This window comes from Calypte anna, chromosome 1 (assembly GCF_003957555.1).
Source record: "Calypte anna isolate BGI_N300 chromosome 1, bCalAnn1_v1.p, whole genome shotgun sequence".
Classification (NCBI taxonomy): domain Eukaryota; kingdom Metazoa; phylum Chordata; class Aves; order Apodiformes; family Trochilidae; genus Calypte; species Calypte anna.
In genome coordinates this window covers 73,198,850-73,309,546 of record NC_044244.1, presented here as the reverse complement: position 1 = coordinate 73,309,546, position 110,697 = coordinate 73,198,850, and the positions used below count along the sequence as shown (strand labels likewise).

The following is a 110,697-nucleotide window of genomic DNA, read 5'->3' as shown; positions in this document are numbered from 1 at the left end:
GTAGTGGAGCAGCTGATTTCCAATGGTAGGCGGATGCCTCATGTCCCTTTGATCCCTTGGAGATCATTCCTTCATGTATTGTTTTGCCATCTGCCCACCCCCCTCCACACACACACACTATACAAGTTTAATTAAACCCTGCATTAGCAGCAGAAAAATTGGTGCACTTAATGAAGAAAAAACAATTGGTTCTGGGCAAAAGCACAAAATGCTTCGAGGTTTGTTTAATACTTGTTGTGTGGATTCCTGAGGAACTGATGACCACTTTTAAAGTCACACTGGTTGTTTTCTGTCAGGGCTTGGAGGGTGGTCTTTTTAAATATATCAAGACCTACAACAGGCTGTAAGGTAAGATGGATTAAATCAATTTAATCCTTGGTTAGTAACTGTTTCTTCAGGCTTATGGCAGTAGCTGGACATTTGAAATATTGGCAAAGCTTGTTGTTACTTTTTTATAGATGAACTAAACTACATTTTCAGCCCTTGAGATGATAGGTTATAGCTCTGCTTGGCCAGCTTGGGCTAATGATGACACTAACACCCAAAACAGAGTAAGGAACTACTGAATGCATTAACTGCTTGTAATATTGAATGGGGAATGTGAGACTCCTGATATCTTCACCTTTTGATAAAAATCCAGAGCCGTTACAGAAGAAAGGTTGCTACAGAGTGCAAACAAGTGAGAGAGCAAATATTTCAGTTACCTGTTTTACAATATCAGTAGAAAACATTTTATTTTCTGCAAGAAAAAAATATGACAATAATATTGACATCATCTACATAAATGGTCGTTCTTTTTCAGTGACATGTAAAGAACTTACCAGCACACCTTGCCCCAAATTATTGTGACTACATTCTGTCTGCTTGTTTGAAAAAAATTCAGCTTGTATTTCTTTTTGTGTTATTTCTCTAATGTCTTCTCTGTGTAAATAAAGTTTGGGAAAAAACAATGTAAGGCTCATGTTACCCTAACAAGACCTACAGTAACTGTGCTCATCTTACTTGAAACATTTGTTCTTATCCATCATTTATTTAAAGACAACAATCTTGCTTTATATGGAGCACACCTGGAAATACTGATCATTTAGCTTTCCCTAAAAACCTAAGTGCTTGCAAAAGCAAACTTCACTTGTGAAGCCAGGACACCAGTCCCACTCTTGACTGTTTGACCCACTATGGGAAGGTGCACCCCAAGGACTGTGACTTTTTGTCCCTCCCTAGCGGATGGAAGGACAGTTTGGGGCAGATTCTGATGTCATCCTAGTTCACATCTGTGAAAAACCACAAATGCAACGTAATTACTTCACTATGAGGATTTTGTGAAGCTGCCAAGGAACTACTTATGAATCCTCTGAAAGGCTGTGAGAGGATGTATAAACCTTAACCGAGACACAAACTTCAGCTCATCTGTGCAGCTTGCTTCATACCTCTGCTGCCCAGTGTGGCAATATAAACTCATGAATTACAAGGTGATGTGGTTTGCATGTTCCAGACAAACAGGCTTGTTAACTCCACATGACCTTCTGTTCCAGAAAAAAAATCCCCAAAACCAACCCTTTAAGCAAAAGGCTGGCCTCTGCCTAGATTTAAGAGAAGATTGCTTTTCAATGGGCTGCATTAGCAGGAGTCTGTGACCAGCTGGTGGGAATGATCATGCACTTTGTGATAGGCTAGAAAAGAGTAAGGCTTGATCAAATGATGGCAGCTTGCTTTTTTTTTTTTTTTTTTTTTTTAATGAGAATCATACCAGAACTTGAAGAAGGAAAAATCCTTCCTTTCCTGGAAAGGTAAGCTGCTGCTGAATGTCAATCAAAAATATTGGCTATTTTATAGAGAAACTGTTCTTAGGGTTTAAGAAAAGCCTTTTTTCCCCCTACATTTTCTGTGCTACCCAAAACTTGCCACAATTGACATATAATTTAGTATGTGTCTTATGGTGATCTCCTTATGCCCTCCTAAGACTCTGCTTTTAATGAATATTATCATTTATGGTTACTTAATAAAAAAACAAACACCAGTAATTTCTAGCAATAGTCAGTACTGTGCCCCTCGCCACCTTCTTGGTTTACTTATGCCAGGTGTCAACACTGCAACAATGTGGGACTTCAGCAGATAAAGTTTGGTAAGATCAGGGAACAATGCTAGAAAAACTAATTATGTGGCTTTTTTTTTTTTTTTTTTTTTTAGCTGCAGAGTATTGTTGTGTCAGGTTTTGTTTACCTCTGACCCACGGAATGGGAGGAAAGGGAAACATAGCTTCCTAAGGAACATTAAGAAACAAAGCACTGCTTTGGAAATGTGAGGTTTGCAAAAGTAAAGGAAGGGGGTCAAGGACCTATTTTGCTCATGAGGAAAAGTGAGCAAGAGACTCAATACCCTAGTAGGTCTGGTTTCTCTTCTGGTGGCAGATACTCAAGGGCAACCAGGAGGCCTTGTTTAAGCTCATTTCTGTGCAACTGTGTCTGTTCAAACCCATGCATCTGCAAAGCTCCTCTTGGGGAAGGGTGGGGGGGCACAGCTCTGATTTTTGAGCAAACTGTTCCCATGCTGGATGATGTATAATTGCCAAATGAGGTTAAAAGTGAGCTGCGTTTTTTTTTTTTTTTGAAAGAGGTGTTACTGTGTTTGGATTGGTGTAGAGTGAATGCGAGGGGAAAGGAGTTAAAAGACATTGAGTGTTTTTATATGTGTGTTGTTTTCTGCCTGGGTTTTTTTTTGGTGTGGTTTTGTTTGTTTGCTTGTTGTTTTGTTTTGTCTTTTTAGTTTTGGTGTTTTGTTGGAGTTGTTTTGTGTGTGTGTGTGTGTGTGTGTGTGTGTCTCCTCCTTCAAGTGCTCTGCCAGACTGGATAGAAGCCACAACACCTGGGTGGATTTGGTTTCTGCCTTTTTGGTGCTTCCAAAATCAAGAGGCAGAAGGAAAAAGTGCACAATGCTCCTTTGAAAATCTGGCACAGAGAGCTGCTTAGGATGCTTTTATGTTAATGCAAGCGTATGAAATTGTTTATTATGCCAACGGTACTTATTTGAAGTATTTTTGCTGGTGTCTAACTTCCCCCAAATGCACCTAGCTGTTTATGGGGAGGGTGTCTTCATGGCACGGGATTTTTGTTTTGTGTGATGTTGCGTTTTCCATGGCTCTCATTCTGCATGACATGAGAAGCAGTGTGTGGGTGTGTGTGAATCTCTGGCTTTGCAAACCTGTGTTGCACGATAGTGATTTTATTACTTGTGGTTTTTTCCACTTTTCTAATGTTCTGAGATGCTAAAAATTCCTCCAAAAAAACCTGAACAAACTTTTGTTTTTTTTTTTTTTAAAAAGGAATGTAATTAGTCCTGAATTATATACAGCTGTGTAGATTTTCACCCACTTGATTGATTCAAAACAAGGACCTAAAGGCAACATGCTGGCTCCCTTATTCAAAACCAGCTTATAGTTTAGCTGCTTACTCACGTATTCCTATGAAATGCAACTACCCTTAGAGCAAGAGGATATGCAGGGTATAACAGTGGAGGTAAAAATTGTGAATAGGAAGTATCTTTTAGAAAAACGAATGGTAAAACCTGTTTCTGTGATGCTGTCATAGGTAGTGAAACTTTCTGTAGATGTTCCTTTTGATTTCCAGTGATAGCACAACAGTATTTCTATCTTGTTGGCACTTTTGCACCATGTCAGGTAGTAAGGTATTGAAAATGACAGGAACCAAGCTCATTTAGCTCCGAACTGCTGCTGCAGGTCTGTGGTGAGGAAAGGAATGTAGGACAAAACCAGAGTCTGAGTAACTCTGTTCTTTTTTATTCGCAAAGTGATGATTGCCTGCTTGTGCCTTACCCCTTACGGTTTTCCCTGTATCCATTTTTTTTTTTCTTGGTATGGAATTGTTCATTTTAGCAGATGAAACATAAAATTGCTCCCAAATCAGAGTGATTATTTTACTATAACAAGGTTGCTGAGACAGCAAAATATTAAGCAGGTACATATGACCAATGAAATCAAAGGACCAACACCATTGCACTGTTAGTGATAAGCAGGACTAGAAAAACTTAGTGAAAATTAATTTGACCCCTCTTTCTTTGAGAGCTCTAGAGCTAATCTTGAGTTTGAACACAAAAGTCTGCACACAATCTAGGCAGTTACTGCTACCAGGAGACATTCAGGCAGTAAAGCATGGAAAGTAAGCTTCAATCAGCCATATATGCAGGAAGCTTATGCAGAGAGCAGCCAGGCAGAAAGGGACCTGGGAGTCTGGATTGACAGGAAGCTGAACATGAGCCAGCAGTGTGCCCAGGTGGCCAAGAAGGCCAATGGCATCCTGGCCTGGATCAGGAACAGCGTGGCCAGCAGGTCCAGGGAAGTGATTCTGCCCCTGTGCTTAGTGCTGGTGAGGCCACAGCTTGAGTCCTGTGTCCAGTTCTGGGCCCCTCAGTTCAGGAAGGATATCGAGGTCCTGGAGCAGGTCCAAAGGAGGGCAACCAGGCTGTGAAGGGATCCAGCACAAGTCCTATGAGGAGAAGCTGAGGGAGCTGGGGCTGTTCAGCCTGGAGAAGAGGCGGCTCAGGGGAGACCTCATCACTCTCTACAACTCCCTGAAAGGAGGGGGTAGCCAGGGGGGGGTTGGTCTCTTTTCCCAGACAACTTTCAACAAGACAAGAGGGCACGGTCTCAAGTTGTAGCCAGGGGAAGTTTAGGTTGGATATTCGAAAGAATTTCTTTACGGAGAGGGTGATCAGACATTGGAATGGGCTGCCCAGGGAAGTAGTGGATTCTCCATCCCTGGAGATATTTAAAAAGAGACTGGATGTGGCACTCAGTGCCATGGTCTGGTAACTGCAGCGATAGTGGATCAAGGGTTGGACTTGATGATCTCTGAGGTCCCTTCCAACCCAGCCAATTCTATGATTCTATGCTGTTCTAGTAGAAATGAGAACCAATTCCATTAGTAGATTTCACTTTCAAGAAAATTAGGACATACTGATCTGTAACAGTTGGTACAAAGAAGGTGAAAAAGCACAGAGCAGGTCCAGCTATTCTGTAGAAACACTGACTAGCTCTTGCTGAAATAATTATGCCTAAAATACAGTAAAACACATCTGATGAAGGAGAAAATATAGGAATCAGTAACTTTCACTGATCTACTTTATTCCACATACAGTTTTAGGCAAAGCATAATTTCCTCAGGCAATATTATACAAGTAAAAAACTTAAAAATTTAGCTAGAGATTAGGAATGTCTATTTGGATAGCCAATTCTATTCAATTCTGTTTGGATAGTCTATTTGAGCCAATTCTTTTCTTTGATGCTGAAGATGACCACAGTCTCCTAAGTAAGCTATTTAGCCACTAGAACAAGTCTTGCAATGAACAAAGATATCCAAATACAACTTAAAATGAATAGAAACTTGCAAATGCTGCTTTATTTAATTCTTACAATTAGGAGGCACTTTTACATATGAAAATAAAAAAAACCTGCAAGGTTTCATTATAACTACCAAACACTAAAAATTATTCCATGGAACCACAAAAGCAATGATGTTTGTGCAGGGAAAATCAAACAAAACAAAAATCATTTAATTTCATCTATACACTATTTACTGCATTTAAACAAACAAAAAAAACCCTAAAACCAACCAAACCTTTTCTCCTGTTTGCACAGGCTGACATAAGTTTTTATTTTATTGCTGATACTTCAGTGTTCCTCATCTAATAATTTCTGCATTTGTTTTAAAAGGCAAAGAGGATGACTCAAGGGCTTGCCAGAATTCAGTGGGTGACTCTGAGATACTTAAAATGAAATAATCACATGTGTATTTGATGTCAGAAGTCCCAATTTGTCTCCGTCTTGCATGGAAAACCTGCTTGTTTTAGTCATTATTCTTCAACTTAAACCTAAATGAAGAATGTTTTGGGGGGGATGGGAATAAAGTGGGAAAGGATGCTCCCCTCCATGGAATATGTAAAAATCAAAGCATTTTTACATGCTATTCTAGAAAAGTGCACTAGGCAATCAGGCCCTGGGTGTCAGCCATGCAGTATGGCTTCTAATAAGCAGCTATGGATGAACCAAGCGTTGGGCAGATTGAGAGGCTGTACTGAGGCTGGCTGGTGCAAAAGTCAGAGCAAATCCATCGCACAAATGGAAAGTGAAATTCACAATAACCTCAGACAAAGTAATAATGTTGAAAGATGGGCTCAGATTCTGCAACACTGATATACTGAAGTTAGTACTCAACAATGAAACCTCGCTAATGTCACTGGGAATGTCTCTGGAGAAAGGCAATCTTCAAAATCAGAATTGTCACAATCCATCGTTTAGTACATATATTTCCACTTCAATGTCTCAAGTGAAGAAAGCAAAACTTGGGTCAAGAAGTCTTGCAAATAAATGTCTCTCTGATTGATGGATGAGAGCATAGATTCCTTGCTTACAGCAATTCTCTGGCTATTGATTTGGTTTGGGGTTAAGAGAACCACTAGGTGAGCTGCACAGAGAGGCTTCTGGTTGTGTGAAAAGGGGACTGGAAATAGAAAGAACACTCCAGTGATGTTAAAGAAATATTAGAAATGCTTGAAATGAGTACACCTGAGGAAAACAATATTTTTCTAATTACCTGATCCATTAAAGTTGGCTGAGCAGAATATGGCTTTACATTCTGATGTAACTAGCAAAATTTAGGCTTTCAAGTACATCAGAAACACAGCTACAACAGGGCTCATAACTATATCTCTGTAGGGGCTCTGTGAATGCAAGGTAGACCTAAATAAAGGGAATAGGATGGACCATTAGAGAGTGCTCTTATTGAGGAGTGCTAGATTTGTCACAAATGGAAGAAATGTTTGCCACAATTTCTCAGCTTTGCTTAGCAAATTCTAGTTTGACATCCTGTTATGAAGACCAGAGTTCCTTCCTTCATGTCATCTCTTGTGTTTTCCAAAAGTGCCTGGGGTATATTTTTACCTCTTCTGAAAGCAAATTACTTGACCTGATCCACAACACTGTTAAAAATCTGAAGCTGGGTTCCTAAGCTAGAAGAATGAAAGCTGGTAGAAGCAGCATAACAAGAGCATTTTCAAAAGCTGAGCTACATATGAAAACATTCCCATTTTGAAGTTGCTTTCCCAATATTGATACAACTTGTAAACATATTCACAGAGAGCTTGGGCTCTGGATTCAGGAATATTTTTTTCCTTTACTAAAAGCACTTATTACAAAACCAATAGAGATTTCATGTGTTATGCTTGGAAAAGCTTAATGAGAATGGTTTTGTTTCAAATACATTACCAAAATTGGCAACTTAAAACTTTATGCTGATATATGAAAAGTAAGTAACATGGGTTCTAAACAGAACTTCCCAAAACAAAACTTCTCCAAACTAAATATAAATGGGCATAGTATAAGCATGGAATATAAATTAGAAATCTAACTGCAAGATTTATCACTGATATGAATACAAAAAATATTTTATAGAATTTTGATCTCGATTGTCTCTTTATAGATGAAAAGTAAGGGGAAGCTTTTCCCACGTTCTATATAAAAGGAAGAAAACCACTCTGTTGATTATTTTCCTGGCACATTTTGAATAAAATAATACAGACTTCATTATGGCGTGTGACTAAGTACACAGATTGTATCTGAAAGAAAAAGGTTAAATTAAGAATCGAACGGTTACTGCATAATCAGTGGGCACGAATGAGATCTAATGTCATTGTGTTTAGAAACAGCTTCATCCAGATCCAGCTGTCTGTCGTTGACCTTCACCTCCATGCAGCCATTATAAAAAGCAGTTACTAGCGTAGCACCCAGAGGAACATCTGCACAGAAAAACATGCAATTCAGTTTATTAGGCCAAGTCATGAAAATCCTTGGGTATTTTTCAGATTAGCCAAAAACATGGGGAACGCTCTATTCCCCAGCCATTAGTCATCCATGGGAGAAAAGAGCAAACTGGCAGAAATACTTAAATTGTTCTCACTTTTCTTTAGGATTGAAATTAAGTCAGGAAAGCTGAGAAAGGTCAGTAAAATTTGAAATACGTATTAGAAGTCTTCTCCCATCCAAAAACCTAGCTGTGTGAATATTTTTCATAGTAGGCTTTTCTGTATTAACAACAGTAAACCAATAGTTTGTTTCCTGGAGCCCACTGTTCTTGTTCTGACTTAAAAACAGATGTTTACAGATTTAGAGGTCACAGAAAGAGCCATCTTCCTTTTGCCAGAAAGGTACTCTGGATAAAAATTTGCAAGTTCTCAGATAGGGGACCCCTGGGAACTCTACACATTTTACTGCTTCCTTATGGCTTCTTCCAAGTGAATTTTTTTGTGAAAGACTTACTTTATCTGTTGCTCATTTAGATATTTTTTTGTGTTACAGCAATGTCAGATAATAAATACTGTTTCCAGGAAACAGTATGTTAAGCACAATATCAAGCAGGCAAATTCTGAGGTTTTCAGGTACAGCTAGATAGGTAGACATACAGTGACCCAAGTACCTTCAGCAACTAGGAGGTTGCCAAGAGGCTGATCTTAAGATGTTTATCATCCTGTCCCTCCTAGAAGATAGACTTGATGGTCAAGGGAACAAGAAATGTTGCTTCCTTGTAATTTTATTTTCCTGTAAGCTGAGGCAGTATACAAACAGTCCTGTAGAATTGTGCTCTTCTGTTCTTTTTGCTCCAGTGACAACACTCCTTTTATAGAATTGTCCAAGTCTCATTTAGCCTGCACTGGTTGTGTTGAATCAATTAACAAAGCAGCATTCTCCCAATACTGTTATTGGTTTGAGGACTTCTGGTCTTCATGAAATGGAGTATTTTTGTTAGATGCCTTCAATCACAGAGCTCTCTACACTGTAGCTCAGTGTGAGCATCCTTACCTACTACTTTTATATAGATCACTAATCACAGAGGTTTTTTAGGCATAAGTGAGAATGAATGTGTGAACCAGTGTAGTCATACTTGCTTTACTTGGGACCTGAAGTACTTTTTCTGCATTACTTTTTCTCTGGTAACAGAGGATGTTGTGAAAGAGGCTCCTTTGATAAACATGGGGAGCATGGTTGTTGCTTTTTTGTGACCTCTAAACAGAAATTGTTTACACATACCAAGTTTTTTCGTTGATTTGAAAGGTGAAGATACCTTTTAAAACTGATAGATTACTTTCAAGGAGCAGCAAGTAACTAACATTTGCTTCTTATCTATTTGAGGAGCATAACTGAACCCAGGGTTCAGTTACTCCAGTTCAATAATGCCAATTATTCTGTGGCTGGAAACAGAAAGAATCCTTTAAATATCACAGAGATTAAAAGGTCTAAGAAACGACCAGAATCTTATTAAAGTTACTATAGCTCAGTTAACCTCCTGACTCACCTCTCCTAAGTAATGCTGACTTCATCTCTTATTTTAGAAGGCAGCTGGTATTACAAAAATACTGATGCTTATCTATTGTGGTATGTGAATGTACTGCAAAATTAGTGCATTTTTCTCATTCTAAACATTCCATTTGAGTTGAACTCACCTGGCTACCTGGTTTCCAAGAGATTGCATATCCATTCAAAAATAAAATTATGAGGAGTAGTTGTTGAATTTGTTATTTAAATCTTGTTATGTCCTTGATTAGGAAGTCTATGAAGACTCGTAGATAACAAGTAAATACCAATATATGAGCAATCATCATTTCAGACAGAGGCTCTGGTACCTGCTCTGCTGCCCTAAACACTTTGCTTCTGATGAGCAAGTCTAGAGGATGGAACCATAACCCTACCTTCCCTCTGTACGCTACTTTGGAGGAAATACCTAAAGAGACCATCTCCAAAGGATACACAGTTCCTCCCCTCTTTATGCTCCTGTGCACCATTATCTCCTGCAGAAGGAATACACTGCATATGAAGACCAGCTATAGCTGGGGCAGTGCTGTAACACTACAGCCTGCATGTAAAATGAATTTCAATTCAAGATTGTATTGGTCAAACTTCTAGGATTTCCTCAGGAATTGTGATCTACTCTTCCTAAAATACCTCTAGTAGAGGATGGAGAAAAACCCTGCCCAGTAGTCATGTTGTTCCCCTGACAATTTTCAGGTTTGAGGATCTTGGGCTTTCAAAAATCTTCATTTACAGCAATGCTATTTTTCTTTATGATCCACCCTGAAGTCAAACTACTTTATAGATAACCATGTATATACTTCCCATACAAAATAATGCTTGTACAAGTGTTTAGTCTGGGGATACACTTGTGGGTTGTCTAAAACAAAATATTTGCTCTTTCAACACATTTTCTTACCCTTAAAGTTTGCCAGTCATCTATTGCCCAGAGTTTAATTGTTGAAACCGTATTCCTGACAACTTCTGCACTTTGGACAATTTACTTACAAATGCCTGGTTTCCCTACATGCTTAATGAAGTTGCTAAACTGTGCCAGTAGACAGCATTTCAGACATACTCAATGCTCACTCTTCCCCAACTCAAAAAGGAAAACATTTTCCAAATTCAACCCCCTAGAGAAACTCATGCCTTTTCATGGGCCTAATAATGCTGCTGTTAAAAAGCAGGCACTCTCAAAAGCTGAACTGACTGGAAAAACAAGAAGCACTTTGGGAAAAAAGCCTGTTTCTTTTTGTGCAGTTGAAGGTTTTTCCTAGCTTGGATATAAGGTTCAATATAATCAAGTTTGTAAATATCAAGTTAAGAAAAAGAAATGTAATTCACCTGGCAGGCCACCCAAGTAGGTAACAACACTTGTCATCATTGCTTGATGGAGGACAGACAATTGCTCCGAAGTGCTTCTGTCTGTGTGTGAATCAACAGACAGTTCAAGTTGCTCTTTGGTTACTAAAAGTCCAACCACCACTCTTTTGGGTGTACATAACTTCTTTGATTCCAGATGTGCAACAGTGATGTTTCCAATAGTCACAATGATTTTCTAAATTAAAGAGGTCACATATAACACAAAATTATACTTAGTTCTGATTCATTTTATATTTGTAAGTAGAAAAAAAGGAAATGCTAAAGCCACATTTTAAAAACTGGTACTTTAAGTTGGAAAAGTTACCAAAGCTGATGTATAAACATCATGCCACTCATTTATATTCTTAAATAATCTTAAATTTATAAGTGAGAATGTTTACTATAAAAAAAACCCAAAACACCTCTGCTTATGGTTCTTATGTGAGAGCCTGTTTCTCTTAAAGACAAAAAAGTACTGCTACAGCTTCAAATATAACCAGCCAAGTGCTCATTATCCATTTTTATTTCAGGCAAAAGCATGAATTAGCCATGGTGTATAATCATGCTTTTTAATAATAAAAAGATATGTTTATAAATTGAAACTATCATGATGCCTTTACTATAAAATCATCATTCTACTTCTGTCAAAATCCCCTTTCTGCTTTGTGCTTTTGGAAGGAAAGGTTAAATAAGACATGATGTAGTGGATGGTACTTGACAAAAGAGCACTGAGCATTCAGTCATTGCTGTAGCAGTCACTAATAGTAATATATTTTCTACATATTCCTCACTATATGATCTAAGTGCTTTACTAATATTAATTCAGCCTACCAGTTCCCCTGCAAGTTTTCAGTTTGATCTTTCACAAATGGACTAGTAAATTGAGACAAAACCAAGGTGTGACTTATATTCATATCAGCTGCTATGATAATTGTAAGATCACCTGTGAGTCAGAGGAGTTAGAGTCCACTATGGACAAAGCAAGAGGCACTGTTTCATTAGAAACCAAAGCAAACATAACACCAGTATCTGTGGATGGGCGAATAGTCATAGTCACATTAATTAGCCAGTCTTCAGTACTGTCAGGATTATCTGTTTTAAAAAGAAAAAATGAAATTATTAAATCCATCTATTAATGAAAAATTAATATGATGTTAAAAATTCATATTTTATCAGCTCTCATACACATTCCAAAGCAGTCCCACTATTAAAATGAGAATATGCAGGTGTATAAATATGCAGATGGTGCAAATATAATTTCTTATGATGCATTCATAGAGAAGCTAATATAAAAATTACTATTTAAAGAGATATTTGTTTATATTTTGTATCTTTTCTTGCAGTGTCTCTTCCCTGCCCCTTTGGTTTCTTGATTTCAAGTAGTTTCTTTGTGAAGCAGAAATCATAAAATATGAGGTGAGGTTATATTCCTACACAAAGCTAAGTAAGCTGGGAGACAGTGGGCTGTAACAGCTCCTAGAGCAGCAGCAGTAGGTGTAGTCAGACCCTTTGATTTGGGAACTGGGGAGGTGGTGAGAATGGAAAGGACAGGGTGAAGTCATGGCAGCAGCCCTGAACACAAAGGTCAAGAGGAGTCACGGCAGCATTGTGTCTGCAAATGAATGGGAAGAAAGTTGAGGAAACTTGAGTGGTGTAGGAAGCTCTGACATAAGCTGGAGAAAGTTAAGTGGGCTAGGGAATTTAAAGAACGGGTTTAGGAAAGAATAGTAAGTCCTGGGATGAGAAAAGGATTTTGGATCAGAGCAGGGTTCAAGGGTAGCATAGTACTGAGGATAGGGAAGAGAGTAATGACAACAGGATTTGGGACAGTGCTCAAGACATGTCTCATTCTGGGCTCTCAGTCATGCACAAGGAGATCCTGGATTGGGTATTTTGAAATTACGGCAGGAGGTCAGGCAAGAAAGCTTTGGATTCAGGAAGAAACAAGAGATGCACCTAAAACCTCTAGACAGAATACAGAACTGCACACACAAAGCTACAGGTGATCCTTTTCTCCATTTCTAATATTTTTCTGTCACTAAAATGATAACTTTTCCCAGTGAAGAACAGAGGAGAGAATTAGATCTTTTGGAAGTTAATGTGGTCAACAGTGCCTATCCTTTGCATGTTAAGAAACCTAAAACATTTGGTATTACATAAAGGATACCCAATAGGATCAGAATTCTCATTCAAGCAATTTTCTAACTGAAGTTACGAGAACAATTGCTGGATGCAGCGGTCTATGCATGTGTCTCTCTTTTAACAGTTCATTAGTTCCATCACTGGTACAGCAAAAATAGGAATAGACTGAAAAATACTCACTATAGTTTAGGTGAAACTTTGCCATTCCTGTGCCAGGGTAGAAGGATCCTCTCCCCACTGATACTAAGCAGTGTTTGCTTTGCTTTTCTTGAATAACTTCTTTTACACCTGAATGTCCCTGATTCATCAGGTTCCAAGCACGAATGCATCCATCTAGACGAGGGTTAATCTATAGAAAAATGACAGCATTAGGTGCTGCATCCAAAGTTGTTTCAAAAATATCAATAAAAAGGCATTATGTTGCCTATTGACTTACTTCTGGGTAGCTAATAGCCTTATCAATGCTACAGGTTACAGCACTGATGCTGGGAGAGAACAAATAGCATCCACTTAGTACTTCAGCCTTCAAAAGGTTTTTCTGATTTAGTAACATTTCCCATTTTGATGCTAGCAATCTGTACAAAAAAGATTGCTTCCATTTTTAAACCTCATGCTGCCCTTTTGTTCACATCACAAAAGCTCTTCTACAGCTGAAAGTGATCACTAGCACTGCTCCTGGTTCAAGGTTTCACCTCCTTGTACCGAACTACAAAGACATTCCTGGAATGACTTTCTATTGGGTAAGAGGATGTTGTTATATTGTTATATCACATTTTTTCCCCTTCACTTTTGAGCCAAAATTGACTTCTTTTGTGGGGTTTTTTGTTTGTTTGTTTGGGTTTGTTTGCTTTTAAAAGGCGCAGCCTCCATTATTTCACCATTATTTTTTGCCTCTCTGTATAGACTTCCCATCAGTTTGAAAGCTCCTGGACTGAGAAGCAGATAGTCAGAACAACTTGACTGTACCCATAGCCAGCATAAGACAGATATTGAGCATGGAAGACTGGAAAAATTGTGGGCCTTGTCTAGCCTGGACTATTATAAAATGTAGTAAAAATGAAAGCTCATTGTGTTGCCTGCACAGAGAGCTCCATACCTATTCAGAGTCTAGCAAAAGCCAGCACCAGAAATATGAATCACTCTGAAATGCTGTTGCAGCAGAAATGGTGGTAATTTAGGGAATCTTAAAAATATATTAGGAGGCAGACCACTGAATTCTGAAATATTAGACTGTAAGTGCTGTGTTTTTATAACTCAAACCTAACTGAAGACAGACTGAAAGGCTTCACACATCTATCTTCAAAACAGTGATTTAATAATGTGATTAGTAATATTGTTTAATACCATTCTGTTATTTTAGTTACCTGTTTAACAAGAGTGTTGCCCACTTTGCGAGGTAATCCTGCAATGTACACCTTAGTTTCCAAGAAACCTTGTGATTGTTTAAAAAGAGTTCCTGGGCTGTTAATACTCATCACAGCTTCCTTAGCTATTTTTACACTGATGCTGTGTTCTAGTTCTTCAACTGATATCTAGAATTAAATAAAAAACAATTACATTATATACACATACAAAGAAGTAGAATATTTTAAATACTAATTACATACCTGTGTGAAGCATTAGTGATGTTTCTCTAAATAACTTGTAAAACAGTTTTAATGCAGTCAATATTTACAGCATATTTAAACTGGAATGATGACAACTGTCCATATATATGGGCACCCAGAGAAGGATGATCTTCCATTCTATCCCTACCCTGTGCCTGGGAAAACCCATGCAAGCTGATTAATGTGCTTTAAGCATTAGAGTTTTCAAGAAGCCTATTTCTACAATTTCTCTATATCTAGTCCATGTTTGGCATACAGTTCTCCATGCTACAGAGGACTGAATCTTCAGGTGGGACACAGACAAAACAAGTTTGACAAATACTCCTGCTATTGCAAGGAATCAAAGTAGATTTTTAATCTCAAAGAAGTTGGACTGAATTGAAACAGAAGGGATGTGCAGAATCCTAACTTCTTCCACCCCACTTTAAAACCAGCCAAACAAACCCTAACTGATGTTTGTAATTTGGTGTAATTTATAGATGGTGTAAGTGAGCAAGGCCTTTTCTTAGGTATGCAATCTTTAAGAACAAGCTGGATTTCTGGTCTAGCAAATGTAAAACTTGTTCTGTAGATAAAGTATCTAGTAACTATGCATTGACCATGCAACCACACTTTAAAATATCCTGATGTTCCTGTTTTCATGATTAAAAAGCATACTTTCTATGTTGCCAACTAGTGGTAATTACCCCTTTCTCGATTGTAAACAGGTGTCACAATTTCTCAAATGCAAGGCATTTTTGTGCATTTCTTGGTTGCTTTTTAAATCTGGGATTTGAGAGCATTATTCTAAGTCTTTTTAATATTCACTTAGTTTCTTCCTACTTTACTAATTAAGACAGAATGTTCCCATAGAGGGTTAAAGAAAGGAAAGGGGAGCGGAAAACCCAACTTACTATATGCCACAGCCCATCATTAATGGCTTTTCCTCCACTGGTGACTTTTGTTCCAAACTCGTTCTTGAATTGAATCTCAATCTTTCCATCACGAAGAGCAAGCAAGATCCATGCTGAATTGTCAAGGGATTCTGCATACAGTAGAACTCCCTCTGCATCGTATGTCCGGAAATCAAATTCTGCTGTAAATCTGGGTGGTGAAGAAGGAATCTTAATAAGACGACAGGAAATATGAAATACTGTATAGTCTAGGGTAACTCATGAACAGTGCAAAAAAACCAAAAGATCAGAGATACTAACCTTTTAGTAACTCAGTATCTGAGCAGCTGTGATTCGTGCACACAATTAGTCAAAAGCAGAATCTGATGTAAGGTTTGTTCATCTGAATCCAGTAAAAAGTTTTGAGATTAATGCCCTGATTTTAAAGAGTCTGCATTCAATTCTCAAGTATGCTATGAGTGCTACCTGTGAAGGACATCACATGCCCACGAGCAAGAAAATAGATGTAATATTCCTATTCATTTTGTGGGAATGTGATGCAGAAAAAATACACAATCTCTGATCTTCAGTACAATAGGTTTGCCAAATATTGTCCTACAACAACGATCATCTAGCAACTTGCTTTTGTTACTGCTGCCTTTTATATGTCATTCTAACTTGTCTGGATTCTGGCAGTCGGTTGCATATGCATTTGTAGCAAAATTATGGTGTACAACATAGCATCTAGTAAGATATTATAGTGGAAGAGGGAGAGTGTAATCATAATGAAACCCTGTCCATGTCTCCTAAAACGTCTCACCTGGAGAAAATGAGACATTTGGAGGTTAGGATTTGCTGAAGACGACAGAAGAAACAATTGAGGAAGCTGTAATTAAGAACTAGGGTGGCTTTCACTCTGTTTTGTTCTTTGTCCACTAGATGTCATTGTCTCTCATACAGGCCCAGAAAAAAAATCACTGTATATAAAAGCAAACTCGTAAGATACCTTCAAACATTTATCATCTTAGAAAGGTCTTACAGGAGAGCGTTAATACCTCAACAATTTGGAATGGGGTCTGAGGAAAAAGCTTCAGGTCCTTCTGTAAGGTTCTGAGGCTCTGGGGATCACCAGCTCAACAGCTGCTGCTGCTGCTGCCCTCAAGTTTTTAAAACAGCATGTCAAGAAATGCTGTAATTTCAGCTGCCACAGTGAAAAAGTCCAAGAGTAAGGAAGGGCTTGCTACCATTAGCAATCTTTCTGACAACTCTAATGGGAATCTTACAGATGGCTCTCTTAGACATGGTGCTGTGTTGTTAATCAGTGCTGCTGGAACACCCTGTGAAAGGAAGCATGGGGGTGAGGCGGAAGAATTAGCCTGGGTTTGTTTCTCAGCACTTCATGTAGGAAATATTACAGCTTTTACCCAGAGCAGAGGTGAAGTAGAAGCAACATCCCAGTGAATTATTCCCACATACAACTGGAAAACACACAGTTACTATTTTCCTATAACATCTAAATTTTATGTTGAGAATTCTAAATGCCTTCCTTTATCTGTATCTGTATCCCCAGGCCCTGCTCTTTGCTTCAGGGGAAGAGTAAGCATTTATCATGAGGAAGTACAAATCTTTTTGGCTCTCTTGTCAATGAATGAATGGAACCCAATAGTTATTCAACTTACTGTCCTCAGTCCTCTTCCTTTTTTTGCCCATTCAAGTATGTATCTCTTTGAACTCTTTCACACAGTCCATACAGCTCTCCCTACAAGAGCACTGGTAACCAAGACACTAATGGCTGGAAGACTCCAACTCTCTTAGGTATGATCACATCTCAATGCCAACAATGTATATCTTGGCTTTGCTGTGCATCATTTCCTGGTTGGGACATAGCTTCTACCTCTTCCTCCTTGCCCCTAAGATATCCAAACAAACTTGCTCACCTTTTAGTTTTGCCATATAAGAGAACTGCTGTCTATACTGATGAGGTTGCTCAAGGACATGGTACCATCAATAAGAGATACTGTAAACTGATGCCAGAAACATTACTCTTGTGTGTCCATTATCAAATGACTCCAGCTTCCTCTGATTACTAGTATATTAGGAACCTGAATTACTGATCTTAACCAGTGGGAAGACAGTGGATGTAATTTATGCATGCAAAGCACTCTTACTAAACCCTCAGTAAATTAATGGAAACAAATGTCCATAATTTCAATGCATACTTTTATCAACAGCAAATGCTTACCTTGTGACATTTGGCAATTTAAACTTTAAGTACAGAACGGGAATTCCTATAAATTGCTCTGCCAGGTAAAGCAGTTCATAATTCTTTTCAAGGTTCAGCGGGACACAGGCAGTTACAGACTGAAAATGGTGGAGAATAAAAAAAAAAAACCTCTTAATGCATTGTGATAGTTGTTCTGGTAACTTGTAATGAATATTTAAACAGCTAGTATTTGAATTAAGAATTCAAATCTTCCATCAGGCACTTTCCTTTCACCAGGGACCTGTGGCCCACACCTACTAGGGTCCTACCAGGTTCCATTATTAAAGTTGTCTGGAATGTAAATCTCATAAGGTATTAGAAGGCAATGGGGTGAGAGCTGTGGATTCAGAAGATTTTATTTGAAAATAAATAAGTAAAGCACCTTTTATTTTCTTTATCAATATTTATGTACAAAAAATTATAGCTGACTAATCTCTACCACTATTTAGAATAATTTACCTGGATTAAAAAATAACAATTTACAAGTAGATTAAGTAACAGATTTAATAGAAAATGTTTCTATATAGTTGTTCCTTGATAGTAATTGTCATATTTGAGCTTTGAAAAAAGAATGTTAATTAAATCAACACCACAATTCCTGCAGAAATAGCACTGAATTAATATTTATGAGAACTCTTAGTCAGGATATGAAGATCTCAAGGCTACATCCTCAGGAAAACTGTAAAAGAAGTTCAAATTGTTTGAGTATTAGTAGCAACCAAAAGGCCTATAACACTATGTAGAACTGTGATAAATCCTAATGCTCTAGCCAAAGTCATTGAGAGTAATCATAATCAGCCAACTGCACTTGAAATGAGAGAAAATGGTGCTTATTATTATTATTATTCATCTTATTATTATTCACCTACCTGAAATTTTAAACAAAGATGCTTATATCCAGGAATAATATGTATTTCATGTGCAGTGCAAGCTTAAACTAGCAAGACATTCAGTAAAACATCAAGTATGCATTCTAAGGCATTGTTTACTTCTTTATCTTCTGAAAATGTGATGTTATTAATTAATATCTACAGTTCTGCTTTAAAGGTAAAGAACTCAGATTTCCTCTAGGTACAGAGAATTAGGCTCTGCATGTGGAGAGAGATGGGACGACTTCTGGAGTATGGTTTAGAGCATTTGTCATACCAACTAGTAGGAGCCTAAAAGTCTCATTCATCTAAAGTTATCCCTCAAAATATCTTAATTATCTTCTATATGATGGCACCATCCTATATGCCATCTATATGCCATCTATATGATGGCATGTAGGAAGTCATACAGAAGAGAATGATAAATAGGTGTGAAGGGGTTTTCTGCCCTCAGGACATGCTGTGCTTTGGTAGAAGTTAACAATGCAGTTCCCAAACTCTGGCTTTTGAATTCTCAATGCGTATGTTTCATTAAATGTATAGGTGTTCATCCTGAATTTTATGGCTGCTTTATTTTGCTAGTGTCACTAGTCTTTGGATTGCATATAATTTTTCAGCCAATTAATATTTTTTCCAATTAAAAGGCCTGAAACTAATTTCCAGTTTAGACAGTTAATCAGTTTGATCAACAGTACTGAAAATAACATGTAATAAGGCAAGAAGATGCTCTTCCTATTTCTTGAAAAAGGAAAATAAAATATAATGACTGCAAGTGTTGTTCAGATATTAAACTTCAGAAAGTACAAACAAGACCTAATACATGCTCAAACTTGTCAAATCTTGTTCTTACAGTCTAAGCCCAATTTCCTTACACTGTTATAGCTGTTTGTTGTTGGCAGCTATGTGAGCTCACTTAGCTTAACAAGCCCCAGCCTGCCCAAACCCTTCAAGTATACAAAGAACCTCTCACAGTAAAAGCCTTGAACTGGGATTCTCCAGAGGTTCAAACTTTCTGCTATTAAGTGTAACCTTTCAAACCAAGTAACAACAGCCAAACGTAGCTGCCAGATGTTCTTCAATTGGCAAATATTACTGTTTTTTTCTCAAGCTATGGCAGATGAGAACTGTGCAAAACAATCCAGCTTTTTCAACCTGAACAGGCAAAGCATAGAGGAATTCTGAAAAAGGGAGTGAAAACTTTTACTCAGTCTATGGAAAACCTGAGAATATATGGACAAATGGAGTATTCTGGCTCTGAGTAAATTGAACAGGAATTATTTGTTTGAGAGGATGAAGCTGGGGCTTATTTTGGAAGCAGCAGAGAACAAACATGACAGGGTAAGGCAAGCTTCTCTTGACAGGACTCCTGGAAGTAAGCATGCATGAACTAAATGGCATACAAATCCTTAGTGGGTCTGCTTTGTGAGCCAAACCACAACAGAATCCCCAGGACTTTCTCAGCAATTTTGAATCCGTTCTCTAATAGCTTTCTGTTTTCCTTAATCTAACTTGTCTTGTCATCAAGAGATACCCAACTTTGATTTTCTGTATGGAATTTTACAAAGTACACTCTTACCTCACAATTCTTCATGTCCTTAGAGAGCTTGAACCCTTTCTTGCCATCACAATAGCAGCTGTAACTTCCCGGAGAGTTTACACAGAGTTGAGCGCAAACGTTTTCAGCACATTCATCAATATCTAGGAGAAATGGAAGAATATAGAAAGATTTTTATTTAGATTATTCATGGTGCAGAGTAAAAACTAACACAATAAATTGAATAATGGACAAGATGAGTGGTCAGGCATAACATGAATCCAACAGGCGACTGATGCTAAGCTAAACTAATGCTACTGCATGCCCCCCATGTAAAATTTACAAACCAGAATTGCCTCCTAGGTACGTAAGACCTGGTAATGTGAACAGAGGCATTGTGTGCAGAGCTGACAAGAATTTGGTCTTTTTGCATACCGATAAGAAGCTGAGCTCTAAGGTGGTTGAATTAGTGAAAGGGATCTCGATAAATCACAAATATTTCTGACAGAAATGCCATTCTAGCTCAGAAGTGAGTAGAAGGAATTTTTCAGCAGCTTTAGTAGAAGGAATTTTACAGCACTGGATATTTTTCAAGTTGATGTGACATTTTGCAGATGCTTTCTTTGTTGCATCCTCATTACTTGACTTAATTTTAAATAATGAGCGTGTAAATTAAATTGTGACTGTGTCTGAAATTACAGTTCCATCAGAGGTGAATGTTTGCTAGTGTTTTAGTGTTTGTAAAGTTCTACCTTTGCTTAGAGTTTAGAAAGCTGTCCTAGTAAGAAGTGTTACACTATATTTATGTACTCATGTGCAGACTCCTGCAACTGTAAATTACCAGCCTTCTAGTCATTGTTTAATTCTTATTTTCATTCATTTTGGCCTTTGTCACCTGCAGTACTCATTGACGGGAGCAAGATACAAGGGTGGGTTGCAATATCTAAGATTTTATTTCGGACTTATATTCAAACTTCTTTGCATTTTTTTCTGATGCAGATTTGCAAATGACTGACCCCTTCATTTTCCCTAGCTATAGCTAGACTACCTCTTAATCTTTCATTTGGCATGTGTACTCCTTTGCATTTAGAAATCATTAAATTGTTGATGGTCTTGAAGAGGGTTACCCAACTCCATAGACTGCAAGCTCAGCTTGGTGAAAGGGGTTTTGCTGTGAAAATAATTTCCTAACAATTTCTGGTGACTGTCTCTTTAAAACTACAAGGTGATGTTACAATGTGAAGCTGCTTTTGTGGCTGCTGGTTTTGCATCCTAGAAAAGAGGCAAATGAGGCAATGACAAAATTCAAAATGTAGCCCAGCCATAATATGCAGTGGGTGAGGAGAACACTTTTTGTGTCCTATACTATCCTGCCTGGTTTGGGGAAAAATGAGGTGTTTGAAACTGCCAAGGTGGCAAAAAGAAGATAATCTGATTCCATATCTAAAATTGTATGGCTTCTATGAAATGAAGACTGTACAGGTATCTTCCTCTGATAGTTATTTGTCCCCACTTTGGAGAGACACTAGCAATATTCTCCTAGGAATGGGTGAGGAAAAAACCCAAACCCTCCTCTATTTCACTCAGACTTTATTTATCATCACAGAGAGTTGTGCATAAATGGATACCTACTTGATTTTTCTAATAAACATAACTGAATTTGGCCACCTACATGCAGTATGACAATGAAAAGCTAATGTCATTTTGTATTTCTGTAAGGCTACATTCCTGTCAGTTTGTACAATCCTGTCCTTAGACAGGATTTGGTGACTCATTTAATGTGGTTACAACAAGGTCTGAAAGCTTAGCAGCATAATCCTCCTTCTAGGAGGTAATACTTTGCTCATTTTAATGTCCTCATCTTGCAGCCTTCTGGAATCCATGTTTCAGAAGAAAAACAATACTTAAATTCAATTGGATGCAACCCATGTATCTGCAGAAAATACTAGGGCAGAAGAATCAAATTAATTACTGTGAAGTTTTTCTCATTTCAGTGCACACAGGGACACAAATTTGTTGGTAACACTTTAATCCCATAGTAACTGGACAAAGAGCAGACATCTGAATATGTAATCATTACCAATGTGTAAAGCTTTGTCACAAGAAAGCTACATAAAAAGACAAGAAGCAAATGATTCACATCCTGTAAGAAGCTACTTCTATGTCCTTTTAAGCAATAACATAAAAACAGCATTTTAAATTAAAATCTAGCATTGACTTTTTTTTTCTCAGACTGTCAATGTAAAAAATTCCTCTTCATAGTGGAACTCCAAGAGGTTACACATCTCTTCTAAAATTTAAATTTCATTTCTGTTATGTGTACTGGACAGAAACTTTAAGAAGTGGAGAGAAATAAAACACCTTCTAGAGCAATTATGCAAATATTTTCAACACTTAATGTTATTTCCTGATGGTCTGTGTATGAATGATTTCTTGCTGCTTTACTCCTAGCAATCAGTACTTTTCCATTTTCCTATAACTGCTACAGAACTTTGTTGTGAAAAATTTTCTTTCAGATATTCATGTCAAAAAGAATATTCCTGAGAAAAGATGATTTTACTGCATGTCCTTTTCTCATGGCTCCTTTTCTGTATATTTAAGAACATTTTTATTTTGAATGTGGGGCATTTATACAAAATCTTTTATACAACTGTCACGCTGTCATTTCCAGGCTAGAGTGGAGGTCAATTCACTCTAACACTGTTATTTTCTAGCATAACCAGATACCCCAAGGAAGGATTAGACACTTGAGTTTTCCTTATTTTAAATGGAATTCAGTTACCCCCGTGCAATACTTTTTCCAGCATCTGAGATCTAAGGATGTATGAAGGACACAGACTAAGCCCTGGCCCTGAGGGCTAAATAAGCTCCTATATTAAACAGCTTATCAGATGGACTGTGACAAACTTTTAGGTTTTTGAACCAACTTGATTAAGCAGGTTTTAATTTCTGGCTATTATCTCTTCAAAATCTTCTGAAATGTCTTGCCTAGTTTAGTTTAGAATTGCCAATTTTTTCTATAACTTTTCTTGAGTTAGGGTTATATATTGAACTGACTGACATCAAATATGTCCATTAAACCTGTTATGATGCTTGAAAACAAGGTACAAAACACACTAGTAATGTCCAGATCCTCAATATATTGCTCAAAGTTATGTGAAACATGCTAGCTGGTTTGAGAACTTGGACAGAAAGTCCTCTCTACTGTGGGAAAGGAGAGCTCCCATGAACTGAGAAAGTTATCTGGCATACAGCAGGATATGGGAGCATACCACAGAACCCACCAATGTCTGGGAGTAAGTCACTGGAACTGTATACACTATATGTAACACAGCCTGGCTGAACCTCTGAAAGAAAAATTGAGTCATACTGTAATAAACACTATGGAGATTAATAAATACACGATTATCTGAGATGCTAGAGTTTGATATAGAAGTGGATTAAAAAAAAAAGAAAACACACACAATAAAATAAACCAATAAACCAAAAAAAAAATACCTCAAAATCACAACAAAACACAGGGAAGAAAAAAGAGAGAAAAAATGGGGCAGGGAGAGGGGAGGGGTGGGTAAGACCTACCTTCACATTTCTTAGCAGTTGAATTATACGTGTAGCCTTCTGGACATTCACATTTGTATTTCCCCAAAGTGTTTTTACAGGTAGCTGTCCCACAGATGTTTGGATATAACAGGCATTCATTTATATCTGGAAATACAAAAAAAGTTATTAAAATAAGTCACTCTCTAGCATACCATTATTTCCTAACCCTACCCAAAACTGTGCAAACTGACTGAGGCTGGTTCTTTCTTGCTATGTCTCCCATGCTTTCATAGCAGACAGCTGTAAAGATTTCCTTATGTCTCTAAAAGGCACTTCTACATGCCCTCAGTGAAAAAGCAGTTCTCTGCCTGCCTACCTTTCTCATTCTCTCATATTCTATGGATAAGGGCAAAAGGGATGCATGTTGAAGAAGGCAGAAAGAGAAAACAGTCTGAAGATTTCCTATAAGCTAAATCAGATTGCATTATGAAATCCTATCTTAGAAAAAGGCATCCAGAAAACAACAGAGAATCATATCAGAGTATCTTATATGCTACGATCAATTCACATCAAAATAATCTTTTAATTTGCTATGCTGACAGGTGTTCAAGTCCCTCACTGTCTCTTCATACCTCAAACCATCTTAGTGTCTATCTTTGGCGCTGTTTCCAATTTTTCAATGTCATTTTTACAATGAAGATTTGACACTGAAGGCAATATATTGTACAAAGACAGAAGAATATGAAATCTCTGACAGTTCCTATTTGCATGTGTGGGGATCATTCTTGTTTTCTCTATAATTTTATAGTAGTTGTGGAAATGGTACTGCACAGGCAGAACAGATTCTGACACTGGCTTGCAAGGACTCCCAAAACATTTTTTAAGTCGAAGGAATTTGGCCTACTTTTCTCCAACTACTGTATGTACTTTGAAGTCTGAGGTGTATAATCTTGTAGTTGGTTGTAATGAAACAGTTAAATCCAATTTATCAAATGACTAAAGTAGTAGTCTAGGTACTAAGGTATATTAATGTATCTTTATCCTTGATTATTTTTTTTTACCAGCTTTTCCAGTATCATTCTAAGAATTACAGAGATTCTAAGCAATTTTTCTTCTTGCCCCTTCTGACAAAAGTGTGATATTCTGTTCTTCTGGAGGATCTTTGGAAATTATTCATTTGCAAAAAAGAACAGACCTAAGGAAGTGACAGCAGGAGATGGCCCTCAAGTCTGGCCTCTCACAGAATTTGACATTATCCAAAACTGCTGGCATAGCTCAGCAGGAAAATGTATGACCTAAAAATGGAATGAGGTTGGGTTTTTTTTGTAACTAAAGAAAAAGAATTGCTAATTATGTTAGTACAGAGTCTTCATCTGGGACACAATGAAGCACATAGGTCATGGCCAATAACAAAAGACACAAGCATGTAAAGAAAAAAAATTATGCTGGGGGAGTAAAAGACAAATCTTTCTCTCTATTAAGAGCAATTTCAGATTCATTACTGGTTTCTTCTCCAATGAACTTCAAGCTCCCCATAGAGCAGCATCACTAATTATGAGTGATTCACCCTAAACTAAGTGATTACCAGACAGGATCTCCTTGGCAACAAAGTTAGCTGGTTGCACCACTCTATATTCATGTTTCATTGTGCTTAAAGGGTATGTGAAACTGTGACCAAAAGAAGCTTTACAGAGCTCTAATAAGGAAGCAGAATCTAAAGCATACGACCAAAAGAAGCTTTACAGAGCTCTAATAAGGAAGCAGAATCTAAAGCATACGACCAAAAGAAGCTTTACAGAGCTCTAATAAGGAAGCAGAATCTAAAGCATACTTTATTTTTCTTTTTTTCTTTTATGCTTTTCTTTTTTTTTTTTTTTCCTGAACTGCTTTCAACCCCACCTCAGTTCCTTGATTTGGTTCACTATGCAGTTGCACAAATGCATTCATGTGGAACGAGTGGCCAAGCTGAAGCAGGACTGCACCTTTCAGAGGTAATGCAAGGTTCTGCTTGCATTTGCAGCACTACTGGACTAAATTCTTTCCTCTCTACTCAACAGGCAATGTCCTGTACTGATGCCTGCCTTATGTCTTGCTTCCTACCTCCACAATCCCATTTATTTGAATGCATGAAGTAGCCATCTTCACATAAACAACGGTAGCTTCCAGGTAAATTGGAACAGCGTTGGCTACAACCTCCATTGGAGTCTTCACACTCATTTATATCTAAAACGAAAACAAAATATGGGTATAGTTAAAGGTCTGACACTATTCAATAACAGTAGAAATATAACTGTGTTCTTGAGAACTAACATCTTAATGAGATTAAAGACTATACCTTCTTCACATTTCTCTCCTTGCCATCCTGGTTTACAGACACATGTATATTTGGCTTGTCCATCTATGCAATCTCTATACCCATCTTTGTGGCATGGCAGAGGGCTACACTGGTTTGAAATTTCTGTGGGATGAAAACATTGGAAACAGTTGTTATTTGGGGTTAGTTTTCCTCAGGAATCATTTTAGTCTTTCCTATTCTCTTCCCAAATTTCAGCTCTCGTTAAATAGGAATGGGTTTGATGCATAACATTGAGTACCCAACCATCTTTCTAATTCTGTCAGCAAGAATTCACAAGTGACCGAGAAAAAGCTAAGCCACCAGTGGGGTTTTTTGGTTTTGGGTTTTGTTTTGGTTTTTTTTTCTGAGAAACAAAACAAATGACTCACTAAGGCAAGTTAATCTCAGAAAGAGGTGTCCAAACAAATCTGATAGAATTTTCATTATGAATTTCACTTCTTATAGAAAAGTGCTCTGTCCTGTCATATTACCACAAATTTCACTAGGAATATAAAAGTTCAAGATTAAAGAAATCAGCTTCGTTGTTCAAGGAGGGTCACATTTACAAATAAACTCATCCCTCAGGTTGGTGTGGCTGTTCAAGTTCTGTAAGCAGACTGGATACACCAGTGTCTAATACCTTTTGCAAATTTCTATTTCAATGGCAAACTTGGATTATGCAGAGCTACTGGAGATTCTTTATACATCCTGGCCAAAGCAAGGCTCAAAACATATAGATTGGGGCAAAGAAGATGGAATTCACTGTCTTTTTTTGTTTTAACCAAAATACATACCAACTTCTTTTAACTTTTCCCATTGTTTTCATAATTGTACATCTGCATATCACATGAGGCATCATTTTCTTTGTGTCTTCTGAATATGCTGATAGTTTCATGGATTATTTTTCTTCAGGTCTCCAAACATTACAAATATACTGTTTCTATTTTAAAGTTATGTTCTTGTAAATCTCTGGAATGTCATTCAGAGCAATGCTTTTTTTTTTTTTTCTTATAAAAAAAAAAAAAGTGGTGTCATAAAAGAAAAGGTGGCAGAATGAAAAGAATTAAAAGATTTTGTGATGTGCAGATTTAAAAAAGTGGAAAGAATGCCAATGTCCCAGAAGACCAAAACTTGCTACAATTATGTCCCTAAGGCCTCGATTTCTTAAATGTCTTTTTCTTCACCCAAAGGAACTAGAGAACTGAGTGCCTTAGAAAGTTTAGGTTTTTGTGACAAAGAAAGCACATTTGTCAATTCAATCTACTTCTACTTTAATTCTGCAAGTAAATTCAAAAGCCTAGAAACCATCCCAGCTTCAAAATTACAGAGCACCTATAGAATAGGCACTGTAATATTCATACTGTGTGTAATATTCATACTGCAGACCAAATTACTCCAGCTGCAGATGAAGACTGAGAGAAGAAATAGAGAAGAAACAAAAGGAATGGGTAAGTATGCATCCTTCAAAGCAACTTCCAAATGGAAGTTCTAGAACTCCTTCCATTTTTTAATCTTTTTTAATTCTTTACTGATTTTGTAGGTCACAAGTGTGTGAACTAAGTTTGTTATGAACCAAATACTTTGTAAATGATAGATGTGGAAGTTACCCTCAGAGTGTGCAGCTGGGAAACTAATTTGACTGCAAATGTTTCTGAGCAAAAGGTAGTGGTGGCTTGTAAAAGTCTGAACTGAGAGAAATTGAAACAAGAGTTCATGGAAGGAGGTGAATTAAGAATAGAAAGCATGAAACAAGAGTTTCATGAAGCATGAAACAAGAGTTGATGGAAGGAGGTGAATTAAGAATATAACGAGGAAAATTCAGGAAACCAATGAATGAAGGGAGAACTAGTGAAATATACTTGAGGAAGAAGATGAGACAGGATGGATAGGACTGGATGGACAAAGATGTTATGTCCACAGATGAATGATCAAAATGTCACTGAAGGAACAGTAATTTAGCAGCCATTTGTTCCACAAGTGCACATAGTGTTCCTCTTTTCCCAGTCCAGGGTGCCTTCTGACCTACAACCCAGAAATGCTTTCTTTGATAAATGTTTCTGACAATAGCAAAATGTCAGACAATATACTCAGCCTGCAACAGAAAGAGGTGGTGGCAAGAAATGTATCCTGTATCCTCTGTCACTCAGAAGCTCTGATATCCATGAAATGTGTCATTGTGAACTAGACATATTTAAATGCAGGAATTTTTAAGTGCTTATTTTCAAAATCAATTAAGTATGCAGATTTATGGAATACAGAAGTTTAGAAAGGTTTTCCTTCCTAGATGGGGATTAAAAAGTTGGTCTATTTACAGTTTTTAATCTTTTTTATCTAGAAATGTGTCTTAAATGTGCGTTTATTTCTGTTTTGAAATAAGTCATTTGGACAAATCAGAAAACAGTTCTATTTGCATTGTTACTTTTATACCTTGTCTTTTTTCAGCTTGAGATTCAAACTAATTATGGTATTATTATAAACACAGTATAGTTCTTACAATTATTTAATTCTTTCTAATTAGGAAAACTGGATTTTTATTTTTACTACCAAACAATTTGGATCAGTAAGTTCTGAAGGAAAAGGACTTTAAAATACAAACCTGTTAATATCAGTAACACAAAAACTGTCTCAACATAAAGAAATTTTAAAAAAATGTTATGTACCTCTAATGGGAATTTTAAATTCCAGTCTCTAAGCAGTAATTCCTTTCCAAAAGTGTCCATAAATGTCATTGAACATATAAGCTTCAGAAACACTTCAAAATTTTATTCACAGAGTCTCTTTACTTCTCATTTCTCCTAGTGATTGACTAGTATTAACAGTTTGATTAATTTGCTTTTATAATGCAAATACAAATGCAGAAGTACTATTACTGTTAAGTAAATTTTTCACTGGGTAACACAGAAACACATTGATGAAATTTTGCTAAATCTTTCCTCCCAGGACCTCTAATGAGAGTGAGAAAAAGTTATATGAATGGAAGTACATTTTAATTTGTGACAGCAGTCACACTGGTCAAGTGCTCTGGAAAATATCTTTATCTGTGACCATGTGCAGTATAATTATTAAGGATATTTTTTTTTTGCCTTCTGTTGTTTTCAGTGACTAGAACAGTGCCAAGATGGTTAAGAATAAGTATCCCTGTTTAAACCAACTGAAAGCTTCTCTGATGTAACCAGGCTGTAATGGTTTAAGAGTTTTAGAGTGATGTTTCAACCATGACAAGTAGGAAATATTGTAGGGATTGCTTCCTGTGCATTTACTGGAAAAAACACAATTCACACTGGACTTCCAAACATACAGGTGTAAGAAGGAAAATTTGTGAGATTTGTGATCTTCCTGTGTCTGGAGTCAGTGACTATGTCTTCCTGCTAATGCTTGGATTTTTTAGCTGGTAATGTTAACCCATTTCACAAGGACTACCATGAACCTAAGGGCCAAAGAGTGACACAAAGAAGAAGTAACAAGATGGTCTCTTCCCTTAACTGACAGAACAGGACCTGCTGGATGCAAAGACTCAGGGGAAATCCTAGGGAACTTTGGTGGACTGGTGTAGGACGTTTCTGTGCTCCTGGAAAAATTCTGCTTTTCGGCAATCATGTTTCTTTTCCAGCATGCTTTATTAAGTTAAAATCAGTCACACTATTCACTCAGAAAATACTCTGTCTCACTTAACATTTTTTGTCAGTTCGGTTCCAGGTTATTGAGTCTGTCAGTTAAATGGAGATTTGTCTCTTTTTCTGCCTATGTGAACTGCTCTCTAGTCATGTGCATGAGTGTTCTAAGATGAGAGCGCATTAGGTAGAGTATCTAAGAGCAGCACTTACCATTGACACAAGCCCTCAGGTCAGCTGGAGAATCTGGAGTAACTGCAGTAACCCTGAAAATCCCTGCTCGATGGGAGGCAAGGCAGCCTGCAAAGGCAAACCCACACAATCTGCTTATGGCACAAACACTCATTTAAACTGAAATTACAACAGCTTATGCATGGCATCCTCATAGAGTCTGTTCTCACAGCTTGAACCAGAAAACTTGTCTGGGCATATTAAGGACAGCTGATTACAGACCAATATTCTGAGTGTCTCTGCCAGGATGTAAGCACACAGAACACAGAATAGCAGCTACTATGCATTATAATCAGCATGGAATTCATTAAGTGCTACAGGCAGAATAACTAAGCTAGTATTACCCAAATAAGACTACCAGTGAATGATATACTAGACTTGTTCAGGCTTTCTTGTACTTACTTAAATACCTGGGATAAAAATATTCCTGTAAGAAGAAAAGAAAAATAAAGAGTAAGAAAAAATTAAGGTAGATAAAGCTGTAGCAAAATAGTATCACTGAATATATTCTAAAACACATTGGTGTTATAACTAAAAAAAAAAAAGCAATAAAGAAAAAGCTACTTTGAGTCATAGGATATAGACCAAATTTTTTATATCACTGTTGTCTAGGCTAAGATAGCAGACTATTAAATAAAAACATGACTGAGTGGAGAGATTATGATACTGCACTGAATCAGACACTTCTGAAGTGACGGAAATGAAAATTAATTTGGTGTGAAAATGACTTTGAAAATTGTCTCTTCAAGTGGGAGAATCTTGCCCAGTGGTGTTACTGGATGCAGACCAGCCTCCTTTATTTCCATTTTTCACCCTAAAATAAAAAAGCCCCACATGGAGCAGGCTGAATATCTTATACGCAATTAATTCCAAATAAAGTGAAATATTTTATTAAACCAGAAATTGTCAAAACCAGCTGATAATTGATTACTGAAACTATTTCATCTTAAGATTTAGTATATCCAAATACATGCAATGCTGTTCAGGGACCAACCTGAAATTGACATAGTCAGCAAAACAAAAATTTGTTTTAACCACATATATTTTAGTATGAAGCTGAATAAAATATACCTAATACTAAATCATGCATAGTGGGAATCAACTGAGGAACAGAGTTCTTCCCACTTGCAAAGAAGCTTGCAGGGATATGTACAATCCCTTCACTGAAAGGGCTGCACTGCCATGCAGCCTCTGTGTAAAATTTCCATTGAGGCCAACAGTTTCCTCACATGGAATGCTTTCAGACAGCTGGTGATCCATTTGGAAATTAAAATAATTTTGGAAATTAAAATAATAACAGTACTCAACTGTTCTCTTTGCTAATACAGTCTTTGATATGAATTGTGCAAGTTAGACACACAAAAGAATTTCAAAACACTTCTTGGTCTGCGTGGTGAGGATTTTTTTTAGCTTTGCAGTGTGAATTCTCTGTACTTCTGGCTTTCCCTCTGCAAAAAACCTAATACTTATTCACCAGATACTTACAGTTTCAGGATTATTTTCAAAGACTTCCCTGGCTTCTTCTTTATTGCATAATTCTTCAATGCACTCTCTTTCCAAATTTCCCTTCTTACTTTCTTCCACAAAAGAATTTGCTCGACGTTTCCTCACCAGAAACTGGGAGGCATACTGCTGGGATAGAACTTTGTAGAAAAAAAGGAGATCTGCTGTTATTTATTTAATTTTTAACAGCTGAAAAATGCTATAATAACTGGATAAATGTGAGAACCTAACAAAAAATTTAACTACATACTTATTCAGGAGTTGCTGTTTGCAACAGTTTTGGAAAATACGGGCAGGAAATCCTAGGAATGTTTTGTGTGTGGCATAGCTATTTCTGATAATAAAAATTCCAAGTTACAAAAAAAAATAATAATTTGTGCAATGCTATGTCTGATGCACCATTTAAATGTCATAATCAGGATGTGATTTTTTTAAAACATCGATATGCTAAAGTGATATATGTGACCAAAAAATGGAAAAAAAAAAAAAAAATGTGTGGAGCTTCTTTTATATTACCTGTTTCAGTAATTCAGAACTAAATATTCTGATTCTATTTTACTTATCTGAGACAAAAAAACATGCATCTTATCAGATCAGGATACCTATTATATGTCATTAACATAAATGTTATTTTATTTTTCAGAACTGTAAAGAACAAGACAAAGTCAAAGGTAAGAATGATATTTTGAGATATACCAAAGCAGACAACTAACAAATACGCTCAGATTTTACCAAGATAAAACACAAACGTAGCTATCTTTCATACTGCAGATCCACCATGTTGTCATTACTTGATTTTCCTGTGTCTTGTTACTGTCATTTTATTGACTTTCACATGAATGAAGAACAAATAATTGCGTTGAGAAATTCTATTAAAAATGAAATATTTCTGTTTGCTTTGATGTTCTATCTAGAGCACACAACACTACAGGCAGAGCACCTATATTAGACTGCCTCATTAGTTTTATTTTTGGACATACCTTGTGATTAACAGAAAAATGGATGAGCATAATTGGAAAAAGTCCAGCTCATAGGGTTAAAGAGCATCGCTGACACATGTTAACTAGAGAGCACCACACTTGTACACCTGCCCTTCTTTTATCAGCCTCTGCATAATTTAATCTCTCAGACTAGGGCAACTGAGTGAGGGTCATGATACCTGCAGTGCAAACCAGAAATGGTGTGCATGCATATTCATCAGTAGTCTGTGAAGAAGACCAATTCAAGCAGACAAGTCAATTCAGTACTCTTTATACAATACCTCAAACTCAGAGTTCCTTTATGAGATGTGCCAGCAGCCAAGTGTCAGAGGGCACTGACAGGAATGAAAACACTGAAAAGCCTTACTAAAAAGGGAAGCTAATGATTTCCAGAACATTTTCAGGAAATAGATGTAACTAATGTGTCCTAAACACATTACTAAAGGTCTCTATCAATGGATAGAGAACACAACTGAAACATTCTGAACTCCTGCAACATTAAATAATGACCTGAAAAAAACCTTTCTGTTGCTGCATCCTGTTTGTCTTTGATGTGGGATAAGCTTGTCACTTCAAACTGATCTACTTGCTTTTATTTTGGTAAGGCAATACGTAAGATTTCTGGAGCTTAAGATGAACCCTTACCACTGAATATCTCACTGCAAGAGGAATGACAACAAAATAGTAAAATTGTGCATTGTATTTGCTGCTGCTGTTTATTCTGGAGATTTCTACCCAGGCAAACAGGCTGACATAGTTTTGAGGCAGAGGCTCTCCAGTGCCAATGAGGCCTAATTCACAGGTGACTTTAGATAATCTTGTTTATACCTTCAGCTACATCTTACTCATTTTGACACGATTTTTCGGTACAGGACAATTCCAAGTGCTTGCAATATTCTTGAGGACATAACAGCAGACATAATGCTGCCAACCTTATATTTTCATTACAATGGGGTAATAGAAACGGGTCTTTCCCTCTACATCACAGCAGTTCAGTATTCTCCCAAGCCATTTTCCTATGATTTCTGAGTTTAAATAGAACATGTAACTTAATGTAAATTCCATATTTTTATTGTAAATGCTTCAATTCCCATGCACAGATTTAGTAGCTTATTTATTCTATTGTTTTTTCCTTACAAAGATAATTATAGGACTTTTTATTAAAAAAAAAATAAATAAATAATCCTGACGGATGCCATTTCAGTTTCAGGAAACTCTTCCAGTTCACTTCTGACCCTACCAAGCCAAGAGTTAACCCTTAATGAACCCAGTGGGTTTCATGTGATTATCACTGATGGCTTATGGAATTCAATAGCCTTACAATTCCAGTAGTGTTGAACAGACACTGGGTAGTCACTATTTATCATGCACCAGTTTAGAAGTAATGCTAGTGAAAAAGAATGGGGGAGGGAGGATGAGATTCAGTGCTTCCTTACAGTTGTTTTGCAGTGCAGATGTAACTATAAACCTGCCTTAACTTAGAGCTTGTTACCTAATAACCCAGTTATAGAAAGCAGTTGTAGCCTTCTAGTGCACTCTCACAGAAACTTAGAAAAACTGACAAACTGAGTAAAAAGGAGCTGTGATGCCACTGTAGAAAGTAACATCAACTTATTTGTACAGCTGTTACACTGCAGTAAGGTCCATAACTCCAGCAACTAGTGCCTCAAAATGCTAACCAGTAACCTAAGCTTTATGAAGCCAACAAAGCCAACCAACTGCTAATGTTTATCTGTTACTTCTTCATCTTACCCAAAACGTGTCTTTCACGGGATGCTGGACCAAATATAGTTGCACTGAGACTAGGGAAGAGGTGTCTTTCCTATATAATTATTGAATAGTATAACTTGCATTATTATGTTTCCATTTTCTCTCTCTTTTTTTTTTTTCCCCATTGCAGAAATCCCTGGATAGGAAACTGGATTACAGGGACCACATGACCAGAACAACTTCTAATTTCCTGATGTTCACAGAAGAGAAAACTTACAGGATATGCAGCATGGAAGATAAACAGAACAGAAAACGTGATGAAAACAGGAGAAAAGAACATTACGAAATATTTATTAGATTTATTTTTAGGACCTGTTAAGAAATAAGTTACAAGATGAACTTTCATCTTTCTATACCACTTTGTTCATAGTGAGAATCCCTAGGTTTCAAACATAAATCTGAATAGTAAACATTAGTTTTTTCCTTCTGTTTAATCGTTAGTAAAACACATCAGGCACTGGCTTACTCTGAGGTGCAATTCTGCATGTTCCAGATATACATTGTCTTCTTTTAGCGGTATGCTTAAAGACTGCAGGGTCGCAGAACTAAACTTTCTTTTTTTGCTACTTGTGACACCAGGTAGTTTCTACCTAGGCAGACAGGTCTGAACCTAGCGAGAGTCAGGGGCTCTTCGCCGGGACTCCACAATAATGCCCATCTCCTGAGACCATGACCTACTGAGTATTTTTCTTTCCAGCGAACCGAGCACGGCTGGAAGTCACACTTGCCCCTGAGCTCCACGACTACGTTTTCGGCCGCACACAGCTTCCGAGCCGCCACCAGCCCCAACTTACAGCTCAGCTGCCTCCGCAGTGACCGCTGCCTCAGCCAAAACCGACGGCGATCCAAGGCGCTCCGCCACCGGGATACCTCGGTAGCTCACACCCGGGAACCGGCTGGGAAGGGCCGCCCTTCGCCTCGGTACTTAGACGGCCGCCTGCGGCACCTCTGTCCCCACTCCCCCGGGTCACGGCACCGGCCCCCCGTGTGCAGCTCTCCCCGGGCACCCTCGCCCCCGGCCCCTCGGTGCCCCCGGCCCTGAGGGACGGGCGCTTGAAAGCGCGAGGGGCGATAACCGACGCCCGCCCGCCCGCCCGTCCCGTCCCTGCTCGGCCCCTGCGTCCCCCGCACCCCGCTTCCGCCTCGCCTCACTCACAGGTCGCGGCCTCTGCCAGGGCGATGGCCACCGCCAGGCCCGCCAGCAGCGGGAGACATCGCCTGCCCCCCGGCCTCATCGCTACGGGCGGGCGGCCGGGACCGGGCACAACGCCTTGACTGCGCGGCGCTTCCACTGAGCGACGACCGGGGTGGCGGGGCCGGGAGAGCTTCTGAGGGCGGGAGGGAGGGGCAGCGGGGAGAGCCGGGGGAGGCTGGGCCGTGTCCGGTCAGCGTTGCCCTGCGGGAGCGTCAGCAGGGCGCCGGGGGCAGCACCGCGGGCGGGTCGCGCCTGATCCGCGGCGGTCCAGTGCAGAGGGGGAGGGGGGACCAGGGGCGGCGGCCACGGTAGCCACGGGCATCCTCTCCGAGAGCGGCTGCCGGCGCGCCAGGCACAGCGAGCGGGAGGGCGCAAACCGCCCCGGCGTCTGAGGGTCCCAGCGGGCCCGGCAGCGGCCGCCTGGCAGTGAACATTCCTGCGGGGCGGCCCGGATGATCCCGGCGCTGTTTACTTTCGGGCCGGGGAACAGGGGGAAAGCCTCTGGCCCCGCCCCCTTAGAGCTGATTGGCTGATCCTCTGTGGGCGCCGAGGGAGCTGCCCGCTCCTATTGGCTCGCCGCGGGTCTGCCCTCTCCCTCCTCTCCGCCGGAGCGTCGGCGTTGCCCGCCTTCGCGCTCCGCCGCCGTTGAGAAATTTGTCCCTCTCCGCGCGCCGTTGTCGGTAACGCGGGGTTACCGGCCTGGTTACGCGTTCCCCGCGGCCTCAGGAGACCTCGGCTGCGGCCCAATGGGCGGCTTCGCTTGAACGGGGCGCCGCGCACGTGACCGCGGGGGTGCTGCGTCGGGACGCTGCGCGGCGCCGCCGGTGCCTCCTCCTTCGCCTCAGCGCTCCTCCCGTTCCGCCGCGGCCCTCTCGTCGCCCGGGGCAACGTTGTTCCCGCCGGCAGAGGTGGGGACGGGCTGCGCGGCCTCGTCGCGTCGCCCCTCCGCCGAGCGGCCGGTGAGTGGCGTCGGGCGAGGGGGCAAGCCGCTGTCCGTGGTGTGAAGCGGACGGTTGTGCGGCTCGGCGTGGCGTGGCCTGGCCCGGTCGGGGCCTGGTTTTCCAGGAGTGCTGCGAGGGCCCGCGGTGCCCCGGGAGAGGAGCGAGGATGGCAGCGTGGGGTCAGCGATGGGGCCTTGGGCGGCCCCACGATGCGGTGAGTCCCTCGTTCCTTCGTGTGTCTGCTCTCGGCAGGGCTGGGGGGGTGGGTAGGCGAGCTAGCGGGTCGGGTCGCGGGGTTGGGAAGGGTCTCTCCGGCAGGCTCGGGCCCATCGCCCCGCCTGGCCCCAGGCCGCAGGGGCTCGAGTCGGGTTTCTTCCAGCTCCGCTCCTAGCTCGCTGTGTGTCCGCGATGGCAGCCTCGGGCTGTGGGTGTGTGTGTGTTTGGCAGCCAGTCTGGAAGTTTTTAAGCAAAGGAGAGTACAGTGAAAGTTCTCTGAAGTGTGGGTTTTCTAAAAGGAAAAATTGTGCTGCCATAGTGGAAGATACAAGTAAAGGAAGCGTGCCTGGACCAAAGTCTGTATTTTAGGGTTTCTTCTCTTTGGAAACACGAGAAGGGTGGGAGCGTGGCAGGAAAGTGCAGAAACTCAGTTAAATGGGTAGTAACTTTCCGTCATGGCAAAACTGATGCTCTCAGAACTGTGTCTTGCAAGTATATGGACGCTGCAGTCTTTCTGAATGTTGCAGTTCTTATATGCATCTCATGCTGCTGTTAACAGTAATTTTGGCAAAAAGGATTGTGTTTGGATTTTTGCTGATTATACCTTTTTCACTGCTTAATTAATTGGTTTGCTGATAAAAATATAACCCAGTGCAATTAAAGTACTGTGTTCTTATAATTCAAATTCAAAGAAGTCAAGCAGTAGAAAGTTTAGTTACTGGACTTTACAAGGAGGATCAGCTGTAAGAGGTTTGCTTAATTATCTTTTAAAGAACACAGGGCTTCATGTGACTGAAAAAAAAGTAACTGTCACAAAGGGCTCTACCAAAGGCAGAATATTTAATGTAAACTCTGTCAGCGGCATGCATAAATACGTGCTTGGTTTGTGCGTTAGTATGGAAGAAGATAATAATCATATACTTTTGATCAAATGTTTGTTACAAGCTGCTAAGTAGTTTTTAGTCTAACCTAGAATGCAAAAAAATTAATACAGTTATCAGTCAAGTTTTATTTAGTGTCTGCAATACTGTTCTGTTCTCTTACCTGGAAGTGGGATCTTTGACGTTCTTTGACCTTAACACTTAACTGCACAGTTTTACATATTTACGTATTTCTGAGCATTTGGGCATGTTTATTTTGCTTCACCTCAACAAACATAAAGAGCTCAAGCTTGCAGATCCAAGATCTAAGACAATTTCTGCATGCTGTTAATGAAACATAAAATACTTATTCCATGCATATTCAAAGGTAATTTTTTTTTTTTTAGGCTATTGCTAGTTCAGTGTCCTGGTTTGGGCCAGTATCTCCAAAATAGAATAACATTTTAAGTTATGCTCTCTACCATAATTTTCTCTACAGTGTTCAATGCCCTTCCTATAGTGGCATGTTTTGGAAACTAACTTATTTGTAGTTTATTTTGTTTGTCGCATAGCCCCCACCCTTTGGGGTGTTGTATTTAAACTAGATTCATCTGCTATGCTATAGTTATCTGATGCTCTTTACTTTTCAACCAGCTTTATAACACCGATCCCATATGAATGCAATGGGACACATCTGTGCTTGAGAGTACTTCTGTGACATTTTGCAAAGCTAGACAATCCACATAATATAAGAGGAAAAATGTTCTATGATTATACTCAGGCACTGGAAATGTTCCTTGTTTATCTGTGAGTTTTTCATTGAGCTGTTACGTTTTGCTTTTTGGCAGAACTAGTTGAAAATTGGAGTAGCCATGTTCTCAAATTTAGTTTTATTGGTATTTTCATGTTGATTGAGGCACCGTGCTTCATGGCATGTGAGGGTTTTTTGAGGTGTTTTGGGTTCTTAAGAACCTGATTCTGATACTTATAATCATCCTGCTCTCCTTTTTAGGAACTTCTCTGTTTTACAGTCTAAGGTTTCTTGTGGAGAAGCTATTCTCAGGTGTTCTTGTATAATGGAATATAAATATTTAAAGAGTACCTGTTGTGTCTGCTATGGAAGGAATCTGACCTGTTTCTGCCATTGAATGGTGGCAGATCCAAAGGCATCCTTGAGTACAGGAACTTAGTAAGATGGGAGGAGTTACTGGTTTTTACCTGTATAAGTTATCTAAATTATAGTAGTTTGTTAGGGAGTGAATATGATTTTTAGGGAGAGTTCCTCAATTTTTATTGAAATTTATTGAGTTATTGAAAATGATGGAAATACTTGATACTTCTATTTAGTGACAGCTACTAAGTATTAGGTTGTCACTTCCTCAATGTACTCACTAGAGAATGCAGTTTCATTGTGGTAGGATCTTTTTGTGTAAAAGAAATTGATAGTAAAATGAATATATTTAACAGGCAAGATATTCTTTGCTTTTAATGTGTTATCCTGTTATGTTCTTGCAAGATTTACACTTGAAATTGGTTCTTACTCTCAGTCCATCATCAGAGCTCTGCTATGAGTTAGTGTCTTACTGTGAACCTGTCGTTTCTTTATGTGCAGTTGTCCTGCATTCTTATTTTGTATGAGTACTGCATTGTTGTTGCCCAGATATGTAAAGAGATATGAAGTGAGGGGATGGAAAAGTGAAAGACACAATGTAGCTGTCACAGGGCTGGCAGAATATGACATGCTGTGAACATACAGGCTGCTCTTAACAGAAATGGCTTGCCACAGTTATACATAGGGGCTAACTAACGTTTCTTGTGTATGTCGTTTTTTCCTTGCTAACAGTGACAAGACAACATCTGGGCCTTTGCAGTCCCTCTTCCAGTCATCGTGTGTTGTTTTGGCCTGTCCGCATCATTTTTGGAAGCTTTTGTGGCTCTGGATGGCTGAGGAGGGATGTTCAGTCTAATGGCCACTTGCTGCAGCTGGTTAAAACGGTGGCAGGAACCTGTCAGGTAAACGTGAAAGTATTTTACATTTCTGTGCTCATCTTCCCAAACTGTATTTCATGTCCTCGCACCTGTATTTTCCTTTATTTGCTATATAACATTATTAGTGTTTTTTAATTCCAACATGAGTTCCATCATTTTTTCTTCAAGAGAACTTCTTCTTCTGAACTTAAAAATGAAATTTTGATCACCTCTAATTCAGGTATTCTGTTTCTGACTGCAGAAAAGTATAAGGTTCCAAATTCTGGAACCTTATTTATTTATAATTCTTTGCACACCATTTCCTCAGGTTGGGCATTATGGGTTGATGCTAGAATGTTTGTTTTCTGTCTTAATGATTTAGTTTTTGCATTAAGACAGAGAAGTATAAGGTGTTAAAAAGGAGTAGACTATAACCCCAGTGTAATACTGGTTTTCTTACTATTACTTAAGTATTTTAATACTGCAATTTGTGGGTAGCCTGGTCATCTGTTCTTGCTTATGGTATGCTACTGTTCTCATTTGTTTCTGTTACTTTATTTTGACATTCTGCATCCTTTTCTCTCCAGTTAGCCTCTGCTAATTGCACAGTAGTGCATTGTGTATTTTAAACTATTGAGAAACTATAGGGAAGGGACGTAAGTGGTACACCACATTTTTTTTATGCTTCACAGTCATGCTAGATTTCCTCCTTGGTGCTGCATAGTTTAGGTTTTACAGAAGGGGCTGCTGTTCAAAGAATTATATTGGTTTTAATATCTTTCTGGCACCACCAATGTATTATATACACTTGTGGGTTTATGAATGTTCATAGCTGTTCTGATTTTAGCTTACTGTTGAAGTACAATTTACTGTGATCCTAGTGTTCATTTTAAGGTTCTTTTCTCAGGGCTTTTTGGCTCTTCCAAAATAAAAGTTATTGAACATGTATAACGCTTCTATAGCTTTAGGATGGGAAATAACGTTTTTAATATTCCTTAATTAAAGGGGCATAAAATTGAGCAAATTCCTTTGATGCCTTTGAGTTTTTGTGAATAGGAGGAAAAACTGAGGTATATGTTTTTCCTACAGCTTTGCTTAAAATCCTGTCCTGGTATAAATTCTAAACTGTGCATCAGTTTGGTAATGTGTTGTATGTACTCAACATCACTGATACGTGTGTTTGCAGCCTAGAGCTCTCCCACTTGATAGAAAGGCACAACAAGTATTGCTTATTTACAGCACCAGATGTTGTCTACACAAGTGTTGTGTGTTGTCAGATGCACTGGTTGAGACAGAAATAATTTTTTATTATAGGAACAACTTTGAGGTAGAGAGGGGGTGGAGAGTGGAAATACAATTACAGGAATTGTGGAAGAGACCATGACCACACCAAAAAAACCAAAAAAAAGGGTAAAATTTACAGTACCATGAAATTAAATTTCAACAAGTAAATAAAAATTGAAAGAAAAATCATTGTCTCATGTGAAACTTACAGCACAATATTAGACTTCTCATTTCATACCTCATTCTGCTGTTCTGTCTTATCAGATGGTTTGACATATTGAACACCAGATACACAATTGTAATAATGCCTGATACTTGGTATTTTTATACCTATTTTTTCTACTACTGTTTGGTAAATATGCTGTGCGTGTATTGGAACACTTAATAAAATAAGTGATGTTTAGCTAGAGGAAAAAATATTCTAATTTTTTTTTTTCTCCTTATGGAGGAAGGTGACACTAATAATGGTGGGTCTCGATAATGCTGGTAAAACTGCTACAGTTCGAGGAATTCAAGGAGGTAAGCAATTCACTTGTTTGTTATCTAAATGGAGCATTGAAAGAAAGAATATAATTACTGTTTTCCAACATTTTAAACTAAAAGTATTGCTTCATCTCTTAATTCATCTCTTGCTTCCATATTGTTGAAACTAAACTTCCCAGAGGGTATGGTTGCCAAAGTGAGCATGTTACAGGGCTCGTTGTGTGAAAACCTGCAGTTGAGAGAAAAATTAAGGGGTCTTACCTTTGAAACATCCCAAGAATCAGATTTCTGATATCTGGCAAGTCAGGCTAGAGTGACTTAACATGGGTGTTCCTGGTCATATACTTTATGCTTAGAAGAAGTATGGAGAGTATGCTCCACATTTGCTCACTGGCCACTGCACTTAACATCATGTTGAGCTAATGTAGACCAAAACAATGGTTGTTCAGAAAAGTTGCTGCCATTCTGCTACATTTTTTACTAATGTAATAGTAAGGTGTAGAAGCAAGGTAGGTTGTATTGAGAGAGCTGCATCTTAAGGGGTTAGACCCTGCAGCATTAGAGCCCTTAGTCCACTGAGACTAAAATAATTAGACTAGAGGTATTTCATTATCTTGGAAACACTGTGACCAGATGTTCAACATACATTGGTACTTATGTGCCTTTAGTTGGCTATTGTATTGGAAACTCTACAAAATGCTGCATTTCAACAAAATCTGTTCTGTCTTTAAATTTTGTGAGCATCATAGGGTATTTTTGGACTACAGGAAGGCTTTTCCCGTAGTTCAGTAAATAGGAACATTGTTACTACAAGCAAGCCATCTGTCTCCTTCTTGAAGTGCCAGATAGTTTAACAAAAAATCTTGAAGGCTACAGATGCCATTCTAATTAATAATTGCTTTGAATTAATGCAGTGATACAAAATATTCTGAGTAATTAAGTTTCACATCTTGGTATACGTTAGAGAAGTGAATGGATCTGATCTGTTTTGTTTGGTTTTTTTCTTGTGTACATACGCTTTCAGGTGACCAGCCAGTACATGCATATATCAGTAAACTTCATATAAAAATCAGTGTTGCGTGTATGTATTCAATAGAAGAAAATTGCATGTATAAATAGCATAAAGGAGGTTCTAGTGATACAATCTTTTATCCTTATATATCACGAGAAAAGCACTAGCAGTTTTCTAGGTACTTCAGTAAAAGATGACTTGATTTTGGAGGGTATTTGCACCATCCAGTGACACATGCAAGCAAGATATAATTTGAGATAAAACTTGTGCCCACAAAAGCCGAAGTTCTCTATGTTGGTTTTTTTTTCCACTTATGGGATCTTTCTAAATAATTTTCAATTTGTGTGGTAACAAGAATGAACTTCTGCTTAGGCAGACTTTGAGATTCCATCTTGACTTTGTTTACATGTTGTGTAAGTTCATGGACTTGCTAACGTGCGAGTAAAGTTATTACTATTCTCTCATATTTCTGAACATTTGCTCTGAAAATATGAGTGAATCATTATTTAGCCTTCCATTCTGTTTCCAAATTGACTTCAGTGCCTTTATGAGCTAGATGTGATGGTTATTTCTAAAAGATACAGATGGGTATTTCAGAAGAGAAATTTCAGGAAAAGATAGTTCTGACTTCTATGACTGTTTCCTAGGGCATGAATAGGTCTTCCCTTAGAAAGCAATTTAGTTATGTTTTCCTTAGCAGGGCTTGCAGAGATTGCAACCTTTAGTTTTCAGCGTTGATAAAACAGTATTTTTTGCTAAGCAACAGTCATACAGCCTGTAGGTTGAGACTGCAGTTAGAATGGCTAGGTTTTAGCAGAAACCAAATATATTTCAGTTCTTAAGCCTGTTCAGTTCTTAAGACTCTTAAGCCTGAGCAAGTCAGCATGGTTACCAGAGTCGTATTTGCCAAAGTGGTTCTGCAGCTTATATAGCAGACCCTTGTTTTACAGTGAAGAGACTTCACTGTACAATAGGAGCAGATGTTTGAGCAATATAACTTCTTACATTTAGCACTGTCAATAACTTTCACCCTTAACCAGTCCTCATATTTACATTATTTTCTCCTATAAGAGCATATATTTATGCTTCACAGTGCAAAACATAATTCAAAATAAAGTCTGCAGAGTTATGAAGCTGTACTTTTTCACAAATGGGGATCCCAGCCCCCTCTCTTATTGGAGGCTTGGTTTACACTGTTCTGGCCAAGAGGTCTGTTGTGAATCCCCTTCTTGACTGTGTGAAGGATTCTCTCAAAAAAAGGAATATGGAAGCTGAAGACTGATGGTGATTCAGCTTCTGTCCTGCTCTTCAAAGCTCAGTGCTTTTGACCATACCTTTATTTCTTTGTCTCAACAAGCTGAGCTTTATTTTCATTTCTCCTGCCTTTTGATACCAAGCTACATAAAACAATTGCAGAGATCAAATTAACTCAGGCTTGCAGAGATGCTTAATAGTTAGTAGTGTGAGGCAAGTACAGGCTTTCTTTGCCCTCTGAAAAGGGAAACAGCAGGCAAGCATTAATTATATAGTGTTTTTTTCACATATTACATGGATTAAAAAAAAAAAAAAAAAGAAAATAGCAAAATAGTAAAGGCCAAAGGCCAAAATTTGGTCATGAATAAGGGGAAGCAATTAGCTTATGTCTCAGAAGAACATGGGATCAGTCATTTCATCTCCACCCTTATTTTGAACTTTTGAAGCTATTTTGGCAACCATGAGGGAAAAAGAAGAAATATGGCAGAGCACAAGGCTTCCCAGTTCATAATGCATTTATTGTTTTGTTTGTTCTTCTCTAAAATTGATTATCACTGTGCAAATGCTATATAGCTGTGTAGATGGGAGCACAGGTGATGAGGGGGAAAGTAGAAACTGCAGTACACCGAACACCACTGCAATACAACTGTGATGGTAAATATCTAAAACTGCATTTTTGTATTTTTTTTTTCTTCCCCTGCCCTGCTGCTCCTGTCTATATTAATGCATTACTCCCTCAGCCATTTACATTACAAGAATTTGAAATTACATAAGGAGAGGGAAAATTTTAATGTAAAAAATGTGGTTAGCAATATGCTGTCGCATAACAGGGAGGGTTGCCTTATGTTTTTAAATTATTAATTTTGCTGCACAAATTACATTGTAAAATCCTCTTTAAATAGCTGAGGGCACTTTGTACTGAATGTTTTCTTCTTTGAACTCTAACATAGAGTCTCCTGAAGACGTGGCTCCGACAGTTGGCTTTTCCAAGATTAACCTGAAACAGGGACGCTTTGAAGTCACCATCTTTGATTTAGGAGGTGGAAAACGAATTAGAAATATCTGGAGAAATTACTACGCAGAATCCTATGGTGTAATATTTGTCGTGGATTCCAGTGACATTGAAAGAATGGAAGAAACAAAGCAAGCCATGATAGAAGTTTTAAACAGCCCTAAGATATCAGGAAAACCTGTGTTAGTGTAAGTAATCTTAATAAATACTCTCCTGATCTGAAGTTTTGACCCTCAATACAGCTCCTAAAGAAGTCTTTGTGTATAGTATAAACAGAAGTATAAAGGATTCCAGTACTGTGGAATCTGCATTAAGGAGCAATATTATAATCAGTTTTATAGTATTTCTGAAATATTTATGCCATTCTAAATATCATACCAGTGAACAAAGCCTTTTTGTTTGTTTGTTTGTTTTTGTTTTTTTGTTTCTTTCTTCCTTCCTTCATGGGTTGTACATGATGATATACTGAATCCATTCGTTGCATCTCAGATTAGGGATATTTATTTATTTATTTTCTCTTTCGTTAGCTGTGGAAAAATAATGTGGTGTGTGTGTTGTTTTTTATTTTTTAAACTCTTTAAATTCTAATATTACTTGAAATTGTGTGATAGGTTAAAGGCCCTGCAAGTTTGACATGGTGACACGTTGTGAAAATAGTGCTATTCAGGCATGTATCTGTTAGTTAAATTATGAATGTTTCATTATATTCTGCAATACCAGTAATCTCACAGCAATAAACGTCTTGTTCTCCTAACACACGGTGGTGCTACTGATACATGATCAGCAAAGTCATTAAGTAAGATTTACTTTAATAGTATTTGGCATGTGCTTTTGTTTTAGTTCATGTGTTTTAATTAATAAAAAGTCAAAGTTTCAACATTTCTGGAGACATTTTTCTATAGAACAGATAGATGCATGAACTTCTATGCTTAAAAACTAGGTTTTGTAAAATATTATGCTTCATGTTTGTGGAAATAATGCATTTCATTAATTTAGCCTAAGAAAAGGTCTTTGAGGATGAGTTACCCTTTTGGAGTTAAAAAATAAAATGCAAAGGTTTGCAGTGTTTTTTCAGGACAGTATTTTTTTCAGGGGGATGTAAGACCTCCAGAATCATAGAAACAGATTTGTTGGGATTGAAAGGGGTCTTGAAAATCATATAGTTCCAGCCTCTCTGCCATGGGCAGGGACACCTCCCACTAGACCAGGCTGCTCAAAACCCCACCCAACCTGGACCTGAACGCTGCCCAAAGAGGGGGCATCCATAGCTTCCCTGGGCAGCTTGTTGCAGTGTCTAACCACCTTTATGGGAAAGAATTTCTTTAATATCTAATCTAAATTTACCCTGTTTCAGCTTAAAACCTGTCTCTCCATGTCCTTGTAAAAAGTCCCTCTTCAGCTTTCTTGTAGCCCCTTCAGATAATGGAAGTTTTTCTAAGGTCTCCAGGGAGGAGCCTTCTTTCCATGCTGAACAACCCCAGATCTCTCTGTCTGTCTTCACAGGAGAGGTGCTCCAGCTTTTGGTTATCTTCATGGCCCTTCTCTTGTGTTGGGGACTCCAAACCTGGACACAGTACTCCAGGTGGGGCTCACAAGAGTGGAATAGAGGGAAGTAATTAGCTCTCAGCATGCTTGTCATGCTTCTTTTGCTGCAGCCAGGATACAGTTGGCTTTCTGGGCTGCAAGGACATAATGGCTGCTTGTTTTGAATTTTTCACTAACCAACACCCCTCAAGTACTCCTTGAGGCTGCTCTCAATAATTTCTCTGCACAGATTGTATTTGTGCTTGGGCAGTGCAGTAATGTAATGTTTCTGTGACATGGTAAAGAATTTAAAGCTAATAGAAAAGGCCTTGTGCTTTTAATGAGTAGTGATGCTCTGGTGTCAACCAATTGCTACATGGTGGCAGATTTGTTCACTGCTCTGTATATTCATTAAGTCCTCTGTAGGTGCATTCAGTTTCAGGTTTTAGCTATCATTCGCTGATGTGGACCTGGAGTTGCAAAAATCCTACAAAAAAAACAACCAACAACAACAGAAAAAATCCAACCCCCCCCCCCCAAAAAAAAACCCAACAAAAAAACACAAAACAACAAAAAAACCCAACAAACAAACAAATGAACAAAAAAAAACCCCAACCCAAAAAAACAAGGAAAAAATTCAACAGTGATACAACTAATGGCCACCAGGAAAGGCTTGGAAGTCTGACACGCAGTGGACAATTTAGATTTTTTTTTTTATTATTCAATTTAGAACAGCACAGTAATTATATGGTTTGTGTACATGGAGAGATTTAATCATTCACTCCTCTCTCTCACCTTTTTTGTTTTGTTCTTTGGGTGCAGTCACTACGATGAGCCATACTGTGTGTGTGGTAGCTTATTCTCTTGTTTCTTCTTGGAGAGAAACAATTGCATGTCCTTCTTCTTCCTGAAGAGGCATGTCTGTATAACACTGTAGTTTGGACAGGTACTAAGGGTGTAGACCACACCAATTTCAGCTCCTAATAAATCAGGACAGGTCTCTAGCACTGCATCATCACATCATGCATGCTGTGTGCCCTCATGCTATGGTCACCAAAACTAAAAGTGTGTTTCAGCATGAAAAAATTTTCATAAGATACAGTTCACTATTCATAAGATACAGTTCATTATTTTGGACATACTGAATTGAGAAGAAAATAATTTTATATATGTAAATCCTAAGGCTAGGGAGACATCACACACAGTCCCCAAGATATTAGGGTCAGGTGCTCTAGCATGGATGTGATCAGTCCTTTCCAGAAGGGGATATCCAAAAGTTGTTCACTTCAAATATTGATCACGGATCTAAGTCCATACTGGATATCCAGGGGCCAGAGCTTATTCTCTGGTACTGTCCACAAAGACAACATAGTTGTAATTTATTACCCAACTAGGTTAAATTGTGTATTTGGGAGAATAAAAGGAAAAGAGGTGGAAGAACGAGACTATGTATGTTCTTCAGCTAGGACTATGTGTTTAATAAAAGTATTTTAATCATAATGTACAGAGTGGTGTGCAAATGAGGCTCTTGATTCTTTCATGAAGAAAATGGAAAATTATATCCACAATAAATACTTTTAAAAAATCTTTCCAGGAGAATAGGTCTCTGAAAAATGTGTTTTATTCTGAAAAAAGGTACTTTTTTTCATAGAGTTCAAAATGTATTTTTCTTAAATGCTAGCTTTTCCCAGTAAATATGCAATTTCTATTATTTCTTTGCATAACACGAGATTTCCTCAGAATATTCTTCCTACTTTACTTTACATCTGCCAAAACAAGCAACGCTCCTTTCTGAAAAGCACTGAGAATTAATCTCAATTAATGCCACCGCGTGCCATCTTAGCTGTATTTTGTTCAAAATAACTTCCTACTGTGAGTACTGCTAGGAAGATACAAGTGTGAATTATTGGGGGTGGATGGCTAGCATTTCATAATGAACAACAGGATCTATTAACAAAGCATTTGAGATGCAGTCTTCATTACAGAGCAAGCAGCGTTGAAGTTACTGTCCCATTCTTCCTTTTGCCATCTTTTCTTCCATCCCTGTCTGTTGCATGCTGTGTGCCCTAATCCAACAGGACACCTGTGCATGTTGTACTGAGCACTGCTTAAGGAGGAATGGAGGCCAAATAGCCAGGAAAGAGAATAGGCTGAATTGGTACAAGACACTATATTACAGTCACATGGGAATATAAGAGTTTTGGTATCCTTCAGCACGATACTTGCTTTAAATCAAAATGCTACTGTGGCATCTTTTTATATGTCACCACTGATGGAGGTATCACAGTATCATTTTGGCATTTTCCTAAAGTGCTGATGGCATTGGCTGTTATTAACTTGTTACTTGAGTACAATTTATGTGAAGATGTTAGAATTTCTATTGGCTTCTTTTTTTTTTTTTTATTCCGTGTCACTAATTAATTTGTTTGCTTTTCTTGTGTAGGCCTTGTTTAACACTCAAGTGCTTAAGTAGTTAATCAGTCTTATGTATGGGAAAATTGAGTTGTAGAAAGTAAGACTTCTTATGTTCATGGGCAGTTCTTCTGTCAGCATCCTCAAGACATAGAGGTATGCAAGTTTAAATTTTCTAATTTTTTAATTGTTTTGCCCTTTTATCAGAAAGAAATATTTACACTTCATATTATGTAGGCAAATACAAAAGCTTGGTTAGCTGGTTGGTTGGGGTTTTTTTGTGGTGGCTTGGTTGTATTGTTGTTTGGGTTTTTTGTTTATTTGGGGTTTTTTTCCAGAGAGGGTTAGTCTGACACAAAACATATATGAGAGGAAATACAATTTCTTGTGTTTTGTCTGATATTTTTATACCAGAGAGAGAAATTACTGTCCTGATGTTTTGTTGTTGTTTAGTAGAAAGCTGCTTTCTTCATCTTTGGTGGAGAGGAATTCTACCTATTAGTACTTCACATTTCTTATTAGAATTATTAGAATACTAGCAACTTGCTTTAAATTGTGTGCTCTTCTGCATAAATATGTAACTGGGGAAAAAAAACAAAACCAAACTGAAATTGTTTTAGTCATTACAGCCTGCATAGTTTCAATATCAAATTCTCATTATGACAATGTAAGTTGTAGTTAAGATTAGTTATCTTCAGTTGATAGTGCTTGTATTAAGAAAAAGCTTTGCACATGTCTTCCTGATTTTCTCTCTTCTCAGATGTTCTGCAGAGTTTTACTTCTGTTTTTGCATTTTTGTACCAATACACAGCTGAAAACTACTTGAATTATTTATTTGCGTATGGATAGGCAGCTGTTTTCCTGAATATTACTGAAGCTTGAGTTTTCTTCTATCATCTAAAGTACTGATCTTGTTTAATGAGACCATATTTACTTCAAAGAAACATCTCTTTGGTGTGAAGAGGGAGGGCTAGATCAGGATCATGCTTTTTTCTCAGATAAGGATGCTGTTGTAAACTCTCATCCTTGGGCAATGCTGTGTAAAAAGGTGATGTCTGTGGCATTTTGGTTTTCTCTTCTGTCAGCATTGGCTGCAATAATCCTTCACAGAAGTACCATAATGTCTTCTTTTTATAGGCTCACGAGAGAAGTAGAGTCCTGTTATGTACATTTGTTTTTATAACGGGAAAATAAGATGGGGTGGTGTTGCTGTGTAGTGGATGTTTCTGTGTATATTATAGAAATACACAAATATATATATACAAATATATATTTATATGAGTATGTTTACCTCAGTTTTTTTCTCTGTATTGCTTTTTTATACTCTGCCCTTGGAATCTGAAGGTAACTTCCAGATATGTAACAGTTAAGGGAAACTAATGGAATAGTATCGGTGGTGTCATTATCTAATTTCATTTTTTGGTCTCTACTTTTTTACTTTACTTTTTACTTTTTTTTTTTACTTTAAGGCTCAGACCTCTGAGTGTACTCTAACAGCAGTTAATTTTAGTGGCAACTTGATGCATCCAGATATAGTGATATTGATTGTGTCTTTGTACAGCTTAAAGGAATTAAAAAATAAATACCTGGTTTGGTGTTTGATTTTAGAGTTTGGGAGGGGGTTTGTTGGTTTTTTTGGTTGGTTTATTTTGGGTTTGGTTGTTGTTGGTTTTTTTACACTGTTTTTGGTTCTGGAATTCCCACTACAATAAGACGGTGAAGATGAATTTTGATTATACTCTAGGGTGTACAGCTTGGTGTAGGAGTGTGTGACATGTGAGGAGAGTCAGAAAGTTGTTCTTTTTTGTACTTAAGATGAAGAAACTAAGGGAGAGAGCTTTCTGCTGCTTACTATTAGGGTGTGAAGGTAACACAACAAAGGTCTTCTCAGAGGTGTGGTGGTAGGATGAGAAATGGTGGACAAGAGTACAACCAGGGAACCTCTGCCATGATTTGAGTGAGAGTTTGACCAACTGGTTTGTCTAGATGTTCCTCAGAAGTTCTTCTTAACCTAAATCGTTCTCTGGTTCTAGATTATTTATTCCTATAAGGATAGAGTTGTGTTTTTGTTGTGGTTTTTGGTTTGGGGGTTTTTTTATTCTTGGTTTTTTTTTCATTTTTTCCTTCATTTTTGTACTAATGAAAGCAAGACTGCAGAGGCAACTGCATATATAGATAGGCTACACAGTACTAATGTGTCTTATCTCTATCTTAATGAAGAGGTAAGTAACTTTATGTAAGTTTATGAATGCTTGGTTTCTCAGCAGGCTGCTAACAAATATCGCAGTAGGTCTGGTGAGTAGGTCTTCTGCTGCTAGTGGTCTTTAATGTGTTCAGAAAACATCAGCTTGACTCCTACCTCTGAGAAATACATCATTGTGTTATTAAAATAATCCAATGTCTGTTTGCATTCCATAAGACCGTACACACTGTCCTAATAAAATACAATCTTCATTTCATGATGTTAATTCGGTTATTAAGCATGGAAGTAACTTTTCCTATTGAAACATTTCTGAGAACTGTTTTCTGACATCTTGTTTGGTTTAGGCATGATGTTACTGGATTGTGACTGGATGTTGTCTTGCTTTGTTTACATTTTTGATAGAATTTCAGATTCCTGGAAAAAAATCATCTTAGAATTTGAACCAAATAAATGTGATTGCTAAAAAACGTGCAAGACAATAAAAAATTCTAATTATTACTTTGTAAAAACTACCTAAACCATTGAAGCCTATCTGACATTAACAGTATTTTCAATGCTTCCCATAAGCTTACATAGTTTGTTGCCACATTGTTTAAATCTGAGTGAAGGATGAAAAAAAAGAGTCACTTGTGTTGATATACTCTTTTCCCTAGTGTTTGTTTCTCTGAAACCATAAAATTCTTTGCATTCTTCTCACTGTATTTGGAAAAACAGATGCATTTTCTCCTGAAAGCTCTGAGGAAGGGAAAATGGGAAGAAAAATGAAGGAATCAAGGGATCCCTGATATGGCTTTTCAAAATCAGTTTATTAAATAGGAACCATTGGTATTTCAAAGAGTTTATTTTTTTTTTATCATTTGCAGCATGGACAACACCAGCAGCATATTACTTTGCAAGGGTTTCTTTTTCGATACTTGACTGCAAGCCCAAATTTTTCTTTAGATTCTTGAGTGTATTCTATAGTGTTGTTCATGCATATTTCAATGTTGTTGATCATCTCCCCTTGCTCCTCCACCAGAACCGATATCTGCATAAAAAGTTCCTTTAAGTCTTTTATCTGGTTCTCCAGATTGACTAGTTCTTTGTGTCTCTGTTCAATCTCTGAAAGCTGAGCTTTGGTAATTTTGACTTCAGTGAGCAGATTTTCATTGAAAATCTCCCATTTTCCTTGTTGGAGCATGTCATTGACTTCTTCTTCAGATACCTCTTTACCAGCTACTTCAAGCTGTCGGACGATAAATCTCCTGCATTTCTCTTGTTTAACAGTGATAGCATCGTTGTATGAGAGCATGGCATTTAGGTAGCGCTGGGATAAGAAAGCATGCTGGGAAGCTAAAATTCTTACTGTGGCACGTGATGGCCCATGTTCATTTTCAGCTTTTTTCACTGTTTTTGACAGTTCATCCAAACTTTTACTTATGTGCTCTGCTTGAATTTTTATTTCTCTTGCTATGTTAGATTCTTTTTTCAGAACACTGAATCTTCTCATTGAAGATAGTAGGCTTTTCTGTTGTTGACTGAATTTATTAACTTCCTCCACCAAATTACTAATTTCATTCTGAAGCTTCTGGATTTCATGCAAGTGCCGTTCGGTTATGGGTTCCCTTTCATAAATAATGGCCTGCTGTTCAAACTCCTCCTGTTCTTCTTGTACAATTGCACTGTTGTTTTCTCCAGCTATCTGTAGTTCCTTTACTCTCAATTTAAGCTCTTGGAGGCGGTCTCTCATCTTTTATGTGTTCAAGGTTTTTTTCAGGTTTCTTTCCCCTCTTGCAATACAGTTATATTTTTCTCTTGTTTCCCTGTAGTCGAAGTGTAACAACAGTTAACAACAAAGTGTAACAACAGTTAAGGTTAGCAGTTATCTATGCATGAAAAGAGGTTTTGGAGCTGCTTCCCTCTGTGCAAAAGTGAAGTAGCATTGAATTGCAAGTGGTAGTTCTTGTGAACAAATGTATAAGGTAGGTGGTATCACTGCACTCCACCATTTAATTCACTTTCTGTAGGATTTAAACATAACTTAAAGTTTTTAATTTATTTTCAGATGGGTATTTTTAAAAGAATCCCTCAGCTGCTTCACTCTACTGCTCATCCACATAAAGTGACACATAGCCCAAGCCCATTTTTGTGGTAGATTTGTGGTGTAGAGCCCAGAATACTGAACAATAAGTAACATGTCTTGCAGACAAGAGTTCTGTTCTAGGAAGAGAGGAGTAATTCAAACTCATATTTTAATTCCTTTTTCATGAAAACTAATCAACTTTTAAAACTTTTTGGAAATCTGCTGCTCCCTTTTTGGATTCTCAATAGGAAACACACCTCAGCTTTTAAGGTTGTGACAGACTTATGTTGTGAATCAGTCTATCTGACTTCTGGCATGGATAAACTACTTTACGCTTCTAGTTTTGCCACACTGAAAAACCTTCTTCCATTTTTCTTTCTTTTCTTTGCCTGGGGAGTTAAACTGAATGGTAACTGAAGTAGTTAACTCTACAGCAAAACAGAAGTGTAATAATTTAGCTTGAAATAATTTTTTTAATGTTGTGAGTTTTCATAGAGGTGGGTCCATATCACTAATGTTGCAGCATGAAGATTTTGTAAGCCTTTTTTGGATTACTGTAATCTATTCTTACATTTGCAGTCTTAATAAAAATTATGCAAATATAATTTATGCACCATAGTGGCATAAAACTCAGTACTGTTTCTTATTTAATAGAAAGTGGATTTAGTTATGTTTTCTACCCTAGCTCTTGTGCTAGCTTTACCAGAGATATAATTAAGAGAAACTTTCCATTGTGTATGTTTTAGAGATTATCAAAATGCAGCTATTTTTAATTTTAGGAGAAAGTGTTTTCCTCTAATTCTATATGAATGTTTTGGGACCATAATGATCAATGGAAAATTCTAGTAAAGTAAAATGTTAAGGACTGGAAAATGATGGAATTTTCACTTGGAGTCTTCTTGTTAAGGCAAATGCATATCTTTCAAAGGGCTGTTCAAACATAAACTTTTAACAGTACAGTAGTATCTTTCAGCTGCTTTCAAAGGTTTCAGAGCAGTCTTCTGAAATAGTAGATTTTTATAGGAGCATTTCTTAAACTCCAATGCTAAAGATCTTAACTTTTTTTTTTGGTAGTAAATGCAGTATTTCTCTCTAGTATCCAAAAGAGTGCATTTGTAGTAACTGCTAAGAATCAATCCAGTAGCCTGTCAATGTTCAAGTAATTCTGTTACATTTGGAAAGCTTCAAATGATACTGCTGTGGTATTTCTGCTCCCTTATGCATATTTGAAGTCCCTAAAAAGGTTTTTGTATAATATAAGTCATGGAGTTGAACAGTGTGAACACGTTTTCCACAGACTTAAATCTGACTCTGCAGAAGGATTAGCTGAAAGAAAAAAAACAAAACCAAACTTGAAATGCTACAGGGATCAATAGTAAGAAAAAACATTAATGTTCTTCCCTGGTGTGCATTTCCTTTACTGCCTTCCTCCCCCTGCCTTCACCCTTAATGCCTTAGTATCAGAACTCAATGTTGATTCACATCAAGAGAACCCAAAAAGCCTTTTGGTCATTAAAGTTACAGTAATGTACTGAGACTTGTGATCAGGCAAGCTTGATAGGAATTTATTGGAAAACATTATTTTGGGGTGGAGAAAATGCAGCATGTGTTAATTTTGTAACAGTAATTCCTCTTCATTGCCTAACTTGCTGTGTACCTCCTGACAGCAGAAGTTGAGCAATTTCTTCAAGATAACATTCTTTAGGAATGTTTCAAAGCTGCTTGGCACCACCGAGACTGCTGCAGGGAAAGCTCAGTCTGGGGCATGTGAAAGGAACCGAGAGTGCTAAACAAAGCTTCAGAGAAGTGACCTGAAAATCTCTTAGTCTAGCCTAACACATCTGTTGACCCATGTTAATTTAGAATGGCTTGACAAGCCTGTGATTAAAAGCAAGTTCTAAGAGCGATATTAATGCTTATGATTTGAGGTGGCAGAACTGTCTTGTATCTAAGAAAACAAGTACTTACTGGAAAGCTTTAAAACACGCAGGTAGTCATCCAGTTACTCCTTCTGAACACAGTACAATTTCTGGAAAGGGCACTTTACCAATTTTTTGTATGATTAAATTTCTGTGGTATGAAAGTAAATTAAACATAGGAGCATACGAACCATGCTGGGCTTCATCTTCCATTTGTGTATCCATTAACAGTTGACCTGTACTTTTCAATGTTTTGGATACATTGCTCTTGAAATAGTTGTATTCCTTGGGAGAGGAAAAAAAAAAAACAAAAAGAAAAGCAACAAAATTGCAAATCTGCAAATATTCTCAAATATCAAAGTTGCAGAGAAGTAAGCAGAAAGTACTTGAGAGCTGCTGATGGATTTTTTTTCTTGTTTAACAATCAGTCTCACTAAAGAGTGGAATGTATGCAATTGAGCTCTGGTTTTGTATCTTTTATCCTACCAGGCTTGCCTTTAAAACCTGCCACTGAATGTGCTTGCCAATAACTGTGGTTGATTATACTGGCAACTGAAATACATGCTGGTTTCAAATAAATAAGGATGTCTTCATGACAAAGGTAACCTTGGAAATTGTTGACTTGACTTCTTTAGTGTTCCACAACAAGCTTTCTTCATATTGAGACCTTGTCGTTGTCCTGCGTGTTTGTGTATGTGTATAGGGGCAAGTCCTGCTGTTCTTTTGAGATGAAAGAACTATTTCCTTGAAGTTTCTTGTCAATAGAAGGAGAATGTCTATTCATTTAGAACTGAGTAAAGTGAATATGTGAACTTAAGTATTTACCAGTGATTTAGTGTGTCCCATACATGAAAAAAATACATTTTAGAAGATGATTCTTCTGAAACTAAAAATCAACACAGCATAGCTGATCTTTATCAGACCTTTAATTCATCAAAGGCTGAAAAACTGTGGTTAAAGTAGCTAAGAGGGCTGCAGTAAAGACAAAACAAGTCAGTAGATAGGAAAGCATTAGGTGGTTAAACTCCAGCTTCAAATTATTGCCGATGTTTAGAAATTGTCCTAAATGCTATTACACATAAAAATCTGAAGAGCATTCGTGAGGTTTGCCCATCTTTCTCAGGCAGAAATAGTACTGTGTCATCTTCTGCCTAAACTGATGCTAAAATCATATGTTTGGAGCCAAAATCACAAGCTTTAGTTGATCGTTAATAAAAGATAATCAGTAAAAATGGTGTTGCTTTAGTAACTTCAGTAACTAGTCAAACTGATGTGGCACTGTGCCTTCTTTCTACACTGCAAAGCATCCTAAGGCTGAAAACAACCCAAGAACAGACAGGGCTACAGGAGAGATTTGGGGATGATGTTGGAGATGTAAGGAAGAGAAAAGAGGAATAATAAGGCCCAGTTGTACTCATTTCCTAAGTTGTACTTGGAGTTCAAGGATTACTGTTGTGTTTTCATACGTGTATTTGGGGTCAAAAAGTAGGATTACATATGCAGCATTTCAGTTTTGTCACAGGTACACCTTTTTTTTCTAGAAAGACTCCCCATCCTCCCCCCCAACAGTGTTTTTTCATTCAGATGGTGGTTAAGTTTGTATTTGTTCTTCTGGTAGGCATCTTCCTATATTGTTGGCAGGTTCAGGAACACATTTTTCACATCCTTGTCAAATTCATTTCAAGAGCATTGCAATGGTCGTCTGATAATTTCACTGTGTTTACTTTTCAGGGTTATCTATCCCTCATACATATACTTATATGTGGCTGGGAAAGTCTTTATTACAGCAATTACCTTAGCAAACTGACTAGAAGAAGAATAGATTCTGATGACTGGCCCACCATTATTAAGCAGTTATGATGATAAAGTATGTCCTAACTTCAAAAACGATGGATCTGATGGAAATCGAAATGTTTACATAATCTCAATTTTTTTTTTCCAAACCAACCAACCAAACAAAAAAACCAAAGCCCAAATAAACAAAAACAAGTTGAAAGATCCAAAGCAGACATACAGAATATTCTCCCACCTATCTAATTTATTACTAGACACAGTATACAGGTATCCTACATCCAAATGTGAGATTTGGTCTGCAATAAATTAAAATATACAAGTGGATTTGTTAAGTAGGTAATTTGGTCACATGGAACTCTATTACTGATTGTAATTAGATTTAAGTCAATCTTCTGGCTTTGATGAATTGTTTGATATGCTCTCTAACCACTGACTGAACAAAACTTGTTTATTTTCTGTTTTTCCGTTTGTTTACTATTTCTGCAGTTTTGTTCACTATTTCTTTGTTATTCAGTGCCTTCATTAAAATGCATGACACAAAAGTTTATATTCAATGAAATTTTCATGCCTTCTTATACTTATTTTAACATACTGCTGTCCACCAGAAGAAGAGGACTTGAAGAAATTAAGGAACAGAATTGTTGCTTTAAGGGATCATAGAGTTGTATCATCTGTATTCTGCATCATACTCTTCTCCTTTTTGTTTTCTTGTTTTTGTTTGTTTGGTTGGGTTTTTTATGACTGCAACAAAAATAAGTATTGGTGTGTTTTCCTTTTCCTTTTAGTTATGAGTTGATTAAAGGCACCACTTTCAGGTAAAATGCCCCAAAGGAATTTCAGGTTACAAGTAATCTTCCTTTTTCTGTTGTTATTGTTGGTATCAATAACATTGTTATTTACTTAATTTCTAGGTTGCCATGAATATACATTATAGCTCTGTTATATGGTGTCAACAAAACAGTATAGCTGTTATTTTTGAAGCACAGTGGCTCTGAGTAATGTTTGTAGTCATACTTTGGTCTGGAACTAGATTACTACTTCAAGTGTCTGAAGTTTGACAGCAAAACATTAGTGGTACACATACAGCATTTAATTGCCTGTAGTTTAACATACGGTTTATGTAGTAGTCTACTGGGAAAACTAGAGGTCTGAGTTGAATTTTCAGTTTGTTCCAAAGATAGTGTTCTCTTGCATATTCTCACAAGAAAAGACTACATATTTGATAGCATTGTAGAATCTTCCAAGGATACCCAAAAATATATCTTAGATAACCAGAGTAAGCAATCGTTCTGCAGGTTATGTTTATTTTCTCCTTTGTTTAAAAAGTTTCTTTTAACTAAACTATCTTGTATCCACACATGCCTAAAGCAAGCATTATCACACAGCAAGGAGGTTGTATGAAAATATCCTCTTAAAGCATCTCTGTCTTAAGATGATAAGTCCTTGGAAAAACATATTAAAAATAGTTCAAAGTTCAAGTTTCTGTTTGTGGGAAGTGTGGGAGTGGTTCAACAGGAAAATACCAAAGGCAGAGAGCTTGCCTTTGTCATGAGTCTAAAAAAAAGATGACATTGTATGTGGAAGATGGCTAAATTTATATTAAGAGTAAAAATGATGTGGTACTGCAAAATCAGTTATATTTTCAGTACAGGGGACTTCAGTGATAATAAGTAATCTCATTATTCACTTTAAAAAAATACTAATATACTAAGGTCATTTGTAATTGTTAGTCTTCATCTCTGGGAAATAACCTGTAGCACGTTGCTTCTGGCACTGTCTGCTAGATAGCACTGAAGAAATAAAATCTGGTTGCTTGTCTCCTTGAGGCAGGGTGACCCAACATCATTACTGCCATAAGGCTGCACAGTGATACCAAAACGACCAATATGCAGGAGAAAAGAAATGTTCTATTCTGAAGCAGGATAGGTTGGGAGTAGCTCTAATTAGTGTGAAAGAGATAAATGGGAAGTGGAGGAGTTATAATACTGAGCAGAAGTACGAGATTAAAATGGAATAAGCCAAGTCTGAGGAGTTAATAAAATGAGTAAAAATGAGTCCAAAGTTGCTGGACAAGTGTAACCAAATCATGCTGTTAGAATAAGACCCCTGAGGGAGATGTAGAGAGGGAAAAATAGACTTGAGTTACTTTAAATATTTCAGATGTTCTTGGGCGCTTGGCTTGGCCAGAAATCAGAAACACAATCATGCTGCTGTTTTATTTGTGTGGTGTTGCATGATACAGGAAAAAATCATGAAGGAGAAGAGAAGGGAATAATGTAAGTTGTATACTTCAGCAGAAGTGGAGTTGGAGCATGCAGCAGTTTGTGCATAATTTGTATAACAAGCTTTCTTTCTTTTAAAATCTCTACAACTGTCAGCACTTCTCATATGTTCCAATTAGAAAAACGTGGGATGTTTGATATTTTGTGTAGTATGCCCCTATACTCAGCGCTGGTGAGGCCACACCTCGAGTACTGTGTCCAGTTCTGGGCCCCCCAGTTCAGGAAGGATATCGAGGTCCTGGAGCAGGTCCAAAGGAGGGCAACCAGGCTGGTGAAGGGACTCGAGCACAGATCCTATGAGGAGAGGCTGAGGGAGCTGGGGGTGTTCAGCCTGGAGAAGAGGAGGCTCAGGGGAGACCTCATCTGTCTACAACTCCCTGAAAGGAGGGTGTAACCGGGTGGACGGTGGTCTCTTTTGCCAGATGACTTTCAACAAGACAAGAGGGCATGGTCTTAAGTTGTGCCAGGGGAAGTTTAGGTTGGATATTAGAAAGAATTTCTTTATGGAGAGGGTGATCAGGCATTGGAATGGGCTGCCCAGGGAAGTAGTGGATTCTCCATCCCTGGAGATATTTAAAAAGAGACTGGATGTGGCACTCAGTGCCATAGTCTAGCAACCGCAACGGTGGTAAAAGGGTTGGATTTGATGATCTCTGAGGTCCCTTCCAACCCAGCCAATTCTATGATTCTATGTAGTTCAAAAATGTACAGTGAATCAGTGGCAAATCTGAGATTGTTCCTTTGAGTTTTGGAACCTTTGTTACGAAGGTGTGACTGCAGATGAAGAAAAACATCTACCAGCATTTCTGTGTCTACAGATAGCAGTTCTCATGTTCCCTGCTGATACTTAGGGTAATGGGAGGTGGAGAGTTGATGCTTTTGCAGTGACATGAGTCACAGTTACGAGACGCAGGCTGCACCTACAAGTCCTGGCTGACAACACAATGATTTCACTCTGCACGTCAGTCTATGGATTTTTCTCTGTAATTGGTAACGGAGAATCCCCTTATTAAAAGCAGAAATGAAGAACTTAATGTTTTGTTGGGTTTGGTTTTGTTTTTTTTTTTTTTCAACTATTAAACCAGATTTACTGTCAGTAGTGCTTTTTAAGAGATCTGAGAAATGAGCAGTAGAGAGAAGTAAATGTATTCATTGTAGATATCTGGCTTATTTGTATATTTCTCAAAATAAAAGTATTAGAAATCAGCATCTTCACTGAATTATCTGATATAAACATGATGGCCACCCATAGGTCACAGAAATCCAGAAGGAAAATTATAATCTCCTCTTCCAAAAGATCACGTAATTAGGGTCCATACTATATTTCTAAAGCAGTGTTTGAAAATAAATTAGGAGCAACAGAGAGGGCTGCAACAGGATAGAGGGAGGATGTGTGAATTTCTTTCCACTTAATAGGATATGTAGTTTGAAATTCACAATTAATGATGTTGTATTGCTGTAAATCAGTTTCAAGATTTTTTTTTTCCTTCCTGACAGTAGAAATTTAGGCTCAAAATCTGTACTGTGCAACATCCCAGCTACTTTACATTCCCTTTTCATCTATGTCAAACCATATAGCTACGTATCACAGCCTTGGATCTCACCTGTAATAAATGTAAGAATGTCCAGGAAGCTTTTTATAAAACATATCTTACAGGCAACTTTTACTAAATAACTTTCTGCTGGCCTAAATATTGATATATCAAAATGAAATAGAGTATAAGAAAATAGTTCATATTTTTTAAAAAAAAATCTCATACAAAAATATATTGCAATATAATTTATTGTCATAGCTTTTGGAATTACACTTCTGGAAGGTATGAACATAATACTCTTGATGTGAGCTCAGACATTTCTTTGGATGCAGCCTGTTTGATCAATAGGTGTGATTAAACTCATAACAGAGCAAAGCAAGTCAGAGAAATGTGTTTTCATTAAACAGGAATATGATTCACATTTGAGGTGAGAATGGGGCCATTTAAGCAAAATGAAACAAATTACAACTGTTGGCTTTCTTTTAACGTACTTCTGAAGGTAATATGAGAATGAAGTTTCTCTGGAACTGCCTAGAGGTAAAGAGGATGAGCTTTCTAACTATTCTGTTATTTAAATGTGACCTGGAGGACTTGCTTAGGGAAAAGGTTGAACTAGACAAATGTCTTATCTGTCTCCCTGCAACTGCATGAAAGTAAATTTTTACTTTATGTTTGCAGGCAGGTAATCTTGTAGCACTTTATTTACCAGTTTTTCATTATAGCTTAACCTAATATTCAAAGCACTACTTTACATAAGAATTGAAGTCATGAGAAGCAAGCTAGAGAAATAGGAGAGCCTATTTGAGAAGAAGCCCAGTGTCAATCAGTAAAAAGTTACTGATGGGTTTTAGTTTTCAACAACCCAGAAGGCTGAGGTGTTTAACGTGCTAAAGAATGTTGCTTTAGATCTGTTGATACAGTCCATTTATATTACTTCAGTGGAGTTAAAAGCTTTTAAAGGAAAAAACCTGGGAAGGAAGGGGCTTAGATCTTAATCTGGGAGTGCCTTATGATCTCCATGGGAGGTCTGAAACTGTTGGCTAATTCTATCTGCTTGTTAAAAACATTGAGAACTTCAGTCTTAGACTTGCTTGAAAAAGCATTAGCTACGGGTAACTGAAGAGAGAAGAGCAAACAAAATCTGACAGACTGTCATCTTTCAGCCTGTTTCTGGATCAGGAGTTAGACTTTCATGAATGTTAACATAAGAAAAACAGAGAGAGTCACAAGCCTTTTCTAACTATCTGCTTAGGCCTCACTTCTCTAGGATAAAACATTCTGCTGATTGCTGTCCATAGGATCGCCTAGGAAAGCAGTTAATAGAGGAGAGATCAGATTTCTGAAAGAAAAAAAGGTAGAACTGCATTTTTTTAAAAAAGATCAACTGTAGACTGAAGAATACAGCATTGTTCTTTCCCTTGTGTAGACTGCTGTTAAATTCAGAGCTTCTCTTTTCTTTGTTTTCCCAGGAATGCTATTTCACTCGTAAGTAGGGCTTCTTCAAAGTAACTTTAAAGGCTAGTGTTCTTGATCTTAGATAAATAATTCTCATAAAAATACATTTTCCTTAAGTTGCCTTTAATGATGTCAGTAGTTTTAATCATGTTGTGATATTTTGACCTTAGGGATGCTTTGCTCTTTGTTTATTTTGACAGCCACCATGCAGGTGTGACCCAAAATGCTGGAGTTTGTGATAACTGACTCTGATTAAACCTAACCCCAAAACCAGCATCTCTGATACACTTTTACAGGTTACTGCAACCTGCCAGTGTGTACCCTCTACAGTTTTTAGTTTTCAGTCTTACATTACTGTACAAGAATCCATACAAGTGCAGAGAAATGCCTAAATTGGAAAGTGCAATGCTTGGAAAAACCCTAAAAGTCTGCAGACCAAGAAAACAAACTTGGGTGCATGCATACCAGCACAGAAAATATCTCCTTCTGAGGAGATATAATAAATAAACCCATTCTGTAATGCCTGTTGGATTTTTTTTATGAAAGCTGAGATAGAAATATGAGTTTCATATTAGATTTTTTTCCCAACAAATGTTTTGGATATCCACATAAACTTTAACACTGAATTTATTTTTTTTTCTTTCTCTCTGCTTAGTAATTTCCATTTTAGAAACGGGTCAAAGAACCCACATAGCTTACATTCAGACTTTTCTCTCTGGCATGTCTTCTGGCTTCTAAGAGAAATATTGTTTGTTGCTGAACAGTAGATGTCATTTGTGCCAATGCACACATACACTCCCTTTCCACATTGTTTCACATGACTCTTAAAGTTCATAAGCCCTCTAGTTGCTTAAAAAAATCCTACTTGACATAGAAGCAGTTGGTGCCTACCTTTTCTTTATTTCTTGCATGAAGTAAGTTTGTTACACTGGAAAGGTTCAAAATACACTTTATACAAAATTAAAATCAGCCAAGCATTATTTCTCAGCAAACTTAATGTGATAAACCAACAGACAGTCTTGTGTGCTTTCAAGTATGCTTTGATAAATACCTCCTACAGTTTTTTAAACATGAAAAATTGCTATGTATGAGGTTCTATTGACTTGGAAAATTAAAATCAAGGTCTGTCCTTTAAGATAACTCTAACGGATTCCATAAAGAAGGAAGTTTTATGCATCAAAACCTGTGCATGAGCACCAGAGCTCTGTGGCTCTTAACCAAGAGGATTATCCAATTCTTTGCAGGATAGATAATGTATTATTTGTGTTTCTTGTCACTTAGGCACATTTTCACTCTAAACTACACTACATCCTTTTTCTGATATTTCCAACTTCATAAGCAGTAAGAAAAAGAAAAGTCATTACCTCTTAATCCTGTGCTGGTGGTTTTCTGTTTTATCCTTTGCAGAGGAACTCCTGACAATAAGCTTCAGTATAATCTGAAAAACATTGTTTTGAGTATTTGCCCAAGTGAAGTTTCTTCCGTGGCACTCCTTTGAGGTTTTGGGGGTTTTTTTGCGCACCTTCCGTGTCTGGTTTTTATAAGGCTGTCCAGGGGCTCATCTTCAGAAGCAGTGGTGAGAGAGAGAAGCTTACTTCTACTACTGCAATAGGCAAATTGCTTGCTTTCTACGTGGGGAATCTGGTTCTGCCTGTTTGAAACCCAGCCTTGCTGAGAGGCGGATCACTGCTGGAGCTGCCCTGTAGCAGGAAGTATCTAAGAGCAGCTCCCTAGATAGAGGCCTTGAAAGCTGCAAGTGGAGCACTGCCTACTTGGGAAGCACAAGTGTAAGTGCTGGGAGTGCTTTCTTCTGTGCTTAAGCATGAAGGGAAGAAGCAAGGGTCATGGATCTATTAATACATTTACCTGAAAAAGTGTGTGTGTGTGTGTGTGTAGGTGTATATATATATATATACACACACATACATATCAATATATATATATATCAAAATAATGTCCTTTCTCACAGTATCATACAAGTATTTTAACTCCATTTACAAGCTTGACCTAAAGGCTGAGGCAGGCAGGGGTCTCCAGCTGAAAATGTATGATGTGTGTTACACCACTTCAATCCTTGGGGGGCATAAGGTGGGGACTGCTATTTGGATATGCTGCTTTTCCAGATACAGTTCCTCAGCTGTGTTTTGTTTTTTTTTTTAAATGCAATTAGTGTTGTAACTGGAGTGCTTTGGAGAAAATGGTAGCTAGTTGACCAAAAAGGCCAAGTTTATGCCTTTCAAAATATTAGAGGTTTAAAATCATCAGGTACTGCAGGTTATGGGATGTCACTCACTGTTGGCCTCACTCTGAGCTATGCAGCTTGACAGCATTTCATTCTGTTTCAGGTGTGCTTTGTAGAACGTGCAGTCCAATGAGGTAGTAAACATATCAGTTAAATAATCTCGAAGTGAGAAAGGAATAGGCTGTGTCAACAAAATCTGTGTTTGGAAATCTTTTTCTCAATTAGATCTAGACAGGAATTGACAACAGTCCCAAACATTTTAAAGCAATTTAAGGCTTTTTAAGACTAGGGGGCAGTGCAGTAAGAGTCTCCGATTGGGACAAAGGTAAGTTCAGTGTATACTCCAAAAAAAGGGGGAGAGGGCACATAACTTTTTGCAGCCTCTTAATTATTTTCCACTGATTTCTTGAATTCCATTTTATTTTTTCACTGGTTTAGCTTTGGCTCTTTTTCATAGCCAAATATTGAGAGGATATTACTTGTCATGGCCAGTGGCGAGAAGGAACAATGCCAGAGTATCATAAGCGTATTGAAAATGTCACAGCTGCTGTATATGCCTTGAACAACAGTTAGGAATTCTCTGTACTAAATCATAAAAAGTATTGTGGAATTACTCTTTTTCTTGAGAAATGAGAATAGCAGATTAAAAGAGGGTGGGGAAAGCATTGTGCTCTTTCTAGCTCTTCATGCAAGTCAGTAAAGTTGATTGGCATAGCAAAGTGTGACATTGATGGGGACAAGGAATATTTTTTGACCTGTAGATGCAAAATAGCTTTTTCTCTTAATGTCTCTTTGAGCTTGAAAACTCTCGGGAGTAAAATAATTAAGAACTGAGGTTGTAGTACTGGGATCCTAGCAAATGGGAAGGAATAAATTCTTAGATTAAACTGAGGTGCTGGCAAGTTGTGCTAGCTATGGAGTGGCTTTATGCCACTGTTCCTTCTCCACAAGGAGTATGATAAATCCAAAGTACATGCCTTGGCCTAACATTGCCTAAAAGCCATTTGAGTTAATGTGAATTACTTGAGTTCTCAGAACAAAGGCTACGAAGCGTGGTTCCAAAATAATCTGCCACTGCATTCATGGAAGCCAAACATCTGAGATTTTATCCAGAAATTTGAATTAGAGTTCTCTTGCAATGGAAGGATTGCTAAATTTCAGAACATCAATAAAATCAGATTGCATTGTATGCTTGTATTTGAAAATGGTCTACACTGGTTCAAAGCAATCAGCACTGGTTTTCATGCTGAAAAATATTAACTTTGAACAGAAATGTTCTGTTGCTAGTAAAATACTTAAATTTCTTCTCACAGTTCCTATAGATTTATTATACTAGCTTTTAATTAAAAGCAGGTAGTAGGAGAGGAAAGACTGTGTATCCTACTGTCATCAAGAATATTTATGGATTGGAAGAACTGTTTTTTTGACTTGATTTCTTACTCTCAAGAAACATGAATTATTTCCTATATGTTTGTCTCTTTTTGTCATTTTTGTTTGTTTAAAATACATAGTTTTTATTTCTATCTAAATGACTGTTATTTAAAATTTTCTTATGAGTGAACCTAGAAAATCATTGACCAACATGAAAATTGCAAGTTTCCTTTTAAAAGTTTATTTTTAGGGAATACAGCTGCTTGTCTAACGAATTCCTAAATACATAGGCAAACTTAGCGTGTTGTTTTGTTACATTTTCTACACTTTAGGTTGCTTCAGATAAACTTTTCCTTTGCTTCTGACAATTTATTCTTTATTCTATGTTGTATAGTTATTGTATAACTAGGATAATGTCTGTTGCACTTAGCAGGGAACGACTGAGACTATGTTAGCCTGTTTTCCTAAAGAAGTGGTCACGATGCCTACAATCGCTTTGTCTTCTTGGGTGGTTTTGAAAAGTGAAAAGTTCTGAACTTTGATTCATAGACTCCAACAGGTTGTGTTTTGTAGCTTTAGATATTGAATGGGGCAGTCTTTTACAACCATTTTCTTATCTGTAAAATACCATTGCTTTCTCTATGGGTGCTTAGTAATTATTTAATATTGGTGTGTGCTGAATGTAATGCACTAAAATGTTCGTCAGGCTGAAAGAACAATTAAGAATCAAAGGTGGAACTAAGCACTTTCTCTTTGCTTCTTCCTTCTTCCTCTCCTTCCTTCATTTATCAGAAACTACTTTTGGAGATGTGAGAATCTGTCTGGTGTCAGGCTGCTAGTATTCTTTTGATCTTCTCTTTAGGCTGGCAAATAAGCAGGACAGAGAAGGAGCTCTGTCTGAAGCAGATGTAATCGAATCCTTATCTCTGGAAAAGCTTGTCAATGAACACAAGTGTCTATGTCAGATTGTAAGTATATTTTAAAATGCTTCACTTTTTAATATTTATGTAATTCTTGTAAAAAGGTGGAGGATTGTTCCACGTAGCATAAAACTGAAACTACAATTGTGCAATCCCAACAAAGATGCGGTACTGTTTTGCAAGCAATCCTACTATTTATCTTGATGGTCTGCTTCTAGATCTGTTGAAGAGGTATTTATGATAAAATTCTCAAAGTGTACCTGCTGATCTGTTCTGAAACCATGTAAGAAAAACTAATTGCTGATGGGGTTTAAAATTTGTTTAGTTAGACAGCAACTTTATGATTCTACTTTTTTTTCAAAAGAAGCAGGAAATGGAATTTGCATACAGTGACATTCAGGAAGGACCACTAATCACATGGTGGTTTTTTAGCTATGAACAGAAATGTGACATAGTTTTGTGTGAGTCACAGTAAGAATGTAATCTAATTCCTAGTGCATCTAATTCCCAGCACAGTAGTCATTAAAGAACACTGTTAGATCTAGTTTATCTCTCTTAAAATAACTACATTTCAGATATACCATTCACTGTCATGTTAAGAAAAATTTAAATAAGTTAATTAAAAGTGGGACAGAGAGAAGCCAAGCCCAGAAATCTGTATGAAGGCTACTTAATATTAGATAATGCTTTGGATTATCTATCCTCAAAGCTTTATTTAAGTCCTTGTTTTAATCAGCAGTTTGTTAGTTGACTATTTGTGGGCTTTACTCTTACATCTTTTTCTAACTGCAGCAAGAAACAATGTAAGTGATAACGAGAGTTATACACTTCTTTACCAAAATTGGAAGGCAGTTTTATAAAATGATTCCATCTAGTGTTTGGGTTTTTAAATTGAAAAGAAAAAAAAAAATTCCCTAGGGAGAGTTGCAAAATTCATAAGATATAGTACTAATGTTTTTTCTAGAAAGTTAGGTCATAGTAGGGCATAGCTATGTTATTCTTTCATGAGTCTTTGGGGGTTTTTTCAGTCAGTGTATTTAACTATGCAACATAGGAATAATAAAAATTCCAAATTCACAGTTGCTTTCTAAGGGATTTATACGGCAAAAATATTTTCTTTCTAAGAACATTGATTGACAAACATCGTCAATATGAAAGACCAGGAAGAGTGTAGTGTATTTTTCCAATACTTTAGTATTACTTAATTTATGAGATGTTCCAGTAAAATGCTGTTCTTGTTTACATTTATATCTGGGGTGTAATCATCAAAGAAATTAGATCACATACAAGTCATTTTAGCAGCTGAGAGGCTTATATACTCAAGTGGGCAGTTTCTTTCCCAGACTCATTCATTAGAGATTGACCTCATCCCATTGTATTTCAGTATGATGACTGAGTAGGGGGTGAATTTAAAGAGCAATTTTTATAAAATTTTAGAAAAAAAACAGGCAAGGACCAAAAATACTTTTTTTTTCTTTAATTAGTTTTCTTAACGATCTTTAAATTTCCCCACAAAATATTTTAAAAAATGGAAGTAGCAATTTTTCTCACTCTCACAGAATTTCAGTGACAGTGACTTTAATAATTTTCTTTTTTATAGATACATACAAATATATATATATATATAGATATTTCTAAAATATTTCTGTATTTCTAAATCTAGGTTTTATAACTAAACTACACCAACAATAATCTTTGTGTGACCTAGAAGAAGGTTGCCCTAGGTTATAATTTCCTATTATTTTATTTTAGTTTTCTTAGAGAAACAATATCATTGCTTGTACACCTTTTCCTTGATTAGGATCTTGTAGAGTACTGTAAGTGTTCTATAGTAAGCCACACTTATATTTAAACCTTAATGCAGACAAAGTAGGGATGTATGAAAATGCAGACTAGGTTTGGCACTCTGAGGGGGCATAGCAACTCAGATATTATTTTTTCTGTTGTAATTAGTACGTACCATATCTACTAGGGTATCATATAAATGCTTGTCAAATGAAGAGAGAAGACAGAATTTTTAGGTTTTGATTTTGAGGAGTTAGATTTGTTGTGGTTTTTTTTTTTAATCTTTATTCATGATCACAAATATTCATCACAATCAGTGTGAGCTATTATTTTTTCATGTCCTGTTCATTCAGTGTTTTCTTACCAGATGTGTGGTTTTTGTCACTGTGCGCCTCTTGATTCCTTCCAGACAATTCACTTACTTGAAATGTTGCATCCAAGCTAGATGAAGTATTCCAAACTAATTTAACAATGGGTTTTGCACCCTTTTTACAATAGATGTGCCTAGATCATTGCTTGGTTTCTCTTGCTTGGTGATGGCAATACCCTGGCAGAAGTTTTACCCCAAGCAAGCTGCATAATATTTTGCTTCACTCCTATTAACAGTATCTGTCTGATCTAAAAAAATTGAACTGGTTTGACATTTTTTCTGACAAATTCACACTGGACTTTATTTATCCTTCAGTAAGGATAAATAAACTGTAAGTCTAACATTTCTTTCATTAACTGAAGCTAATCTGATTCTCTTGCATATAATTTTTTCAATTTTGCTAGGTTAATATAACTAAGGCTATTACAGAGCAGCAGTAACACAGAACATAGATATTTGAAGCTTGATAAACTATATTTCTATGGATATGCATAGAAACAGATGTGTAAATATATATGCATACACACAGCAGGTATATATGTAACAGTTGTGTATTTATGTAGTATTCTCTATTTAAAATAAGGGTTTCAAGATAGACACACACAAACATGGTTTTGGTTTATTCTGGTATTTTTGGAAAAGGACTAAAAAAATTAGAATTTGGCAGAACCAATGTGATTTGTATCTTGGCAAAAAAAGCATCTAAATTTATAGAGTACCTATGTGCAAATGTATTTCCCATGCTTCTCAGTATTTTGCAAGCTTCAGAGTAAAAAGTAGTTTGGCTTATTTGTTGTTTCAGTCAAGGAATGTGATCTGAACCACAAATAATTTTCCTCTCTTTCTCTTTACTTTTGCAGGAACCTTGCTCAGCTGTCATGGGCTGTGGGAAGAAAATAGATAAATCAATAAAAAATGGCCTATATTGGCTTCTACATACCATAGCAAAAGATTTTGATGCCTTAAATGAGCGCATTCAAAGAGATACATCAGAACAAAAAGCATATGAAGAACAAAAGAAACTAGAACGAGCTGAGCGAGTGAGAAGGATACGAGAAGAAAGGTATTCTCTGTAATTTCACCTACCACCCCTTACTCCCTTTCTCTAAGATACCTGATTTGTTCCTGTATATAGAGCTTATGGGAACCAAGCTATCAAGGAATTAAAGCTTACAAGCCAGGAGCCTCCATATTAAAAGTAAGGACCTGAATACTAAAGCCTTTTCTTTAAGACTTACAAGTTTTTGCCTGGTTCACCCTCTTTATTTTATTCCATATTATGCTGGAAATGTACCATGAATGAGAATTGCAAGGTAGTTCCATAATAAATTTGGCCTTGCTAATATAACTTCACAGGAGGCTAGCCTAAAAAATAAATTCTGTCATTTAAGTTACAATCAAGTGGGCTTTAAAATAAACTTTAATTAACTTAGATCTTTTAACCCATATGTGAATATCAAAGAGTAGATGTGAAACTTTGTTCAACACTATGCTTGCTTAATAAACTTCAGGATTTCCAGCAGGTGATGTATGGAGGGACTTAAAAGTGATTCATAGAGGGGAAGCAGGACCAGTAATTTATTACTTACCTGCAAAGCTCTTTGTGGTCATCAGCAGCCCACACAGCAGCTCACATAAGAGACTGTTGTGAATCATTTTACTGGGGCATTGTTACAAAATTCACTGAGAACCTGTGTCCCCTCATCTGCTCTATATATGTAAAAAATTGCAAGTCTCTGTTACTGTGAGAAGTGACTGTGAAGCTATTGTGAAGTGTCTTGGCTTGTACTCTTGCTCATCGAGTTTTCTTCAGCAAGTAAATTATTTAAGCATATTTTAAACACCTGTAATTTGGCACTGTCTCCATACATATTTCATAAACATAAAAAAATGCATATGCTGTTATATGCAGGTATCTCTGCATAGACCTTGAAGGTCACAGTGTCCAACCACCAAGCCACTGCCCACCACAAAAAAAAAAAAGGCACCACGCCTATAAGAGCATGTCCTGATGTGCCTCATTTCCATGGCTTTTAAATACCTTTGGGAATGGTGACTCCACCACCTCCTTGGGCAGCCCATTCCAGCACCTAACTAAATTCTCTCAGTAAAGAAATTCTTCCTAATATGTAGCCTAACCCCCCCCTGGTGCAACTTCAGGCCATTTCCTCTGGTCTTATCATCTTTTACTTGTGAGAAGATGTCAGGCCTTAACTCCCTATAACCTCCTTTCAGGTAGCTGTAGAGAGCAGTAAGATCTCCCCTCAGCCTCCTCTCCTCCAAACTAAACATTCCTAATTCCCTCAGCCTCTTCTCAGAGGACTTGTTCTCTAGCCCCTTCTCCAGCTTGGTTGCCCTTCTCTGAACCTGCTCCAGCACCTCAATGTCTTCTATGTAGTGAGGGGCCAGACCATGCTGGATTGTGTTAGATTTATGCCATGCTGAGAGGTGTAGCAAGGAGGATGGACAACCTAGTGGGTTTCTACAGGGGAATGACTACATCAGTTGACAAAGGAAAAGCAGTGGATGTGGTCTGTCTGGACTTCTGCAAGGCCTTTGACACAGTCCCCCACAATATCCTAGTCATCAGGTTGGAGAGATACAGTGTGGTGGATGAACTGTTCAGTGGATAAGGGATTGGCTGAATGGTTCCCTCCAGAGGGCAATTGTTGATGGCTCAAAATCCAGATGGAGACCAGTGACAAGTGGTGCCCCTCAGGGTTCCCCACTTGGACCTCTACTGTTGTTTAATATTTTTATCAACAATACAGACAGCAGGAGTGAGTGTAGCATCAACCAGTTTCTAGAGGTCTTTTCCAGCCTCAATAACTCTGTGATTCTGTGAGTGGTGCTGTCAGTAAACCAGAAGGATGGGATGTCATCCAGAAGGACCTGGACAAACTGGATAGGTGGGCCCAGGTGAACCTCACGAGGTTCAACAAGACCAAGTTCAAGTCCTGAACCTGGGTTAGAACAATCTGCACTAACACTACAGGCTTGGAATGAGGTTTTAGGAAACAGCCCTGCAGAAAAGAACACGGGGGTGCTGGTGGAAAGAAAGCTGGACATGAGCCAGCAGCGCATGCTTGTAGCCCAGAAGGCCAATTGCATCCTGGGCTACATCAAAAGAAGCATGGCCAGAAGATCAAGAGAGGTGATTCTCACAGTTTGCTCTGCTCTGGTGAGACCTCACCTGAAGTACTGTGTCCAGCTCTGGAGCTCTGAATACAGGAAGGACATAGACCTGATGGAGCTGGTCCAGAGGAAGGCCATGAAAATGATCAGGGAGCTGGGGCACCTCTCCTACAAAGGTGTGGGAAAAAAGCCTGCGGAGGCTTAAGGGTTCCATGTGCACATCAATATGATTGTATGAAATTGTTTATTAACAATTTGCACTCACTTCTATAGAGAAGCCTTGTTTACACCATCATATCATGCAGGTGACTTTGCATTCCAATTACACATTCCATTCTCACGGAACCCACTCTTCTCACATAATTATTTTTCTCTTCTGTTGCCAATTAAGTTATCTCTCATTAGCTCATTTTTAGAAACCTGCAACTAGGCCTCAATAACCATTAACCCAATGTAGCCTAAGCTGAAGTAAGTCAGGATTGCTCACAACCTGTATATTTCTGAACTGTTTCCCCAACACAAAGACAGGCTGAGAGCTGGGGTTGTTCAGCCTGGAGAAGAGAAGGCTCAGGGGAGACCGTATTGTGACTTTCCAGTATCTGAGGGGGCCTACAGTAAGGCTGGAGAGGGACTGTTTGCAAGGGCCTGTAGTGATAGGATGAGAGGCAATGGTTTTAAATTAGGTAAAAGTAGATTGGATGTTAGGAAAAAATTCTTTACCCTGAAGGTAGTGGAAAAATGGAACAGGTTGCCCAGGGAGGTAGTTGAAGAGTCATCCTTGGACATACTCTAGGTGTGGCTTGACAAGGCTCTGAGCAACCTGATCTAGTCACTGCTTACTGCAGGGAGGTTGGACTAGATAACCTTGAGAGGTCCCTTTGAACCTAAATTATTCTATGATTCTGTGATTCTTAACTTCTGTGAGTCTATTTGAAGCAAATATAATTCCCTTTTACTCCCTAAACTAGTCTTCCACCAGATCTCCAATATGCATATTAAGAAGAACCAAAAGCCATGAGAAATGGAGGTATTTTAATACTCAAAAAGGTTTTGGAGAGTTTGGTTTCCCAACACATAGTTTTATTTTTTTATTATTATTAAATACTTTGAAACAATTGTTATAAAAATTACTTGTGTGAACCTTTCAGTATACTGTTGAACAATCAAAACCTCCCTATTATAGATGTATTCTGTCACATATCCTTTCCTCAGAAACTTCTTTTATTTCCTGTAGTGCTGATTGGACATCCTGGCACATAGCAGCATGTGTTTTTACCTCTGTCATTACATATCTGTGTGCTTTATTGATGTTAGCCTGACATTGTGATTTCTTTAGAATGTTTCTCAAAATACAGAAGCATATTGTAAACATCTGTTGGCATAAATTGAAGGATAAGTTAGGTGACCTCATTTTTCTCTATTATGTAAAATTTATGGCTTGGCTTCTTGTTGTTCATCCTCCCTCTTTCCCCTCCCCACCTCCCCAAAAAAAAACAACCCAAACAACTCACCACCAACCCCCGAAACACTCAACTGATGAAAACAACATAAACCCAAAAACAACAACAAAGGGAAAGAGAAGAAGGAAGAACTGCAGCTGATGAGGAAGACCCAGAGCCTGGGAACTGTGAAAACCCCTTCCAGCCTATATCAACTGTGATCTCTGAGGTATGAAAATAACTGGAAACCTGGATCATTTTAGACTTACCACCATCAAATGTCTTAGAAGTAATGAGAAAAATGGTTCATTTTGAAGAATTGTTTAAAATCTGTCTGCACAGCATTATTTATTTGTTCATTTATTTGAATCTTGGCAGTCGTATTTTGTGTGCATAAAATCAATGCTTTCATTTTATTAAAATACCCTTTATTTGAAGACAAAAAGTTTTGTAGACGTAGTAAAAAACAAAAAAAACCCAAACACAAAGTATTGCAACCATGATTGAACACATTTTGAATTAAACTACTGGATATTCAGAAGGGGAAAATGAATTGAGGTCCTTTAGCTTCATATAGAGTGTCTAGTGATGTAGTGAGTTTCATAAAATCCTCCTGCCTACTTCAACCATTTAGATTTTTGAGCGTAACTTTTTGTTGTTGTTGAAAGCTAAGACATTTTAGAAGTTTTCTTAGCTTTGAAGTATGATAAGCATGTTTATATATATGTAGTTTCTTTAACCTGTATTTCTGAGTTCAGGTAGATCTAATCTATTTACGGTGACTTTTTTTATTCAGTTGACTTGAGATAAGATAATCTTAAGAAACACATAAATTCTTAAACACTTTTTCAGTAATTCAAACATTTGCTTCTCTCCAGGACAAAAGTGGCCATATCCCTATGTCTTGTAAAGTCTTCTACTTGCACACTACTTCACTTTAATACATGTAGAGTATGAAGAGAGAGGTATAGCTGCGAGTATTACAGCGATGGTGATTTAGTCATGTAGAAGCTGTGAAACAGACCATTATTGACTCTGTATGATATAATTGTTTTTTGACCAAATTATGGTAGAACCCTGAATTATGTGTATGTATATTTTGTTTTTACTAAAACATTTAAAAGAAGAAAAAAGAAATTATTTTAAGAGGAAGAAATATTAGAAGTTTTCTAAACTTCAGCTCAGGACTGCTAATATTGTTTATTTAGCTAAGCATTTTCTGTTGTCATATGACCAAAAAGAAAGAAGAAAACAGATTATAAACCTAAAAATACTTTCTTTTGCTGTTAATTTTTTTTCCTCTGGACAGGCTATTGGAATATTAATTTCTTCACCTATTTGAAAGTACTTTCTATGCTAGATATGGGACAAAAATACTTTAGGAACATTTTAATTTTTAAAATAACATTTCTGTCTTATTAGTCAGTTTACAGCATTAGAAGTTATTAAAAAAAGTCTCATGCTTGTTGTTAGAATGAAAAACAAATTGAAAAGGAAAAGAAGCGGCAAAGGCTGGAGACTGAAAAGACTACGATTGTCTTGAAATCTCAAACAAAGCAGGAACAAATGGATGCTCAGCACTTATCAAGTAGCAGTAGTCAAAATACAAATGACAGTAGGCTTGAAATGTGCAGTTCTGCAACAACACAACTTTTGCAGCATGAAGAGAATGAGCAGCAAGCCTCAGAATGCTTTGACTCAGGTAAGACTTCTTCCTTTAATGTCTTTCATGTGTTTAATATTGTTTTTCATGTAGTTCTTCCCTTTTCCTGCATGTATTATTTTTTATGATACCACACATCAGCTTAATCCATTGAAAACACAAACCTTCACTATTTGGTTATTGTGTTAGAAAAATCTGCCTTGAAAAAGTGTGTATTGGTGTGACTGATACTGTTTCTGAAAGCAGGCTCATTTTTGTCATAATAAAGTATGTGGTCTGCTTTCCGTTAGTAATAAGCTAAGTTGAGTTTCTTTATTAAAACATAGAGTTTGCCTATATCTTATGCTTACAAATTATTTTCCATAACAAAATGTGGTGTAAATTTGTCATTTCACATAATTTTCTGCATAAGTTTGGACTGAAAACACCAATGTATAATATTTTTTAAAGTATCTAAGGTATTCTCTGAATATATCTGCATGATATGTAATGCTTTATTTCTGTTTGATATAGATAACAGTAAGAAAAAAAGTAAAAAACCAAAATTGAAAAGGGGCCACAGAGTAGAGCCTGTGAATTCAGATGACATTATTCCCAAAAATCCTACACCACCACCAGCTCTTCCACCAGGTAAGTGTACTAACAAACACTGTTTGATGTCTCAAGTTGTGGTTGTTAATTCTTCCATAAGTATTCCTTTGTGAATGCTGAAACTTGAATGGGCTTCATACAAAGATACACTGCCAAATTTTACTCTTGGAAATTTTTGTTGCAATTTCCCACTTAATGGTATGACTTTTCAGCAGTATTGGTCCTGTTCCTTGGGGAGGATGTTAATATTATCACAGAAAAGTCATGAACTTGACTACTCAGTGGTGAAAAAGTGATTAAATTATCAATATTTTTAAGGGTTAACTGGTTTACTTTTAAAGTACGCAATCAAAATTCATCATATAAACAATATATGACATACTTTTGAGATTTCTAAATGCATTGATTTCTGATCTCTCCTGAAGATAACTGGCTTCTGTACATGTCATCAGAATCGAGTGGAGCCATGGCATGTTTTGACTGTCTTTGTTTTCCTTTAGTTGGCTGGGGAACTCCTAAACTTAATAGACTTCGAAAACTTGAGCCTCTTGGTGAAACACATCAAGCTGGTAATTGAAAATATTTGGGTTTTGTACATTTTTTAAAGCATTCTCCATTGTTCATTCACTTCTATATTAATTTCATTTTTCATTCTTCATCCTTTTGTTTTGTTTTTTAATTTCCTGATGCCAGTTTTCATTGACCAAAAGCTAACTCTTTTGCTTAGATGAAAGCATCTTTTTGATTTTTCAAGACATGTAGTTTTTTTACCAAAATCTCTCAGATTCCCATATAAAGTTTTGAAGTGCCACAGTATATCAGAAGCTATTAATGATCTGAAGTTATTTTCACAGGAGCATGAAATATTTTAATGTGCCATATAACAAAGAGGATCAGTTACTTTAAGAGTCCAAACATATATTGCATTCAAAATGGAAGTTTCAAAGCATATTATTATTATTATTATACAGTTCACTGTTATCCAATGCAATGGGGACAGGAGTTGGGTTACCTGCATGCTGGAAGAAGTCCAGGTACTCAGCAGGGAGAATAAGCAGCACTGCAGAGATCTGGCAGGGCTTGGCATCCATAGTGACCTTCAGGCTGCTTCTGCACCAAGCTGTCAGCTTCCACAGGGATCTCATGATCTGATCTGGAAGTGCTGACACATCTACAGTGCTGAACCCAAATGGGCCCCGTGTATTTCTGTAGTTCTGTGAACTAAAGCCTATGTCCAGAGTAAGGTCACTCCTTGTGTTTCTTCCTGAGGTAGTCTAAAAGGGCTGCCTACTGCTACTGTTTCCATGTGGCTTTAAAAGCACAGTCTAGGATTTGTGTCACATATGTGTAGGTGTTTTCTGCTGCAAAGGAAAGCTAAAGACATGAGCATGTATGAAGTAAGTGCAATATGTCAGAAACTTCAAATGAGAGACTGCAGTCACAGCTATGATGAAAAGCCTGACATAAATTTACATGCAGAAACTGAAAACTAGGTCATTGATCTTCAAGGAGAGATGTCAGTGGTAAAGCTTGGGATCTGCTGCTCTACCTGAAGAGCCAGTGTCCCTAGAAGTTCACCAACTGATAGAAGAAATAAATTAAATAACTGGAAATGTCAAAGTATAGTAGGCAGGTTCTTGATTTCTCAGTAATTACTTATTTTCATTTTTGGAAGACTATAGAAGTTTTTCATACGCTTCTGCTGCCTCTTTTTCAGTTTTAGATGATAGTGTCTTTATATTTTTCTTAAATTTTTAACTTTCAAATGTTGAAAAGGCAAGTGAACGTAGAGATATCTGGAGTAATATGAGAGGACAAGAACCAAACTAAAGCAATGGTAAAACTTCTACAAATTGAACAAAGAGAATGTTAATTGAGGAACTTGCAGAGAGAGGAACTCGGTGTGGATATAGTGATCCTTGAGCTGTAACTCTAACTCAAACTGATTTTACTGCTGTCATGTAGTACAGCACTGTATAGACATTTCTGCTGAAGTTATGGAGCGACAGAACATGGAGCTTCTCTACCAGAGAATCAGAAGAGGCCTAAAGGGGAATTAGCATACCTTAAAAACTAGATATTTGTTTTTTCACAGGAGTGAAATTCATATGAGTAAAATGTAATTTCTAGTTTTAATCATAAAACTATCTTGCTCTCTTTTTTTAAAGGCAAATAAAGAGAAGGCGGCAAGAAAGAAAAGCCAGATGAAGAGGTAGGGAGGGGAAGAAAGGGGTGTTACTTGTATCCCTGCCCAAGGGAGGTGTTGCATTTTGTAGCAAGAGCATGGGTGGGACAAAGGAAAAGAACCAAAATGCTTCAGCTAGCTTCCCTATTCACAGGTGTGTAAGTTTGTGACCTGAGATATATTAATATAATCCATTTGTAAAAGAAGTGTAATAGTGGAAGTATTTTGGAATCTAACCATGGCAAATTTGTTAGTAGAGGAACTCTTTGCTGAGATCTGGGATTCAGATTACAGAGATGTGGAAAATGTTGCTGATTAATATATAAAATTAGTGTAGTTTGAGGTTGAAACAACCTCCAGAAGTATGGTTTTTCATGCTAGGTGTTCTCAGAGACATAAATCTTTCTTAATGATTTAGTATGCAAGCTGAAAAATGTGTTATGAGCAGGCTATTTTGTTTATACATTGAGTCATTATTGTGTCATTCTAAGAAGACAACATTATGTTGGATATTTGGGCAGAGAGAGTCAGGAAACTGACTAATAAAAACATCCATTGTACAGGTTTTATATGAACTACAGAAAAGTTACATTATTTTACTGATTACATGTATGGATAACTAAAATCTATCCTACACACATGTACACATATTCTTAGAGTAATCCAGCTTTCTTGTTGTTGTTCTTAATTTTAGCCCAGGAATTAATTGTAGCACAGACTATTGTATATGTGGAACAAGTAGAATATCTTTTTCTTGGAAAAAAAATTTATTAAAGCTGAATTTTATCAGGCAGGCCAACAAGCCTTTGCTGGGGAGGAGGTTATCTGCACAAACAAGATTGAGATTTGAATTCTTCAAAAAGCTGCTTTTATTTTTGCTTGATTTCTGTCTGTTTCCTCTGACCATACTTCATGATATTATTTAGCTTGTGCATGTACCAGTCTGCATGTTTCTTTTCTATCAATTAAAAATGTTTGAGAAGACTTCGTATTATCTTTTGGTGTACTCAATAACTACCATTTTTAATACTTTAAATACCTTTACTGTCAAAAGCAAATGTTGCACTTTTATCTAAAAATTCTTAATCTAGGTTTTTTAGCAAGTTAGTATGGCTGTCAAGTTAGATGCCATGCATAAATGAACCAAAAATTTTTGACACTGCATGATATTACTGCCACTTCAGAGGTAATTGCAACTCAGCTTTTACTACAGCAGCATTCAAATTCTGATACTTCATTTTTTTGATTGTTATTTGTATCCTTTGGATGTCTCATTTCCAATTTTTAGGGTTGTTTACAGATTATTTTGGGGCTTGATCTTGCAAACGCTGATGAATATATTACAAAATGTAATTAAACCCGAACGTATTACAAAATGGAATTAAACCCTGTTGTGGCCAATACGCCTCCAAGTATTAATTAGCACTATGTATGAAAGTTGCCTGTAGGAATTAGTTGTAAACTTGTAAGCTACCTACCTTTCATTAAGGAAGCAGCAATTTACTGTACCTAAACAGCCTTTAAGCAAGGGAGATGGTAAATGACAGATTAACATGTTTTTTTTCTCTGACATTTCTTATGCAGATTTCTATGGGAAGCCTCTGCCCCCGCTGATTGTACGCCAAAGACCTAACAGTGATACCCATGATGTCATCGCTTAACTGGATCACAAATACCATTAAAAAACATCATATAAAAAAATTATCAGGAACATCTTTTGCCCTTGGTGGAAATTTTAAAAATTACAGTCTATTGGCTTGTTGCAAACTTAAGTTTGTGACAATTAAGCGTGGAGTTTATTCTCTCATACGTAGTTGATCAGACTGTCATTTACTTTTCATATCACCAGCGGTTCTTCAGGATTTAGCAAGAATTCAAGAAAGGTCTCTGTGTCCCTGGATGCTCATGTGAACACAGCATTGAATGTTTATTTGGTTGATTTGTGAAAAATACATGGCTTTTAACCTGAAGAAAAATATCATCAGCGTCACATAATAATGGATTGTATGTTCTCATCAAGACCTTTCTCCAGGTGCCGCATGGTGGTTGGTATTTTTGCAGCCCATAAATGGTTCTGAAGCATTGTGTAAGTAAAAATGGGAAGGTTATGCAACAAATCTTGAATATATTTTTCTAACTTTTTAAAAAATTATTTGAAAGTTTTAGTAGATGTGTAGCTAATGCCAATAAAAATGATACCTAGAAAGCTTTAGAAACCATACAAGTAGAGTATGTTTGTCTCTTACTTTTCTCTTACATTGATGATACCTGTTATTAGGGATGATATTACAGTTTAAATATTTTGTATTTCTGACAATCAGGGAAAGGGGGAAAGTTAGAAGGGAAAGTTCAAGATTTTTTTATAAAAATAATGCTATTTGAATTGTCTGCAAGTTTTTTTATCTGTTTCTTTTGTTAGCTGAGTTTGGCATAGGTAAAAAATGCTGTTGGAAAAATAGAGCTGAATATTGTATTGTCTACTACATCACACATGAAAATTGCACATAGTAGAAGTTTTGCACTATTTCAGTCACCATTTCTGATGGAAAACTGAATCAACCAATATGCATACAAGCTCCAGCACTTTTTAATCTTGATAATACTAAAATACCATCTTGAACAAAAAAGACTACAGATTTATATGGACTTAGGTAGCATTTCCATGTAATGTGTTAATTTTACATTTTAAAAAAAACACACGCAAGTGATAGATAAACAGCAAGGGTTACAGGTGGATATATTAATATTGAAATGGTTTGTATGTGCTGTTTCTCCACTTATATGGGAGACAACCATTGGTATATTTTGTAAAGTTACATAACTATTCTACTTTGTTACAATATGGATGAAACACCCATTCAAAGATGTTTTTTTAAGGAAGTATTACACAATTTTCTATTATGCTCTCAGTCTTCCATAACATGGTATTTCTAAAATATTTTAGTAGATGTTCAACCATTGCAATGTGTGTATTCAGCGTTTTGACATTAGAATTCCTTACCATATACCCCTATAAAACTATGAGTTACATAAATAAACATCTACCATATTAATAAAAATGAAATAATTAACAAAGATTTGTAATTAAATATGGGGGAACAGTGTTATGAATCTTAAGTTTGGAATGGGTGGAAAGGGATATTCCTCTTTAGTTTAAGGTTGACGTTTGTATGTGGCTGTCAGCATGAGAATACTTCTCTTGTATTCTAATAGTATAACATGGTTCAGTTTGATTATTCTCGGGATTTATACACTTCAAACAAACACAATATTTATTGGAGGGTGAGTTACAGAAAAGTTTACTTGTGCAATTGCAACCTTGCTAGCTTTTAGCTATGTTACAGGGGTTTTTTTTAACTTTGAGGCTCTAAATTTGCAGAATTTTTTTTTTTACAGCTTCAGTTTCTAATAAATTTATTACCCTTTTATTTTAACACTAATGTAAAATAAATTCAGGGAAGTCTAATAAGACAAAGGTAAATATTGCTGTGGACACAAAATTGGAGAAACTGAAATATACAATGTTGAAATGCCTGTTATGTGTGTGTGGACATATGAATCAGTTTCTGCTTTTAAAATAAATTTTACCAGTATGTGACCAAAGTAATAAAAAATGTTTTATACAGTTTTGTTTAGTAACATGCTTTGTAATTATTTACTAAGTAGTTTTTTCAGTAATTTATACAACCTTGACTTTTTATTTGCTCAATGACATTTATGTGTAGAATAAAACCAATCCACTAGATCCACGTTTCACATATAGTCATGAATTTCAGAAGCAAGCATAGTCATAAATGTTTAATGGCTGCAACTCTCCTTTACACTACTAAACTGTACAAAATTAGGGGCGTTATATTGGAGTTTTTACATATTTTTACAACTGCCATGTGGTCAAACTTAGAATGTATTGATAGATTGGCACTATGTATCTGTGTGTACATACACAGTAACTTGGTATTTGTACAGTGGTAAGTTGAGGGGTAATAATTATTCCACAGATTACAAGATTTCGTCAAGTTCTAATGCTTTTTGTTGTTTATAGCATCATTACATTCCATTAAGAGTATTTGTATCAGTGGTAAGTACACAGACATATGCTGCATTAGCAGAACTTTTTGCATTTTTGATGTACAACATTTTAATACTTCTTAGACCAAATATTTTAAAGGTAAGTTAAATGTATATTCTAAGATAAAGCATAATAATTTTCATGACCTGAACTACTGTAAAAGGTAATCAGTGCTTCAAAGTAAGTTGATCATTGTCTTCCTTTTTAACTAAAACCTAGAATCCACAGAAGGACCTTACTCAGAGATGGAAAGATCCTATATAGGAAATAATAACTATAGATTTATTATTAAGGTTATGTGTATTTGCTATCCATTATGATTAGTTTCACATTTGTGATGTGGTGTTTGCATGTAAATAATGCACAGGAAATGAGGAACAGTCACACTGAGGCCAGACAAAAGCACTGCAATTTTAGAGGAATCTCTGATAATTTTATGTGGTTTTTATTTCATTTTCATGATCCTGAAAAAGAATCAAAAAGCTTTAAGAGAACTGGCTGCCATAGACAGCTGATCCAAGCTTTCTAACACCCCTCTCATGAGCCCTGGTTACAAGGATGAAGACAGAAGCAGCAAGGAACACCCAGAGACCTGTGAGGCAAGTGTAACACAGGAGCACAGAAACCTCTTGGTGTGGTCGTGGATTGCCCGACCCAACAGGCTTTAAGCCCACGTTATTGCTCACCTTCTGAGCTATAAATTCTCTATGAGCTTTATAAAGGCTGCAGGGATTATCCTTTCCTTGAAACCCAGAAAACTTCTGACTGGACTCCGGAGGCCTATCTGTCACTTTAAAAATGGATTTTTCAGTTTTGCTATTTTAGCTGACTTTTAAAATAAGGTCACCATGAATGGTCTCGTGACAGTTTTCCTCTCCAGTCAAAACCAGTATATTTCCTGAGAACAGTTAGTTTTTAATAAAATAATGTCACATTAGAAAAGATTGATGGACAGTAACAAAGCAAGTGGCATAGCATTTTTCTATTTTTTTTCCCTTTAAATAACATTCAAATGGTATTTGAATGGTTGCAAACTGAGTACTATAACTACAGGATGCTACCCACTCACTAACTCTCTACCATAATGTCTGTTAGCTTCCTAGCTTCTGGAATTCATTCAACTTAAACTACTTCACTAATTTGAACAGAATATTGTCCAACAGTATTTCAATAGCTGCATCTGTAAATGGAGCAAGGATTTACTTTTCAAGTGTCATTTGAGACAAGTTTATCTTGCAATAGAATAATCTTTGGGTGGTTTTCTGAGTATTTTGGAGAGTAATTTTGTTGTTTTGTTTGGTTCTGGGTTGTTTTTGTTTTTTGGATTTTTTTTCTATTTTTTCTCCCTACTGGTCTCTAAAGCTGTATTTTTTTACTGTAGGATTGCTCTGGCAATTGCTCTATAGTAACAAAACCTGTGGTTTCCATAAGATTTTACAGAAGTGGACCATGGGATGGCTAGCAATCTATGTATACAGCTCCCTAGTGAGGATTAATTTAAGATGACTTCAGATTCTCCTCCTACTGGGCTACTGGAAAGACTGAGAATGAGTAAAAAGAAATGACGTCCTTGCACCAACACAAGTACGTGGCTTGGATTTGTCAAGACCAACAAAACCAGGTGAGCCTGAATAAAGTAACTGTACTACTGAAATAATGATTCACCCATAAGCAATTAGATAATAGACTGAAGGACTAAGGAAGGAGACTCAGGATTTTGAAGTGTATACATAGACTTAAAAACCTGTTCCAGAAGGTAGTAGATTTTGCTGATGTTTAAACTGGTGTTTAGTTGTAACACCAGATTTGCATTCACTGCTGCAAAAAAGCAGTGTCCTAAAATTTATTATGTGGATAATTTTTAAAATTAAAGTCTTAAAAGTTTCTCAGTATGATGTACAAATAGCATTAATTTTCTAATTTTTTTTTATCTACCTATTTTTTATCCTAAAAATCATGTTATCCGTTACTTTGATCTCCATAGAACTTCCCAAGTTTTTTCTAAGTCTGTCTTAATATAGCACACAAGGATGATACTGTTTGCTTATTTCTAAATTACTACATGGTAAAGACTCAGAATTTATGCTTTCTCTAAGAAACTACAGACACCTGTGGAAGTCACAGTAATGGCATGTCTTTTCAGTAGGCTTTCCGGATGTTGATGTATTGGTGATATTTCTGAATATTGTCTCACTAATTTAAAGACGTTTCAGCTATTCTTTCTCTGAAAGCATCAGAAGATGATATGGCATATATTGTGTCCTTTTCCTTTGCTTTCCTGACTACAAGGACATGCTTAGAAAACACAAGGTTGTAATAAGGTAGCCTACATTTAAAGGAAATGTGTTAGCTTAATAGGTCTGTAGACTGAGGGTATAGTTGAGTTCTGGAGATAGAATGAATTTTGCAGAAATGAAATGCAGCTTGTGGTTTGACAGAATGTCGAGGCATGAATGTGTTCACTTAACTGTGGCAAGTGCAGTTGCTTAGGTGACAGAAAAAAGTTTTCAATTTATATGTATTAAGAGGAGCAGTAGGCCTATGCATTGAAGTTAGTTCCCAGAGTCAACCCATCTCTTCAGTAGGACACGAGATACATGTTGCAGTTGCTGTTTTTACTGTTTTGCTGCAGTTCCTCTGTGTTGGTGAGTTGCTAGCTAACAAACTGCTTCTTAGAAGTCCTTTCCTTGCTTCCTGATGTGCTGGAGATCTCACTGGTTTCAGACACAATAACCAATGCTGATGGCATGATCTCTAAGTAGAATATAGTGCCAGAGTTAGAGGAAGGTGATTAATAAAGCATACTTTTTTGTTTTATTGGTAGAGCAAAATTTAATTACTGCATGTATTTTCTTGTATGTTTCTGATCTTGGAAGAATTACACCTGCAGAGAAATGTACTTTTTTCACCAGTTTAGTTGTGTATCTGTGGGTACAAGTCATTTATCAAAAAGACTTTGTTTTCCTTTCACATTTGATACATAGGTGGTCTCCGTTTTGCAAAATGATTCTTTGTCAGGACCCTGATTGAAACACGGTAAATAACCTCTCAGTGGTGATCGTAATTTGCATGGTTTGTACTAACATTCCTAGTCTTCATTACTCAGTGCCCGAAACTCAAATATTTATCTATATAATAACACACCTGCCTTTACCTTCTCACCCCTTTCCAGACTGGATTTTAGAGGCCAGTTTTGGGGTGCAGAAGCTATGTGGGCAGCCACTGACACTACTGTTGAACAAACTTGCACTTACCAAAGGAGTCAACAAATGTTGATGGACAAGTGAGCTTTTGAGGGTGGGAGGTTTGCTAGGCCAGGACAACTGCAGCAAGAGATGGCCAAAAGAACAAGATGCCCTTTCTCTTAGGAGCTGTCAGTGCTCTGCATTTCTGTAGCCAAAGTGGTCAGAAGAAGAACTGCCCAAGCATTTCAGCAACCTCAGATTTTGGTGCTGCTGAACCAGTTCCAGTAGACAGTCCAGGGTTTGGTGGTTCTGATTGCTACTCCCATAATAGGGGTTATCTACGGAAACTTTGTAATAAGTTTGTGTGAATAACTCCCACATTTCTACAGATTTTCTTTTTTTTTCTTCACAGTAACAGCAGGTTAAGATAGAGCTGATCCTTAGTCTGGTTTAGAGGAGGCTGCTGAGCAGCTGAGCATCATCAACCTTGGCAAGCCAGGAGCTGTGGACTGATGAGAAGCCATCATTAGAGGTTTGAGGCTGGTGGTGTGGCCAGCAGCAGCCCCTCGGGCAGGCTCTAGGCTGAGGCATAGTTTTATAAATTTGATTAATCATAAGCCTGGCTTCTCCCCTAGAGAGGCAGGGGAGACAAAAGGACGGCACCGCCTCCCACCGCAAAACAAAACCCATCAGACCGATCCCGGTACCTCTGGGGGCTGCGGGGCCGAGCGAGCGGAGCTGTCCCCGCAGCCATCAGGGGGCGCCCGGTCCGGCCGCTTCCCCCTCCTATCCCCCCCAACGTCCTACCCCACACCCCGGCTTCAGCCATGAGGCTGCCACCCGCGGCGGTCCGGTTGTTGGTTCCGCCGACCCACCGCTTTGTGACCGCTCTCCAACAGCGGCGATCGGCGGCCCGGACCCCGGAGCAGGTGAGGCGCTTGCGGGGCTGAGCGGCGCGGCTCGGGCCCAGTAGCCGGAAGCGGGGCGGGAGGGGCTCTCGGCTGCTTCCTGGGCGTCCCGGGGCTGGTGGCGTTCGGCGGGTTCGGGGCCGTACAGCGGGCCGGGAGCGGTCCCTTTCGCCGGCGATAATGGACGTATTGCCCCTCCTCTGCCCGGGAAGGGGCCACGGGGCCAGCCCAGCGGCGGGGCAGCCCGGTTGTTCGTGGCGTTTTAATGCTCCTGGGGGCGGCCGTAGCTGCGCTGAGAGCTCCGACACCTCCTGATCTGTGTCGGGGTCCCGCTCCCCAAAGGCTGCACCCAGTCCGTAGTCACCATGCCGCTTCTAGAGGCAGGCGTGCCTTGGGTTGTGCCTGGGGTTCCGGAACTCGGTACTGAACGCTCCACAGGGTTCTGCCCGTCCGTCTCTTCTCTTTTTGGCGGTGGGAGCGCAGCCCGCTCAGTGTTAGGGGGACAAAAATCCGACCCACCAAGGCACTGTGATGTTTAATTAAGAGACAGCAGAAGTAACTCGGATCTTGGCAGACCCCTCGGGTTCTGCCTTCTATCAAGGGTTTCTGTTTAGAGGGGGCGGGAAGGGAAGCAGGAGGGGGGGCACAGTTCGGGACTTACAGGGGAAGATGCTGCGTGGAGGAAAATCCCGCGAAATGTAGTGTTTCCCTTTGGAGTTTCCCTGCTGCATAGCATGAGTTTACATAGAAACCAAAAGTTCTTCCCCACCCTCCTAAATATAAAATTTTCATAAGAACAAAAAAAAAAAAAAAAAAAAAAAAAAAAAAAAAAGAAAAGAAAAAAGCCAAGTATAGCAGAATTTCTTTTTTTCCTTACTCCTGGAATAAATCAGTTACTGCAGTGCTTTTGAGGCTTAACTCTGGCTGACTTCCACAGTGACTCTTAATTAATTTTTCTTTTAGTTAAGCACAGGGGTGCGTGTTGGCAGAGGTGATCATAAGTGCATGATCACATTCATGCCTTGCTTATTTTGCTCTTGATATTTCAGAGTTGCAAGAACCACTTTATTACAAGCATAGTGGATGTGGACGAGGAGTACTATCAACTTTGAATACTTTCTTCACAAATAGGAAAGAAGAGACTACACAAGCTTAACTTGTTCTGTGAAATTTCTGTTCCGTGTTGAATCGGGTGTATAATGTAGCACTGGTATTTGAGCATCCTAATAGCACTGATACTAAGTTGATTTAGATTGATAAAATGATCTCTTAATAATTCTAGTGAGAACTAGGAAAGGTTTTATTTTTTTTACTATTTCTCTATTTTCTTCCTTTCTCTGAAGCTGGAAAATAAAACAAATGGTAAACTTCAAAAGCAGATTTGTGAAGTCGTTCTGGATCATTTTGAGAAGCAGTACACAACGGAACTGGGAGATACGTGGGCCAGTGTCAGGTCTGTTGTTTCGAGGAGGTGGGAGAGTTCTGTTGGGTTTTTTTAAGTGCTTCATAAAATAGGTTTGAAAGGAGTCGTGGACTGTAGTCACATGCATCAGTTAGTTTTTATTACAGAGAGAGAGAGTAAAGCTGTGAAATAACAGATGAGTAAAACTTTTTTTTTTTTTTTCCTTTGCATGACTGTTTCATGTGATGAAGTTTCTGCTCTGTATGCCTATACACTTCAAAGAGACTGCCATCTGATGTGTTTCTTGACTATTCTGTAAAAACATAGTCCAAGAAGCATCCCTTTATACTCAACAGCTGCTGTTAGGGCTTTTTTCCCTACAGCTTTGTAGGATCTTGAGAATCTGGGACAAAGATGTTTAGAAGACAAGTACATCCCCTAATTTCTCTCATTAGAAGTTGAATATTAATGACATGAAGAAAATTGTAACATTTGGGCCTTGATCAGACAGATCTGGCTGTTATATTGAGAAGACCTCTTCTCTGCTAGCTGGGGACTATCACTCTTAGAAAAGACAGGAGACCCCTTCTGGAGAAGCTCTCTGCTTAGCTTAAATACTTTTCAAAAGGAATTTGAAAAAAAGCAGTTGACTTTGACCTGAAGTGCATGAGGAGTACTCTCATGGTCATTGCCACATAATTCTGAAGGGAAAAGCATCTTCAGACTTCGTAGAAACTCTGTGATTCCTCTGAGTCCCCTCGTTTTAGCCAGTTTGGATTAAAAAGTAGTTTAAGTGTTGAAACCCAAAAAACCAAAAAAACCAACACAACCCCAAAACAACAAAAAACCCATGGGTGTACACTGTTTAAGTGAATCAGCAAAAAAAATCTTTTAGGCTGGGTCAACATGTATTTCTCTTCTACGCAGTGAATGTTCCTGCAGACCATTTTTTGAGGCTAAATGAAATAATATTGAGAGGAATTTAAATAGAAAATAGGGGAAATCCATTTAAGGAAGGTCTGAAAAAGTGGATTGAAATACAAAAAACCATGTTTCTGTGATACGAGCAGTGCTTTTTGACTCCCTTCCAGGAATATCTATTCATTTGTATTTTTCTGGTCCAGTGTTTGCAGAATATAAAAGGAAGTTTAGAAGAGTACATTGTGAAAACTGCATTTTACAGTGTTGGCTGGAATAACTGTTGCAAATCCAATGTGATTTTTTTTGTATGTACAACTATATGTACAATATGTACAACTAATATTATAGTTGTCCTTTTGTTGTTTTTAATCAGCCTAGGAAAAACAGAGGACATCTTGTATCAGAAGGAGCTAGTGGTTTAAATGCAGTAATTAGAGAAAGCAATAGCTTGATTTCCTATTTCAAATTATTTTCCTGCATACTTTTAATTGTATCTAAACAGAATTATTCATTTTGATTATACAAGAATCGCCTAATGGTGAGACTGTTACCCTTAGGTTAGAAAGGCTTTCTTACACTATGGAAAGGTCATTGCTTTGGGTTTTTTTGCTGCATTATTAAATAGCTTTGCCTTTTTTCAATCTAGAGATGTACTGACATACCCCTTGTGCTGGCAGTATGCCATTCTGCTGAACAAGTTCAGCCCATCTCCTGAGCTGGAGAACACCTTGCGTGTGAAGGGATATTACCCTGCTTTTCAAGGACCTTTGCCCTATCTTCCATCATCGCTCAAGTGTTACATCAGGAGACTTCCAGGGAAATTCCCTTCACAAAAACACCAGGCTGGTAAACTGAAAGAGTACTACCTGCTGAATGCTGCTTCACTGTTGCCAGTGTTGGCCTTAGAAGTGAAAGACGGGGAAGATGTTTTGGATCTCTGTGCTGCTCCAGGGGGTAAATCTGTGGCTATACTGCAGTGTGCCACTCCAGGTAACCTATCATGCTGCTCTTAAATACTGATCTCTAGCTCTGTGTCTGGGATATTTGTATTCCAAGTGCTTCCATGCTGTTTAGTGAGAGACCTTTTTTTTTTTTTTTTTTTTTTTTTTTTAATGAAGTCATTTTACCAAAAAGAGGATGGAAAACGCAGTAGTTTATATAAATATAAGTTACTGCAGGCTGACAGACAAAAATAGAATAGCTTCCTCCATTGGTTGCTTTCTTGCTAGTTCTTAAGAAATTACTTAAAATCATGTAGATATGTTCGCACAGGGAGGTAACTGCAATCTTAGACTACTTATATTATTTCTTTTTTTATTTTATATATATACTACTTTTTTTCTTTTTTCCCTTCTCTACTACTTCTCTGGCCACTACTATGCATATAGTAAATTTAAGTGTACTGATGTAAAACACATTAAGATCTAGGCAGAGGGAGCAAGTTTATTATAAGGAATGCGTGCGTATCAGAATTTAATAAGCTCTGTGTCTGTCTACCTAGGGGTTGCTGAAGGGCACAGAGATAATCACGGTGTTTACAAGGCATCATCAAGTAGCAACTCAGTTCTTCTAGGCCAGGGAGTTAAAGCAAGCTGTGACTGGTGTTTCCAAGTTTCTTTTAAGTTGGATAATAATTGTCTCAAAAGGTTCAGAGCACCTTGTGTTCTTACTGATGAGACTGTTGCTGTAACCACCTACACTGGTTTGCAGCCGGTTCTTCCTCCCTCTTCTAGAGGAATGAGATGATAACCAGTGAAGTAGATGAAATGTGGATTGCCCTCTCAAAAAGTTGGGTTAAAAAAAGACAACCAAACACTTTTAGCCCATGGCTGCTTCTGGAGATAGCAAACTGTTGTTGAGAATGCAAGATGAATGCCAAGGTGTACCATGTGTATGTGTGTGGCAAACATAGTGTAGTACACACTGTGGAGGCATGAAAATAGGTGTTTTATTTAATTAGAGAACAGGACTAAGAGGTAGAAATAAACTGTATTCCTGGTCTCGAGTACAACAGCTTTTTTTCTGAAAGGGAACTTCTCTGTCGACACTGTTAAAAGTAAGCATGCTAGAAGGCTTTTGTTAAAACACTGCTAGCTTAAATTTCATGTAAGCAAGGGGTTGAACTGCTTGGCTTACAATACACAAAACTGATGTCTTATTTATTTAAAAGTCAATTAATCATTATTAAGGGGCAGGAACTTCATTTAGGCAATGGCTCAATGAGCCCAGAAAGACACTCAGCACTGGTCTTTGCATATGAATCATTTTAAAAGTTTGTTTTACCGTGGAAATCAATTGCTTCAGTAAATATTTGCTAGTAAGTGTTTATAGTTGCTCTGCAGGAGCTTGTTGAAATTTACTTGGTGTATAAAAATTCAGCAGTGTTAAAATGTGCAATAGCAGAAGCACATAAGGAGTAAACTCTATGACAGTCCTGGAAAAAACAGTATAACTTCTAAAATCAGTTTCTCTCATTATAGTTAGAAAATAAAAAAATAACCAACCAAAAAAACCCCAACATAATAAGTAAACACTCCAATGTAAGTCTTTGGTTTTTTGTTTTGTTTTTGCTTTTTTTAAGGTCATTTTCACTGTAATGAATATGATGATTTGAGGTCAAGGTGGCTGAAACAGACTATAGAATCCTTCATCCCGGGTACTGTGATTGACTTAATGACAGTCTCTAAATTGGATGGTAGAAAGATTGGAGATCTTAAGCCTGTATTATATGATAAGGTAATTTTATTACTTATAAGAAAATTATATTTCTGCATTCTCTGTTTTTTCCTTCATATGATCCTTTTTGTTCTCTTTTTTTTTTTTTTGTGGTCCTCACAAACATACCTTTCTATCAAGGGGAACCAAGGTGATTACAGCATTTGTGGAGCCTGAGGAATCACTTTATGAATCCTGTTGTGCATTTAGTCATGTGTTAGATGATGTTACCCACTTAGCCTTGGGTGGTGAATTTTGAAGAACTTGTAGCTGTGTTTCTTGCTTGCTGTGTAATTAAATGGAAGAGGGGAACAAATGAGAACTATTCAGGTAAAAGGTACTTCTGGAGCAGTAATTTCTTATCTCTCACCTTGGTAACTCCATAAAAACGTCTCAAAATAGTAATTAGATCACTTTTGCCTCTAAAATGAAAAATAAAAAGGGTGTTCTAAGTGTTTGCTAAAGTAAATTGAGCAGACTTATGGCACACAGTGTTTAGAAAGTTAATATCTTTATTGTGAATTCTCTTTTATTTTATAGGTACTTGTTGATGCACCTTGTTCAAATGACAGAAGCTGGTTATTCTCTTCTGATATTCAGCAAGCTACTCTGAGGCTAATAAAAAGGAACGAGTTATCAGCTCTACAGTTCCAGCTGCTAAGGTGAGAAGTGCAAAGGAAAGCTATTAGAGGAGGTTTTCATAATTAATAAAAAATACATGGCTGCCAGATTTGTCAGTTTAATAACTAAAACCAGGCTTCACCATGTGAAGATGAAGAATATGTTGTTGCAGTGCTCTTTAGAATTTATGGTTTATCTGGGTTTATGTGAACATGAAAATTTGTGTATATATATATATACACACACATAATATATATAAGCAGTGCAAGCTATGTCCTCTACTACTTTACTGCTGTACAGTCCTCTTGTTTATTCACATGTATGTCTGTTTTCATATGACTCGAAACATGGTCTGGTACCATATCAAAATATTTTTAGTGGACTCAACTAAAATGGTTGCAGATTTAATCCTCAGCTTGAGAAAAAATCATGCATATAATTTTTAATACTGGAGTTTTTTAATGATTTGTCAAAGTAGTCTGTAAACCTTCCAGGCTGGGCATTCTTCCCCAAACACCTTTTTTGTTGTTGTTTTCTCATAGAATTATCCCTTACAGTTGTTCATTAAAGTCTTTTTGATAATTGAGCTTTAAGTCAGAACTGGTTACCAACCAACACTTAGGTCATTAGTCAATGCTGCTGCATAATTTGCTTTCTGAGATGTTTATATGGAGAGACTGGGTCCACTATTGCACATTCTTATAAGCGTATTGAATTAAATACCTGTCTGACAATTTGTAGCAGAAAAGCACTACAGATCAAAACTGATAGGGTGAAAAAGTAAAAGAACATGGGGTTCTAGAAGATGGTTTGCTTATTTTTCAAGCACCCACACAATAATCCAAATCAGGGTTGTCATGTATTGTGCTGTGTGTGTCATACGCTAGCATTTGTGAAGCATGTTTTCTCTTGTTGGAGAAAAAAAAAAGTTACTTCCCAATAATACCCTTTAGACTTGAGTGTTTTTTGCAAAGTAATAGTCATGCCTGAAGTCCATCTGTCTAAGGAAATTGAGGGAAAAATAACTTTATAAAAAAGAAAAAGTTTTTATGGAAAGTTCGCATTGCATTACTTCAAGATCGTTTTGCATGACTTCCAGTTGAAAAAGGCCTACCAGAAGCCTATGATTTATAACAGAAATATAAGTATCTTATTGCAGCAATGCATCATGTCACCCATTTCCTTTGAAGAAATCAATCACATTTAAAACACTGACCCGTTTCAGTTTTCCCTTTTCAATATTTGACATATAAAATCCAATTTGTGAGCCCCCTTCCAAAAGAAAGCATATATCATGTAGAGAAATTTTGAAACTTTGCATAAATCACTCCAGATGGTAATCATGATATGGAGAGCTCATGACAGCAGGAACCTTGTTTTGTTCTTTGTTTTTTAAACAGGAGACATTCCTGTCAGCCAAAATCATATTTAATTGAATTAGTCCTAAATCAAGAAGAGAACTTTGCTTCTGCTGAAAGGATATTTACTGTAGCAGCAGATTAATAATTAGATTAGTAAGAACAAAATACTTCTGATAACTAAATTCAAGTAAAAGCATAGTAATTTCAATTTCATTGCTCAGCATAGGGCTGAGTAGTTCTGTAGGTTGATGAATCTGCTGTTATTTACACTGAATTATTTCTTTTGTCTGTTAAAAGATTTTGGAGCAAATAATAGTTTCAGAACTTAGGTTGTAAAAGACCTTTAAGATCATCAAGTCCAGCTATCAACCTAGCATTTCCAAGTCCACCACCAAGCCATGTCCCTAAGCCACCATGTCTATACATCCTTTAAATATCTCCAGGGATGGTGACTCCACCACTTAGCTGGGCAACCTGCTCCAGATTTATCTGTTCAGATTACCTGGTGCTGTATGCCTGCAAATGTTTGTCTCCTCTGTTCCTGTGTCTGTAAAAAAAAAAGATTATATATATAGAGAGAGAGAGAGATAAACCTGGATCCCAGCAATTTTTTTGAGCATATTTTGAGGAATATTCTGTGATTTGAAGATGCATCTTAAAGTATAAGCATTATATTAGTTTAGCAGTAGCATTAAGTATAACACAAAAACAAGAAGAATGAAATACAAAAGAAGTTTCTGTTTTCATTTCTATCAAGTGACATTCAGCCCAAAATTTGGGATTGCCTCTTTCTTAATCAAGGAAAAGGTTTGGTCATCTTATGCTCTTTCTTCTTTTTAATTTTTTTTAAGCAGATGTAGTTGGAGGGGAAGATGGGGATATCAGGAAGGAAGGAAGTGAAGGAAGGAGAAATATTTTTGGGGATACAATGTAATTTATTAAGTAGATAGAGGCTTCAGAGAATACAGACCTTACAGAAGTCCTCCTGAAACTGATGCACTGAGTTTCTTCCTACTTCCTACTCTAGTATGAACAAAATTGGAAATGTAAATAAGTGGCATAGATGCTGAACAACAAATTTTGAAGCAGTGAGGGCATCCCTGATTTGAATGAAATTGAAACTGTAATGCTTGTTAATAGCAAAACCACATCATCCCTGCTGAGTGCTATAAGCCAAGAATACATTGCAAATCCTGTTATTATTCGGAGCAGTCATGCAGAAAACAAATTGCAAAGAAAGGAAAATTTCCTGATACTGCATGCTAGTATGTAGGGGTTCCCTTAAGAGAATTTACTGGTGGTGTCAGTTCTCAGATAGAAATTCAATTTTGGGTTAAGCTGGAGTACATAATAACTTAGTGGTGAAACTGTTAGAGATGTTGTAATTATTCCTAGATGAGTTACTGCATCTGAAAGAAACTGTTAAGGTTCAGCTGAAAGTAAACCCGACAGGATACAATTAAGAAAATGCAGTAAATGCATTCAGACCTTCTGTAACTCTTCTACACACAGTATCTCTCAGTAATTAAACAGCTCTAATTGTTGATTAATGGAGTTCTGGTCCACAGGAGTTCAGACTAACTTTAAAAGATATATATTGGCTGACTTTCCTTTTTTGCTCTTTTTCTCCCTTGTAGTTAGCTACAACAGGGGAAGTTGTTTTGAATACCCAAGACCTGCACACACAAAGCTAAGAGATTCAGGCAATGTGGGATGCATGAGCATTTTAAAGGACCTTGAATATTCTGTGCTTTGTATTGCTGGTGGCAAAATGTATCCTGCAAAATGTATCCTACAAAATGCTTATTTTCCTAGTTGATCTCTTGAGTTGTAAGCATTCTTATTTTTCAGAACTCAGTATTAATCATTAAATATGGATGAAGAAATACATAAGTCTCTTTATTGTTCCAAGTTAATAAGTGTTTCAGTCCCTGATTTGCTTCTAAAAGTAGTGATTTCTAAGAAACTATGTCTGGTTCTGCATAATAGAGATCATCTCCTCCTACACACTCAATGCAAAAGGATGCAATACTGAGATAAAAGGAATGTTTCCCTCTACAAAGATTTTTTTTCCACTGGATATGAATCATAACATGGTATTTGAAACTGCTGATCTTTTTCAACAAAAGGTTACCAGAAGTTTTAAATTTCAAGTTGTTTTTTTGTTTGTTTGTTTTCTTTCTTCATTGAATAGTTTTGGCTGTCAGAAGGTCGTGCCCATGCAAAACAAAAAAAAAAAAAAAAAAGGAAAAAAGCCCTCAACCCAAAAATTCTGAGCTTATTTTTCTGAAATAAAAGGATACTCTAACCATTATTCAATGTTTTTTGTAAGTTAAATTACCATGTGTTGTGTTGTGTTGTGCAAGCATCTCCATAAAGCTTTTGATCTGTGCTTGTCTTACTGCTTCAGTCTCAGGCTCCCTGAAAGCAGAGACTGCTGATGGTGCAGCTGCTGTGTTGGGTGGTTTGCTAATCTGTACATGTGACAATTAAAATGAGTTTGGCATTTCCCCTTAAGTCATCAGGTAGAGTTGGCAATGTGACTCTTTAAAGGTTAATCTGCCTGCCACAGGACCAACTTTATTTTCTCAAGTCCAGAATTGTGAAATTATACTTTATAGCATCAGTGTTACAACTTTTGGTGAAAACATAGGATACAAATGTAAAAAAACTTAAGCTATAAGCTGCTCTGTTTTCTCTGGTATGTGAAAAATTGTTTTATAGAACATTTATATTCATAGATTTTCATCACAGATTTATTTGTTGAAGGAGTTTTTCACAAAGTTGTGCAGTAAATACTGTAATTTACTAGAAAAATCTTGCTACTCCTCCCCCTGCTTTCACTGTCAACTCTGTGTTTTCAGTGATAGATCAAGTTTTCCACAAGTACCTAGAAGAGGAATATTTTAATTGTGAGGGGTTTTTTGTTGTTGTAGAGTGAAGGCAAAATTAGTTCTTTTATAAATATAACATCATCTAGTTTGGGCAGCTTTGTATGGTACCAGTGTACCATTTCTGCTTTGATTAAGATTAGAGACTTTACAGAACATGGAAATATAATGATGAAGTAAAAAAGAATAAGCTTGCAATTAGCTAGTTGTCCTGTTGAGACAAAGTGGTTCAGTTTTGCTTGGGATTTGCTACTGATAAAAAATTCTTAACTTTTAATGTTCATTGTAAAGGCAAAGAGAACCAGTGAGTTGAGCTTACAAAAAACAATTATCATCAAAGAAATTACTTGAGTTTGTTTAGTGTCAGGCATTGAAAAGATGACAAGGCTGAATGCCATGGGGGGAGGAGAAGAGCAAAGGAGCCCCATAAGAAATATGGCATCCCTCTTGTACCACAGATTTCCATGTCAGAGTGTGCTGGGATCCTGCACAGGAACTCCTTGGGTGAAGTTCAGGGACATTTTGTAGTTACCTGGAGAGATTTTAAAGTGTGGTGCTTAAGGAGGAGAGGTAAACTGAGGGAGAAAGTGAAGTGGATGCCAAAGTGAAGTGAGGGGAAAGCAGCCACACATAGAAAAGTCAGGAAGACTGCGCTGAGAATTGCTTCTCCACACTTTTTTTTCATCTCTTTCCCTGGAATTTTTCCTATTGCTACTCTGTACTTGACCATTTAGTCCACTCATCATCCACAGCTGTCTGGTCAATTAGCTCCACTGGGAATTGGTTAGATTTGCAATGTTGGCTCAATGAATCTCCTGCAGGTTGTGTAGATGATTCCTTCTTTTAACCATTTTCCATCTCAGGAAAGATGAATAGTGTAGCAAGACTGCTGGCCCCAGGCTGCAAATTAAGGGTGCTGTTCCGGTGTCTTGCTGTGCAAACCATGTTCCCTCTCTGTGCATCCTTGCCCCTCTGGATGAAAACAAGTGGTTTAGCTGCTGACTGGACAGGGAGCCTTTATTTTTCATTCTAATTTCTTATGCTTGTGGCATGTTTGTGCTGTCCCATTCCCCAAAACACTATTTGTTATATTGCTGGAGGAGTTCCTTTTTCTTTTAGACTCATGGTTGGTTTGAATTTCTTCATGAAGAGTGAGTGCTGGGGCCATTGTTATGGCTCCATGTTTTCTTCCATCAGAGATATTAAAATAAATAGCTTCTGATTTTAAGTACTGCCTGGTTCCTTAAGGCTTTGGCAGTGCCGGATGAGTAACGTACAGATCAGGTCCCTTATGATATGTCGCAAACTAAAGTTTTTTGAATTAATAAATAAGTGCACAAGTAAACAAGCTACTCAGCAGCTAGGCAGTTGTTTCAGGATAATAGGTTTAAAATCAGACACAAAATTCACTTTAATTCCACATTCAGTTCTTTCTATATGTGTGTTTGTCTCAAGCTGTAAGCTTAAAGCTATGTGGTGAAGTCTGTAGTGAGCTCCAAAATCTTTCATTCTTCCTTCTGTAGCTGAAAAATTCTGCTTGCACTATGTATTTTTATTCTTTTATATAATAAGTTTAAGTTGTTAGAAGGGATGAACCTCTCAAAGTGTGTAAGGTAAGAAGGCTGGATTTATTTGCCTAGGTCAACTATATGAGGTTTAACAAGGCCAAGTGTTGGGTCCTGCACTTGGGTCACAACAACTGCAGGCAATGCTACAGGCTTGGGGAAGAGTAGCTAGAAAGCTGCCCAGAGTAAAGGGACCTGGGGGTGGTGTTTGACACCATATGAGCCAGCAATGTGCCCAGGTGGCCAAGAAGGCCAACAGCATCCTGGCTTCTATCAGGCACAGTGTGGCCAGCAGGAGAAGGGAAGTGATTATGCCCCTGTACTCCATGATGGTGAGACCACAAGTCAAATAAATACTATGTTCAGTTCTGGGCCCTTCAATACAAGGAGGACAGTGATTTGCTGGAGCACATCCAGAGAAGGACAACAAAGTGGGTGAAAAGTCCTGAAGCACAAGTCTTGTGGGGAACAGCTGAGGAACTCAGATTGTTTGGCCTAAAGAAGAGAAGGCTGAGGAGAGACCTTATCACTACAGCTACCTGAAAGGAGGTTGTATTGAGGTGGATGTTGGTCTCTTTTCCCTAGTACCCCATGATAGTATGAGAGGGAATAGCCTGAAATTGTGACGGAGGAGGTTTAGATTGGGTATTAAAATCAAATGTCTTTATTGAAAACCACTTGGTTAGCCATTGGAACAGGAGTCACCATCCCTGGAGGTGTTCAAAAAACCTGTAAATATGTGGGCATGGTGGTGTTGGGTTGACACTTGGTCTTGATCTTAGAGGTCTTTCCCAACCAAAGCAATTCCATGATTCTGATGTAATAATGGGATGACAAACACAGTAGGAGGTTTGAAGGTTTGTCACAGCAGAATTGCACTTGCTCTGGCTGCTGTAGGCTGGTCAGCTGGAAACAGCCTTACTCTCAGTGGGACTGAGCATGTGGAAACCTAGCAATACAGCTGCAGTGTTGTGAGTGCAAGCAAAATTTTTGAGTGTTGCATTGGCACTTGTGATTTGAAGTCTGAGAAAAATAAAAAATTGTTTGCTATAGAAATGTTGTTTACCAGAATTTTTTGCGACAAATTTTGGCTAGACAGAAAAGGGTGGGTGCATTGGGTGTTTAGTCTTTGGTTGTTGGGTTTGGTTTGGGATTTTTTTGGTGACTTTGTGTACTTTTATTTATGTTTCAATCTAATTCTGAAAATAAACAGTTCATTTCATGTTTCTTCTATTGCTACCATGTTGAATTGCAGTGTCACTTCACAGTAGCAAATCTTACTTGGAGGGGAGTAGAGCATGTACATGCTTGGGATATGGAAAGAGTATTTGAACTAGTGTCTCTGCAACCTGTCCCCCTCTGTCACCACCCATCACAAAGTATTAGAAATGGTATTTTGACACAGGGTGTATTTCCTTTTTGTTTTAACTTGGTTTAGAGGGAAAAAAAAAACTAAACCAACAACCTTTAATAAGCAGGCCATATTACCATAAGTTTTCTGGACTCTTGTAAGAGGTAAAAAGAATTGTGTGGTATCTTTAGTCAATAAAAAGGGTAGGCTTGAGAATTTTAAAAGTTTATAAATGTTTGGAAGTTTTTATTCTGATCAGAAATTTTCTTTCATGTTGAGCACAAATACATCCGAGTTGCCAAAAGATGGCACTGTTGAAGTGTTGTGTTATTTTAAAATTACTCTACAATGCATGTAAATTTTTCAGTTTAATACTGATAATGGTTGAATGATTAATACAGTTAATGCTGACCCTTCCAATGGCATGCACCTTAAACCCAAATGCAGGAAGAGTAGGCTGGGCAGGCAGGTACTGCCTGTAGTATGAGATATGTGTTTATTGTCTGCCTATTTGTAAAAGGATGGTGGAGAGACCAAGATTTTTAGAATGAGCAAAATGTCAGCCTATGATGTTTAAGTTTGAATTACTTTTTTTTCTTGCTGGCTACATATTAGTTGCATGTAAGAGATTTTTTGGTTTAGAATTTTTTTGGCTCTAGAGTGTTTTAGGTTTTTTCCCTGAGATATTAAATAATAATGCTTCTCTGTTTTTCCTAGTTTATTATCTTCTCCATTGTTAAATTGAAAGCAAATCTTAAGAAATGAGCTAAATAAAACTGCTGTAAACCAATGTATTTCTTTTTAAAAAATCTTATCCAGTATTCTTGTAATACTAGGGGTTATACTCTATCCTGCAGTTTTCAACTATTGTAATTCCAAGGTACTGATAAAATGAATATAAATATATAATATAAATATGAAATAACATTGAAATTTTGGAGTATTCAATGTCAGTAAGGTCTTCTAGATTGTGATAAGCTGATTTGTGATAAAGTTATATTCAAAACCCCAGAACTGAGCTGGCTTTTTTTTTTTTTTTTCATTTAGCATCTATATCATCTTGTAACAATTGTGCAATAGTACTTGCAGTTCTGTAATATGATTACTTCTTTTGCATACTGTGCTGTATCATCTCCTGGAAGACCTGACCTTGGAGATCTTGTATACAGGCCTTACATGATAAATAGGGGCATCTTAATGGATTGTCATGCATTTCACCAATTTTACTCTTCTCTGTTATGCCTTGACTGTCATGTGGTGCTGAAACATTAAACTCACCCCTCTGCAGTGGTGTAGAAGAGCATGCAACATAAAAGCTGGAGTTGGCTGCCAGCAGTGGTGCTTCTTCAGAGTCTCAATTGCAAGTACTGAGGTGTTGTCGTGTTACTAAACCAAAAATGGTTACAGGGAAAGGCAAGCAAGTCACGAGGCTCCAGGAAAAGTTCCCTGTGCTTTCGTATATTCTTCCATATGAGGCTTCTCCATATGAGGCTTGAAACTTTGCAGTATTTGTGCCTGTAGCATGTAAAATTCATTCTGGTAAATGCATATACCTCAATTTAAAATTTTTAAAGTAAGTATAACCTGATCTATATTTAAATAGAAAGTTTTAGGTCTTTAATAAAAGTTAAAGTCATCTGAACCACTAAGAGAAAAATAACTGAAGATTAACTACCTTTAAGTAAAGTTTTTGTTTGTTTTGGTTTTTAAAACTGTATTATAATAAGAGAAATATGAAAATAATATGTTAGGGTCATTTTAACAATTTTTAATCATTCTAGATTTGGAGCCCATTTTTTGAAGTCACTATATTCCTTATAACAGGCACCAGATTCCATCAGCTTAAAGTGAACCTTCAAGTAAGGATTTGGGGGATAATCAAGATGCCCTAGTGTAAGGGGAATCTTACATTTTTTCAGTGGCAGAGTCATAGTAGCAGCGATGGGTTCTTCCAGGTGTCTGTGAGTTAGGCTCCAGCTCTGACCTGTTCCTTGGCTAAGCTTCTTTCTGTTTCTGATAGAGGCAGACCAGTTTATTAAATTTTTTGGAACGACTTCTCTTACAAATTAATTCTCTGTCACGCTGATCATGAAGGCACCAAACTCCCTGAATCTGCTTAGCCCAGTGTAGTGTCACCTTATGACTTTGAGCCCAGTACTTCTTCACTTTGAATTTTGCAACTCGGTGCAGGTTTATCAAGAGCCAAGCGCAGCTTAATCAGGGATGGCGGTCGGTTGACTTTGAACACAGCCACTGAAACAGCTGCTACTGAACCTGACAAGATGGATAGATACATTGATTGACCTTGCAGCTTAAAGCAGTCCTCCTTAGATATTTTAATTCATGACTTAGGTTCAGAATAAAGATAACTGCACTGAGCAGCCTGACCTTTTTGAGTCACGGGACAGCAGAGATTCTCAAGCCAGGGAGGCTTAGAGTTAGGGAGAATTTGATGTGACATTTTCAGGGGTTTTGTTCAGAGGCTTGTGCTGCTCTTTCCTCTGAATCATTGCCCCACTGACTCCGTTGTGGGAACACAGTGCACTTGAAAGTGTTGGCTTGAATGGTTTTGACTTGATATATGGTAAGAAAAGGACACTTGCTTAAATATTCAGGATTTGAACTGGAAGATGTAGCTTATCTACTTTTTTTTGGTATTTACCTTTACCTTTTGCCTTTTCTGCCTTTACTGGTAAATATATTTTCTCACTTGCTTGAATGTTCATTTAATATCCACCTTACAGATAGGAAAGTAGTTGCTCCTGTGAGTTAAGTTATCAGGTATGCTAAAATCACACCTTGATTGTCATACAGAAGAACACTTTCACATTTCTAACCCAACTAGCTGCCCTCTCATGGCTTGACGTTGCCATATGCATGGAAAAAGGTGTAGCTGAAGGGAGAAATTCGATGCAAATGAGTAGAATAAGTGGTTTCTAATAGTACTGTGAAGAGCAGCCCCACTTTGAGAGCCCTTTTAGACTTCAACTCTGTTCTCTTTGACTTTAATGCAAAAGATGGAAAGAGAGCAACACAGAGAAAAAATGCTTTTATGTTTTCCAGAGTGAATATGAGGCCAAGGAGACAGTGTGTCAGTGTGTGGTTCTCTTCCTGGCTTGTTTTTCATGAGAAAGGACAGCTGTACATTACTGCTCTTCTTTGCAGTAGTTACCTTCTGTATGTCTGGATGCACTGTGCTACGCGGGCCAGAGACCAGCAGCTTGAGCCTTGCCCTTTGAAAATGCACAACTGCAGCTGCAACAAGACAGTGTCAAACAAGGAAAAGAGCTGTAGTGACAGCAGAGACAGATTAGAGCCTCTGGTCCAGCACTGGTGCTTCTGTAGCCTGCTGAGGACTATATGTGTGAAGGGATGCAAGTGGACAGAGGGATGTCTAGAGCTGAGCAATTCAATTCATATTCTGCAGCTGGTAGCTGCAGAATTTTAGAAGATAAGATCTTGAAGGGACATTAAAATGACAGCTGCTCTGTTTCAGCGTCTCAGATTGGCGTTGTAAATGTTGTCCTGTATCAACCTGTGGCTAGAACATTCTTAAATATTTTAGCAGACTCTCATAAGCTACTCAGATGCCTGAGATTAGCTTGCAGTTTTGTGGTAGCTTTAGCAGATTTTGGAATGAGTCCATTAGGCCCAGTTAAATTGAAAGTATTTAGACTACCTAATTGCTCTGTAACCTGTTCTTTACCTATCACAGGCTGTACTTGAACTGCTCACTCATTTAGGCAAAATAAGCTAGCCATCTGCTCACTCTCCATCTTTTTACTGACAACTGAAAAAACAAAGGCATTAAGCACTGGTTGGATTTTTTTTATTTGAGCATCATCTTTGGAAAGAATTCTGTTGCTTTATGCTGACTAAAATTGGAGTAGTATAGAATCCAGTAAAGCATGTAGTTTGCTTACTGGTTAATGTAACCTAGACTCATAGAAGAGATGAAAAGGTAATGTGTAAATCCCTGGAGAAAGACTTCGGGTGTAATATGCAGGAAATATTGACCTGGGAAGGTGAACAAAGTTGCTTTGTCTGTGTCTAAAACACTCATTTGTCCTGGTGTTTCTGTATTACTTCGGACAGGACTTTCAGAGTAGCTTTGATGTGTGATCTACTTTGATCACGCTTGTGATGGGGCTTTTCTTTATCAATTCTTTTCCTGAAAAGGCCCAATTGTGTTAAAAGGACTTGTCTTTTTTCCCTTGTATTTTCTTTTTCCTTTTTCAACTGTTTTTGCTCAGCTACCATCCTTAGCAAAGCCTCAGCTTTGTCTCTGGAGGAATTGCTTTTCCAGTGACATTGGGGTTTTTAGCTGGACTTGGCATCATCAGACTCACTGCACTGGGGAGCTGCTCACCTCATCTGGTTTGAGGATATAGTGGGTTTTTTCCTTGCAACTGTTGCTAGGCTTTGGGGTTTGGTTTTTTTTTGTTTCTTATTTGTTTGTTTTAATGTATGTGTATGAATGATTTCAGTATTGTCTCACTATTATCTACCAGTTTAAGAGTATTCAGTGTCTTTCCATACAGTCTTGACTGTGTTATTGTGCTCTTCGAGACTATGGTTCCATTATCTAGCTCAGTGGAACCTCTGAGTCCACTCAACTGCTAAATATGTTGCAGAATTTGCAGAAATGCTTGTAAAATTACACTCCAGTCTTTAGTTCAGTCTATTGCTGCAACTGTACATTCTGATATTTGTTCATGCACGCTGCTAGCTGCATATTGAACTAACACTTTGTGGTGTAACCCTTTTGGATGTACAGCTGCAGCATTTTCACAGTTGTGCTGCACAGATAAATCTTTAAAGCATGTTCTGCAACTCTGTATGGTTGCTGCTTTCTACTTGTCGTTGTATAAGACATACCTTCAGTTAATTGAGAGTATGTTAATAAATAAGAAAACAAAAAATCTCCTGAACTGACAATTACCATGAAAACATCTTAGCAGAATGTGCTATTTTTCTGACACATATTTATATCTTTACCTGTTCCCTCAACCCATTGTGACACTTTTTATGTTGAATTGTCTTTTTTGTTGTTGTTGTTATTTGCAGGTCTGCTATTAAAGCCTTGCGTCCTGGTGGATTGTTGGTCTACTCTACCTGCACTCTCTCAAAAGCAGAAAACAGCGATGTAATAAATCTCATCCTAAACACCTACAGTAATGTTATGCCTGTAGACCTGAGTGAATTGGCCAAAGCTGTTTCTCAGGAATTTACTTTTCTCAGTGGTACACAACAGCATGAACTTATGGTTCTCCCAGAGAAAGGGAGAACTTGGGGTCCAATGTATGTTGCTAAATTAAAGAAAATTTAGTCCCTCTGATGCCTGTTTTTTTTTTTTTTGTAAGGGATATTTGATAAATATTTTTTATTTCTAATGTAGCATGAGTATATGAACATGCCCAAGGCAATTAAATCTAGAGCATTGCAGTTTTTTATCAGCTGCTCCTAATGAAAAACAAGAGAGACAATTAACTTGGTTTAGCTCAAAGTACAGAATGTACTTGAAGACTTAAGTGCTTCTGTTATGTCCTTATGAAGTTAGGGGAACTTTGTATTATTTTCAAAGTGATTCTCTTAAATTAATTGGTATCCTAGAGTAGAGGCTTGTGTAGTGGTTTTTTGCACTGCTTTTTTGGGGAGGGGCTTTTTAAAATTTTATTTCTAATTTGGTTTTTATACAGTGTATTTTACAATAAATAGCCTGAATGGTGCCTGTTTCTGAAGTCATGGAAATCCTACATTCTCTTTTGAACATGTCTTAGAAATCTATTTCTAAGATTTGAACTGATTTGTATACAGGCTCTGTCATTTCAAGCACTGACTGTTCCAAGCACTGGTAAAACAGGTTTTATATTTGCCAAGTTGTTTGCAGGTTAAAAAATCTCTTGTTTACAGGTGGGTTTTGAATATCTCCAGAAAAGGGAACTCCACAACCTCCCTGGGCAGCCTCTTCCAGTGCCTTGTCACTCTTACAGTAGAGAAGTTTTTCTTACGTTTAGATGGAACTTTTTATGTTCCAGCTTGTGCCCATTGCCCCATGTCTTGTCACTGGGGGCTACTGAGAAGAGTCTGACTCCATCTTCCTTGCACCCAAGATAATCTGCAGAAGTGGCTTATCCACTGAGTTAAGAAATGCTCACCTTAATTTGTGATGTCTCATCTGTGGTGTATAAGGAAAGAGAGACTCAGTGAGAACATGTGCTGATGTTTTTTAGTTCCCTCAACTCTGCTACGCCATTGCTACAGATAGCTATATAGATATCTGTGCACAAGTTCATGGGTATGCATATGCAGTGTCTCCCTCTGTTCTTGCCTGTGGACTCCTAGTCAGCAGTGTTTGAGTTATGCCTATGAATGGGTCATGTAAGGGTGTATAGGTGTATATATTAGTTAGAATGGTTGTCTTGAAGTAGAGTGGAGTTCCTTCAAACCTCTCTGAACAAAGAGGAGGCCTTTCACTGGTTGAAGCTTGTAATGATTGTTTTTAAGGAATGAGGTTCTAAAGAACATTCTTTTTCTAGTAGATTAGTTGCTCGTGTGGAAATGTGTATGGATGAGACTATTTTTCTATGTTTCATGTTTTATGGATGCATCTCTGTATATATGTAATTTTAAGTTCTTTGTAATCTCAAACATGACTTGTTAATGCAGATTTGATTTTTTTTTTCTTTTCTGAATACAAAAGAGTATCAACTTGTAAGTACTGGAAAAAACTACTGAAGTGGTGATTCTGTACCTTGTTACAAAATACAGAAATAAAGTTGGTTGTCTGAGGTCTCGTTGTAAGGAGCTCTGTGTATGCATGATGGAGTCTTGAGTGATTCTGTTGCTGTGAGCTGAGAAATACTTGGTACAGCTGTAACTGTACAGCTGGTATTTGATACAGCTGTAACTGAACTGCCTTTTGTCTCTGAAAAATTCACTTGATTTGAATTCAGTGCTCAGCATTTTACACTGATGAGAATCAGCTCTGCATTTACACTAGTTCTCTGTCAGTACACCCATGGTCATGAAGCATTCCACATTTGTCCCTGCTCTGAGCACTGTGGCTGCTGGGAAGATCCTGTACTGAGAGGGCAGAGTTCAGAAACACAGCATCTGAGCTGGGTATCTTAATTGTCTAAGAGCAGATGCTGATCATGAGCAGTAGCTTTGGTTCTTCAGGCTTCTGTGACTAAGAGGAGGATGGGTTGGGCAGTTTGCCCTCAGGATTGTGTCTTGCTGATTCACCTTTTGCTGAAAGAAATGCATAAGGTACTCTGCCCCTTTGGTGCATGAGCTTCCATGGTTATCCTTTCCCCTGCTTTGTGATGAAAAGTGCTTGCGTTGCCCCTGTAATACTGAATTGTCAGCAGTGTCTCTGAAAGCTTAAGAGGATATAAAGCATATGCAACTTAAGGCACAGAACTTACTAATATATGCAGATGACACTGTATTCTTGTGGAAAGACCTAACAGCATCTGTCCCCAGAAACATTAAATGTAATATCCAGATTTGGAGGCATCTCAGGCTACTGGATGAAACAACAATGCCCTTGCAAAATGCTTTCCATCAGTTTCATTTGCCCTGTGGAAATTGAAATGGAAAGCCAAGAATGTAACTTACTCAGAGATGGTATTAAAGTGTGTAGTTAAATTGAATTGTTGAGGAAAACGTGGGCTAGATACCACAGAAAGGAAAGAGGGATCCTTGAAAAACTGAACTTTGGTCAATCTCAACATATGGGTGAGTTTCTGTGAACTGCATTGCATTAGACTTGAATTATGCAGCAACACCTCCTGATGTATCTAAAAGCTGCTGAATAACCCATTGCTGATCTCCTGGGGTTTCTTTTCAACTGTTCTAAGAGTGTACCAAAAATACAGGAAAAAATGTGGCTAATTAATAAGGGACATTTATTTTGCTTTGTACCAAATGAATTCTAGCTCTGGGTGCTGCCAAGGTTTTTTTTGTTCTGTTCTAATCAGTTTTCAATGATTCCAGGGATTTGGTAAGCTCATATGGAGGGGGTGAGAAGGGAAAAGCAGAAAGGATGGGAGGCATGCTGGTAGAGGAGGAGGGCAAGGTTTGAACATGTTGAGAAGCAGCATCCATTCAAGGGGACTTCTTGAAAAGGTTTCTTGTCGGTTCATGTAAGTCTTAGATACTGTTAACTTCTGAAGACAACCTATGCTTACCTTCAGAAAAAGGCTGCAACATTTTCACTTTTTAAAAACCATTTTCCCAGGGAATTTTAATTTAATTCCTCTGTCCTGCCTCCTCTTTCGTGAGCAACACTGGTGGAAGTGGAGTCGTAAACAAGTGACCCTCTCTAACTTAGAGGATATTGCAGCCTCAGGGAAAAGGCAAGTGAGCAAGATGAGGGCAAGATAATAACCATTGCTGTTGAATTGTGGAGTTGCCAGAAAAATCTCTATGATCTCTAATGAAGGCAACTAAGAGAGGGTCCAGCCAGCTACTCAAAATCAAATGCATAGCACACATCAGTGCCAGTACATCTCAGAGGCTGCAGAGGTATCTTTTGTATGTTTGAAAAGGAAATGGCAGAAAAACATACTAACATTTGGGTTTCAGGTAATTTCCCTGTTAGATTTTTTTTGGTTGGTTGGTTGGTTGGTTTTCTGGGGGGTGGGTGGCACAGTAAGAAAAGCCTTATGTAAAGGCAACTTCATTATTCTCCACATTTTATCCTTTATTCAGTATCACCTGACACAATAAAATTATGGCTTGTCAAAAGCATTCTTCACTGTGGAACAGAGTGGAAAAACAGATTACACACAAATGGCTGTGGACTGTTACAGTCAACTAGAGGACTAATGAACTCTTGGCTTTCTCACCAAGATGTGCAAAGAGAAAATGAAGCACACTGAAAGAGGGGTAGAATTAAAAGATCAAGACTTGGAGCAGTGGAAGAAAAATATGAAATCCTGGGGAAGAGGTGCCATTACTTCCAGCATGGAAGAGCAGCAGTGATGTACCCTGCACCCAAAAAGGTAGGTGAGTGGGTGGTCAGGAGGGGAAAGGGGGAAAGAGCCACAGCTACGTGTGCTGGGGTGGGAGGATCCCCTTAATTCATTTGGCTGTCATGGGAGAATAATGTCTTTTGAGAACAGTAATCATGAAAACTGCAGGTGACTTGCTTTAAATTTACAGGGTATTTAAATCAGCTGCGAGCACTCAAATAGAGCGTGGTTACTTGTTTCTTGCAAAAAGGATGGCTGAATTGGTACAATGTTCCTGGAAGAGAAATTGATTTGGTGGGAGGAAATTCTGAGAATTTGATCTGGCTTGAGTAGTCTGTTCTGTAGTAGAATATGGTTTACTGGTAAGCTGATTTAACTTCATGCAATACTGGCCATAAATTAGATTCTTTCTTCCACCAGAAACCTGAATACACATATTGGTGTAGCTTTTTAACTTCCAGGTAAAAAATGAAGTAAAAGTAAAACCTCTAAGTTCCTGGTTATCTGTCTGTTAAACTTGGATCAGAAAGCACAGGGTATATGCAGTCACAAGTCTTAGCTTTTACATGATGCTGCTGTGTTCCTACCACATGGTTTTTTAGTAAAGATAGATTTTCATAAGACAGATCATAGCAATCATGAAGCATTTGTCAGAAAATGCTTTTGTTGGCTGGTTTTCCTTGCTGCCTCCTAAGATTTGAGGTCAAGATCTAATGGCTTTCAGAGGCTTTATTTTCTTAGTAGTCATACATCATTTTCAACAAAGGCAAACATCATAGAGTTCCTATGGCTCCATTTAAAAAATCTGTCTCAGGTGGTACCAAAACAATACTGCCCTTTCAAAAGAGTCACAACTACTTTTGAGAGGAAGGGATGTAACATAAACCTATGTTTCATAGTGGTCTTTGTGTTTCACTGAAAATTTTTCACTCCCTTCAGCTGCTTTTAAAATGGTAACTTGCATAAATGCTTCCTTCCTGTTTCACTTTGCTATGGCCTTGGTAGTGTCATGGTCACTTACCAGTGTATCACAGTCACGGAATCCTTTATGGTCACAGAGGAAAAGAAAATGGATCTGTTACCCTGAAACCACAGGTAATCTATTGTATAGCAAGAAGTGCCCCAAAAGTTGTTGCAGGATTAAATCTTTTGTCAAAGATAATTAAAGTGCCAGAAGGCAGAACAGCCACCCAAATTTGAATGAGGCTAGGTGATTAGTGACATTCTTACCTTGTTTTTTACAGAATGGTGTTGCCCTGATGTATGGTTTTCCTCTTTAATAACCATAACCACTTGGCCTGATCTTCTGAGAAGATTAATCAAATGAAATGGTCAAACAGGCAAGAAGTTTGTTTAAGTGCAGTGTGGGAACTGGTCTCACAGCAGTCTACAAGAGATTTGGGTGTCTCAGGTCACCTGTGATATTCTGATGCAACATCTGTAAAGCAGCAGCTGTGTCAGGGATGGGCCTCCTGAATCCCCCCCCTGTCTCTAGAAACTTTTTCTACTGGACAGATGTCTAGAGGTGTGTGCCTTACTTCAGTGAGATTCTGCAAAGGAACGGTGTTCAAACCATCTTTTGATGTACTTTAGTATGGCACAGACTAACAAGGTAAAACTTCTGTCTCTGAATAGGTGTTCCTGTAGCATCTTAGCCTTGTTTGAGGTCCCTTGATTTGGAAGTGCATGAAAAAAGTAAGTTATATTTTAGAGGTACTTTTTTTACTTTTTCCCTTTTTAAAAATATACTCAGTGTTTATTAATCATCCTACCCTAAAAGAGGAAGGAGGCTGGTGCTCTCTGCCCTATCTAAACCAAAGTAAAGCCCAGGAGCATAGTCAATAAGTAGAGAGTGGGGGGCAAGGAGCAACAATGAAAGTAGTAGAAGCAGAATGATAGTTTCATTTTTAAAATTATTTCAGAACTGTAAGAAAGCATATGTGCTTTACTGAGAATGAAATGGTGATTACAAGACTGAACATTTCTAGGTTCTGCCTAGAAATAACTGTGGCCCCACACTCTTCATTCTATCTGGCTGACAAAATAGGGAGTGTCTGTCTGAGGGAGTTTGGTGTAATGTGTGACTTATGAACATATTGTTGATAAGCATCCTGTAATGCCAGCTCCAGTTCTCTGCTTTGGTAAGTCTCCAGTATGCCTGCCATGAACTGCTAGATATGAACCTTAAATATTTTAAGTTTCTTGTCTCCACTGGAGCACAGTTCTGGAATTATTTTACTCAAAATTCAGAGATCTAAATGATCAATTCACCTCCTTTCTGTGTTTGTCATCACACTAGTAACAAATGAGCAACTGCTACTGCCTGCATTTGGATGTGGTGGGCTATGAAGAGCAGGGAAGTATGTAACTGATAGAGTTATCAAAAAGCATTTCTCTAATTGTCCCAAAGTGAAATAAGATAAGAAATTCAGAGTGATATATAAATTTTTTTGGTAGGGATTTTGCTTTGTTGATTTATTTTCTAGGAAAAATCTAGCTTGGCCAGCTCTGTGATTAAGTAGGTGATGGAATAATTCTTTACAGGGAGGAGGAGATGCCAGAACATTTGAGTAGTGTAAAACTAGACTGCACAGAGGATTAGAAATGGTACAGGGAGGAATAATTTGTGTTGGCAGGAAGTAGACTTAATAGTACTTTTTTTCTGTAGTTTTTATGATTCTATGGCCAGCCAGGGAAAAGTTTAATGTTCCTGATACAGCAAGTGAAGGTAAAAGAAGGGAGATTGACATACACAGCACTGCTATAATTCATTTCATTACTTCACACAGGGCTTTTATATTGTCACGCCCATAAAGTGCCTGTGTATGCTTATAGCCAATTCATCTTTATATACTGCTGCTGATCCCATTGAAGTGAATGGCAAAACTCCCATCAATTTTAATGGCAGTGGGATATGGACCATTTTGTAGATATACAATGTATATTTCCTGCACACACTATTTTCTGTGTATAACGTGCCTCTCATCTGAGGTTTGGAGAATGTTTTATAAAGCTGCTAAGTCACAACCATTGATGTAGTATCCAGCTGATGAGATAACGTGATCTGTCTTCAAAATGACATTTAAAGGTTGACATTTATCATCTGACTATTTTTTTATTATTTTTTATTTTAGGCACAAAATGCATGTAGAGGTCTCCATGTGTTAAGTACTTTTTTTAGAAAATCCACCCAAAGAACTTGCAGAAGGTAACTATGTTTGAAATAGATGTTGTACTTCCAAGGCTAACATTATGCTTTACCATTTGAAAAATAGGAAACATCAAAGAAAATTGAAGGCATCATGGATCAGTGGGTTAGTACATTACACAGCAGTCTGCAGTGCCAGAGGCTTAGAAAGGTCCCTTTTGGAAAGCATCTGTTTGGATAGTGACTCACTCAATTAGCAAGATACAAACAAAACACAACAAAAAAATTAATTATTGATTCTTTGGGTGTTCTAGCTAGTGTTCTTGTTGAGAAATATTTTAAACAATGGTAAGATGTCTTTTCTTTCCAGAACTCATCATTTCTGACCCTATTTAAAGAAAACATGCAATTTATGAGCCGTAGTTTAGCATCTGTAAACTCTGCTGGTTATGCATTAAGAGATATGCATTCATAGCAGCATTCAGCACGTGTGTAC

General features: G+C 37.7%; 4 protein-coding genes across 5 annotated transcripts; 2 read left to right on the top strand and 2 right to left on the bottom strand.

The window, feature by feature from the left end:
• Positions 1-5,379: 5,379 nt before the first annotated feature.
• Positions 5,380-35,645, bottom strand: PROS1 (protein S). The gene is made up of 15 exons (XM_030469653.1): positions 35,128-35,645; positions 31,204-31,361; positions 30,121-30,145; positions 29,701-29,787; positions 25,877-25,999; positions 25,642-25,764; positions 23,581-23,706; positions 20,044-20,165; positions 17,578-17,696; positions 15,357-15,546; positions 14,221-14,388; positions 13,037-13,205; positions 11,658-11,806; positions 10,697-10,910; positions 5,380-7,806 (listed from the first exon to the last, which is right to left on the bottom strand). Exons 1-15 carry the CDS (start codon positions 35,204-35,206, stop codon positions 7,661-7,663), a joined length of 1,998 nt encoding a protein of 665 aa, XP_030325513.1. The 5' UTR covers positions 35,207-35,645; the 3' UTR covers positions 5,380-7,660.
• Positions 35,567-80,711, top strand: ARL13B (ADP ribosylation factor like GTPase 13B). Of its 2 annotated transcripts, none has more exons than XM_030444057.1 (11): positions 35,567-36,321; positions 39,027-39,196; positions 40,884-40,954; positions 44,135-44,384; positions 65,858-65,963; positions 68,931-69,133; positions 72,777-72,873; positions 74,118-74,346; positions 74,821-74,937; positions 75,399-75,467; positions 78,668-80,711. In XM_030444057.1, the coding sequence occupies exons 2-11, from the start codon at positions 39,138-39,140 to the stop codon at positions 78,742-78,744; spliced, it is 1,278 nt and encodes a 425-aa protein (XP_030299917.1). In that variant the 5' UTR covers positions 35,567-36,321; positions 39,027-39,137; the 3' UTR covers positions 78,745-80,711. The 2 variants fall into 2 exon arrangements, with proteins under 2 accessions (XP_030299917.1, XP_030325514.1); XM_030469654.1 differs by having other exon boundaries at positions 36,035-36,321; positions 40,888-40,954; positions 78,668-80,471.
• STX19 (syntaxin 19) lies at positions 51,189-52,064 on the bottom strand. Its single transcript, XM_008494424.1, has one exon. The coding sequence runs from the start codon at positions 52,062-52,064 to the stop codon at positions 51,189-51,191; it is 876 nt and encodes a 291-aa protein (XP_008492646.1).
• A 4,340-nt stretch (positions 80,712-85,051) lies between the features above and the next one.
• Positions 85,052-103,522, top strand: NSUN3 (NOP2/Sun RNA methyltransferase 3). Its single transcript, XM_030460217.1, has 6 exons — positions 85,052-85,266; positions 86,589-86,698; positions 88,215-88,558; positions 90,150-90,304; positions 90,824-90,945; positions 103,140-103,522. The coding sequence occupies exons 1-6, from the start codon at positions 85,165-85,167 to the stop codon at positions 103,399-103,401; spliced, it is 1,095 nt and encodes a 364-aa protein (XP_030316077.1). The 5' UTR covers positions 85,052-85,164; the 3' UTR covers positions 103,402-103,522.
• Positions 103,523-110,697: the final 7,175 nt, after the last annotated feature.

What these genes read in the sequence shown, in the direction of transcription:
- PROS1 (XM_030469653.1), bottom strand. Translation starts at nt 35,206, where the DNA reads ATGAGGCCGGGGGGCAGGCGATGTCTCCCGCTGCTGGCGGGCCTGGCG. An exon ending in ATGATGGGCTGTGGCATATA is followed by an intron (nt 14,389 to 15,356) that starts GTAAGTTGGGTT and finishes ATTTAATTCTAG; the next exon opens with ATATCAGTTGAAGAACTAGA. An exon ending in CTAACTCCTCTGACTCACAG is followed by an intron (nt 10,911 to 11,657) that starts GTGATCTTACAA and finishes TCTTTAATTTAG; the next exon opens with AAAATCATTGTGACTATTGG.
- ARL13B (XM_030469654.1), top strand. Translation starts at nt 36,294, where the DNA reads ATGGGGCCTTGGGCGGCCCCACGATGCG. An exon ending in TTGGGCGGCCCCACGATGCG is followed by an intron (nt 36,322 to 39,026) that starts GTGAGTCCCTCG and finishes CCTTGCTAACAG; the next exon opens with TGACAAGACAACATCTGGGC. An exon ending in CGGTGGCAGGAACCTGTCAG is followed by an intron (nt 39,197 to 40,887) that starts GTAAACGTGAAA and finishes TTATGGAGGAAG; the next exon opens with GTGACACTAATAATGGTGGG.
- STX19 (XM_008494424.1), bottom strand. Translation starts at nt 52,064, where the DNA reads ATGAGAGACCGCCTCCAAGAGCTTAAATTGAGAGTAAAGGAACTACAG.
- NSUN3 (XM_030460217.1), top strand. Translation starts at nt 85,165, where the DNA reads ATGAGGCTGCCACCCGCGGCGGTCCGGTTGTTGGTTCCGCCGACCCAC. An exon ending in GATACGTGGGCCAGTGTCAG is followed by an intron (nt 86,699 to 88,214) that starts GTCTGTTGTTTC and finishes TTTTCAATCTAG; the next exon opens with AGATGTACTGACATACCCCT. An exon ending in CTACAGTTCCAGCTGCTAAG is followed by an intron (nt 90,946 to 103,139) that starts GTGAGAAGTGCA and finishes TGTTATTTGCAG; the next exon opens with GTCTGCTATTAAAGCCTTGC.